The sequence below is a fragment of the Lepisosteus oculatus genome, chromosome 3 (genome assembly GCF_040954835.1).
Source record: "Lepisosteus oculatus isolate fLepOcu1 chromosome 3, fLepOcu1.hap2, whole genome shotgun sequence".
Taxonomy (NCBI): Eukaryota; Metazoa; Chordata; class Actinopteri; order Semionotiformes; family Lepisosteidae; genus Lepisosteus; species Lepisosteus oculatus.
In genome coordinates this window covers 23,771,189-23,886,423 of record NC_090698.1, presented here as the reverse complement: position 1 = coordinate 23,886,423, position 115,235 = coordinate 23,771,189, and the positions used below count along the sequence as shown (strand labels likewise).

The following is a 115,235-nucleotide window of genomic DNA, read 5'->3' as shown; positions in this document are numbered from 1 at the left end:
TATAAGCATATCGCTTAAAATGTAAGTTTAGGGCTTATTACTTTCATACTTATTCATACATTATTATGACTAATTCTGTCATTATTTGGATAAATAAAAAAAAACTTTATTTTTTCCAAACCAAAATCATAACAAAATGATATGTCTCCACTCCGGATACCTGTTTATGTGATACTATGCACATGTTTAAATAAAAAATAAAAAAAATAAAAAAAGGATTTCATATGAAGATACACAGGGTGTATTTGTAAGAATTCACATTTGTGTTCTCAGTGAATCTGTTATTCATGTCTCAAAATGGGACCTTTGAGGGTTATACTGGAGATGTTGTCTTCTTACATAAAAGAGCAACACCTCTATATCTCTGCAGGGCTGTGCTATGCTTCTCTTTGTGCTGAACCTCAGTGACTCATTTGGCAAAGAGGTTTGCTACAAGCTTGTATTCAATCTAGTCCTACTGACTTTGTGCATTAAAACACAAGCCATGTACAAAAGCAGTGCCAGTGACAGTAAATACACATTGGAGCAAAGCGGCAGCCATGACATGGATTGTGACCTTTGCTGCTTCAGTGAAATGGCTTAAAGTTTTCTGAGACTGATAGTTTGTAAGAATTTCCGACTGTTAGATGCCAAGTTCTGAATTGTCTGCAGTACAATTATGTTCAAAGGGCGTGTATTTTGAGTTACTGTTTTAAACAACTTATACAGGTATGTGCATTGTTTTTGCAGGTTAACTAACTGGGCTAAGGGGACCTGTTTGGGGGAAGGGAAAGGAAAATGAAAGGGTCCACAAAAATATTGCATGCAAATGAGAAGACTTTGCTGCAGCTTTAAAAGCTGAAATAATGAGCAAATTATAGAGGTACTGTATGTGAGGATTGTTGGTTTATTTCTGAATAAAAGTCTTTTTTGTAAATCAACCTTGTCTAATCAACTCACAGTACAATATTATGGTATTAAGGAGCAGTCTATTTAAAAATACACTCATATACAGTATACTGTATATATATTACTCTATAATCTTTCTCTTACTTTTCTAGGCAGCCATGCATATTTCAACAATTTTATTATTAAGTTGGCTGATGTTTAATTGTGTATTTAAAGAAATATGTATACAATGTGAGAAAGCACTTTATTAGGAAGCAATTTATTCTGTATTGGTATTGGGCCACACAGTTGTCATTGCACTCAGGGGTGATACTTCACAGGTCCATGGCCCTTGGTTCAATTCTGACAACGGGAAACTGTCTGTGTGGAGCTGGTGTATTCTCCAGGTGTCCCAGGTTCAGTCCACCTCCCACACACAAGCTGGCTAAGATCGATTGGCCACGCTTAACTGTTCCTGAGTTAGGGTCCTGTGACTAGGGTCCCATGTGCATTTAATTCTGCCTTGGACCCCGCATCAACCCTGCATCTGGCATGCTGCAACCCTCACCAGGAAAGTGTCTTACCAACAATGATGGATGGATGATTGGACATGGTGCTTAATAAGCAGTTCTAGAGAAGATACAATAAACTTGACAGTGCCCTAGTTAAGCTAAAACTGGGGCATTACATTACATATTCTGTGCTCCATGCCTCAGAAAGCATTTCCTTGTTGATGCCTCATAAAAGGTCTCCAGAAGGGCAACTGGTGCTAAAGGGCTTGTAGGACAAAAAACAGAATTAACTAGATCTGTACAGACACTAGCAACAGGACCTGAGGGAAGACGTGGCTGACATTGACCTCCAGCTATTATGTGTTGAACAATGGTCAGTGCTGGAAATATGGATTAATTAATTTTATATCTGACACAAAGTTTATTTCTTACAAAGAAACAAAGTACATACGCTCTAGGATTTGTGTAGCTTGACTGGTCTTTAAAATGGATTTGAAAGAATGTGTTCCACCATATGTTGTGCTTCAAAGGTTATTCAGGTCAGTAGTCTCCAACCCTGTTGTTGGGGAGCTCCAGTCTTTTGGGACGGTGATTAGTAGTTCATGATTATCTTAACTAATTAAACAATGGTCAATAAGGTCTGGTGGCTGTGAAGCCAATTGCAATGAAAATCAGAAAATTCAGTCCAGGATCAGCACTGAAAACCCTGTGTTTATGATAACAGTTAACATTATTTTATATTACACTTTATATATATAATTATTATTATTATTATTATTATTATTATTATTATTATTATATAAACCAGTTTGTGTCCTTTGCACAAAACCTAAGTTCTCATGTTAATATTTTCTTGGGAGAAGTTAGGATTGATTTTTGTTCATAAAGTGCTTTCAAACTTTTCTTGAGTGTGTTCATCAAAGTAACTTTTCAAAATACCCTATGAAATCTGTAGTAAGGTAATCTTGAATAATGTGATTTAGCGGATATTTATGTTGGTGTATGTACAAAAGAGAAGGTTCTGGCCTAGAAATTGTCTTAGAGGGAATTGTAGCCGGCTATCTTTTAGCAATGGACACTGCCATCTGGAGGAACTTTACTGTATATTAATTTCACTTGCATATAGAACAGTTACAAATGAGAGGAGACCATTTGACCCATCTAGTCCTTTTAGATGTTAAAATCCAGCACTTCCTTGAAAGAAACTAGGGCATCAGCTAGGTAACTTGTTCCATACTCCCACAAACTTAAGGGTGAAGAAGTACCTCCTGTTTTCAGTTGTAAAAGCACTTCCACTTTTCTTTCCACTTGTGAACTTTCTTCTTTTTCATGTTTCGTTGGTCATGCAGAAGAAGTCTGCTGGGACTTGTCTTCAGTCGTGTCTTGGTTTGGCACTGCTATGTTATGTCTTTGAGGATTTTGATTCCTTGTATTAGGTCCCCTTGTAGTTTTCTCTGTTCAAGATTAAACAAGATCATGTCCTTCATCAAGTCAATTTAGCACATTAATTTCCTCAATCTGTTTTCTCTATTGTGGTCAACAAAATTGTACACAGTTTACTAAGTGAGGCCTTACTAATGTACTACACAATTTTATAGCATCTTTTAAAATAAATGTTATACTTTAAAATACATCTCCTAACATTTTATTTGACTTTTTTGTTCTTTCAAATTGCTAAGAAGATGGAACAATATAAATGTTCCTTTCTGTTTCTCTCTTAACATTTCTAATATGTCCTTTTTATCAGTGCTTGCAATTCATAGTACTTCTTTTAAATATATTTGCTGTTTCCTTATCATTTTATAAAGTGCTTTATTTTATTAAGTGAACTATGGAACCTGTTGGGATACCATTTTTATCTTGATTTACTTTTTTTGGATAAGTTTGTTCAGTACTTCAAATCCCATTAAACTATTCACATCCATTCTATACAGAATCAATATTCATTATATCTAATTTTACTTCGTTTCATTTCTTCGAAGTCTGCTTTCATGGAACTGTGAACTTTGGAGCCAAGCGCAAGATAAGTATGCTTTCCGCATTGGCAAGACGTTTGGGCTGTATTTCTGCTCATAAAGCCTGACCTGCTTTTAAATTCTTAATGTTGGTATAGTTTTGGTCATATGTCTATTAAAAATAGACTTTAAAGTGTAATTAATATAGATCAAAAGTACGTTATGCAACGTTTTAAACAAACGCTTTTCTTACAAATATCTAACATTAATAGCACTGAATAGTAAATAACAGACTTGAAAAAGTTGGTTCCGAGTTTCCACCGGAAGAAAACGGAATTGATTTAGTGGAACACCAGACTCTTTTCCGGTCTCTATCGTGTCAGCCTCTGGAGGAAGATGGTGAGTGTTTCACGGCTGCCTTATAAAGGATCTTATAACATCGAAAATTTGGGTTGTTGTTTGTCTCTGAAATTGTAACAATGTGCTAGTGTAAGACGTATATATGCATTTTTAAGTAATATTTCGTAGGATGATGTCGAATTTACGTTTTTAAGCCTTTCTTCTTGAACATGTTTTTTATAGTGTTTTCACTGGCTTTCAAGAAAACGAACAAAATTGCAACCATTTAGAATGTATTTTAATTACATTGCCAAAGCGCTCAATTTATATCTATTATATAATACACATACAAATTAAGCGAAAACGTGAAGTGGTAGCGTTATATAAAAAGTTCCAACGGGGTTGGCTCCGTAGGCCTTGATGCATGTCTTAATTATTAAAAATCTTAATCATAAACTTAATACGTTGTGGAATGTAAACGTTATTACACTGTGGTGGCACTTAATAGTAGTATTACGAAAATGTAATGCCAGTGGCTAATATTTCATTGTGAGCTGCATTATTGTGCTTTGGAAATGTTTCGGAAAAGTGTGCAGATGATCAATATACGAAACAGTCGCGATGTGTAATAACACTTCTGTACATTTTCTTCGGGGAACGTTTTCTGACAAAAAGAACTTGATTGAAGCGCGAAGTGTCTTGTCAGTGATGTTTTTTAAAAAAATGTCTGAACTTATGAAAATACACTGATTCCACGTCTTAACTGAGACGAGACCTTCACTTTTCAGGAGGTGGTTTTTGATGCTACAGTCCCAAGTGGAACTGACTTTTTTTTTGTATTTGGCTTTTTGCTTTGTAGACGAAGGGAACATCGTCATTCGGGAAGCGTCGCAACAAGACGCACACACTGTGTCGCCGGTGTGGCTCCAAGGCCTATCATCTCCAGAAGTCCACTTGCGGAAAATGTGGATACCCAGCCAAGCGCAAGAGAAAGTGTAAGTGTGCTTGCCCCCATTGGCAAGAAGCAAGGGCGGTATTTCTGTCCGGAAAGCTTGTATTGCAAGAACATGGCTGGAAGTGCATGTTTCCAACCCATTCCTGTTAATCAGTTTTATGGTGTTATAATATACGTCTTTCACTCGAGAGCATGCTCAAGGCAGTGATGTACAAAAATGTCAAATGTGAAATTAAAAGAAACCTGATCGAAATTGATGACCGTTAAGAACGGGTAAGTTCTGAGACGAGGTTTAAAGACATCAGCAGAGGATGTGTTTTAAACATGAAGTGTAAAGCACTTGTAATACAGCTACTACTGAAAAGGCTCAGCCCCCCCCAGCATGCTTGAGTGTGTAGTCTTGGGAACGTTCAGGAGCCTGGAGCCAGCAGAATAGAGTGTGGGAGCTGTGGAGATAGTAACTTTTCAAGGTGCACAGGAGACAGATTCGTGTAGTGCCTGGTAGGTCAACAAGAGAATTGTAAAGTCAATCCCGTAAAGAGGCTGGTAACCACTGCAGGTTTTTCAGCACCGAAGGAATATGTTTGTCTTTTCTAGGCTTGGTCAGCACTGATGCAGCACAGTTCTGGACATATAGTTCCTCAAATAAGTTTTTAGGTGATCCAGCTAGCAAAGCTTTGCAGTAGTCTAGTCTTGATGAAAGCATTAACTCTTTGGGTTGGAAGTGCTTTTTTTTACCCTATTCCTCCTAAACAATGCTCACACTGCAGGTGGTTGAGCATCTATACCTGGTGAAGTCTACTTGGGAAGTCTAGTCCAGATTCCCTTCTAAGATGTTGGAAATCTGCAGGGCTGATTCTTTTTTAATAGATAGATAGATACTTTATTGATCCCGTGAGGGAAATTGCAGTGCAACAGCAGCTTAACACACACAACACAGCCACAGTGTAACGAATTATATAATAGTACAATACATGCAATACAAGAGTTACTCGCAGTCTGGACACACAAGTGCAAACTAGAACAGAACAGTACACAGAAAATCGTATCACACGTATGAATATAAATAAAGATGTAACCATAGATATAAATATCAATGTATTGCACAGGTCCCTGGCATATATTGCACAAAAGTGGTTGTAAACGGGAAAAAGAAAGAGAACAGGTGTAGCAGTAGATGTGTATATGCGTTTAGTCCAGAAACAGGTCACTGTCGATGTTGCCCCTGCCAAGACGCAAAGTGGATGCGTTGTACAGTCTTATGGCAGACGGCAAGAATGACCTCCTGTAGCGCTCCCTGTCGCACCGTGGATGAATCAGTCTATTGCTGAACGTGCTCTTCATTCCTGCAAGCCTGTCATAGAGGGGATGGGAGAAGTTGTCCATGATGGCCTCTAGTTATATGTACATTAACAATTTGACATAAATCAGCTGTAATCTTTCACGTATCACCCTGTTTGAGTCTAGCGAGAGAACCAGTTATCCAGCCTCTGTAAAACCATTCTGGATTCTCTTTGTCCCTTTTGCACAACTGCCATTTGACAGGATAGTTCGTCAATTGCTGGTGATGGGAACGCCACCTTAATCAAAGCTGGCTGTACAGCTCATTTGAAGAGACGGACGCTGGAAAGGAGTACATTGTCTTCACATTGTCCTACGTTGTATCTTGAAAAAATTGTTTCATGGGGTTAAGAGTAGATATTAAGACCTTTGGAAAATTTCCTCTTATCTTGCAGACAACTGGAGTGCCAAGGCCAAGAGGCGCAATACCACTGGAACAGGACGCATGAGGCATCTGAAGGTTGTGTACCGCAGGTTCAGGTGAGGATTGTTTGCTTTTAAAATGAGAACAAGGGTGACATCAAGCACAGAGTGGTTCCGAAGAAGCATGTTCTGCTAAATTTTTAAGTGGGTCATGTTAATTGTTCAGTAGCTATCAGGAATTTTAACACGAAAATTTAACATGGTAGTTAAATTGTAAATGTAATTCCGTTTGAAGTAGCCTTATAATCTGCACTTTGCTAGATGGTTTAAAACGACAATCATCTGCTGGAGCTGATATTTTAAATACTAAATCTAGCTTTTAAGTCCAGTTTAAAAGAAATACTTCTCACAACCAGTAGTGTTTTCATATTGCTAGCTATGGATAAACTGGAAAAATAGCAGACAGTTACTGTTAATCGAGGCATCTAGGGCTTTGTTGATGGTAAGGCATCTAATTTGCTTATCACTAAATTTCTTAAGTATGAGTTGCAAACTAAACATTTAAGAAGACCTGTGGAGTTGCATAGGTTTCATTTTGTGAGAAATTAATTTGTTTATCTTGCATAACAAGTGATTGTGCTGTAGATAGAAAGTAAGAGCTTGCTGTAGGTTTGTGACATCTGAGAGGTCAAGCTTCTGCTGTCAAGAAAAGAGCAGGATAAGAATGAAACAAATGTAAGTCAGTATACAGAATTGCAGAGCAGCCATTCATTTCCATCACTGATGATTGTTGATCACTGGCCATATTTTAATGCATAGATTTTACTTTTTGGTGGCATCATGTTTTATGCCTTAGTCAATTTAATGTAGGAAATGTAACAATTAGAAGTTGCAAGATTTTATGCATTCACTTAGACTTAAGGGTCAGTTTTAAAGCATGATGGATATGTATGTAGAATCTTGACCCTTTTCCTGTTCTTTTGCCAATCAGATGCAAACTTTTTATGACATGTAGCTAAAAAGCTATAAGTGGTTGAGTAACATTTTACCATTTTTATCGCACTAAACATAGTACTAAACATACTAGTACTCTTTTACGAACATGTTACTGATGACATTTCATGTGCGTATCTGTCCCGTGACTTTTTGTTGCAAAAAAATAACTTAAGACCGCTGCAGTTCTAAACAGCTTATCAATGATGTCCAAAAATAAATGTCTGAACAAATGACTTTACTGTGATTTCAGATTTTTACTGAGGTAAGCTGTAATAGTCTGCATGTGTAATCACATTGGCTTGTTGAGACTTGGCCACAGCTCTTGTCTTTAAGAGAGGTAGGCTACTGGGTTTAAGGCCGGGGACATGCACATTGCTCCGCCTGGTGTCACTTTGTAATGTGACGCGGTTATCTGAGACACTGGAGCAGCATCTTGCTTTACATCTAAGTGGCACTTATGATTTCTTGCAAAGAAATATCTCAAGCACTGCTGGATAATTATCTAAGCTTATAACCCTATATATACATTAAGCCATTATTTCACATCTAGTAATACTTAATTCCCTGTTGTAACTGTTGAAGTTAATACTTAAAAAAAATATACTTTCATGTTAATTCAGCTCTTCCATTATGTTTTGATATTTGCTTCATGATAGTAAAACATCTTCTGTTGGTTAGTTTCTGATTCAGTGTATAGTCATGTTTCTCTTCTAGGAGAATACGTACAGTTGAAGGTTGAAAAAGTAGGTTTTCCTCTAGAAAGGAACTTGATATCTGGATTTTGGTTAAAGTGTTGCTGTACATCTCAAGGAGCAGAGTGCAGCAATACCCTTAGAAGTTACAAAATATGAGGAATAAAGTAAATTAGGTTTTCATCATAAGAGAAAGTCATAGAACACTAAAGGTCTTGAGGATTTTTGCAGTGATGCTAATGTGTGCCAACTTTGTAGTAACATTATGCTGTGCTGTTTTCTTTCAGAAACGGATTCCGCGAGGGAACAACCCCAAAACCTAAAAGAGCTGCAGTAGCAGCTTCCAGCTCCAGTTAGACAGACTGTTTAAAATAAATATGCTGTTTCAAAGTGATTGTGTTGTTTTTTTCTTCTCTGGTTACAAAGAGGAAACTCAATGGGGATTCATGATTATCAGTAAATATTATGAGTAAATTGGGCTATAGATCTTGAAAATCTTGAATTTGTAAATAGCCCTCTTTATGAATATGTCCTTAAGGAGTAGGCAACAATGAATGATTCTCTGATAACGGTTACTATATTGTGCCATGGTGTAGGCAAAAATGACATTGAGATGAGTGTCCAGAAACAAGCTTTACAAGTGTGAGGAATTATTACGACATACAAAGGCATCGATTCGACAATAATTCAGCTTCCCAATCAACAAATTTCAAGTCTATTACTTCTGATTGGATTGATAAAAATGTGCTTTTCTATTAGATGCATTGAAGATTCCTTAAGGAAATAGAGCAGCAGACAAAAATGCAAGAACCCAAGTGCATTTTGTGACGCATTTGGTTTTGGGCCAGATTGAGCCTGTAACTGAGGGAGTATTCAAACTGTTAAGGCAATTGGCTTTTGCAAGATCATCAGTGAAGCATATCCTGGACCACAAAATGAAACGCATCCAAGGTTCAGGCTAGGAGGTACATCATAATTGGTTGTTAAGACTTAATATGAGCTGTTTGGCTGTGATGGTGAATCTGATGACAACATTCTTAAAACTAGGAGTTTCTGGGAACTACTAGCAGTTAAAGCTGGAGGAGGGAAATGTCTTCATGTTTTGTGTAGTTTCTGTTCTTAAAGGAACAAAGACATTTCCTGGACTGGTAATGAGGGTTTTAAAATTTTATTTTAAAGGTCTGACCTCACTAATACTTATAAAATAGTTTCCATCTTTAACCCATTTTTTCTTATGAAAAGCAAAGAAAAATGGGTGAAGGGGAGACAAAAATTTGCTTTCATAGCTTCTGCATGAGCAAAGAATGATCTACCCATACATAAAACACATTTCTGTAAATAATAAATAAGTGTGATTTAATGCTGTATCAGTCTTCACCTACCTGACTATTTTGGCTGCAGGTAGACCTATGAATGTCACACTAGAAGATTGCTAGGGGTTTGGAAATTTTCATTAAGAAGGGGCAGTCCTGAACAGCTCTGCACCAGTTGTTTCTGAAAGTACAAAAAACCCACGGTCATGGAAATCCTGGATACGTTATGGAAAATGACATTTTATTTTCCACGCCTGGAAAGATTTTGAAAAATGATAAGTTTTGGAAAAGTCAAGGATTTTTTTTTAATTGACCCAATATGATCATGGCTGTATCATATAATTTTGTTCACAAGTTATGGAAAAATGACATTTTATTTTCCACGCCTGGAAAGATTTTGAAAAATGATAAGTTTTGGAAAAGTCAAGGATTTATTTTTAATTGACCCAATATGATCATGGCTGTATCATATAATTTTGTTCACAAGTTAGCACACTTTTAAAAAGAGGATGTGGCGTTGCTGTTGCTAACATTATGCATTATAGTGTTGCATCAGACCCTCTCGCAGGATTTTTATAGTTAAAAGTTAAACAATTAAAACCGAAAATATAAAGCCATCTTATTTACAGAAATCGTATATACAGAAATGTTTTTCCACACGGTGGAAATTTTGTCTTTCACTGGAAGAAAGGTGAATTTCAATATTACCTAACTGATCCAAATACAAATATGAGAAAATGTGTTTTCAGTGATCTCTGGTTAGCAGATGAAAAATACAAGCTCCACAAAGATGAAGACCCAGGACGTGCGAGATGTAAATTATGCAGAAAAAAAGTCAATGAAAAGTTTTGGAACTTTGTTGGTAAAAATGAGTGGGAACCCTGATAAAACCACTGTCACACTCTTATAAGGTAGGAGATGCACCCTTAAAGGTGACATCACAGAAAATGCAGAGGGTGGGTTAGCATCAGATCCTGCATGGAGTGCAGCTCGTTGTCATCCGTCACAAAGGCTTAAAGTCTGTAGCTATCACGCCTTGTTAACAGGCCGGGACATATTTCTGAGTTGCCTTTTATTCAAAAACTTGAACACTGTGGCAGTTCAGATACAACATCACCTTTCTCTCTGTACCTTTTCAGTCAGCTCACATGTAGATTTGGTGATTCTGGCCTTCTCTCTCAGGAGATCAGGCTCTTTACAGTACTTACAGTATACCATATACTGTGGTATACAACATACAGTGGTCCAGCGCCATGTCTGTGGAGCTCATTAATTAAACCATCAGACTGCGACAGTCAGCGTTTTCAAATTTCTATTAAAGCTAATTTTTTCACAAAAGCTTCTGATGTGTAATTCAGTCTTATTCTTCCTTTCACTAAATTAATTTGCTGTGCTTTTTCTTTTTCACTTTCTTCTTCTGTTCTAGTTTGTTGTACAGCGCTTTCAGTCCTAATAAGCAGTCAAAATACTGAATTAAAAAATAAGTGTATATATATGTCCCACCTCAATTAAGAAAACGCGCAAAAGATTAAAGATTCACTTCTCATTTATATAAATTCGTACAATTATACTTATATATAAGAAAACAAATATTGTATATATTTGAGTATTGTAATATGAAATGTCTGCTCTGTTCTCAGTGCAGGTGCTCTCAAAACTGTTAAACACCAACGCAAAAGTGTTGCCCAACTTCAAGCCGCTTGAAATTCGAGGGCTATGTAAAAAAATAACACCATTGCCTCTCTTCTTACGTCACTTCCGACGTCGTGCACTTCCGTTTTCCTGTTTATGCAGCGTCATGTCCGTCTGCCTGCAGCAGCGCAGGTAGGGCTTCTGCGGGAAGATGGCGACGGATAAACAGAAGCATGAAGGGAGAGTGAAGATTGGACACTACATTCTTGGGGATACGCTTGGTGTAGGAACCTTTGGAAAAGTTAAAAGTAAGTGTGATGATGTGATGGTCAGGATATCTGGATGGGAAAGGCGGTTAAAACAGGAAGGCAGTAGTCAGCTGTCCTATGTGCACTGAGAAGAGTTGCTGAACAACATTGCATGTTGCAATTTGCAGTATCTGTTGCTGTGCATGTTCACTTCAAACTCCCAGAAGAAAATAGCACCGTTTTCATGTGCATGTTGGCGGAGTTGTGTGTTGATTGATTACTGCTCTTTTTGCCTGTCCTCTAATGAAATGTTAGCTTGCTAAGTGGCTGATGTCTCAGCCTTGTGAAGTCAGTAATGGCTAATTTATGTCATTTTTAGTCGAACGTTCCCAATCGTTAAAACAGTGTCAGTGACAAAACTAAGCTGTGATTTGTAAGCCACGCCACTCCTCAAGTTAAAATTGTTTTTAGTTTTGGCTAGATGCGTAACTTAAATTTAATAAACTTTTGAACCCTTTTAATTTCTGTAGGTGTTTTAGAGGTTGTTAATTTCATGTTATCTTAAAAATAATCAAAATGTGGTGTGAGCAGTTGCGGTAGCATCTTTGTGTCACTCTGTAACGGAAAATATTGATTTCTAATGGAAAATACAGGTGCAGAAGCCGAAGAAGAAGTTTGACATCTAACGCGGTTTTTAATGATTTTTTTTTACAGACGGTGTAGACTGTTATAACCTCTTTAATTTTTGCAGTCGAAATCAAAGTTAAGTATGATTAAACTAGCACTGCATAGGGTATTCACATTAGACTTGATTATAATTCGTGGTTATTTGCAAGTTGATGAAAATTTCAAAGAATACCGTTATAAAGTCTACTTTGGATTCCAGCATTCACTTTTGATGTTAAGTTTTATGCCAAATAATAAGGAGTTGGAATATTGATGGTTCTTGAAATGTTTAAGCGACACGACCATCTCTGGTTCACTAGGTTATTAAAAGTTTAATTGAAAAATATATTAAAGATAATCTTTACTTTTATTAATATAGACAAACTATTAAAGGATAACATTACAGGAGCGTCTAGTTGATATTTACAATCTTGAATTTCCATGAAAGCTTTCAAAAACTACATGAGAGGTCTAAATGAATAAATGTTCTTTGAATGAAGATTTCATATATGACAATGCTAAGGCTAATGAAATAAAAATCAGTCTGGAACTTTCAGTCTTATGCAATGTAAGTTTTCTCAGTTCATTTACTATTAAAACTTAATATAAATAGAATATGAATCACTCTCTTCTGAAAGGTTTATAACCAAGTCTTTGCTTTCTGCAATGGTGGAGAAGTTGCATTTTCTGTTGTTTGTAAACCTCATTTGTGCCAACATTGCATTCTATAAAACCAACTCTCAATTTACATATAACAACTTTTTGAATATTTCAAATGAATATTGTCTGGACTACCAAAAGCGTTTCTAGGTTATGCTGTTACAGTTGGGGTCTATAGACCTGGTTTTTATTTAATGTAAATCTTGATTATGAATTGAGCTGGACATGGGTACATTATTGAGCAAAAAGTCAGTTTTTATGTTCAGTTATTAAATTCTCTATACATGTCCTTGACAGCAAAAGGTTTCTATTTTCAAGTAACTGAGATGGCAAAATGTACTCAGCACTTAAAATTCTTATCTTAGTGAAGGCCTGTGTGTAATGTATGCAGCAAGCATTGAATTGCTCTGCAGTGCTTTGACTTACTACCTGTCCAGTGTAGTTGTCCAGTGAACTGGAACGCTTTGTTGATTCTCTCTTATTTATGTATGACTTTGGGGGCTATATCTAATGTTTCCAAGGCAACCCTGAGCCATTGGCAGTTCCATGGCTACCCTGAGACATTGTTAATCACAACTTTATCTGTTAGTTTCAGTGTTGTGTCTCACGGCTCGTAAAAGGTATATTTTCTTCTAGTTTATGTGTTGAAAACTGTAGTTGCATGTGGAGTTGTTCAAATTGTAGAAACCGAGTCTTTGTCCTGTATTTGTTTCAGTGAAGTCTATTTTTATTTTACCCCAGAGCACAACCCTGCAGAATATTACTTACTTTCAAAATTAGGCTTAAATGTGTGACAGTTAATTTTCAGTGTTTTTTTTACAAATTATTATGACTTAATCATTAAAACTGGTAGATTTGAAAGAATGAAATGAGGCTAGGCTAATGGGTTGTTTTCAGGAAAGATGGCCTTCGGTTTTTCTGCTTGTGTTCTACTGGCAGTTTTTGCATCCTTATGTCATATAGTTTTAGATATTTAAGACCAAGTCTTACTTATATTTATGTTTTTCCTGTACGCTGTTTTGAAGAGGCAACATTACTGTGCGATGTTAGCAGTTATTCTAACAGCAGAAATGGAAGGCCACCCAACATAATCAACAGAGAAGCATTAACTTGTGCTGCTGCTGATGATTTGTGAAAACTGAGGTGCTCTTTAATCCCAAGTAGCCTACTGGCTTTGGTTTAAAAGCAATCGGCCTGAATACTAGAACATTCTCATTACGTAAAACTTTCTCAAGCACTTATATTAAACACGTTAATTAGCATATAACAAGCAACTTAATTATAATTTAGGGTGGGAAACCTAAGTAGAGCTTAGTCATAATGAATATGCACTGTTTCAAAATGTTTTATACTGTATATAGCCTATGTTTTTGGAGAATTACATATTGCATTCCCCTACTCTGCTCACACTATCACTTGAATCCTTATGAATTGTGCGCATTAACCTAAATGATTAATCCAAGGAAGATTTATCATGGTCTTGGGGATTGCATCATCACCTAGTCATTATTAAAAAGTAATCACAATAGGGTTTTTGTATTCCTTTAAAGAATATCTGTTTTGCTTACCAAGGACAGCTGAAAGACTGAAGATAATGCTTCTGACTGTTTTTTATGCTGTAAGTTGTGGTGTACAATGTACTACTACAGTTAGCTTGTGCTACAGCATTAAGATTTACAAAGGGACTTTTAACAAAAGTTTTTGGACAGGATAATTGGTTTCTGGGAAAATTGATATGAGTGTGTGCATCTGTGTCTGGTCTGCGATGGACTGGTGTCCCGTCCAGGGTGGATTTAGGCTCCTTCCTGTTGATTGTGGATGGATCAAAGTGTTAGGCAGTTTAGTGGGGCATTATCCAACAACATGAAAGAGTCCAACACCTTTTTTACCTTTACCTTTTTGAATAGTAATGATCAACCTGACTGCTTTGTAACCTGTACTCAAAGGTTACAGTAGACGTTTTTGTGTTTTGCAATCTCCATGGCTCCATGACAAACCTCTGGACATCTTTGGGTATTGGCCTGTGTATAGTAGGTTGTGTATTAGTTTACTTCCTCATTAGGGTGAAAAACGTGTTTGTTTTTACTTTTTGTCCAGACAGGAAATCTGCTTTGCAGGCAGATAACAGACAATACAAAACACACAATAGATTTAACACAACATTAACCAATTTACTAATAAGAATTGTACATGTATGATGATAAAGGAAAAAGAAATATAAATATACAATCAATTGTCCAAATTAAGTAGGTTAATGGCTGTGGGAATAAAGGATAACTGTTGCACTACTTTTAATCTAAATGGACACCCAGATGAAAGGAGCTCAGATGCATTGTTGTAAGGGGTGGTCATGACGATGATTATATTGGCCTTCTGCACTGTTTGTTTGACGTAGATGTCTGACAGCTCTAGCTGTTGTGCACCAGTGATTTTGCCGGCTCCTTTCACAATCCTGCTCAGTCTGTTTTTATTGTGTGCATTAAGGTTACCAAAGCAGGGTTCCGCAGTGAATGTTAGAACAACATGCATTAAGCAACACCTTAGTATTACTGAGACCTTCACATTATATAAGGTGCTATGTTTTAACAATGAACTAGATTAACAGTGGACCAAATTAACTGCTGCTGTAGTCAGTGTAAAACTCTTTAAAGTGACAGTATTTAAGATATGACATCCACCTCCTTCCTAAGTAGACTGCATAGGCTTGTGGTAACCATCAAATCAACCAAGTAACTAGCACTGTCTTTGTTAATACATTTTTTACATGTAAAAATTTATTTCTGCAGAAGAGTATTGGTAATTGGCTTAGTTTACTTGTGGAGGTGTTGTCTACAAGAAGACAGTTGTTTTCTGATTATATTTCTCATTTAATATTTTGTGTTGCACCCTTAATGGCCTGACATCGGTATGCACTTTACAGTAGAGATTACAAATCAGCAGAAGCATTGGTAGACGGAACATGTTGAGGCACAGAAAGTAAAAAGTGGTTGTATAGGAAGCACTAGCTTGAAATGTTTCAAAATTGTTTTGAAGACCTTGAATGGAGAGAGATTATCAGTTAGGCTGTTGCACAGTTTTGGTGTGTTTGTGTTGAAAAGTCCTATAGCCCAGTGTGGTGGCTTGTCATGGGGACATTCAGCGAGCAGAGCTCTTGAGAGTGTAGATCAGGAAATCTTTAAGGTAGAAAGAAGTGATTGTTTTAATACTTTTTGTTGATTAGGAGCCAAAGCAGAAAGGCGAGAGCAGGAGTGATATTCATGTGAAACCTATCTGGCTAAGATTCTAGAGGCTGGGTTTTGAACATAATGAAGTCTAATAGTGCCCTTGGAAGCACTAGCAGGATGTGCATTGCAGTAGGTCTGATAACCCACTTTGCTTGCTGTTTAAGCATTTAAAGCTCAGCATACACAAGAAGATGTGTTTTCAGTTTTATGCTGAATTGTTCCCCTGTATGCCTGCTGTTTTTGTGGTTTAACGTCTTCTGCTTTGACAGATGTTTTGCTTTTGGCCGATCAGGAGAGACTGAGTGCGAGTTCATCAGTCACGTGACAAGATGGTGATTTCTTCATAAGATGTCATGATTTGGAATCCGGTTCCATTTTGTGTTTTTAGTTCAAATGGTATTGAACAAAATACAGCGCATAGTACAGTTTACCGCAGTAAGGATTTCATCTGCTCTGAAGGATGCTGCAGGAATGTTAATATCGGTTGAAATTTCTCAGTGACATTTTCTGCAATTTTGTTTTTTGACAAGACGGGTTTCCAGAGTTGTGTTGTGTCATGTATATGCTAGGTTTACAAATGAACTTTATGCTCATTAAAATGCTCATTTCACTCTGTTGTGGAGCAAAGTGAAATGAGTGTCGTCGATCAATCTCTGTTGGTTTCATGTATTGCAGTATTCACACCTATCCAGCGGCAGTTGTGGAAAAAAGTTCAAAAGGCTGCAATGCTGAGTCATAGATGTTCTGGACTGATTTGGTTTTTTTTTTGTTATTTTATAGGAGCCACTAAAACCTAAACTACAGTGCATTTTTTTTTTACACTTGCAGCAGCACCAGTTGTGTGGCACAAAAACAAATGAGGGCAGGGATGTGAATACACAGTACATTTTAAAGAATTTATTGGCTAATTGAAAGCACTTATGTTTTTTGACTAGGCTTTACCTCAGCATTCTTTCACTCTTTATGGAGTTTCTCTTTAGAACCATTAAGCATACAAAGACAATATAAACAGTTTCAAGCTTTCTCTAAACTATTTTCCTAAAGTTCTTTTTTTTACATGATCTAATAAGGAGATATAAAATGTAATTACTGAATAGAACAGTAAAACATAGGTATTTAAATTTTCATTTGAGACTTTCCTCTCAAGTTAAGAATGCAAGAATGTCAGAGTTGGATTTATCCAGCTCCTTTGGTTTTTAAATATCTTTGAATCTCATCCAGCCCTTTCTTGAGATCAACCAAGATATCGGCTTCAACAGTATGGCCCGGCAGCCTGTTCCATACTTCCAGAATGATGTGTAAGAGAGCTTAGTGTTTTCTGTAATTCAAGAAAAGCAAGCAGTCTGATATTTCTAGGAGACTGACTTTTTGTTCTAAAATGAACATTCTAAAGTACTTTTATTCAATCAAAAGTACTTCAATAATTAACTATTTTTTGAGGTGAAGAAAATGTACTTTTAATACTTCATTTAATTTTGGTTATTTGAGAAACCTGTAAATACTTATTAAATAACTTATTTAAAAGTGAATTAATTGATCTATAATCAAGATTGTTAATGGTTTAATTTTTTAATTTATGCACAGAGTGAGTTTGGTCTTCAGGTAAAGATTATGCTTTAAAAGCTCGTTTTAAAAATGGGAAATTATGAATTATATGCTTTCTGCTACCTTAAGCAGATTCTGGTTATATGCTGCTTGGCAGCACACTGCTGTGTTGGTAGAATTCTGCTTGTGTTGAACCGCTTGAATCATTAGAGCCTGTTGAGTGCCATATGCTTTGTCTTAGACAATGTAGGACTGGAAAATTGTAAACAAAGCCTCTTCAATTGCATGCTTAAATGAGCACAGATTGGAATACAGATTTAGCCAACATGTTTTCCTGTTACTTGATTTGTTGTATTCTTTTTGGATTATTGTGTTAAGTGCAAGCATTCTGTTTAAAATTTTAGTTTGTTTCTCGTGTGGCTGTTTTTTGGGGTCTCTGAAGTATGTTAGATTGCCAATCTTGAAGAGCACATGAATCGGCAATGATGCACTTTTTTGGTTAACAGGTGAATTTCCATGGCTGTTTGACAAATGTCCATTGTACACTAGTTTTCAAGTGTGGAGCCGCATCAGTGTGTGCTGGCTATAATAGGATACAGCTGAAGAAGACTCCACAACCGAAACATTGTTCCTTCTTTCTTAATGGAATTAACCCTTACTTGTTTCTGTGGTGTACTAATGCCAGAATACTGTATCGATTATATTTTACTGCAACTGCTGTCCATGATTTGGACCTTAAAGAAAAGAACACTGTGTTGCCAGAGGAGGTTAACTTTGTAAGTAATTAAAATACCCTAGAACTAGAAACTTTTCTTTCTGCGCTAGTTTTTAATTTTGAAATCTGATCCAAGTTTCTGGTTGCATAGATTGTCAAAGAAGGGTTATTTTATTTGAATTGTTCAGTTACAGTGATTTACATGATTAAAACTGGTGATACTTGTTTTACAGTACTTGTCTCTGGTGTGGCACCTGTCACTTTGCTCTGTTATCAGTAAATTCTGTATCTGATCTTCCCCAATGCTAGGATAGGGGTCACAGTGGTGAGTCGGGTATTGTGATTGGCCCTTCCATGTTTTTAGTGAAGGAGGAATAACTGCAAATTCTGTTGACCAAAAACATTTTTCTTGTTCATCTCGGAAGCAAATATTAACTTTTGTTTTCAATTTGGTTATGTAATCCGAGTCCTCACCTGAGGTGAGTGAACCATAATAAATGCCGCTTTCTGAATGTTTGCAGAATTTTAGTGCCAGTTAATGTATATTTGAATACTGCTGATGAGGGCACATATTATGAATTTGGAATCCCCCTTGTTTGGACTTGAAGTTGGCGTGAGGTTGTTTCCTTGTTTAGCCTATAAGCAAAGTTCTAGGCAAGTCCTGCTAGATTCAGCATCTCAGTCAGAAGATGTCACCTTTTGTGGAAATGCCTGGACTGCTTCCTTCCACAGAGCTAAGATCCATTTATCCATTTTCTTACCACTTCTTCCAATACACATTCGTGGTGAAGCTGTAGCCTATCCTAGCAAGCAATGGCTGCAAGGTGGCATGCACCCTGGATGGAACACCAGTCCATTGCAAGGCAGACAGACAGACATTTACACCTGGGGCCAGTTTTCGCAGAAACCAATTAACTTATCAGTGTGTTTTTGTAATGTGGGGTTGCCAAACCCCACACTCGGGGTCCCAGAACTGCAAGGCAGCACTGCTAACCACTGCACCACTGTGTGGCCGCTGAGCTTAGACTTATTTTTTCTTTTTCTTCTCTTTTTTTCTGATCACAGAGATGTTTTTTTTTACCAAAACACTTAGTGTTGTACTCAAAAACATGAAACAAAAACAGATTTTGTATAAATACATGTATAGTTAGAGGTTTATGTTTGATCACCCAGTGATCCTTTTTCCCTCCCTCTCAGTTGGACAGCATGAACTGACAAAGCACCAAGTGGCTGTAAAGATTCTCAACCGGCAGAAAATCCGTAGCCTGGATGTCGTGGGAAAGATTCGAAGGGAAATCCAGAATCTCAAGCTATTCAGACATCCGCATATAATTAAACTGTAAGTCCTGCATTGTATTACCTAATCATTAGCTAAAACAATGTTTAACATCGTGAGAGTGGTTTTTCAGTTTCCACTTAAAATAGTTCGCTTGTGAGATCTTTTTTTATTGAGTTACAGTTAATGTAAACCAAAATGAGTTTAGTTAAACTAGCTTTTCCCTGGTTATTCCTTCTCAGGTGACTAGATTCCAAAGTTGTTTTTAACAGAGAAAACAGAAATTCTCCCAAATTAAAAGCGGTTTATGATAAAACAAGTAACTGAATTACTTGTAAGACACTCTTACAGCTACCCAAACAAACTCTGCTTCTTTTTCCATTCTGTCTTAAATTATGTTTAAATTGGTTTGTACCATATTTTTTCATTTGGTTTATACCTCACCTGATGAAAATTAACTTCACTTTCAATGTTAATGAATTAATTCTGTAGGGTTTAGTGTAATAAACGTTCTTTTGGTGTATTCATAACTGTATACTATAGTTTTAACACTTAACCAAATGTTTTTAGGCAAATGTTTTGCTTTTTCAAATACTTCCTATATACTGTAGTATACTATAAAGTTTTAAAATTGTGAATATTATATGTGAAGTCAGTGTAAAAAGTAGAAAACCTTTAATGTTACAGGTATCAAGTAATTAGCACACCAACAGATATTTTCATGGTGATGGAATATGTTTCTGGTGGAGAGCTGTTTGACTACATCTGTAAAAATGGGAAGGTAAGAGAAATCACACCACATATCATTTTCTGTATGATATATTGCCATGAAATACTCTTTGTGAGGCCTTTATTATGTGACTTTTTAAACTTTTAACATAGACATTTGTATATATATATATTTGCTGCATGGCTTGTGGTATAAGTTCTAGAATGTACTATACCATCAGGTACTAATGTTGATGTAATAAATTTTATGTTAAGATTTGCAGTTACAATGACTTTATTTCATTATAAGCTATTTGGAGTCCTGTATTTTACAATCTGAACTAAACTTTAAAGCAAAAGAAAAATCACACCTTTCATTTACATTTTGGCATCATTGCATCCCTAATAGTGTTTCTTACCCTTTTCCCAATCTCAGTACACTTGCTTTAATACGTTGTAATGTATTCCACTCCCCACATCTATTATCATTTAAATAAAATATAGATGTGCATGTATTTCTTTAGAAATCCCTTCACATATAATGCTTTCCAGTTCACAAGGCCTTAAAAACAGCATTGCCAACTTATCAAGCACACTAAGAAAAGAAAATAAGGAACTACATGTAGTCTTTAAGTTTAAATCTTTGATGATGCTAAGGATGTTGCTGATTATATTAAGTGACAATTTCAATTTTGTGTTCACAAAAGAAGGAATAGACAACATGTTGGCTAAGAAAAGACACTTCCATGTTAATTAATTTTAGCATAAAGACAGAAGTGTCACAGGTACTGGAAGCATTTAAGATGAATATATTTCCAGGGCTTGATGGCATTCTGTTAATTGCACTTGAAAAAACAAGGTGTTATTTATAGGTCTTTAAAAAAAGGTCTTCGACCAGTGTCTCAAAGTGGTTAATACCTACTGATTTGAACATTGCTAATGAAGTATTCATCAATAAAAAGGGTGACAAGACTGAACCAAATAATCATATCATTGACATTTTAAGTTGAAGCACAGAATAAATTTATCCAAAAAGAGTAATATTGATTCTACTATTCTATTCTCTGGCATATTTGAGAAAAGAATATGCGATTAAAAATTGTGGTATAGAATTAAAGTAAAAATCACATTTTAACACAATTGGTCAAGTACTTTAGACATGTTTGCAGTGAAGTGTTTTTTTCTACTTGTCCAGTGTAACACCTGCTGCACTAATTCAGAATACTAAAACAGTCTTGGATTTTTTCTCTACAGGTGAAAAAGTGACCATTTTGTTAGTCTTTATCAGCACAAGTATATTTAGATATTTTTGTATGGTTTTCAATCTAATTGGGAGACGGTATAATTTGTGGTTCCCAATCTTGTTACTTGTGATCGTAGCTTGATGAGAAGGAGAGCAGACGGCTCTTTCAGCAGATCATCTCTGCAGTGGATTACTGCCATAGACACATGGTGGTGCACAGAGACCTCAAACCAGAGAATGTGTTGCTGGACGCACAAATGAATGCAAAAATCGCAGATTTTGGTAAGCAGCCAGAACCTTTGCTGAGAATCCGAGAAAGCACTATTTCCTGTAATGTTAACGCTGTCCTTTACAAGAAGACATTTTTTTTACCCCTGTTGTCTGTTATTTGTAATATTTCTTAGATTTTTCTAAGATTTCTACGATACGCCTGTTGATCTACGTAAACTAGTTCAAAAGTATGTAGAAGCAATGCTTTTCAAAAGTATTGTCCAAGCAAACTGTTGATAGGACTTCTATGTACTGAATTGTATCAAAGCAAATAATTTAATTCCTCTAGATTTTCAACATTTAAACTCAGAAAAGCAGACCTAAATGCTCTGTTTTCAAGCATGTTTAAAATTAAACTTTGCAATGAGGTCAAGTGAGGTAGCCCACTTTAATGTATTAATCTGTGTAACCCAATGGGAAGCTGGAATATCTGAGAACAGATCAATATGTCACTTAGTACAGTATTTGACAGTACTTAACAATGCTCTGTGTTCTGTTATATTACAAATTAGTGCTCTATGAACACTTTTTAGGTTCATCTAGCAAATACTTTATCATCTATGGAGTTTACTTATTTCACTGAGGACTTTGGCTGTACCTGAACAATATTCATATGCCATTAAGTGTGCAGCAGACAGAGCATACAGATGGGAAAATAAACCAAAATAGAGGACGAGATACAGGGACACAACCCCTTGCGTAAGCAGCTGGTTTAGTCGGTTTCCATGGCTTCTACATTTGAAACTGCATGTACTAAAATCTTTTGTGCACAGTTGCCAAATCTGGTTGCACAATGAAAACCAAGTATGCTCAAATTCTGTGGTTGCCAAATTAGTGGTTACTGTACAACATACAGCTATTTTAGAATCCAGTTTTCTTCCCTACATATTTTATATTTTGTTAATGGTTTTGACATGTTATATTCTAATTATTTGTCACTCATTCAAGGCAACCTTTTAACTTATTTTTATTATCTTTTATTAAATACAGGTCATTTCCTTGTAGAAAATGTAGTGTAAAAAGAGAAATGTCAGTGGAGAATTGACACTTCTGGGGAATGATTTTATTTAAATTGCACAATTTAAGTGTTAAGAACAAAGTTACATACGTTTGAAGATTTTATTTTGTTGTTGCAAGGCTCTTCATATAATGTAGATTTGTCACCTCTTTTTTCATTGGTTTAAAATGTTATACAGTTTATAGAATGCTTTATACAATTAAATTAGGGTGTTTGTATGTGAATTGTCGTAGTTTATTATTTTCTTCTTCCTGGTGTTTGCGCTTGCAGGTCTGTCAAACATGATGTCTGATGGTGAATTTTTGAGAACTAGCTGTGGTTCTCCTAACTATGCTGCTCCAGAAGTCATTTCAGGAAGGTATTGCTCAAGTTTCTTTGTTATTTCTGTGGTGTAAATAGATTTTGGCAGCAGAACGTGATCCCTACATGGAAAGAACACAAATATAAAATTAACTTAAGGATGAAACAAGGAGGAAAGTGTCTGTGAATTTCCATTTCATCATTTATGGCTTGTGGTCTTTGTTTTTGTGTGCATCTTAAATTGTTTCAGCTGGTTCCACTTTTTTGATTAGTGGCAAATTGCTGGAATAAAAACGGGTCTACATAGTACAAAAGCATTACTTTGAGTGAATTGGGACAGGGCTCTTTGGTTTCATTCAGTGTGATTAATAAAGCTTAAGTAATGGAAGGTAATGTGTGCTATAACCATGTTGCATTTCAAACTCAAACTGTTATGCATTTGTACTGCAGATTGATTAGATTGAATTATTTGAAGTCTGTTTTTTGTACATAACTGTTTTTGATATATCCTATCAGAGGAATACATATGGAAGCAACATATAGCAATAATCATCCTCTTTCAGGTTGTATGCTGGTCCAGAGGTAGATATCTGGAGCAGTGGTGTAATTCTTTACGCCCTGCTCTGTGGGACACTCCCATTTGATGATGATCACGTGCCAACGTTGTTCAAGAAGATCTGCGATGGCATCTTCTACACGCCACAGTACTTGAACCCCTCTGTAATCAGCCTTCTGAAGCACATGTTGCAAGTGGATCCTATGAAAAGGGCAACCATTAAGGACATTCGGTAAGTACATTATGAATGCTGGAGTGTCACTGTGCAACAGTTGTCCATTGAGATGCGGGGTTATTCATTGAGAAGAACCTTAATGTCATGCTAAGTAGGGATTTTTTTTTAGTTTAATCAAATGTGTTACGAGTTTTTTTTAATTAGTTGTCATCATATATAAAAGCCAAGGTTCACATTACCACTAAAAATATTTTAAAAAACTTTTCTATCTCCTGTCTTGCAGCGAAGATGAATGGTTCAAACAGGACCTCCCTAAATACTTGTTTCCTGAAGACCCGGCCTATAGCAACACCATGATTGATGATGAGGCTCTGAAGGAGGTCTGTGAGAAATTTGAATGTGCTGAAGAGGAGGTTCTGAGCTGCTTGTACAGTCGGAATCACCAGGACCCTCTGGCTGTGGCCTATCACCTCATTATAGACAATCGCAGGATCATGGATGAGGCCAAGGACTTCTACTTGGCCAGTAGTCCTCCTGACTCATTCCTGGATGAGCACCACTTAGCAGCAGCGAAGCCTCACCCAGAACGAGTACCTTTCTTGGTTGCAGAAGTGCCACCGAGGTCACGCCACACACTGGATGAGCTAAACCCACAGAAGTCAAAGCACCAGGGTGTGCGCAGAGCTAAATGGCATCTGGGTATCAGAAGTCAGAGTCGGCCCACTGACATCATGGCAGAAGTTTGCAGAGCAATGAAGCAACTAGACTACGAGTGGAAGGTATATGATAGAAATGCAGCTCTACACACTTTCTAGTCCTTTGGTGTTTTATTTGCCAATCCAGCTGTACATCCTTTCTAAAACATTAACAAGATTTCTTCAGTATTTAATTTGATAAAAATGATGGTATTTGTTTTAAATGAGTTTGCATTTTTCATTGCAGAATTTAATGTTTTTTTTTATCTAGACCATAATGAAAATGAAATAGTATTCATGAAGAAAATATTGTTGAAAACACTGAACAGTGATGTTTTACTATTCTTTAAAATTTAGAAATTAACACAATGGCAACAAAGTGTTTGTGTGTATGTCGGATTTTGATGCATTTAAAATGTCACTAATATAGACTTCATAAAATCAGTTGAACTGGAACATATTTAAAAGGAATACTTTTAATCGAAACACTCGAAATGACAACTTCTATAGATGAAAGAACACAAATCTTAATCAGAAGCGGTTAAGAAAAATCTAAAACTAAAATGTTGATTGCTCATCCCCTTTACTGTGGCATTCAACTGAATGTCGTTCAGTCAGAAAGTGAATTTCAAACAAAGATTCAACCACAAACAACAGGAGCATTTAAAAATATGCGAGACATAAAACTGTAGAAAAGCGCAGATCAGGAGAAGGGGCATTAAAAAAAAAAGACACTGGATATCTCTGAGCATGGTGAAGTTGATCATGTAATGGAAGGAGTATAGATAGCCTAGATAAGGATATCCCTCCAGATGTTCAGCCAGGTGGAGAGGAAACTGGAGGAATCTCGCCAATAAGGTCAATAGTGATTGTGAAAGAGGTGAGAGAAAACATCCATGAGTCAGCAATTTCTCAGTCACTCTGCAAAGCTGCCTGTATGGCAGACTGGAATCTCAAATCCCACATGGAGTTTGAATTTTTCAACAAAACATATAAGTGATACAAATATGTGGCAAAGGTTTTTGTAGTCAGAGGAAACAAAATTAGGACTTTTTGGCTTAAATTCAAAACGTACATTTAAATATACAATTTAAAATGGTTTTATATCATTTGAAATGCAACAAAATGGGAGATCATGAAGAGGGAGTGAATACTTTTGCAAGGCATTGAGAGGCATTAATACAATAAGCATTAAAGCCATTCAAACAGGTTTTTATCATACTCTTTGCTTAATGAGCACATTACAATTGTTCACTCTTTTGTAATAGCCAGTAGCCATATCACCCTGCAACTCACAACTGGCAACACACTGAAGCTCAGCAGGTGTGAGCTTGGTCAGTAACTGGATGCGAGACCTCCTGGGAAAAACTAAGGTTGCAGCTGGAAGAGGTGTTAGTGGGGGCAGCAGGGGGTGTTCACCCTGCAGTCTATGTGGGTCCTAATGCTCCAATATAGTGACCGTCCTTCGGATGAGACATAAAACCGAGTTCCTGACTCTTTGTGGTCATTAGAAATCCCAGGGTGTTTTTCTTTAAGAGTAGGAGTGTAAGCCCGGTGTCCTGGCCAAATTCCCCATTGGCCTTTACCAATCATGGCCTCCTGATAACCCCCATATATGAATTGGCTTTATTACTCTGCTCTCCTCCCCATTGATAGCTGATGTGTGGTGAGCGTTCTGGCGCACTATGGCTGCCGTTGCATCATCCAGGTGGATGCTGCATATTGGTGGTGGTGGAGGGGAGTTCCCATTACCTGTAAAGTGCTTTGAGTGGTGTGTCCAGAAAAGCACCATATAAGTGTCAGCAATTCATTAATTAATTAATAACAAATGAAAGTCCAGTGTAATTGTTGCGTTTTGCAGTGTGGAGCCAAGATGTGGGTCAGTTAACTGTGATCTATATTGGGATTTGTTGCAATTGAACAGTTTAAATATTTGGAGATTGAATGAGACCAGCTGTGATTCTTCTGGGTCTTTATCATAGTGAATGACAGTGGCTGTAACACAAGAACCAGTGTGATCTCTGTCTCTTTGTAGTCAGAGAACTGAGGCTAAATTTCACTCGCAGGGTGCTCCTCCATTTGTTGTACTTGTCAGCCTCCTTTTCCACTACCTCCAAGTATCTGTGCATAGGGATATGATCAAACACTTTGCTCCTCTTTTGATCTGGACACAGACTTTGAAAGTTTTGACATTCCATAATAGTTTTGTACCAGCATGTTTAAGTTTCGGGAAATAATTTCGGGACATAATTCCCTGTCCCCTGCATTTCCAGAAAAATGCTGACTTACCTGCCACACTGGCTGCAACACCGCACCAAAGGACATTTGCCAAGTATACCCTGGTGCTTGGTGCTTCCTACCGATATCTCATGCACTCTTTTCCTTATTACTCCCTAGGTTGTGAACCCATATTATCTTCGTGTGCGAAGAAAGAACCCAGTGACGGGAATGTATACCAAGATGAGTCTTCAGCTCTACCAGGTTGATAGCAGGACCTACCTCCTAGACTTCCGTAGCATCGATGGTATGTGAATAACAGCAGGGAGGTTTTTTATTACAATTATCTGCAGTGTTTAATATACATTTTTAGATGCGTCTGAAGACTCTCTTTTGTTTTCAGCATGACTCAGGCAAACGCTTCTAGCTAGTACGTTTTCAGTTTAACGCTACATAACATGAGAAGATGTTGACCTTGTGTAGACAGATTTAAAAAATATTGCCAAATGAAGAAAACATTAAAAAGTAGTTATTGTTCATCAACATTAAGATTTTCTCTGAAAAGGTTCAGGAAGAAGAAAGTTTCAAAGGTAGTTGAAGGTCTTGGTGGAAGTGACCTGGACAGATTCCGTAGCTAGGGTGAGGATATTAATGTTGGCACAGTTATTAACTGTTCACATTCTTAGTCATTAAAGAGTCAATACTTTTATTAATTGGACTTGTTGCTTTATATATATTTATGACATTTTTTCTAAAAGAACTGTGAACATGCAATAGGCAATGGAGTTCTCAATTTTCTCCTGAGGTTTAGTAGTCTTCACTTGCCAACTTGTCTGTGGACGGTTGTCGGCACTTCACCATGACCGAGTACATGCAAGAAAACCTATGTCAAGTGTGTGAGCAACAGTTGCTTTTTTAGTAATCTAAATGTGCCAATCTCCTTAACAAATGCATGAGTGGAAAAATATATATTTCTTGTTCCACAACATCCTTTATCATAATGTGGACGTGGGAGGCATCACCTGGAATAAGGCTCACTTTCTACATAGATCTCTTCCTGTTGCTACTTGGAATAAAAATATTTGTCCTCGAAAACCGGGTTAATAAGCAATTCTAAACTCTCCTGTCATCCTTCCCGTGTTAGATGAAGTGACAGAGGTGAAATCTGGGACAGCTACCCCTCACCGCTCAGGCTCTGTCGGGAACTACCGGACGTCTCTGAAGAATGAGGTGGAGGGGGACTCTCTCTCTAAGGGGGACCCACCTGCCCGAGGCTCGGATGGCTCTCTGACATCATCGCTGACATCATCAGCGGACTCCACAAGTGGGGACACTGTTCCAAGACCAGGGAGCCATACTATAGAGTTTTTTGAGATGTGTGCTAATCTCATAAAAATACTTGCACGATAATTTTTGGCATTAGCCTTTGAGTGTCTTTATAGCAATAAGCATGCAACGATTCATGGCTTAATGCTTCCCACATGGATGGAGACCTTTAATGGAACTTAATGAAGTTAGCTCCTGTGAAAGGGCTTGCTTGGGGAGGGAACATTAACAGTGATTGCTAAGCCACTTTATAGTAAATTAGGAGTTTTTAAAATTAATTTTCATTCTTGTTGTTCATTTAGTTGAATTGTGTAACCCCCAAATTCATTTGACTTTTTCCACCCTTGCATTGGCACAATGAGGAGCATAATCTAACTGTACTGTGTTCAGTGATGTTAAATCCCTGTTTATTTTATAAAATAATTTGCCTGCAGGAGCTCTAGAATTAAATGCAGGAAGCAAATTTGCACACGTTCCTACCTGCTGCTCTAGTATCTCGATTGGAAGACTAGAATACCAGTGCCCAACTTGCACAATGTGCTGTATGCATTTTGCAGAAGAATGCATAAAATAGAATTTCACTGGGGAAGAACACAATTGTGCAATTCTCCACAAAACATTTCTTTTGCTCTGGTATAACTTAAGGACTGATTTTTAAAAATTCAACTTAATTCATTCGTTTGCCATTTTGTAATAGATGTTTCTTAATTTGCATATGTATGTCCCCAAATTTTTTATATATGATGAATGCAAATTTGAATCTGGATATATTTATCACTGCTTTATGTGGGGATCCTAGATACTGTTGAAATTATGGATTATAGTGTATATGGACTTTGGAATTGTGATTTTTTTTTTAAATTTAGCATATTTTTAATTATATAACTGGATTTCCCATTTTAATCCATTTACTTTTTTGTTTGAAAGTCTTCACTTTTTATTTCAGTCTTATAAAAATTTTTGGTCAGCTTTTTTTCATTAGGGTAAAATCAAAGGATATACCAATGTGAGCATTAAAATAGGTTGATTATTTTACCCAATATTCCATGTTTCATAATATTGTTAAAATTTCAGTCTGTACAGTGGAGTTTGACAGGTATTTGCTAAATTCAGGCATGGCTAAATCATTTTCATAGACTGCTTCCAAGAAGTTAACTTTGAAAAAGATCAATTAAGCCATTTTTGCTTGAATTGTAAAATTTGTCACTATCAGGTTTAAATATTGATGCCCATTTATCTAGTTTATTTTACCTTAGGTTTAATCATTAAAGATTTGGTTTGATATGAGCATTTGAACTATATTACTTATTGGTATTTACAACATTTTCAGGCAAACTGTGATATATAACTTCAGAATTCTGTAGGTTTTCTTACCTTGGGTAGCCCAGACTTCACTTTTGGGAAATTCAGAGTTTCGTTTTACTTTCTTTCACTTTTTTAGTTTAAATTCTGGAAGAAAAGACATTGAAAGATGCTGTGGTTCAGACTGCCTGTGCTTCCAGTGTGCCAATCTTCTAGCATTGAACTGAACTACCATTATTCGTCATAGAAAGGCTATAGATGGTAGCTTCACAGAAGAACATTTCTGAAAAGAAAATGCACTGAATACAGGCTTAACAGTTTTGTTAATAGAACAGTTTTAAAACAAGCGATACTGATATTTTCTCAGAGTGTTCCTACCTAAAGATAGATTTTATGATGGCAGGAGAAGGAACCAATGATGTAACATGCCCACTCTTAAGCTTAGTAGCACTTGATTTAGAGTTCAGTAACAACTGTGCACGCATTGTCTTCTTATTAAACTGATGCCAAAAACACGTTTTTAGAAATTGATCATTCAGATTTGTGTTTTTTAAACATTTTGTTTTAATATCCACTAAATTCATTAGGTGTCTAAGGTGCATATAAAGTGAAAGTGTTTTATTGGCTCTCCTGCAGTGGTGAGAAAGCAGCAGCTACTTAGGACAGCCATTTAATAATTACAGGTCTGCATAGCAGCTGCCTTATTGTTAATACAAACTGTTGATCAGATATGTATCAGTGGAAGGGGAAGTAAAGTGTTCATTCCCAGAATTCAATGGGGCTGAAAGTGATCTATATTAATTCTTACATCCAGAAATGGCCACAGGTACTCAATTGGTATAATTTTTCTTGCTTGAAGTTTTTGTTATATATCCACCGTAATTTAAATATTTGAGAGATTTTTTTAAACATTTGGTTACTTCAAAATACAAAGCATTGATAATTCTCCCCGACTTTACATTTTTTAATTTAAAAGGATTTTGTTTTTTTAAAGGTATAACTTGCCCTCTTAAGAGAACTACTTGATTTGAATTGAATTTCTTTACAGCATGGTATTTTCCCTTTTTACCTTTGTACGATGGCAGTGTTTTAAATGGATTAATTCAGAAAGGGGACCAGTTACATAAGCATTATCTGGACTCTGTATGTGTCTTAATTGCTTTCATGAATTTTAATGTAAAGGGACCCTACATGTTTGCCCAATGTAAGTTTTACTTTACAGTGTTTAAAATCATATGTACAAGAACTGCCTAATAAACATAAATTGCACAAACCTTCCACAGTTGGTTTTCTTGTTTTCTTCATTCAAATAATTTAAATATGTAGCTTCAGTTAATGTAGGTACCCAAACTCCGTTCGGAAGAGGTTTTTAGTGTCCAAAAAGAATACATTGAAAACAAAGCACTACTAGATTTTTCTTTAAAATGATGTCATAAATCCTGAGTGACTATTAGTAATTTTATGTTTTAACTTTGGTTTTTAATCAGTGTCCCTGTCTTATAATGAGGTTGCCATTATTTGCAATTCTATTATTGTGTTATTGTGTTAAGTATTTTAAGCATAAAAATATTTAAATATCCAGAAATGTAACACCCACCATATCAGTTCACATAGTTTCAGTTGTTTTCTGGACCTGGATCGCTATTCACATTACAGTTGCAGTCCGAAATTTGAAGAGAAAAAATAACACGTTCTAAATACTAACCTCTTACATTTTGTTTCTAAAAGAAACCGATAATAAGTGAATCCAAAGGGTAGTGCTTATTTTAATCCTAACCCTAAAAAGCACACTTTTTCCAAACAGAACGTTTTAAATGAAAATTGTCAAACAAATTGTAAGAGCGGATACATTTGCAGTACTTTAAACTTCAACTTTATTGGATTACAGCCTTTTTTTGATTCACTTAAGCAATTTTCTATTCGTTTACTGGGAGGTTTTGAGATGACGATCCTGAAAAGCCAAATTTTTACACGAGGCTGACGTTGTTTTATTCGCCAGTTTCTTATTCGCTTTTTTCGTTCCACCTTAAATGCTGATGCAGTGATGTTATGTCGTCTTTTGCCTGTGGGTGGCTCTCTTCGGTTAGTACTAATCTCGATGGAATACTGTAGACATCCTCAGTGAAAGGGAATATCCAAATAAGTAGTGACTGTCCAGATTGTATTTTTGTATGGAATATGTTTCAGAAAATCGCAAACCAATTTTAAAAACTCACAATTACACGAACTTACACTGAGAAAAGGTGATTGCACTTTCTGCTTATTGTATTACTATGGCCCTCCCCCCGGTTATAAAAATCTCACAATTCTGACACCGAGGTGAGAGCGGAAATGTACAGCACTGTCAAAATCCTGAAGTACAAGAAAATTTACTGTACCATTTTTAAATATGACCCTCTGAACATGGCATGTGAGGATTTATAGTCAAAAAAATAACGCACTTTCTGCTTATTTGCTTTGTCCCTCCTTCCTCATTCCCAAAACATCTTAATATTCTCTCACTAAGGTAAGAGAGACAAAGGCACTCATCATGTACATTTGTAATTACAACACTGTTGTGACATTCTGAACATGGCATGTTCAAGTACATAGAAAATCGAGATCAGGACAAGCTAATTGCAGTTCATAGTGATTTGTCATTGTCTTTCTGAATGGAAAAAAAAATATTTTTTTAGTGATTACGACACTTCAATGTGACATAAAATATGCTTCAATGCCAGAATAAACAATCATAGAAAATATGCCCACAGTGGACATTCATAATTGTGATTATAGGAATGTTATAGATCAGCTATAGGCGAAAGGCGACATAACATCACACCTGAAGAAGGCTCCACGGCCGAAACGTTGTGTTCTCTTACTTCTTTTATTTCAGCATGGAATAAACCTATTACTTGTTCCTTTGCAGCCTACGCATGCTGACGCAGCTACCCACCTGAACTATAACATCACAACAGCAGCATTTAAGGTGGAACGAAATACGCGAATAAGCCAACTTCAGCCTCGTACATTTTACCTGCGTTTGAGTGAGGGTTAGTTTTCCTGCAAAACACAGATATTGAATGATCACGAGAAAATATTTTAGTTTGAATTTGAAATGTATGAAAAGTGATGTTTTGCTGTTACTTTAAATTTTATTTCGGACCTAAATTGCTATTTACACTGCATTTTTAACGGTAGCTGCACTGTAGTAGATTTAGCGCTGTGCACGTAGCTGTGGTATAAACTCGGTCTGTGGCTCGCAGCCAGAAGGGGGCAGAGTGGAACTTCCAGTTCCATGACGGACGTTATCTTGGGCCTGAAACCTGGACTAGAGAGCATTTTGCCGAGAGGCGTTTTCTGCAGTAATAACATTAACCATCAGGCTGAGGATGTTTTATTGTACGCACACAAAATTACTGTTAAACATCCCATTTATTCGCACCCTTTGCCTTCTTATGTATTCTAAGACCTAAAAAGAAATTGTCACTTTAAGAAGGTTTCACACTAGGTAGTACTGCCGGGGTAAGAGGGAAAAGTTCAGAGTTCAGGAAACAAAACATCCCTATAATTGTTGTGAGTATTTTTGTGTAATTACGTTCATTTGAATGCAGGTTTTATTTGCAGTTAAAACGGTGTCACGGTTTCTGCTTTTTTTAATAGATTAACAACCATTTGACTCGTAAAATACTTTAGATACGTAATGAGTTTTCCATTCCTTTTGTTCTAACAATATCACATTTGTGACTGAGATCATACGGTGTTTTTGTTGTTACAGTTTAAGCCCAATATGTTTTGTTTAGAACTTTATTACTTAATTGCAGCGCTGTGGGGAATTATATGTGGTTTTAACAGAATAAAACGCGATCTAATGTTTTTCGATCTTATTAGCACACTATCATTTTATCAATTAAATGTGAATTCACCAGATATTAGTTTTTAAAAATACCGTATTTAAGGAAGATCACATGGCGAATATATCTCAAGCAATAGGAAGCTTTCACAAGCTGGCGTCTCTAAATTTCCTACTTGTCTCAAATGGTTAAGCAGTTTCTGACTTCTCCTGGCGCAGAATGGCTGTCATGTCGCCTTGGTGTAGATAAAGTGGGCTACACACATTATGTAGAGAGTTCAGGGATTTTCAAATGCAAGGAGTATAAATAATGACTAGAGCAATCCGACTATGTTGGAATTATCCACCTTCATGTCTGAGTGTATTTTCCGTCGGACACTAGTTAACACTGTCACTGTCCAGCTATGTTATTTTCATTTTATATAGTGTTCGTATTGTTTGTCTTCTTACAGCCTTGATGTAAGGATATTGGCAGGGTTCATCACATTAAATATTCTTTAAATGCCAAATTGTAAATGTTCACTTGATGTTCTCAAGTGACTTCTGATTTAAAAAAGATTGTTAGTAGCTCCTAATGTGTTAGCTGACAAAAGTATCACTATGCTTTTAACCTAAACCTAATGCCATGTTTTTCACTCTAAAAATCACAGAGGGTCTGATTTCCACTTCTTTTCTTATTACACTTCATAAATTAATTAACACTGTTTACATTTGCAGGATGGAATGATGCATGTAGCCCTATTTCCACAGTGAAGAGAGAAAACAAGTTAACTGTAAAATGCCCCTGGTTTTGACTTTTGCAGCAATAGCATGTTCTTTCGGTATGTCCATTAGGGCTCACAAGCGGTAGTTTGTGTCAAAGTTGTGGAATCTTGCACACAGAGGCTGCAATAAAAGTATCGGTTTAACTGACATCGTGTGTTGAATGAGTGAAGTCTACTAAATGACACCCCTAAACCCTGCAATGCACTAGTCCAGTCCTTAAAACCTGCTTAATACCTCCTTGACTTTTGCCTACCCATAATCCCTTGGACATCATAATTCCATGAGCTCTCTTCACCACTATTTGACGTGTACTGGAGTGTGCTCCGCACCAAGCTGTTGAGCTGGTGGTTGTGTCATGAGACTTAGAAAACTCTACAATAATTCAACAACACAGCAATAATGCCACAATAATTCTGTCTATTGCCTCTTCATTTTAAAATCTGTGTTTTTAATTGAAAATATAAGACTGTTAAGGAATTGAAGCAACATAAGGATGAGAGCCTGCAATTTACCGTCCTTTGGAAACGGTCGAGATCCGCTTTGAGTTTGAATTCAAGTTGTTGAGGGAATGCTGAGCTACCTGTTGTCCTGACAGAATGGCTTCTTTTGGCTGGAAGAGGAAAGCTGGCGAGAAGGTGTCCAAGGCGGCGGTCCAGCTCTTCGAAGCTGAGGCCCCCGAAGAGGTGAGCGTTGATACCGGGGTGGACTGGCTCCATGCCATCAAACGACGTCGCGAAGTCCTGCTGGAGGACTGTGCCGCCAAGAGCAAGAGGCTGAAGGACGAAGGAGCCCTCTTGGCTGAGCAAGGCAGGTTAGTCTCCATCAAGGATTGTAAGTGCAGCCTTAGTGAGTGCGTTTACTGTTTGAAAACGTCCAACATTACATCATCTTACTCTTTTAAAAAGTAAAAATGCTCTGGTGACCCCTGAAACATCAACCAAAACCATTACAAATAAGGGTTAAAAGATTGATTCCATTGCTCATTGCTACACAAAACTCTGATATTAAGTTGGTTAACAGAAGACTAATATCCACTTGTAATTAAGCTGATATTAATCTGCTGATACGTGATGATCCAGCAAAGGTATGTATACAATGTGGTTTTTAATCATGATTTGCAAAAATACAGATTTTTTGCTTTTTGTCATAGTTTTTTAAATTCGGGCCAAGGTTACAGATTATGGAGCTAGAATGAAAAAATATAATAGCCTTTTAATTTTCAAGTGTCTTATGATGTAGTTTTGTGGACTGTTTTATTAAGAATGGGATTTTAATTTAAAATTTCACAATCGTGTACTGCATTACTTCCGTATTTGAAGGTTGTGGAGCAGTTGTTTCTTTTACCAGTGACAAACCCCAGTGTGTCTCCCAGTATCTTCAGGATCCAACAAATGATCCACTCAAAACATATCCAATGTAATTTGTCAAGTTCGGTGGTTTATACCACTTTGTTTTGTGAACAAGTGGTTCATGAAGGTTTTGAAAAACTTAAATGATGTCTTTTTTGGCGAGAAAGGAGACTTGGAAGAATCTCAAGGCTTAATTAGCAGGATGACCGTAAGTGATTTAGGATCTCATGAATGCAGTAACTGAAGCTTGTAAAACCTTTTACAAGATATGTTTACTGTAAGTCTGTGGTGGAGATTAAGTGGTTGCTTCATCACATTAATAACCCGAGTTTGACTTGGTCAGGACCACAGAATAAAGCAATACAATTTTGGAAGGCTTTTGATCTGATTTCATTGTTTGTCTGGAACAGTAATAACATATAAGACTGTTAAATGATTCCTCCCTTGGAGCTGAGAAATGATCACATGAATGGCCATCAGAGGTCAAGAGTACTCATGGTTTTTGGAAACATTGCAACCAGCTGGTAGGTTCTAAAGATGTACAGAGCCATGCAAACGTATTCACCACTTTGTAGTGATTTTCCATTTTGTTGAATTACAAACAATGTATACATATTGTTAAAGTGAATATTTAAATCCAAAATAGACTCTTCAAACTGCACACTTTTATAGGTGAAAACATTATAAGGAATAAAGGATATAAGGAAAACCGTGAAGAAAATTGCATGACATGATTTTAGAATTAATTTGCAGTCTTAATGAAAATACAGTACTTTGAAAGATTTGTGTACATCATAGTTTTCTGATACCCTTCTGATACATCATAGATTCTGAGACCCTTGATTCTACTCTAAATGTCTGATCCTCAGTGTTCTTTTATTACGCATAGAGTAGTGCTCCTCTTCTCTGTCTTTCCTATCTCTGAGAAACAGTATATATCCAGGCTGCAGTCATCTCCAATTTCATTACCTCCTGAAGTAGAAGCTTCTATCTCACATTTTGTTTCTAGATCTCCTGGCATTATATTTATAATATATACAGTTAATTTCCTGGTTCTTTGCTTTTCCCTTGGCTTCTCTTCTTGAAATATTTTAGCATTTTTTGTCGTGTGGATGGTCAAGGAAAACAACATAGAAGTATAACTAGCTGCAAGTATAACACCTCACATGAACGCTATTGATTTAATTACCTGCAGTGGCCAAAAAGTGTCAGTGCAGATTGAGTTTAACAAGCAGTTTATCAGGTAAATAATCAAGACAGTTTAAGAGATTTTTAATTAATAATAATAATTGCTTACACTTATATAGCGCTTTTCTGGACGCTCCACTCAAAGCGCTTTACAGGTAATGGGGACTCCCCTCCACCACCACCAATGTGCAGCATCCACCGGGTGATGTCCGATGTTTGATGATGCCTAGATTGTTATTCCTGTCTACCTTCTTGCCATGAATGTTCACAGACCTTTGAATATGTCTTACTAATGAGCAGTTAATTAAACTGCAAAAGTGGTGTGTTGACATCTTGTAATTTAGTTTCAAAATACAACATCGTAAATCATTGTAAAATTGAGATTTCATGCCTTTCGAGCTTTTTATAATATGTCTTAATCATAACTGTAGCCTTTTTATTAGACCTCAGTTTAGAGGAATTGGAAAACTGTGATTCATGTACTTTAAAGTGTTTATTTCAAGCCTTTTCAAGCTATTAAAATAGTTTACTCTACACCAAGTAAGATGATTGCTTAATGAACTGTATTCACATGGTCTGCACATTTATAGTTGCTGGAATGCAGTAGTCATTTTTATTTATATTATCGCAAAACTCTTGCCTGTAAATGTTTGAGAAACTGCACTGTACTAATGTGTATTATGTTTGATTATAAAACCAGTGTTTTTCATTCATGTGCCAGCTCTGTAGTGTTACACTTACCTTAATATTCCTCAGATGCATGTTTGGTTAGGATTTACTATAGTTTGTTTTGTAAATAAAAATTTGTATTTAAATTTGTAGTTACAGCCTGCAAAGTTATTGGCGCAATGTATCATACTTCCAACAGAGGGAGACATTGTTCAGCCTAATACACACCTAATATAAATTGGTCAAAAATATGCCATCTTGAAAAATCAAAAGGTATTGACAGGTGAGGGCAGATCTTTGCATTACTTTTCAAAAATGATTTTATATTATCAGTGCATATTTTTGTTTTTGCAATTATGATCAAATTATTTTTGGTTACTTTATTTAGTCATACATCATACTTAGAAGCCTGAAGTTATTATCCCTAAGGCTAAAGGGGATGAGCACTATGTTAGTGTAAACAGTTTTTAATGAAGAAAGAGACTTAATTAAAGGATAAAGGTAGCCAGAAAAGGATGTGAAGTGGGGAAGACATTTGAGTGAATACATAAGTGTGTGTCTGCAGATTGTGAAGTGAATGTTTTGAAACTGTACAGCTCTTGCACTAAAAGTTTGTATTATAAGTCTTGTTGTTGTGTGGGGCAGTTTGTAATTGTTGAATGCCAACATTTTGGGGTTGTGATTAATATCAAGCGTTTTTTATTCAAAAAAGAGAATTGTTGCTTTGATTGTAAGGTTTTGTCCATCTTTTAATATTTTTCATGGTGATTCACTGGAAAACAGGTTACAAGTGAAATGATCTAACTAAAAAATTCAAGCTGTGACTTAGAGATTGGAGTTGGGATCTGTGTAAGCATGTGAGCTGCAAAAGAACAATTTCAGGTTAATTCCACGCTGATAAGGTTAAAGAGGCAAGAAAGAATTTGTAAGGGTCTCCTTACCAACTCTCTTTGCTTCATACTCCTGTTCTCCCCTTTATATACCTTATACTTGAACAGGACTCCACAGATAAAAACATTTTCTTCTTATTTTTTCCCGTTTTCAGCATAAATTTAGCTATCACTACTTATCAAGGACTGAATATGGAGATATTCAAATATTGAAAATGAATGCTTTCTTGAATTGTTATTTTGTTTTCATATACACAGTTGGGTTTTGGCCTTTGCGAGAGTTCAGTGCAGAGAACTCTTACAAATAACCCAATTCACATAGAATCATGTGCACCATCATACCCTCACATTTGTTGGGGGGTAGGCTGTGTGACAGACTGGTATCCCATCCAGATGGGGGAGTCTTGTGCTCCCCCTTCACTTAACCCTGTTGAAACCTGCATAAGTTCTGGGTGATGGGCCATAGTGGCTGAGATATTGAACTATGTACAGTATCAGCAGTACAAAACAGTGTTATATGGATATTTCTTTTCACGTGTGAAACAGTAGATACGCTGAAGAGTATTACAGTATGTGCACACCAGGATTACTTGTTTAAGATTCTCCAAGTGATTGTTCATTTTCACACGTTTGTCAGAAGGGACATAGATAAAAGAAAGGCCTGACACTTGTGACATTGCAATACAGTGCATCATTAAATCTCTCACATGGTTAATATAATGGTTCCATTCAGAGTAACACTGTGACTACATCACCCCATAGGCAGATCAAATGGTGTGAGTACAGAAATTCACAACTACACAGTGGATAATAGTATCTTGTTTGATGTCTGTGTTTGATAAAAGTGAGTTGTCAATGACCTACATGCTCCACTGCTTGCCTCTGGGTGTGTAGACTGTGTGAATATATATTACAGCAAATATTGTAAGCTTTCAAAGTAAACTGCATGTTTATTTGTGTTAATCATATAAAATTTACTACTTTTCCTACTTTTGTATTACTCTCATTTGTAAACACCTCCGCATTGTCATCATAGAATTGTCAGATGTCTGTGTAAGATAGAATGAGCTTACTGTACACTGCTGGTTTATCTTAAAGGAACAGTCCTAAGCTGAATGTTTTCCTGTAGTCAATAGGTCATATTTTAACTCAAGTCCAATAATTCAAGCTTCTATAAGCTGATAAAGTCCTTATAGGTTGAAGCATGCAAATGGAATTATTCAAAACAGAATGGTGCTGCAACACAATACTGTAACTGCTTTAGTACTCATACTGCTGTAGCTCAGTGCTCACTTACATTCTCAGATAACAGTTGAATTTCACAGCATGTGGCCAGAAACTATCCATACTGGAAGTGTTTCATCACCAGCGTGGTTGTTTCCCGATGTAGTATCATAGTCAAATCTGGTGCCCAGTCTGTTTTGTGTAAAAATGTATATAATTGCTGCCTACTAGTTACCTACATCTGGAAAAAATCTGTGAATTTTCTTTAAAAAAAATATTGTAGTGAGATATTTAATTGGTGTAAACACTAAATTCATACCAATCATGTGTGTTTAAGAGTCTGAAAATTATAATAATAAACATTATTTTATATAGTGCCACAAGCAAAAGATCCTACAAGGATTGCCTGTCTTTCCTGTCTTTTACTTTAATGTTTCCGGAAGCTAAGATGCCAAGAACTAAGATCGGGTGTGTACTTTGCAGGGGCTGGCATAGTGAAATCAGATGATAAAAAAGATTGTTGCGTAAAACCTGACAAATGAATCACTTGTTTTTATCAGAGCACACAGGTGTGCTTTGTAGGAGTGGCTCTTATATACAGTTCTGCCTGTGAGAGAAACTTATCACTTAGAGATGCAATAAATTCAAGTTATTATCAGGAAAATTATGAGTGTTTTGTAGCAGGTGCACTGACTTTTTAATGCTGATTAACAGTGGGCTATCCTTGTAATGCCCAAAACCTTTTTGATTTCTAGATTCACACAATTTTTAATCTGAACTAGACCAGTTAGAAACTAAGATGATTTAGATCTCAAATTCTGTGTGTGCACGCATTGCTTAAAAAAGAGCAGCATATAACAATATGAAATATTAGTACTTCTTAGAATATAAAATATATATGATGGATAGTGTACAGTAGGTCTCTCTTCAGAATCTTTTAAATGAAAGCAGTTCCTTTGAACATTTTATGACCTTATAAAAAGCTTTCAGAAAACTTTATATATCATGTCATCTGTTTGTGTTATCAGGTATTCTTATTGCCTATTGAAAGAATTCTAGTAGCATAGTTAATCTTTAATTTCCTAATTTCAGTTTGTCCGTTTCTGAAAATGCTATAATTTTCGTATTATGTATTAGCCCAACCCTTTCCTTAATTTCACCGGTAACAAGCAAAAAGTATTGATTTACAGTTTCCTACAGTAGTTGTAGCAGCAATACTACGCCAATGCTTAGAATTCAGTGTTTGGAAAGATTATAATAATCTTTTTCCTGACGTGAATGGAAAATAAACCCAGGAATTGCTTAACTCCTTGGAATCATATTCATGGCCATACTGCTGAGATGAAGACTCTGACAGGATGTCCAACTTTTCAATGCCAAACCAGAACACTGTAAATTGGGCCCACCCTGACATGTCCAATCATGTAGTGCCTAAATTGACATCCGCCAGTCACACCCGCCCAAGAGGGAGACAAAAGCTGGGCTCAGACCCCTACCGGAGATCACCTGTTATAAATTCACTGACAGGCCCAGAGTGATCCTGCAGTCAGGAGCGTGCCATGTGGGGATGCCCACCATAAGTGATGGTGTCACGACCAATCACCACCTACTCATGGTGACCCAAGCCTTAAAGGTGCTGCACAAACGGTTGTGATGCTCTCCTAGATCCTGGCAGATTGACAACGAACTAATGACGTGACTGCGACCACCACAGTCGGAACCTCAACAGCAAGAAACAGAGCCAAAAGCAAAAGACTTCCATGGCAACAAGAGAAGTTTTGTGCTGCTATAATTTGTCCCTAAATAATATGGTTGGTCATTTGTCAACACCAATGAATAGCATCGAATATTCAGCATAGTAGCTATGAAATACAGGTGAATGGATTTTTCTAAAACTAGTAGAAATTTCCTAACACATTAGGGGCATCACTGATGTTTTCTGTTGTAAAAGTCTGCATGAAATATTCATTTACTTTAGGTACTATTTTCTTTTCTTCTTCTATTATTTATTCCATGTGCTGTTCACTTCTACTTCACACTTCGGCCTCTGTTTCATTCGTCTCTGCCTTATTTCTTCAGTTTCTTTTTCTAAAATTATAAACCCAAATTTTACATCGGATATTTAAACTGAACATCACATTACTGTAATTATATCCTGGTGATTCTATCTTAGCTTTTCCTCAAGCAGTGATTATTTGAAAAGAATGAAGAACATCCTCTCTAGTAGTTGCAAACTGGGTTAAGAAATTATAATAATTATTAACCATTTCAGCCTTATCAGTTTCAATGTCTGTGTTTTCCATCACACTGTCCAAATTTACAATTGGAAAGTTAAATTCCCAGTAATCTAAAGTTGCTTTTGCTGCCAATCATCCTGGTATCATCATACAGTTAAGTTACTTGTATCTATGTTTCCATTAAGCTGTCTATACCTTTAGTTAAGCCCTTAGAATTTTCATTTTAGAGTTTAATCCGTATAGATTCTGCTTATGCCATCTTATGTCTTGTCCTCTGGAATTTTTCCTTTTACTTTTAACAGTGAGGTAGGAATGGATGTTTTTGTTTTAAGTTTATTCTTTGAGTTATGCTGTGCTTTCCTGATTCTGTTAGAATTGGTGTGTTTTGAGCACTCTGCCTCCTCAGTTCCCTAATCTAAATACCCCTCATGTATGAGCTTTCTCAAAATGTACAGTAGGCTACCCTCCATTCCATTGTAACTCACAATGCTTAAAAATGGCAGTGTGTAGTGAATGCAGAAAGAAAACCTGTACTTAAAGTTAAGAATTAAATATGAGGTGGAAGTATTTTACCATACATAGGTGGTACATGTATACACTACTGCTTTTAGTATGGAGAATTCAGATGTGGTTTTGTCTTGTGCCACTGAGCTTCAAAAAGGTTACGAGAAAGTTCTTGTATCCAAAATCCAGTGTTGTTTTTAAAATATTTGTGAATGGAAAGTAGTTCCGAAGATATTCTTACCAATAAAAAGGTATGCTATTCCATATCAGGTAAAAGTAGGATTAATACAATATTGAATTTAAGATTGTAAACACTTTAGTTAAAAATAAGCACTTTCTGACTGTGTATTTTGATAGTTTTGTTCACCTCAAATCTTCTGAAATTATTTTAGTAACTTTTTAAACCTTTCCCTGTGTTTTGAGTTAATTGCTGTTTGTTTTTTTAACATTAATGACAGGGCTATTTAATGTTATACTCTTATAACAAATTTTAAAAAAGTACTATTAGGACTATTATAACTGAACATGAATTAACGGTCTAACTTACTGTATAATTAATTCAGCATTCATTTTTGTTGTTGCCTATAATATCTACAAATGTACTTACAGATAACATGCTACCCTTCTAACTTAGGTGCTAGTATTTTTTTACATTTTAACTTAGTGATTTAAGATTAGAGATAATTTTTCAAGTATTCTCAGAAACAAGAAATAGTTAAATAGTTTTCATAGTTAAAGGAAGCAAAACGCATGTCATTATATTTTTAAATGTGTATTAATTAGAGTCAGTATTGTTTAATTACATCTAAATTATACTGGCCACTGTTTCTAGCCCTTCTTCCACAACTAGTGGTGCTAAACCGGAATGAGATTTGTGGTACAGGCGCATTTACTGACAGAAATACACTGGATATCTGCCATAATTGATTGATTTAAGAAAAACAATGGGGTTAAAGCAAACGCAAGTGGTCTTTTTTTCATTTTGCTAAGACCAGGGAGATTTTACACATCATAATGCCGATGGCCATATTGCCTTGGAAATCTGGGGTGAGGGTCAGTGTTTTGGAATTCCATGGCAGTTAATGAGACAGTGTGAATAAATATCATTTCATAGTTTCCTCTCGTAATTATTTGCAAAAATTATTATTCTTGAATTTCTCTTCATGGGCCTAGAATGGATCAAACCTTCACACACCAGTTGGAAACAGCAGATGTGCCATTTAAATGCAGTTTCCTGTTGTGTGAGCTTTCTTTTTGTTTACCCGATCAATTATTGTCTACAATTCGCAATTGATCTTCAGTCAATGCTTTTATTTAACCAGGTCTGCCTTGTTTTTGCCGGGCTGGAATGTAGCATGTGGATTGTCCCCGACTTACATTTCAAAATGTTATTTTATTTTATTTTTTTATTTTTAGTTCAGCTTTTTAGTTTTAAATTGTACTGTTTTTTTAGGTCAGTGATTTGAAATGACAAAAGCTGACAACTGCGAAAAATGTCATTTTGTCATTTTAAACTGGTTCGATTTCTTATGCGCTTTCTTCTAATTTTTTTTAATAATTCAAGGAAAAGCAAAGCACACCGTGGTTAAAATATGATTCTGTTTGGAGTTTGGATGAAGAGTTGTAAATATTTTCAAGCTTTTCAGTTTATTTCTATACTTTGCTATTAGTTTGATAAGAATTAAGGGAAATCTTGAATTACAGTCGCTGCACTACTTAAGATCAAATACCATTACATGGCTTTATCAATAATTTCCTTTACTTCCCACTTTGCCTAAATATCAACTCTTGTTTAGATGTAGCAAGTGAATGTAGTGGAAGATTTATTTTATAAATATTATTCTAGACTTTCTGTAACTTTATGTATATACTTTAATGCTTAAATGAGTAACTGACACTTTATAGTATTGCCATAAAGTCAGAGATCGTCAGTAGTTTTACTCAACAATGTAAAGTCCAGTGAGCAAGTTTTTGGGATCTGGCTCTGGACTGAGTACATACAGTACTGTTTTTAAACATAATGAGTGAGCTCTTTCTAGTAAAAGTAAAGTGCAGATAGTTAATTCTTCCATGTTCATAAAATCACACTGACCTTCAGAGTATAGACCATAAATCTATCAGGAATTGCCTAAAACAAATTGCCTTCCTTCATCTGCAGGAAATTCACGAAGAACTAATTTGACTTTTACCCTGACACTGTTAATATTTAATTGATCAATAAATATTGCTAATACACATTTTTGTTATTTATCTAGATTATAAATGAATGTTGCACACCACATCTATAAAATGTTTTTTAACATCTGAAGACATCCTACAGTAATGGTATATACTTACTGATTTGCTAGTACCCACAAATATGATAAAAACCAGCCACTCTCTTAATAGTGTAATATTGACATAATGCTATTAATGACATTCTTCCTTCCCATAACAAAATTAAATTACTGAGCCATTGGAGTGCTTATTGTGACCATATGATCCACATTCATGCATAATAAAAATGATTGTCAACATTGACACATCTAAAACAAAATATAATCTTAGTGGTTCACGACCGTGGCCTAGGGGAACAAGTGCGTCTTCTGTTTTCTTTTCTCCACCTGAGTTGTCAATCGCAAGCTTTTGATTTTTTATTCAGAATGCATTTTAAACGTGCTTTAAGCTCTTTAGAGATCAGATAATTTATATGAACCTTTTACCACTTTTTGAGTTTCATTCAGGTGTGACAGCTAAAATGTGATGAACTTAACCTGTACAGATGGCAAGAAAAAGCTCATTGTGGGACCCTCTTGTGTTGTGTTGCAATATAGCCTTCTTGTGTTAGATACATTGCCATTCCTACCTATGGAAATTAATCAGTTGGCACCAGAGATTAAGAGTCAGCAGAAATCAGGTTGATTGAGATCCATTTTCTTAAAAGTATATGCATAAGAAACCTATGTGCAAAAAAATTATTGGAAAGGAAATAGAACCAGACAAATAAAAGTGAATTGTTATTATGCGTTTAAACCACAAAACAATTATGTATGTCTAGAGGATTAAATAGAGTGAATTGTTAAAAAGTGATGTCTTAAATTAAGTATTTTGGCAAGAGGAGGTTGGTAACAGAGATCCAGCATGTGAGAGAAACTTTTACAGCTGCAGTACATACAGTATCTAATTTGACTTCATAGTCATAATTTTGTGACTGATTCGTAATGTCAGAAACACTAATATTTCTTGGTGCAGTTCTGTGTAAGGACATTCATTTTTTTAATGTTTGTTTTTCCAATATAACTTGGAAGACAGAAGAGTGAGTTGTCCCCCTCCCATTTCGGTCTTTCCACATATAAGTAATTTGTTCTGCTTGCTTTAATTTTTTTGACATAAGGCACAGGGACAGTTGGCACCACTTTGCTGAAGGAAGTCATTAATAGATCATTGGCTTAATCTGTTAATGTCCAGTTACTGGTATATGCATTTATATCATCAGTGCTTCCAGCTGGTGAACTTTCAACTTGTCTCAGCCCACTCATTACCCATGGACAGGAGTGCCAGTGCCTGATGAATGAGAGATTTAAAGGAGTTTAAACTGTCATGTTTAAAATAGCTTGTCAATTTCATGATCATATTCTTGCAATTAAAGTGAAATTGTGAAGTGATTGTCTTGCTATTTAAAGTCATGACAAAGAGCAAAAGCAACATTGTCAACAAAACCACGTTGAATGGAAAATGTGATGATGTTTTTGTATTTTATTAACAATTTACTATTTCAATTATTATCTTTAGAGGAAAGCCATATGATAGACATACCATGTTATAATAAACACAGACCTAAAATGGCACTATACAATGAATAGCTCTACCATGTAAAAGGATAGTTTGGGTATTTTAATTTACTTTTGGAGGAACTTTGTAATTGTGAGGAAAACTGAAAAAGAGTACTGTGGAGAATTCGCCCCCCATTTTTGTTCCTGAAAATGTATTAAGTTCAAGTTTAAAAATCTTTTTAAGACTAAACTAAACCAAAAGTTGCAAGTGACAGAAGCTCCTTTAGGGTGACAGTTTTGGAAATATAGTAGTAATTATTTGCTTACAGATTCTAAATACATTTTGTTTACTTGTTTACTTATCCTGTTAAGCTTACTGTTTTATACCAAATGGTTGTTTTTTATATACAGCATAAAGTGTTTTAGGGAAGGCTTCTGAAGATTCTTTGCAAAAATGAGTACAATTTTGGTTGCCAAGTTACAAAGGAAGAGCTGCATCTGCACAACCTCATAGCAAATATAATTTTAGACAGCCATATCACCCTGCAGCTCAACTGGCAACCCATTGAAGCTAAGCAGGTGTAAGCCTGATGGGGACACTATACTGTAAACAGGTGCCGTCCTTCGGATGAGACGTAAAACCGAGGTCCTGACTCTCTCTGGTCATTAAAAATCCCAGGGCGCTTCTCGAAAGGAGTAGGGGTATAACCCTGGTGTCCTGGCCAAATTTCCCATTGGCCCTTACCAATCATGGCCTCCTAATAATCCCCATCTATGAATTTGCTTCATTACTCTCTGCTCTCCTCCCCACTAATAGCTGATGTGTGGTGAGTGTTCTGGTGCACTATGACTGCCGTTGCATCATCCAGGTGGATGCTGCACATTGGTGGTGGTGGAGGGGAGTCCCCATTACCTGTAAAGCGCTTTGAGTGGAGTGTCCAGAAAAGCGCTATATAAGTGCAAGCAATTATTATTATTATTATTATTATTATTATTATTATTATTATTTATTTTTAACATAAACGGTATCCATCTTCACTTCCCACTTTGTGTGAATTATGGTCTAGATTTAGTAGTGTCACTCTCAGCAAGTGTTGCTATCAGAATTAGAAAGGAAACTGACAATATTTTCATACATTTTGATTTGAAGGACATATTCCCTTGAATTTTTGTAGTTTTCTTTTTTTAGATACACTTCCTATCATTTGCATTTATAGCAACTGCGCTGTTTCCAGTTACCAATTCATATTTTTGCCATGAAAAATAACTGTCTTCACTTTCAGTTTTGACTAAATGCTCTGTCTTGGTTTAGATTTAGCAGTAAGCATCCATCCATTTTCTAACCACTTCTTCTAATTCAGGGTTGTGGGGGAGCCAGAGCCTATCCCGGCGAGCAGCGGGCACAACGCAGGGTACACCCTGGATGGGACGCAAATCTGTCGCAGGACACACACAGACACAGACATGCACAGACTCACACCAAGGCCAGTTTTTCCAGAAGCCAGTTATGCTAACAGTATGTCTATGGACTGTGGGAGGAAACCAGAACCCAGAGGAAACCCAGTACACAGAAAGAACACACACAAACCCCAGAACGGAACCCAGGTTCCCAGCACCCAGGTTCCCAGCATTGCTAACCACTTCCACCTATTTACAGTGGTCCTAGAAAGAATTTTCTTAATTTCTGCATAAATTTGACCTAAAATATTAATAATGCTCCTGGGGAGAGTAACAATGATGTTCAATTTTCTCCATTTGTACCCTATCTGCCTTACAGTGGATTGGTGAAGCCCAAAGTCTTTAGAAATCATTTTGTAACCTTTTCCAGCCTCACCAACTCTTTTTCTGAGGTCCTCAGAAGTGTCTTTTGAACAAGGCATGGCATGCGTTCACAAACCTATGTGGTAACGACCAGACTTTGGTAGTGAAGACTCAGGTTATATTTTTTAAATAGGGCAGGGCCACCGAAACTCACACCTCATTGTCATCCCATTGATTGACACTCCTGACTCTAATTATCCCCTTAACTGAACTGATAATCCTAGAGGTTCACATGCTTTTTCCTTAAAGACATTTAAGGTTGGATCATTTTGATCAATAAATGAATGAAAAAAAGTATATCCCTTTGTGTGTTATTTGTTTAATTGGGTTCTTCTTATCTATTTTTATGACTTAGATGAAGATCTGATCACATTTTAGGTCAAAGTTATGCAGAAATTCAGACAGTTCTAAAGGGTTCACAAACTTTCTAGCACTTTCTATTGTAAGCAATATCTTTCTAAACAGCTAAAATTGAATAAATGCTGTAAAAACAGCTTGTCTCAGAGAGTTGTAAAGATGTGTAGACATAAAAGCCTGCGGTACTTCCTTAACTCTCCTTACAGCGTGGGATTTGGGAGAATATTGACCACTATCAAATGGGCTAAGTGGGCCAAATGGCCTTTCGTTTATATCCTAATGCCCTTATGTTCTTTCTAACAGATGGGCTATGTAACTGGGAATCCTGACAAAACTCCTACTCCAGCAACCAACTCACTCTTACTCTTTATTTATAGACCATCCTGGGAGTGTTGTAAAAGATGAGGTTAGAGGCATTTTTTTTGTTGGTGGGAGCCAGTGCCAAATATCTGCCAACAGAGTCTTTATTTCTTCAAAGAAGCATCCCTTTTGTTACCCCCCACGCACAAAAAAAATACCCAGTCCCAAAATCTCAGTGGCAGAAATATTTTCAGTTTCATTTACATAAATTCCTAGAAACAGAAACTCATCACTGACTTGGGATTCTAAGTAGTGGTGGATGTTACAAAAATATATTGCTGCTCTCAAATCATTTTAAAGGAAATTAATTAGATTAGGGGTTGTTGGTTTTTAGAGTGAGCTACCGTTATGGATTGAAGTAGTCTGTGATCTGTATCATTTTATTGCAGTTTTATGTTTTTTTCCTCAGCCGCTGATAAAGCATTGGCAGATCAGGTTGTTGGAAGTTAAGTGTTTCCGCAGGGATTGTATAGTATGTACATGCCCAGCGCCTGATTGGGCAAGAGTCAGTCCACATTTCTTTTGCATAAGTAAAATTTGTACAAGAAGCAGGAGTCTGTTTTGATGATATTTATATGGAAAGTTGGCAGTGTTGGTTTGCACAGGAGGTTTGAAACAATTTTACAACTTGAAAAAAATGAACGATATACAATATGTATAATCTCTGTGTAAAACTATTCGGGCAGTTTAAGAAAAAAACTGCGCAAACTGAAATGAAACAAAATGTTCCTGTAAAGGCAAAAATAAAAGCAGATGATTTTGATGCAATCATTGCTCCTTCTATAATTGATATAGGGTCACCGCCTTCAAGAGAAAAAAAAACAAGCTTAAACCATGACATAACCTTTAACATATTAACACAAATGGATTTTTGATTTTTGAAATATGAAATGAGCTAACTACTCATTATCTAGCAATTATTGTAAAGCACTGATGTAGGTCAGTTTGCTTTATTGTACTAGAGATTAGATAAACAATATGAAAAAATAATGTAGAAAAATATTTCTACATATTAATAGAGTATAATCTGTATAAAGATCTGTATAAACCTATGCACATTTTGCACATATTCTATTGTTTTTTACAGTGACTATGATCATCATATTTTGCACAACCCTATGTATTAATTTTTTTTATTTATTTTATATTTATTTTGTATAATTTTTCAGCAATTCTGATTTCTGTTTTTGCTTGTCTTCGGCTGGGCTGCTATAACACATCAGTTTCCCTTGGGATCAATAAAGTCTTATCTATCTAAATCTTTTACATTGCCATTATACATGTTCGGCCAGTCAAAACTTAGATATTTGTGCACTGTCTGCACATACAAAGGTCATTATTTGCCTTAGTCAAACGAACAATAAAGTGACACACCAACAGTTTAAACAAACTGTTGTGGAAGATTAGAGCAGCCTTAGTTCTGTGCTCATGAGCTTTCCTTTTTTGTACAGCAGATTGTCTTTCTGTTTAACTGCTTTACAAGAGTAATGCATTTTCTTATTTACTTGACGTGAGTTTAGTTAAAGCCTCCATGTGTCTGCCTGTTCTTCAGCCTTGAAAATAAATTTATGAACACCACTGTAACCGTTTGTTGAATTATATTTCTGTTTTTGATACAGATAGGAATTTCCTTATGGTAACTCTTCAGATTTACAGCACCCAAAACACTGTGATGTAATTCCTCATTCAACTTAGCAATTAAATTCAGTACATAATAGTTTATCTTGTCTCAAGGCTGTGATTTATGAATACTCTCTTCTGTGTGTAAGCTAGCTCCAGTACTAAAAACATATTCATCATTGAAACAAAATGCAAGAAAACATAAAAAGCCACAAAATAAAGAGATACCAATTCATTGGTTTCAAGTACTTCCTTGATTTAAGGAGAAAAATTGCAAAACAAATGTCAGTAAAGGTATGAATCATATAGCAAGAACATCAAGGTTTAAATTTGGAAATGACTTCAATCTGGTATAATCAGCACGTTTGTATAGCAATATTCACACATCTACTGAAGCAAGAACACTGTGTCTGAAATGGCATTTCCGGTCCTTGTTTTGACGAGACAGTACAAATTAATGGTGAGTTCACTGCGTTCACTTTGAATCTTTACAGGAAAGACTCGCAAGGGTTTGTACTAGAACAGTTAATATCACTTTATTAGGAGCTGATTATAATCTCATGGCCTGTGATATGTTAGACAAATGTTGACAGAGGAAGAGGGTGGAGAGAGTTATTGTGCCATAAAAACTAATTAGAATGGCCTTTTCGTTTTATTAATCTATTGTTCTTTATGTAGGTGTGGGAATTGATTAGCCATTAACGTGGGTTAGTGTGTTTTCAAATGTGTGTTTAAACTTTTTATCTAATTTGAATTGTTTGCTTTTTTTACGTTGATTTCAGAACATTTTATTTTTCAAAGAGAACAAAATACAGAAGTCAAGAAAACCATGGCTAATACACTGTATGTTTGTATGCAGTAATTATCTCTATATTAAACTAAGTATAAGTAAATACACAACCACAATCTTTACAAAGAACATTTTGGATATATCTAGAAAACATAATTCGTATCTAAATATTTAACTAATTTAAAAACAAGTTGGGGTTCCACCTTAATCAATATCAATGTAAATACGTTAATCAAAGAAACAGCCAATGGACCTGCAGCTCATTCTAGGCAAAACCATGATATGGGGGAAAAGGGTTTTGGTTGGAAACTTTCATAGAGAATTGGTTGATGAAGTATATCTTCATATTTTTAACATTCAATTGGGCTCATGTCAGGAAATTGGCTTTGCTTCCTTTTTGTTTATGTGTTATTTGTACTAAGATGGCACTCCTTGAATGGATGTGTAGTTCCTCTGTAGGTTTCTGATGAGCAAAGGACACCATAACCATATAATGGCCCAAAACTTGCTCCATGACAAAGAGAGTCAGAGCATCAGAACTCTCCTAGGACTAGGCTGTGCAATTAAAATGAAGCCATTTCAGCACACACAGGCTTGACTATTCTTTGTGAAAGCATTCCAATGAAACCTGTTCTTGGAACATATTTGTTCTGCACTGGAAATGGGTTGCAATCCTGAAGACCAGCAATATCCAGACAATACGTAAGCATGGTTTTCTTCGTAATGCAATAATTTAACCCTTTCTTTGTCCTACTAGAAATATCTGTGCCAGCCATTCATGGTTTTTACTATAATGCTGTTATTCCAATTATTAATATATACATACTGATCACAAACTAAAACAGCTTATTTTAAACATTACCATTAAGGACACGTTAATTCATTGGATTTTATAGTAGAATTTATATTTAGATTTTCTTCTTATCAGCCTAGATAATGCAAATAAACCAGCATATCACATCAAAAATGTAGAAGTAAGATTAGATAAGGGCCTCATTGTTTCAGATGGGTTTGGTTGTTGAAGTGACTTTGTTCAGCCTCTGGATATTTGTTTTCCATGAGATTATTTAATAATGAATCAAAGCTGAGTAAGACCAGCTGTGAGGATTCAGTGGAACAGTTTTGAAGCTAATTTCATACTTGGCATATTCCATTCTGGGAAGAGTGATAGCTGAAAACAAGAACTGTGTTACTCTAGATTAAAAACAGGTATCGCTTAGTAAGAAGGGTTAATCGCACGGTCATTGTCTTTGCATTTGGAGTCCAAGTAATGATCATGTTGAATATGTTTCTCTCTCACTAGAGCTGACTAACAGACTTCAAGGAAAAGCAATTGGGTAATAATTATCCTCAAAGTATAAAAACATGTGCCTTAAACTGCATTATGCAGTGTTTATTATAGTGCTAGTTGATGATCTAAATCGAAATATTTCTGATACCCCTGTATTTTAAGAGGTACAACACAACAAAAAAACACATTTCAGTGCTTTCTAACCAAATCTATGTTGATGTTCTTTTATTTTATACTTTTAAATCAGTTTTAGTGAAATGTGTAAAATATGCGCTAAAGGACACAGTTTTGGAATGTGTTGCAGATCAGAAGATCAAACATTTGTAAAAAAACATTCTGAAAGGCATTAAGCATAGTACATATGAGGTTATACAAGAAACTAACCAAGCTTTAGCATGTTTTACAGCTGTTGACTGTGACTTCACAACAGTACTTTAAGAATCATTGCTGTTCCCCATTGACCTTGGTTTATTACATATTTAAAGTAGTATACTTTTTTTTATGAATATATTTTGCAATATAACACATTTTTCTAAGATAAAGGATTTTTCCTTTTTTAAACCTATGTTTTCATCCCTGTGACAACTGTTTCAATACAAATGAAAACCAGTGTCTTCAGGGCAGTAACACACAATCTTTCAAAGGTTGGTTTTCCTGTTCATTCATTTATTTTTATCATTTTGTGCAGCACCTAAAAGTGCAATTGTAATATTCATTTGGGGATCTTTACGCTATTACGCTATCCTCATAACACTAAGAATTTGGTATTAGAATTGTTGCAAAATAAAAATTCTAAGGCATGCAAAATATTCCTAACAGCAAATGATTTCCATGTTAGGATTTTTTATTAAACAATTAGGAAATGATGTAATTATCTAGAGAGATTTGAAACAATATATTGTGCAGGCTCCATCAAAAAGCTAGGCAATTCAACCCTACACCCCTTCAACATAATTTATTTTCCATCTTTTTTGGCAAAAGGAAAATACATCAACATGTTTCTGCAATCAAACCTTCATCAGTACAACTAGTTATAATAAGAAAAAAAAGTCCCAGTCCTGGTCTTGAAGCACCACACATACCTGCTTGTTTTCCAGCCAAGCTTAATTACCTAACGTCTTAATTGACCTAACAAGTTGCTTGGTTGCAATGCTTGCAAATTTATTTTTAACTCATATATTTGGAATTTTATTTTACATATGAAATACAGTAGTTAAAAGGAAATCTGAAACATATTATAGAGCTGAAAACACTCAAACAGTTCAAATTAATCCTATTATTATGATGGGTTCAATTGTGTAGCTGAGAGTTGACTGGAAGAAAAAACTGCAGGTGTGTAGTTTGGATGTGATTGAGAACTCCTGGCTTGGACTGCACAGAAAGTGTGACCCTTTCTGCTTACTCAAGGTTGAAAAGACCTTTTCAGTGTAACACTGCAACAGACTGCAACAGACTGCAACAGACTGCAACAAACTGCAACAAACTGCTTTATCAGAATGATCTTTGAAAAAGCCTCTGTGGAGTTTCTCTGCAAAGTTGTGGAAACCACAGCAGAATGCATGAATCATAAAGTTAATAAATTACTTTTAATTGTTATTTTAGTGCATCGAAAACTAACATTTTTGCTCTCCAAATTCATTCCATGGGAATGTTACTGCAGTAAATAGTATATATATATATTTCTGAATAAGGCTCCACAGCCGAAGGTTGTGTTTTCTTTGTTCTTTTTTCAGCTTGGAATAAACCTATTACTTGTTCCTATATATATTTCTGAAATATACTATGGCAAACCTGTCCAGTTTACACTATAGCCAAGAAAATTTTATTTCCCTTTGGTATAGATATGTAATTAATCAATGGCAATACCGTATATATACTGTATATATATATACCGTATTGCAATGTATATATACAAGAATCATGTATGAGCTCCTTTTTTTAAAGAGAAATATAATTTGTATTCATTTTTTATTTTAAATCTGGGGGACTATCCATCTCAAAACCCTCTACACTGCACAAGAACCCCCTCAGGACCCTCAGAAATGCGAATTCATCTCATTTGTGGATCGCTGGCCTTCCACTTCTACTCCAGAAAAAACTCCTGTAAAAGAAAACTGCATTGCTGTTACGGGTTATGCTTTTTTTCTCCTGGTACTGTTTGAATCATCTGGAGCCTTTGATTTTCAGAACATTGATTCCAGTTGGCTTCAGATTAGGAATGTTGGTTTGGAAAACTGCATTGTGTTGGTTCAACACATTTTTTATTGTATTGATCATATTGAGCGTTTCTCTTTCATCTGGGACAGAGTTCCTGGTCTTCATTACGAAATTAGTTTTACGGTAAATTATAGGAGTGTTGGAACTGAATATCAAATGGAGTGGACAGATCTGCCACTAGAAGGGAGTGGGATGACAAGCTGTCTTGCTAGTAAAAATGATTATGCATTTTATTTTTGTTTATTAATGGTGGTTGCTTGTCAACATGAGTTGCAGAACATCGGGTTTTGTATTTCCTGCTGCACTGGGTAGCACTTGAAAGCCAATTGGGATTACAACATAATTGGAAACTTTCCTACCTTCTGTAAAAAACAAACACTTGTTTTTATGCGTCATAATAAAACTAAAAGCCACACAGACATGAGTCAGGGCAGCGTACTTGTTGAAGGATATGATCATTATTACATCCCTGATCAGATGTGTAGGAGTCAAAATGGTGCCACCGAGTAGTCCTGAGAAGCTCACCTGAAAACATTGCCAATTAGTTTATGAAACAGTCTGATGCTGATTAAACAAATCCCTAATTTTAAACTCGGATTGCTCAACTTGTGTAACTCTTATTTGTGCGTCGCATGTAGAAATTAAAAGATTTTGGGGATCAGTCTTGCCTTTGCAGTTGATTAAACTGAAAATTCTAGTGACATAAGATAAGAAACACAGGATACGCTTTTTATCAAGTCTGTACTAAACATAGACAGTGTTAATCCTTCTAAAGCTCTGCAGTGGTTATGTGAATATTATAAACACATAAAACATTATATATCCAGAACTGTTAGAGTAATTTGTGTCATTTTGTATTTTATAACAAGAATGACAGTCATATATAAATTTACCTGAAATAATTAAAAATGTTATTGTTTGCCAAATTCTGGAGAACCTGATATAAACAAGCAACCTACTGTTGGAGTAGTCCCTAGTCTTTAAAAGCATGTGTAACATTCTTGAAACATTAATGTTCCAGGGATTGTTAATTTTATAAAATATACCAGCAGATTTTGCACTGACCATGATTATTTGAAAGGTAAATTCAGAATATAAGTGCCATTTATTGTATGTTATATGACAACAAGATTACAGGGTCATTCCATATGAAATCTATAAATATGTCTGTTTTTGACATCTCCCCCTTTGCTTTTATAAAAAAAATCCATAAATATTTGCCTAAGGGAGAATAATTGGACTATTATTTCTGGATCCAAATGATTAACCATTCAGAAAACAGAGGTGTTCAAAGGTGACCCATTTTGGACTCACACCTTACTATCAGACATCCTTATCCTCATCACTGGTAAACATAGACAGCTGATTTTGGTATTGTTTTAAAGCTTATGAACAGAGTTGTCAAACCCATGTGTAATTCATGTTTAAATATAGTCACGAAAATATTGCCCTAAATGACTTGTTCACGTCTGCAATCGTATGAATTTGCAGAGGTTATTATAATAGTTGTTTATGTAGATTTATATTAGATTTGTAAAAACAGATGTAGGATTCATTATTCAAATTTCCTTTTAAGCTCTTCATTTTCATGTTTACAAACAAGGTAAATTCAGAAAATTTATGTTAACTATTCTAGTGAATCCAACATCAGATTTTCTGAAGATGTAATTTTCCTTGTGATTTTTGGTAATATTCAGTAATTGTATAGTACATAATTATAAGGGTAAGGAATTACTTAGTGCATGTACATTCTGTTGTGGTTTTACAAACATCTACAAATCACAGGTGATGCTCACCAGAACAGTGTGTTTTGTGAAAAGGAACTTCACTTGGAGTTGATAGTTTGAAGTCATTCTACAGATCTGTGGTTTGATTTCATTTGTAGCACACACAAAATGTTGATTTAAGGTCTCATTGCTTTCACTCTAGCTGATAATAACTGATTTTTATTGACAGGAAGTTATGTTCGGTGATAAGAACCAGAATAAAGAGTGTTGTGCGTCAGATGCATCTAATTTTCCAAGTCTGTGTTAAGCAAATTTAATAAATAGGCCATGATGGGGGAAAAACAATGTTCAAAATATTTGTGTACATTCAAAACATCTGGTTTATTACAAAATGAGTCACCCTCTGATAGCTGCCGGATAGCAAAAACGTGACAGTTTTACTTATTTAGTATGTTAAACCTTTAATTTCACAGGTGGTTTTAAATTTTTGTTGCATCTTGTTGGTTTCAAACTTAGTTCCTTTTCTAAGTTTGTCCATTTCTGTTTTTGTTTTTGTATGTTTTTACTAAAATATTATCGCTGTCTGTGAAACCAGCTCATAATGCTGTAATTTAGTTTAATCTAAAAATCTGTAAAAATAAAAAAATAATGGAAAACCTTTTTTAGCATTGGGTGTTTTCTGGCATTGCAAAAAAAACATTTTTGTGTTTTTTTTTAATTATTTGTCTCCTCTTGAAATAAGGGGATAAATAAATAATTTTCCAAAGTGCTTGCAATAATACAACATTTGCTTTCACATACCATCAGACTGGTTGTGTATTGGAAACTTAAAAAAAACAGTGGCAGCAAAGGATTTTTATTGTGAATTGGCCAGATCCTTTCAGTCAAACTTGCAGCTTGTATGTTGGCTGTCTACACCAGGAGATTTCCTGGAAAATATTTTTTTCATGGTGAATCTTGTGAAGCACTTTGCTATCACGATGTACAGTAGCTCTCCATATTCAATACCTTATAAGTATCCTTCTATGATAAGTGCTTGTTTATGATTTTGTCAAGAACTTTCTTTAAGATCACTGTAAAATAAAACCCATTTCAAAACTCACAATGGCCATTTTTTCTTTCTATAAAGGCAAATGAGTTGTGTGTAAATCAAACATTGTTTAAATCCATGCTGAAAGTGGGTGGCTTAGCAAACTTCATAATTCAAGGGGCGATGGTGAGATTTTCTTTTGTTTTCCACAGAACTGTGAAACAAAATTAGCTCATGAGTACAAATTTAGACACACATGAAGACGGTGGTGGCTGATTGTTTCTTAAGGATTCAATCAGATTTGTGTGTGTAATACAACTAAACAAGTACAATAAATACCATCAGTACCTTCAAATTGAAAGTTTGTCAGAACAATTTTTAGAAAATTATCAAAATTCCCTATACCTTGGAGCATACATTGACAAGCACACATTAATAACAAAATACTTAAGAGTATTGTTTGAAATAATGTAGAGGTACTGTATGTAGGGTTTTTCTACATTAACACCTACTTATTTAGGATTTAAGAATGTAATTGAAAACACACATTTTTTATTGGGTGAATTCCATTACAACAATGCCACTTACATCCATGAATACAGGGAAGAGGCTGGAATGCAGGTAGCTGTTCCCTCATAATCAGTATATTAGTTTACATTGGCATGTGTGATTAAAATTGGAAGTTGAAAGTTTATCTTCCTCTTTTAAAAGAATAATGCCCTTTTTTATGAGCTTCCCCTCTATTTGCAGCTGTTTCCCATCATTCTTCATTTTTTACACTACTACCATGTCTAGGTGATTAATGTGTTAATTGATTAAAAACAATTCAATTTTCTCTTAGTGTTTCATTGCATGTACTGCATCTTATACTAAATATCAAGTTTCCTTAAGTTCCTAAGGTACTTTCTGATGACATGTGTCTATGTGTTGTAAAATTCATCACTATAGTAAAAGCTTCAAATCATTTCAAATAAGGGTCACTTTTCAATGTTCTGGAGGGAAAGTGGCCTGTGTACTGTATTGTGAATATCTTTTTTTTATCCCAATGCAGGCACTGGGAAGCAATCAGAAGGTGGGAGGAAGCAATCCAGTTAACTCCAGAAGATGCTTGTCTTTATGAGATGAAATCACAGGTATATTTTTTAACAAGTAGACCAAGACTTACAGTCATACATCTCTAAAACTGATTGGCTCACTTCTTTTAGATGCTTCTCCAGAGCTCCTATCTTACTGTCTTGCTGACAGTCGTCTTTGTTTCCAGTCTTATTTTCTTTTGTTCACCCTACTCCTTCAGCATGTAAGTCCATTTGGTGCACTATTGAAACAATCTGTCCTTCTCAGCTTTGGGTGGTAGTCCAACCGTTGTCCTGGGACATAATAATAATAATAATAATAATAATAATAATAATCGCTTACACTTATATAGCCCTTTTCTGGACACTCCACTCAAAGCGCTTAACAGGTAATGGGGACTCCCCTCCACCACCACCAATGTGCAGCATATGCCCATCATACTCCTTCTAGCAGTACAGTTTTGGACCACAGGAGCTTATTCCTGTTTTTGCATGGCTGAGGTTTGCAAAACCACCTGAATAAACCAGAGGATTTCTGGAATAATGTCCACTGAACAAATGAGACCAAAGTGGAGTTGTTTGGCCATAATGCAAAATGACATGTTTGGCAAAACCAAACACTGCATATCACCACATAAGAACCGTCAAGCATGGTGGTGGAGGGGTGATGATTTGGGCCTACCCTGTAGCCACAGGACCTGGACACTTTACAATCATTGCGCCTACTGTGAATTCTTCTCTATACCAGGGCATTCTAGAGGAAAATGTGAGACTATCTGTCTAACAGCTAAAGCTTACCTTCGAAAGTGGATCATGCTACAGGACAATAGTCCAAAACACACCAGTAAATTTATAACTGAATGGCTGAAAAAGAAAAGGATCAGGATTTTGGAATGGCCAAATCAAAGTCCAGACCTTAACCCCATTGAGATGCTGTGTGGGGACCTAAAGAGAACTGTGCATAAACAAATGTCCTTAAACATCACCAATCTGAAGCAGTTTTGTAAGGACAAGTGGGCCTGAATTCCTCCTAGGCAATGTGAGAGACAGATAAACTATTACAGGAAATGTTTACTTCAAGGTATTGCTGCTAAACGGAGTTCCACATGTTACTGAATCATGGGGTGGACCTACTTTTTCACACAAGACTACTGAATGTTAGTTTTTCTTTGTTTAATAAATAATGACAAAGTAAAATTGATTAGATGTATCTACTGTTCATGCTTCTTCAGGTGTGAAGAAGTCTCCACAGCCGAAACGTTGTGTTTCCTTTCTTCTCTTTTCAGCATGGAATAAACCTTTACTTTTCCTTTGCAGACTGCGTGTGCTGACGCAGCTACCAATTGAACTGCTATATATATGTAGGTCAGTTTAATTAAATAAAGGTTTAGAGTAGGACTGTCTGGTTTCCTGTTCCTTATTGCCTTTATTGTAAATCAAAACTCTTTCATAGTGATGCTTGCTTCAATTTATTTTTAGAATACATTAAAATGTTCTTCTGCGTAACTTTAAATACTGTACATATTGTAAATTTCACAATAAGTGTTTAGCTTGCAGTCCAAAACCATAGTCTCATGCCGAGTTCTTCATTTCATTCCTGAGGACATAACAAAACTTGAGGAGTGTGCTGTTTTATTTTAAACAAACATGCTTAGAACAACATTGTTATGACGTGTTCAGACAAGTGAAGTTAAGAGCATGTGCATCATTTTGAAAAATACCAACAAGCATACAACCCAGCTGAAGTAAAATAGTGCATTCATAATCACACTAAGATTTGCCACAATTTGAAGTATCTTGTAACAATTATAATACTACAAACAAATTTTGTGCTCAGCCATTTATCTGACAGATTCAAACAAATAAGTGAGTTTCAGAATGAGAATTGTTTTACCTCTTCCTTTAGAGATACAGTAAGTCAGTTATACATTTCTTATATCCTAACAACAGGAAATGCAGACCCTAAGCTCAGTGTTCAGCACTGATGCTACTTAAGCAGTCTGACTGCAACAGCAGTCTAGTTTAGTAATTTCTCTGTTATTTGCTGTCTAGAGTGAAACCAGATAGAGATTTGAGCATTTGATTTAGAGAGTTATTGGTATGTCGCTTTGAGAAAATAAAAATACCAGACTTTAGCATTAATCATAATATAAGTGTTATTTATATAGCAATAAATTGATCTTGTATACTAGTAGCAGTGTAATAAAAGTTGTTTACTTATTGCAGTTATTTAATCTGTAGTATAAAATTAATTATATTGTTTTTTAATGGCACCAGTTGGTGTCAGATCTGTAGAATTTGAGAACAGTATGTAGTTGTCATAGTCCTTCTTTTACCACACACGTTTACTAAAAGAACACTTTATCACTATGGACAAGAGAACATTAGTGAGGTAAAACCCTGTCTGGAATGGTGTATTGCAGGGCAGGATCACATTTTATGGAGAGTCAAGAATATGGACAAACCATATAAGGACAGGAAGAGGGTTATAGCCAAATACGCAGTCTATTAGCAGGAGGTATGCCAGACCTTGCTTTTGTTGAAATTAAACGAGACGGATGAATCAGTAACAGTTGTAAATGCCAGCTGAATTGATGGACTTTAGCATATGGCAGTTCTTGGTTGCATTCTGAAACTGTATCTTTCTAGTGCTGTTTCCCGTTCATTACCTACATTTTGGGAAATGTCAGAACAGACTGTACAGAACACTTTGGTCCGTTGTTTTAATTCTCTTCAGATTCCAAACAACAAAAGGAAGTTAAGATCTCTTTAAGTGACTGGATTTTAAAAGCAGTTGTGGCTAATTGTTAACATTGAAATGGCTGTCGGTATGAACTACTGTAAACATACATGCATTGTGCTCGGTGTTATGCAAGGTTTTAGTGCCCTTCTGCACAAAAGGTTGATATCAGAATTATTTACTTAGAATCCATGGTAAAAATGAACCACTAAACAGAGCTGTGAGAAAGTATTTTTCTGATTTTCTGCATTATTGCATATTTGTTACAGTGAATGTTATCAGATCTTCAACTTAAAACTATTAGACCCTAAGTGAACAAAAAACACAAAATTTTGATAGTTATTGGCTTTAATTATTAAAGGACGTTATGCAGCACCCAGTACTCTGTGTGAAAAAGTAATTACTGGACTCAGTAACTGGTTACGCCACCTTTAGCAGCAATAACTACAGTCAGACATTTCCTGTAGTTATAGATCAGTCTCTCACAGAGCTGTGGAGGATTTGTGGCCCACTCCTCCATGCAGAACTGCTTCAGCTCATGACATTTGTGGGTTGTGGAACATGAACTGCTCTTTTCATGTGCAGCCACAACATCTCAATAGGGTTTATGCCTGAACTTTGACTAGGCCATTCCAAAACTAAGTTTCCTGTTCTTCAACCATTCTGATGTAGAATTCTCTGATCCAGGGCAGAATTCATGGTTCCTTCAATGATGGCGAGTAGTAAGGATGCACCAAAGCATCCTTAAACCATGATGCTACCACCACCATGCTTGACTATTGGTATGAGGTTCTTGTTGTGGAATGCAGTGTTTGGCTTCTGCCAGTCATGAGAGGGCCCATGTCAGCCAAAACGTTTGACTCATTTGTACATGGAACATTGTTCCAGAACTCTCGAGGATCATTCAGATGCCTTTTGGCAAACCTGAGGTGAGCACTTATGATCTTTGGATGGGATGCTGTAAGGTTCTTTTTGACTTCCTGGACAATTGCTTTTGGAGAGAATTGGGCAGGATGGACACTCCGGGGAAGATTCACTACTGTCCCAAACTTTCTACATTTGAACCATTTGGCTCTGGCTGTGCCTTAGAAGTGGATCTGTAACCCTTTCTAGACTGGTAGACATTAACAGCTTTTTTTCTGGAGGCTTTCGGGCATTTCATTTGATCGTGGCATGATGTGCGCTTAGAACCTGTGTGCTGACCTTCATTCTGATGCTAAGGGTCAAAGTTAATCAGATTTATAGTGGGCGGGGCTGGCATAAAACAGGCCTGATTGTTAACCAAAGTATTCAAACAGCTGACCCTAACTATTTCTTTAATTGGGTGGAGTTCACTTGGGGGCAGTAACGTTTTCACTATTGAAGATTGCATGTTTGATTACCTTGCACACCAAACAGATGAAAGAAGCGTGAAACTGTGGTGTCATTTTCTCCTGGACTGTTTTTTATTTCACTATAACCCACAAAAACATATGACTACATTCACCAGGAAAAATGTGCAAATACGCAGAAAATCAGACAGTGGGCAAATACCTTTTCACTGTATTGTATAAATCAGGATTTCATTTGAGAAACTTTTTAAAATTTTCATTATATTTGATCATTCTTTTTAATAGGGTATACAATAACTGCACAGTATTTTGATTTCAGGTATTGCTTTCATGTCTTCATTGAAAATACAATATTTAGGATTGTATTTCATGGCCACGATTCCATGTTTACACTACAATATAAAGAATACGTTAAACCACTGCTTGTGAAAAAAGAATAAAATGTAGGGCGGTATATAGACTAGCAATGATAATTATTTTTTAACTTTATTTTTCCTCCTTAACACTGATAATGTGATGCCTGCAGGTGTCATTACTGAGGAAAAAAAAACATGTGTTAATTGCTTTTTTTTCCCTCATACTTCATGTGGAAGAGTTTACATTCCTCTAAATTCACAATGTTTTGCTTGAGAAACTAAAAAACAAAAACAATTAAACTTATATTACACAACAGCCAGCCTAGAAATATCTGGAAAAAGCAATAAATCTGTACCTATATCTGATTTCAAAGATTTTTACATATAAATCATATAAATGAATACATATTCATTTTCCCTGATTGAGACTGTACCCAACCTCAATTTACCGTTAATGGTTATGATTTTGAAAATAAGCTCAGTTGTCAATCTGCAGATAGTGGAGACCAAAGCAGTACTGCCAGACTAATGTTTCTGTTTTAAAGCCTCTTTCCTCATAGTGGGAAGTGTGTGCTGTGGTTCAGATCTTCTTTTGTGCACACTCTCTCCTCCAGGTGCTGACCTTCTTAAAGGAAGTATTCCCTGCGGTACAGGCAGCAGAGATGGCCGTACGCCTCAGCCCCCGCTGGTGGGAGTCCTGGCAGACTCTGGGACGGGCACAGCTCAGTCTGGGAGAAGTGGATCTGGTGAGCTCATGTTGGAATCTTAAAGCTACACGATCAGATTAGCATTGATTAACATTGAACATATCAAAAAGTAGGTATTTGCGAGGCGAATTTCTGAGTGCATGCCCAGATTTATTTCAGCAGTGAAGTCCCGATTTCTCAGACTCACAGTGTCAGATTTTTAATAATAATAATAATAATAATAATAATAATAATTATTATTATTATTATTGCTTACACTTATATAAAGCTTTTCTGAACACTCCACTCAAAGCACTTTACAGGTAATGGGGACTCCCCTCCACCAATGTGCAGCATCCACCTGGATGATGCGACGGCAGCCATAGTGCACCAGAACGCTTACCACACATCAGCTATCAGTGGGGAGGAGAGAAGAGTAATGAAGCAAATTCATAGATGGGGATTATTAGGAGGCCATGATTGGTAAGGGCCAATGGAAAATTTGCCGGGGTTACACCCCTACTCTTCGAGAAACGCCCTGGGATTTTTAATGACCACAGAGATTCAGGACCTCGGTTTTACGTCTCATCCGAAGGACGGCGACTGTATACAGTACAGTGTCCCCGTCACTTTACTGGGGCATTAGGACCCACCTGGACTGCAGGGTGAGCGACCCCTGCTGGCCCCACTGAACCATGTCTTTGAGTTATGTGGTATTAGTATAACAAGCTCAGCAGAGAGGTGATGGGTTAAAAAGCGAGACAAGAACACATCGATTAAAAAAAAACTGTCAGGAGTCTGTGACACTGGGAAATATCAGTTCCCAAACCACCTAGAATTATACCAGAAATAATTTGTCTTATTTGAGCTGTCTGTTTCATTAGAAGCACAGTTAAAAAACAGCAGAATGCCTAGTAATTCAAATTCACATCTAAGTTTTTGTTATCTATGAAATATGGCAGGTTTGAAAAAATGTACAAGCACATACTGTATACATACAAGACTAATGAGGCACTGGAAGCCAGGAGATGTGTGATTAATTATAGCCTGGTCACTGAAATACATAATATCTTTGCATAGTTTTCTCCATATAATTACCATATGTTTTTAGCTTTGTTCCAAACTTCGCATTACAGTGAATATCTCCCTCACAAACCAGTGCTTTAAAGTCTCCGACCCTTAAATAATAATTTAAAAAGAGTTTAAAAAGTTAGCTAACATCTCGAAATGAACTAGCCAAGGAGACTAGAAAGTGAATAAATCCAAAGATGATGACAAAAATTAACACAGTTTAAGCTGTTTTCTCCATATATAGGGACCACGAGCTAAAAACTGTGCTGAATGCAACAAACTCCATTACCAATATGAGATAACAAAATTAGGAGATCCCTGAAATAACACATTATGGGGAAAAAAACTGCCAATTAATTTATATTAGAATACTGTAAGGTTTTCCAAATTGACCCATTTCAAATAGCATTGAAATCCCAGCTGCCTTGGACTGCACATCTAAGACACATGGATTTATTTGACTTTCAAAAAAAACCTCAGAGAAAATTAGGGCAATAGACATTTCACAGTTCTAAATCTGCTGCACTCTGAAAAAAGTCAAAGGTACATCTAGCACTACAGTACATCTGCACCTGAAGTTCATTTGCTATAAACCATTCATATATCTAATGGAGATTGTTACAAAATCAGAATGAATAAAATAAATGATTAGTCCAGATAAGCAGGTATTATAGAGAGCTTAACTAAGAGTATGTTCTACATTCTAGAGTGGCAGCATTGTTTTGCTGACTTTTTGAGAGATACTTTGTAATATTTTATCATAATCAAGTACTGACAATCGTGCATTTTGTTATGCAGGACCTTTTTTCTTTGTTTTCAGTATTGTCTTCCTTGGAAGTTGCAGTTCATTGAAACGCACAGCTTGAAAACAAGATCAAGAGATAACTTAAAGCACGTTGCTTATCTTTTAGTCTTTTAGAGTGCAGTCATGTAATTCAGTGCATTAAGCAATTCTTCGAATATTCACCAAAATAACCCATGTGCGGTAGTGTTCTGAATCACGGCTTTTACACTGATACTTCTACTCTTCTTTTAGAGCCAACAGTCTTCAGTTCCTGTTAAGCACATTGAGATAAGCAAAATGAAAAAGAGTTTTAAAAATATGTATTAGTCAAACACTTTTGTAACCTTAGATTTTAATAACAGAGCTTCAGTCCACATCTGTAATAAAGTCGAGAGATTTTTGTAAAATTGTGTTTTGCCAGCATATTATATAATGTGATATCTGACCTAGTTAACTGATACCTAACTACTTACTGAAAATTCCTGGAATCTTGTTCTAAAAGTAATTAGTAGCATTGTCTTCTGTGGAAATGAGTACATGTGAACCATGGAAATGGATATGTATTTCAACAGTGGTAACAGGTTGGCCTTTTCCAGCACAGAAGCTCACACTGGCTTGTAAAATAAGCACACAGGTCAGATCTCAGTCAGCACTTGCTTCTCTTGAGATTGCCTGAGAACTTCACAGTCCACAGCTGAAGGTTCCCATTGCAACTCTAGTTAAAATATTCCATGAGCCACCATTAAAAAAAGAATACCTAGATTCTCCATGGGGTTGTGTAATTAAATGTAAGTGTAAGTAAATGGCTGACTCTTACCTTAATGCTTTTTCCTTTTCTCAGTAACAACTCTTGAATCATCTTCTAATGAATTCCAACTGATGTACTTTCTTAATCTGATTGAATGCATCTCCTTAATGACATTCAACTTGACATGCTTTTACTTCTTATCATCTTCTTCATGCCATATTTGTTTTTTTATTATGCATGTATTTTCAGTAACAGTGTTATACTTATAGAATCCAGTGAGCCAGATTAACCTCATTGGCACAAGGCAGAACTACTCCCTGCAAGGGATGCCAGACCATGTCAGGACAGTGTTTGGTTATTTATTTGTACAAGAAAAAAATTGCAAGCAATGGAAAATATGGTTAACGTATATTTTCTGGAACTGTGTTTTGACCATAATTATTAAAAAAGGCCAAATTTGTGCCCATTAATGAGAAGACACTCAATTCAAGGTTTTATGCTTTATGATGAGTAATGCATCATAAAAATATTAAAATATGACATGTGTATCATATTATTTGCATAAATCTCGATGTGTCAAAACAGACCTACTGTCAAGAGAAATATTGTTGTGAGTAATTGGACCTGTAGGTTATTGCACAGTTTATTCCTGATAATTCAGTATTTTGTTGTGCAGGAGTTTTCAAATAGTTTTGAGTGTCATTTTAAATAAACCATTTTGCAGTGGCTGAGTGTCATCCTCAGTACAGTTGCCTACATTTACCCTTATGTCTTTTTGAAACACATATTTCTTCCTGCATGAGCTACAGTATACATCTCTTTTTAAGAGCACAACTGCTCCTAGCTTTTTTTTTTTGGAGTCATAATTATATTACATGGTTATTTCATCATAGCCATACGCCATTCTTCAAAATTGTAATTTTCAGTAATAAAGTATGCAGCAGTGCATATTGACGTAACTGTCTTGGCATGACTCTAGATTTTCTGATTTTTATTAGACTAAAGTATTTGCCCAAACGGTTTAGTGTTTTGAAAGAGATATTGCTTGTATAAATGTTTATTGCCATAACTGTCAGTGAGTTTTACCAATCTGTGAATTACTTAGAATTTACTCTCGCCAAATGAGAAAAAGTAATTTGGCCCGTCTGGTTAATTGATCTGAGGATCTCAACCAGCTGCTTCTTGAATGAAGCCAGGCTGTCAGATTAGACGATATTCTGTTGATTCCCCACACTGTCTAGAAAATCTACATAAACAACTAAGTCTTTTTCAAAGATAGCTTATGGAAGCAAAATGTTTCCATTAAATGCCGTCTGTCATGTGTTTGCCCAGTTGTGAATCCTGTCAAAATATATTTTTCCGTTTCCATTACAGTGTTTACTAATCCTCCTATTTTGGCATCATCTGCAAATTTGACTAGTTTACTAGCCATCACAAACTTGGGATCATTCCTTTGAATAAGAAAGAGCAGTGTTCCTAATACAGATCCCCGTGGTCCTCCAGTAACGTTGATACATAATGGCTTCATAATCCGTTCATAACTGCTACACAAATGCTATAAATGATGCTAAAGAAAATGTCATGACCTCTTATGCACGTTGTGTCATTTGCACATGTCCTTATAAGCAATATGCATGTGATTATAACGTCTTGTGTAGCAGTTCCGAAGGGATTATGCTGCAGCATTCAACGGAAGCATTTGCTCTGCTGAGCTTCCAGATTTTTTGCATGGAAGTAACTGCTTTGGCGATGTGATGTTAGGTGGTGCTGTAAAAACACTCTGTCTCTGTTGACAGCCTGAGACAAGCTCCTTTCTCTCTCAATGTTCCCTATGTTAGAACATTGGTGATTACCGGTGTGAACCTCTATTAATGTGAGATTAGCTAGTTCCTTCAACTCATCTGTGATGGAGTGCTCTGTTTGTTCCTGCTGCTCCTTCAGTAGTGATTGTATTTTTCAAGGAGGATTTAGATTTCATAGCAGGTTTTACAAATACAGTCAAGAACTATATGTTCATATCCAGTCTGGCTCTCCACCTGTTATTCATATATAATCTTTTCTCACCTTTAGCACACAATGGCTTCCACTGGGTCTCCAGTACTGAAATAAAAATGTACATGAAAGTGATTCTGACTCTTTGGACCTTTACTTCAGTTCTGCTTCCTGCTAAAATGCTGATTTTTTATTTTCCTATTTTGTTTTGTAAAACAACATGTCCTTTGAAGAGTCTGTGTAACACTAATCCAAGTTTTAAAAGTGCCACAAATAAATATATAAAAATAAATATTCCTCTTCCCTAATGATAGGGATGCTTTAATTGTTTCTGTGTAACTACTCAAAGACGTTCTGAGAACTTTATACAAAGATCTGTCATATTTAGGTTCACCAGTGTAGTGTAGACCCAGTCTGGGTGAAACTGGTACAATTTGATTTCAAGGTGTGTCAGCAGTTTATGCCATCATTTTATAAAGTTTTATGAATTTTATAAATTCATTTTCACGATTTAGCACAACCTTTACATACATTTTTATCATTTTTATTTGATGCATAATGAAAATCATTTTGTAGTCTTCTTCTTTGGCAACTGCTGTTAGCTGAAATGAAAGGTAATATGAGCCCATTCAGGACCAAACCTTTTCTGCACAGCTGTTAATATTTTCATTTTTTGTAGGTTTTTATTACAGCTTGTGCTGTTAAAATCCAAGGTGAAAACGGGTGTGTGTATTTAACTCCTTGCCTTTCCTGGTTGACAATTTCTGTTGCGAACAAGGTGTTAGAAAATGTAACCAAAACAACTGTCTGCAATAAATGAAGACCAGGTCTAGTCACATTTTGGCCTATGAGGCTGTTGTGGCAAAACTGCTTCTGAGATTTATAAGAAACACCATAGCTTTGATAGGAAATAACAAGCAGGCATACGCTGCAGTCCTCGAGATCTGAGTCTGTCTACAATTGCTGTGACATTTTTTTTTTAGTTTGCGGACAGGCAAAACCGAAAAAAGCTTTTGAGCTTTTTGTAGTGTATGATTAATTTCTGAATGATTTCAGTCTATTGCTGAACACTGTGATAATGACAATTGCAGTGTGATGCTGCTTCAGCAAAAGATAATGTTCTGTGTTGTTTTTTTAAGTAAAATAACTGCAGTGTAACCGGGTTGTTTCACTTCTAAAATTCTGAACAAACCACTCTCGCACTAAAATGCACATATAGTGTGTCACATAAGTCTTACATTTCTACACAGCTTAGACATCACTTTCTGTTTAAACATTAATTTGTTTTTCCTTTTAAAAAAAAAGTCTTGAAATTTACCTTACAATACTGGAAGATGATTAATAAATAATGCCTTAAGCAATTTGCAAAGGAATTTTATTTGGTTCTTTGTTCATCTTTGGTTGCTAATATCAGGATCTGCCTTGAATATGATTTAAAAATGTTATTTGTGCTTATTCAGCTTTTGGCTGACACTTATGGCTGGGGGCAGTTTGTATAAAGTCTGCTCCTGTTGCATCTTGTTCATATCTAACACATCTCGATGTGGTTTAAAAGTATTTTCCCAGTAACTTTTTGGCAATCATTGCGTGCTGTTTTCCATAGACATAATGAACATACATTTCAAAATCTAAAAGGTGTAAAATCACTCAAGTTTTAAAAATGTAAATTTTTTATTGAAAATGGGTAGTGCCCATTTGTTTTTCAGACATATATATATATATTACACAATTATCCTCACTTAAATTGAACAGTGTGTGATAATCCTTGATGGAGCTTTAGTTATTCTCTATGGAAAGGTAAGTTAGACATGGCTGAACTTATTTCTGAAAAGTATTTATCTGCTCTGTGAATTACAGGTTTAAAATGCCATTTTACCCTACTTAAAACTTTATAAAAGAAGACAGCCTGTTTCGTTAAGTGTACACCACAAATATGTACTGAATTTTAATTTTATACTCCTCTCCAGTTACCACAAATGTTCATCCAATAGCCATGCGGGTATCTTGGAAGCCAGATAAGATCTTGCAGTTGTTTTTCAGTACTGTTTTTCTTTTTTTGGTTTTATGCTTCCTAGATCAGCAAAGCTGTAACTTGGACACTTTACAGTTTTAAATATTTTTCTTTACACAAAGCCATTTTGCTCTGCCGTTTAAAAAAAAAAGACAGACTTACATTTTAAGTATCTCTTGCTACCCAAACCTTTATGCCTCCCAAACAATACATTTCATTAAGATAAATTTTTTTCTGTAAAACATCTGAATTTCTGTCGAGAAACAGAACATATAAGGAACTAAACCATGCTAGAAAATCAATTTTTATCTTTCAGGGAATGCTTCAAAAAGTGCAGAAGCTCACTTCAGGAAGACCTTTAGGCACCACTTAAGTTCTTCTAATACTATTATGTTTGTCCTGTACTTGTACTGTGATATTAAAAATGCTGTCATCCAAACACGTAACTGGGCCGTCATATGCATATGACTTTGTGATACTTTCATCTGCCTTTGAGACAATGAGTTTTAGCCATGGTTGTAGATGCATAGATGCACAAACACACATGTACACTGTGTTTGGGTTATTTTACTTCAGCATTTTTCCAACCGTTTATTTGATAACGTGCCCTCATTGACTGTACAGCAATGGATTAAAAAATAACTTTAATATTTTGTTTGAAATACTAAAAAACTGAATGTTTTTCTCACAGAACCATGAATTTGCTGTCTTAAATGTACTACTGTACTGTATGTGCTCATCCAAATCTGATTGAGCGATCAGTTCTGTTGATATATTGGAAATTGGCCTTGGAAACAATGCATGCATGCAGTCTTTCTCATAGATGTTATCAAAAGTGATCTTTTTGTGTTTTTTCCTTTAACATAAGTGTTTTTTGTTATTAGAAAACCACCCTGCATACCTATTTCCAGTCTGTCATGACTGCTTTCAACTTCCATACTGAGCTCTCTTTTAGTACTGGATGTATAAATTGATCCTTTTCTGCAGGTAATTAGTTTAGACGCCACTGTAATAGTAACTCAAATGCTCTCAAATGCTATGCTTGGAAAAGCAGTGAACCTATTATTAAAAGCAATTCATTATTTAACTCCAGAAATATTTGGTATGGGATTTCCTAAGAATGAGATCATTTTAGCTCTCATGACTCAGGTACATAAAGATTTGATAGCTTTTTAATATTGAGCGACAAGTTAAGAATGCACAAATCCCGACGTTTGCTGCATTAACTTTTAATTACACTGTAATGTGTAGGTTTAAGTATGTTGTTCTTACTGATTTTGAGAAGAACTTAACAACTGAAATGACAGGTGAGGGGTGTCTCCCACCTCACAGGCAGTGAAGAGCTTCCAGATCGCGATTCACCTCTTTCCTACGGACCGCTCCCTCTGGGAAGAGGACCTGTCCTGGGCCATGAAGCTCCAGAAGCAGCGCAGAGCCATCGAGGAGCAGGCCAGGCTGGAAGAGGAGACTGCCAAGCAGTTGCTTGCTGCTCCAGAACTGATCCCAGACTACGATTTTGAGAGCGATGAGGTGGTGGCTGCCTGTGCTGCCGTAGCTGAGAGGCAAAAGGAGTATGAGAAACTCAAGAACAAAACTGTCTTTGTTTCCGAGTCTGGCACTGTTGAAACTGTCTGTGAGAGTAAGGACAGTAGTACAGTGCCTTCTCATCAGCTGTTTGTCAAAGCACGTTGACTGTGACCTCTTTTATCCAGGTCAAAAGGATTAACTGTATTGATTGTACTGATTTACTTTTTTCTTAATATTAAGTTTTATTAAATTGTTGCAAATTAATGTTGTAATTTATGCATACTTCTCGTGATTTTGAACTGCTGACAGGAATAGTCCAGTTATATTTGAGGTGTTTTTAAAGAAGGTTTTCACATATATGTACTTATTTCCCTGGGATTGAAAGAAGTATAGAAGAGCTGGCTAAAGCAGGCGAAGGTAGCCACATTATGGGACTGAAAAGGGAAAGTTTTGTGTTGTCCGTTGATTCAACTTTCTTTTTAGTTGCTTCTTAATCTATGCCCCAAATTTGGTGTCCCCAGTTGCTGTTCAGCTTGACTCATCAAATTCATTTTTGTTCATACAGGAGGAATCCAAACTATCACATACTCGCTCTGAGAACCATTGTTAAGAAAGTCCCTTTTTTTTTGCTGTCTGGTCCCAGGGTGAGTAAAGCAGACATTTTGTACCAGCTAGAGGTCAAACACAGTTGCAACAGACAGCTCTGAATCTAAGAGATATCAAGCTGGAAAAGGAATTAATATTTCACAGCAAAGTGAAGATTCTCCTGATGACCTTACTCCAGCAGCCATGACAACACTCAGTGACACACTGTTTTGCATCATCACTAAGGCGTGATGCTACTCAGGTAGTTCCAAAGTTTAGGACTCATCTTGTTCTCCAACAAGGCCACTTACTTGCCACTCAGAAGCTAACTACTAATTTTGATTTCCAAAATTTGAATTGTACTATGATTTTTATTTTTCAAAAACTCAAAAAAGCCTACATGTGTATTATGCTTAGCTGACTATATCACATATCTTTTGTATCGGTCTGTTTCATAATAATTCACTGTGCTTATATCATGAAAATCAGGTATCATGGTGCTGCTACAATGGTTTCTCTAACCAGGACTGTTCATCATATTGTATTTTGTTTTAACAATGCACTTTGTAGATAATTTGCTTTTACTTGTTCCTAAAGAGAAATGTCTCAGTAGCTGAAAAGTCAGCAAACTTTGATGATCACACTGTTTTTAACTAGACAGAAACTTGTAATGCAAAAAACACATATAGGATTTAAAACGGATTGTTGATTATTCTATATGAAAACAAGTAAATTTCAATAAATATGAAAATTTTTTATTTTGATTGTTTCACAGACTTGTGTTCATAAGCTAGACATTTTGAATACCCTTCACAGAAGAATACCTTCTTCAGATGCTAATCTGTATGATTTTTTTTACTCATTTGAAATACAATCAGTCAGTTTTCAGTTTCATCAATGTGAGCAAGAAATTTCAGGTCCCTGGCACATCTGCTTAGTGTATCAGTTGCAGATGGAAACATCTGATTTATATCAGTGCAGAAAAACATTTATTTTTTCTATTTCTGTATTTAAGACCATCTGATAATGTTTCTTTATTAGCCCTATACAATTTCTTGCATTAGGAATTCATCTTTTCACATAACCCAGCTTTTCACCATTGAGACACAGACAGGGAAAGAAGCTTGGGGTCAGTGCGCAGGGTCTGCCATCGTACGGCACCCCTGGAGCAGTTAGGGTTAAGGGCCTTGCTCAGGGGCCCAATGGAGTAGGATTCCGCTGCCGGCTGTGGGATTTGAACCAGCAACCTTCCAGTCACAGGCGCAGATCCTTAGCCACAGAGCCACTGCTCTGCCCATATCTGTATTTATGAGGTGGGTAGCTGCGTCAGCATGCGTAGGCTGCAAAGGAACAAGTAATAGTGTCACCTGAAGAAGGCTCCACGGCCGAAACATTGTGTTCTCTTTCTTCTTTTTTTCAGCATGGAATAAACCTATTACTTGTTCCTCTGTATATATGAGTTAATATTTCAAGACTTTGACATAAGATAAGATCACTTTATTAACCATACACAATTTCTTGCATTAAGAATTTGTCTTTTCACATATCCCAGCTTGCTCTCTGTGAGACACACAGACAGGGACAGAGAATCTTGGGATCAGTGCACAGCCATTTATATGGCGCCCCTGCAGCAGTTGGGGTTAATGGCCTTGCTCAGGTGCCCAACGGCTTAGGATTCCTTTGCCATGGAATTTGAACTGGCAACCTTCTAGCCACAGGCGCAGATCCTTAGCCACAGTGCCTCCACTCTGCCCCTCATGGGCTTGATTTCAGCAAAAAACTACATTAGGGCTGAGATCATCATCACCGGTTTGACAGTTTTGAAAAGAGTTGGAGCTTTAACTCTGTTGTCTTGACTAAGTTCCAGTCTTGTACAATCTGTCCTCCCTAAGAAGTTCTTCCTTAATTCAATAGTTAAAACAGTTTCTCACTTCTCTACCAGATCTGGTATGTAGTGGGGCTGTTGGTGATCATATGTAATATGGTTGCTGCACATCACATAGGTGGCTGCTACATGTCAGAGGTTATTACATACAGTATAGCGTTACATACATTATAGGGTTCATTGCCTACATGTAAAGTACTATGATATTTGACAATATTACCTAATAACAGTAGTAACTCTGCTTTAATGCTCTTTTAGAAATCAGATTCTGAACTTCTTAGAAACGTTTGTTTTCGGAATAGGTTGGCTGTGAACTAGATGTCTCTAATAACATGTTTGAATTGTGGGTTTTAATACTCTCCAAAAATCACTTTTGATGTAATTACCCTCCGAACAATTTGGTCTGCATACTTTAAGGGTTGGAACAGTTTGGCTCAGGCTACATCAGTGAACTGTTAACCCCATATACGCCTACACATTGTGCTCTTTGGACTCCTGACTCCAGGTTCTGAGAACTGGGGATCCAGGAGTTTTGCTCTGATATGTTCCTCATCATATACTTATAAAGCACCATGGAAGGTGCTCTATAAATAAAGATTATTATTAGTTTATCATTTTTAGAAGGTTAGGTTTTGTGGTTTGCAAATAACTTGGAGAAAATAAGGAAGATTTATGTTGTACAAAATCTAAAACAATGTTATGTATATATGGTTAAACCCACAGAAGACATCCATCAAAAAAGCTAAATGCTGAATGCTTGGGAAGAATACAGTATACACAGTAATAAAATGCAGTATTGCGGCACACAAGATATGAGGATTGAACAGTGTGCCAGCAGTATGCAGTAGCAGTCAGAATGTTAACTGAAGACAAGTTTTGTTTTTCTTCATTGAAATATGACATTTAACATCCAGATAACATCCAGTACTGAGACAGGAACAAGTCTTTAAGATGTACTTTTAAAAAAAATATTTATGTCACATTGACCCTCACAATTTAGGTCTAGTTAAAACCGTCAGACATTTTATTTGGCCATTCACAAAAATAATACTAACATTTTTATTTGAAACACTATATCTAAGAGATGTTATACATGGAAGGACCGAGAGGAATGAATCAGCTAATCCATTTTCTTCAAAGTCATGTTATTCGCTTTCAGATTATGGATGATAACCCTGCTGTGGGGACTGCTGGTGCATAATGGCTGCTGTGCTGTAACAAAGGTCAGTGTTTCCTGTGGATTCTGCTGGATGAGAAGCACTTTACAAATGTAATGAATTTATTATTATTTCTTGTGAAGCCACTCAGAAGTCCAGTCATTGAGTTCCATTGGCCATTATGAAGCCAGTCATCTAGAAATGTGTGGACTTTCCAGAGGGCAGTGTGTCTTTTCCATGTTCTGCTAATGTCCTCCACCTTCTTACCTCTTAAATACAGCAAGATACTGTACATCTGTAGTTGTACCATCTGTACCACGCTGAAAAGAGAAGAGAGTAAACACAATGTTGTGGCTGTGAAGCCTTCTTCAGGTGTGAGAAAGACAAGGCAGACAGCAAAGATTAAATAGCACAGAAGAACAAAAGTTGGGAGAGGGGAGGAGGCAGGGAGGCCACTCAAGAAGTGCAAAGTGGAGAGGGTTGAAGAAAGGTGTGAAGTCAAAACCTGCATGAGAATAGAGAAGATTACACGAAAATAAGTTGGTCACTGAGAGAAGGGGGATGGTGTGAATGAGTTTCGTTTCTGTTGTTCTTCTGCTATGGGAGTTGAGAAACCCTTCTTTGAGAACAGAGACAGAGAGATCAGTGTGATCATGGTCATCTGAGGTGAAATGAGAAACTATGGGCTTGGAGAAATCTTAAATCTTATATAAAAATAATATATATAAAAATAAAGTATATAAAAGTATATAAAAATAAACCTTATATATTTAAATATATTTATCGTTTGGTCAATTGTACTAGCTGATGAAGGTTTCTGTAAGAAATGTAGTGTTGGATGTAGTGCTTTACATTTGTAAAGTGCTTCTCATCCAGCACTACATTAGTGCATGTGTGTCATGCCCAGGCTGTTTATTTAGAAATGTGGTGAAAGTGCTCTTGCACTTGAAAAATTCCATCATATTGATCACAGTGAAGTTGTCTTGATTTTCATTATAATCATTGGTAAAGCTTTGGAATAGGAGAACTCAGGAAGGCATGTATTACTATTTTACTATTGAAACACAGCTAGCTGAGTTCTTATTAATATGTAAAACTCACCTTGTTAGAGATACATAAATGAAGAGTTGGTTATATACTGTGGGTGAAAGGTCCAAAGTACCTAACCAGCCTTTAGTCTCTCCATCATGTGTTAAATGCTAGTATATTCAGGGATGACTAACACATCACTTTTATGGTACTCCTATGTTAATATACAGTTGTCAGACCTTGATGGATGCTAATCATTCGGTTGGAAACAATGAGGCTTGTGCACATTTTCCTCCAAATATTGCTATTTTGCTTCATATTCATGCTCCAAAACCAAACTACAGCTCATCATGTGCAGTGACGTTGCCATTTGGAAAGAATGATGTGGCTTTCTCTGACTGTCCTTCCAGGTAGCTCACCACAGCAGCCTTTTTGCAGCAAGATGGGGCTGCACTGACTCAGTCAGGTCCAGCAAACCTCAGCGATGCTTAAAATTTCTGCTCTCAACTAATGACTTGAACTAGTTTCAACTCTGTCACCACACTTTGAGTGACAGAGTGTGACCCATCTTGCTGGGTGTCCCTTCCAACTAGTGATGTGAAGTTGGCGTCTTACAGTTACAGGGTGGACAATAATCATTCTTCAGACAGTGGGAACAGTCCTGATTGTTTTTTTGTTCTTTTTCTAGTTTTCTACAATGTAGAATTTGACATTCTAGGCTGCTTTGCAGGTTCAAATATAATGTGACAGCTGAGTGTGTTTCTACACATGTTGTATATCTGCAATGTCCCAGTGATGACTAGAGCATGGCTTGGAGTGCCAAGCTGGAATGCACATTTATAAATACTCACATGTACCTATTTTAATCAAATGTATCAACTAATTGTTGAGAGCAGCACGGTGCTGCAGTGATTAGCATTGCTGCCTTGCAATCCTGGGGCCCTGGGTTCAAATCATGGGGTGCTATCTGTGTGGAGTTGTTATGTTCTCCCCACGTTTGTGTGGATTTCTTCTGGGTGTTATAATTTCCTCCCACAGTCCAAAGACATGCTGGTAGGTTAACTGGCTTCTGGGAAAATTGGCCCTGGAGTGTTTATGTCTGTGTCTGTGTCTGCCTTGCGATGGATTGGTGTCATCTCCAGAGTGTTTCCTGCCTTATATCCAGGGCCAGATTTTGGTGTTCGTAGGATGTGATTGATGGAGCGAGTCGACTGACCATAACTTCGATACTTCTAGTTTCTAGAACAGCCGCTAGATAGCGTATGATTATTGATTTGGAGCACCTAGAGTCGATTGCAAACATGTTGTTTCAGCTTGTTTTTTGTTTGTCATTAGTGTTTTCCTCCTTTCGTAGGCCCTAGGCACTATGTCTACAGTGTCTAATGGGAAATCTGGCACTGCTTACATCCGTTGCTTTCCAGGATAAGTTATAGCTCCCCCACTACCCAGAATTCTACGAAGTAGGTAGAAAATTGGTGGATAGAATTGATTGTTAATTAAAATGCTGAACAAACCAGTGGGTATCATTAAAGTTATTAATGAGTACAAAGAATTTTTAGACATCTAGACATTCAGTGACTGTATAAATCTAAACATTTTCATGGAATGCTCTTGTACTGTACAATATACAGTATTATATTATAATCGAAAAATCAAATCTTTTGCTATCAACCAATCTGAACATGGGATATTTTCAATCTTTAATTTCTGTTCCTGGAGCTCCTGAAAGAGGATTTATTGACCCTAACACTGTACAGTACATGAACGAAGAAGATGTTGCTGCATTTGTATTCAAGAAGCAAGTAGAACGGTTAATAAAAAAGTACAAACTGTTCAGTCCTGCATTATTAAGTATAATTCCAAGGACCATTAACTTGACATCTGATGCTGCAAAACGTTTTTTCAGAGCTCTTCCTAATTTAGCAATATATTGTAAAAGTAAAAAGCAAAAAAGTAAATATGTACACTCTATTACAATAAATTGTTGCATCTCTGAGTTGTGGGCCATTTAAAAAATAACTCAAACCTACTTTTTGCCTCAGAACTCCTTCCTATTATATAAGAAATATGCCCATATACAGTATATTAATTTTGTTTTTATATTGAAAACGTTTTTTTTTTATTTTAAAACCTTTCAAACAACATTTGTAATTATAAGAAACTGATACATATTGCTTTTTAGTCAACACATTTTTATTATCTTTATGTATATTTGCTTGGGTTTTAAACATTTGGTTATCCCATCATGGACTAGCTGTCTGTACATGTCTCAGTTCATTAAACAAATGTCCAACACTCAGAATTAATTGCCAGTTTGAAATGGAATGCATTACCTCCCATTAACAGAATATTTCCTGGCATTGTGACTTCCTTTGCTACCATCCATGCAGATATTAATCAACAGACTCGCATCTTATTTCCTGTACAAATAGCTAATTGTACACATGGACCTTTTGCTTTGCTTAGGCAATCTGTATGTTCTTTTTATGAAGCATGAACATCACTGTTTGTAGGTGTCACATTCAATCTCCTATACACTTCAAAACTACAGAAATGTGTAAATTCTACAGCTGGTGAATTCGTTGGTGTGTATCATTCTGTGGCTTTGCTGTTGCCATCATCTGCGTAACCATTCAGTTTCATTACTGTTAGTTTTGGGGCAAAACTACTGCTCTAGCAATTATTGAATACAGCTGCACCTAATTGTTAACTACAGTTTATTGTTGACTACAGTATATTTACATGTTACTCACAAGTCATGAAACTGTAATATCCATGTCGTTTTTTCTCACAATCTTCTGTTGATCTACCACTTATCATTTTAAAATAGTCTGTTTAAGGTTAAAAAAAAATTAAAGGGCTTTCATTTTATGTGAATAACACAGAGCCTGGACATAAACCCAGTGAAACATAGTTGTGGACCTGTGTTGATTAAATTGTAATTGTTCCACTGATATGACCACCCTGAAGGAAGAACCTACAGTGTTAGGTTTTTCCTACTATAATGTGTAAACCACAAGTATGTGTGATTTGGAATGTTTTGTTCTATCTGCCAACTACTGTATATACAGTACCTAAAATACATAAAATGTGATGTATGGATCATTCAATCCAGTACAAAAGGAGGCCGCCAAAGTGCAGATAACCACATTTAAGCTTGAAAAAGCAAAACTATATTCATTGTAATCAAGAGCAAAGTGTTACAACAGCAGTTATATTTCTCTTTGTACAGTGTTGGAAATAATTAACAATGGGATTGCACAATAAAATGGTGAGTGATACTTGCAAACCACATGAGTAGTGGCTTAGTTTCAAGTTCTGATCCACTGTGCTTTCCATAAAAAATCCCCCTGGGGCAGCTTGGCTGGGATGTCACGTGGGAATGAGATTTTTCTCACAACATATCTTGATAAAGTTACACTGCAATACACTGAACATGAAAATATGTCTTAGCTTTGTGGATTGCGGGCACTGAATCTTTGTTCTGGTATGTCTCTCTGGCAATAATCATATTACCAAATACAACAGCTGGTAACCTACAATACACCTTCGTTGAGCAATACAAAGCACAAAATGTGTCTCTAAAATCCAAACTAAGATCGACTAGAATATTCATAAGAGTATATTCTAGACATTTTTTGTCACCACATTGCTTGAAATATTTCCATCGTTTTTTTAGTATTTAATAAGTTGGTCATTAACATCTGTTCTAATGTCTTACTCATCCATCTACAGAGTATCATTGTAGTTTTTTTTTTGTGGCTTAGGAACTACGTGATTATTATGTGACTGGAATTGTCCCTTTTGGTCTCAAGAAATTGAATATCAGTATTAAAACACCAGAAAAGTCCCAATCAAGACAAGGGTATTCCTCTTATCTGGCTTGTTTTATTGTTGGTAGCTCATCGATCAGAGGATTACATTCGTCAGCTTCTTGAAAGAAGCCAGAGTGTTGTCTTCAACAACATGACTGGATAGCTTTTGCCATACACCCACAACCCTTTGTTGTACAAAAGTGACTCCTGTTCTCAATTCTAAATGCCTTTCTGCATAATTTCCACTATTTCCTGTGGTTTGTGAGGTAAACATTCTAGAGATGTCACTAGTACACACCAATAGCTTCTACCCACAAGCAGTGCGATTGTCGAACACATTTGGCCATGCCCCTCAGACCACACCTACACCATCTAACTCATTATGATTTCTTATTTATTGCAGTCCCTGTTAAGATCTGCATTGTTTACATTCAAACTGTTTACTTTTTTACTTGTACATTGTCTACTGTTTGTCTGTATATTGTCTTGATGCACTGTCTGCACTTTGTGTTTTTACACTTTTTTAACAATCGATAGACTTTCTGTAATTAAGAATTCCATTGTACCAATACATGTACCATTACATATGGCAATAAAGTTCAGGTTCAAGTTCGTTTTGTTCTGTCACTAGGTGATTGTGACCAAGATTCCCCAAACAGCAGTACACACCTGACTAAGAGTTGGTACGAGTCACCAGGGTCATCTTTACTTTCTGGCGAATTAACAGCTCCCATTATTTGCTAGGCACCTGTGATGACATCAGCACCATTGTTCCAATCACTACAAACTCTCATGTTGGGCACTATGGAGCTTGTAGCATGCCAAATGACAAAATGGATCTGCAGGTAGGCATGTCTGAGGAACATATCTATGTGTCCTAAACTGCATGATTATGGAAGTCACTGTCACTGTGCCAATCCAAACTGGGTGGATATATAATAAAATGATTTTTGTCAATTTGTTTTTAACAAAAAGAAAAACAATTTTTCTGGACATCAAATAGCAATTTTATTTCCCAGTTTTTAAATTTATTTAAAATATCCCAGCTATTTTGCTCATGTTACCAAAACAACCAGGTTGCGGTGTCAACCACCTCTTTTGTATGGGCGACAGGGCCTTCTCCTGCTATGCCCCCAAGCTCTGGAACTCTTTGCCCAAGGATATAAGAGAGTCACTTTCTCTAAACTCCTTCAAATCCAGACTCAAAACGTTCTTCTTCAGAAAAGCCTTTACTTAACTGGTTCCATTCTTCACCCCTCTGCTCTTCTTAATACCACCTTCCACAGTCTCCTCTATTGTTATTGTTGTATTGTTGTAATTATAATTGTGTCCTGTCTTGTGAAATCTTCTTATTTATTGTTGTAGTCTTCTTATTTATTGTTATTGTCATCCTGTAAAGCGCTATGAGAAGCCACCTTTAAAGGCGCTATATAAAATAAAGTTTATTATTATTATTATTATTATTATTATTATTATTATTATTATTATTTTCACACTGCAATGGGAAAGAGTGGTATGCCCAAAGATGCTAACGAGGCTGCAACTTTTGAATGCATTATTTCTCAACTGCCACTGTAATTACGTACCTTAGTTTTCAAATTATGGTGAAGCAGTGATGTTCATCAGAAAAAACAAAAAGGAGAATGGGCATGATCACAGCTAGTCCTGCGCACTTTCACCGCTGTTCTAGACAGCACAGGCTTTACACTACAGCCAGCAGCCAAGAGAAGGATTACCCAGAGGAATTATTCGATTTTGATACCTAACACCGCTAGTGCTGACACAGCCCTTGGCTAAATAACCTTATCAGTGTATTTTGTGCATTTCAGTCCATCTATTTTCTAACAGTTTTATCCAATAAAGGGGCACCTGGAATCAGGAACCTTTCTCTCTCTGCAAGCAGCAAGCACAAGGCAGAAGATACCCTAGTCATTCACAGGACACGCATAGACACAAACATGCACACACCCACACTAGGGCCCACTTTCCCAGAAGCCAATTGACCTACCAGTATGTCTTTGGAATGTGGGAGGAAACCGAAGTACCCAGAGGAAATCAACATGAACAACAAGAGAAACAAAAGAAAATACAAACATCACACGTACAGTATTGCACCCCAGAAACTGTACTTAGGGCCCTTGTGGGACGAGGCAGCGGCAGTAACCAATGTGCCAACTTGCCACCTATTTTTTGTTTTTATTTGCTGATCTTTCAAACTGAATTATGTTTATAGTAGCTACTCTAATGTATGCCCCATGGCATACATTTTCTAGGTTTCTACAAAGATTCTTATACGTAAATCAAAGATAGGAACTCTGTATTTTTCTACATTTGCTTAGACAATGCACAGTATACCAACATGCAATGCAAAGTGACAATATTCTCTTGAAGGCAATCATGTAATAAGTACTTATGTCATTTTAGTCACCAATCTGAATTAATAAACACTCAAACAAGAATATCCTGATGTAAGAAAAAATGTTATGTTACTATTGTTTCTGAATTTGTGACACTAGCATAGTTAGCACAACTGTATGGATTTCATGGAATGACATATTATGGTGCAAGAGCTTTGTGCACGTCCCAGCCCTATAAAAACTGCACTTTAATGAGTTGTATGTGCAAGTTCATCTTGTACAAATTAAAGTTGAGCTTTAATGAGTTGTACATGCAAGATGCCACTACTGACCGTGGAAAAGAAACCACGCACTTGGGATGGGGAATACTGGAATGTCAAACTCTACTCCCACAAATACAGAGAGAACAACAGTCATTTTTTTTTTTACAGAAACACTTTATCTTCTATACACATTTATTATTCTGATATGCTCTAATGCTAATGCTAATTGTTTTCATCCTCATGGTTCTCTAACGCTGTACCTTTATTGTATCATTATCACTCATAATTGTTCCCAGGAACCACAAAATTCAAGCCATGGATTTAATTTTGGTTTTTGTAATGTCTGCAAAATCCCAAGAAAGCTCAAGTGCTTTCTTGTAAGATTGTCTCCCCAACAAAGCTCAGGTGTAACAAGAGGTAAAACATTAACAATTGCTATTACTTCGTGCTGTACACAGTACTGTTTATGTAACTTGCTGTGGTTGAAATAAAGTGTGATTAAAACCCTGAAATTGCTACAGGTTGCTAGAAGGTAGAGCAGGCCCGATTCTGATGGGTTGATCTATTTACATTTATGGGAGTTGGGTCATTTTGTTTGACAGCATCATCCTCAAACATAGAGATGTTTCAGGTCTTGTAGCATCATGGGGCAGCTCCCGAGTATTTGTGAGACATCTGTTTCATAGACTTCCATCATCTACCACTGTGCAAGGTGATGGTCATTCCTGTCACTGGATGGCAGTAACCCCCTCATGACTTCATGGCTTCAGTTAGGCCACAGCCAATTCATACCAGTGTGGACTAGTTTAGTTTAGTGTACCAGCTAATTTTTGCTGATTGAATTCATGAACTGAGTAAATCATTTGCCTAAAGAACCTTCATGCACTATTTAAATGTTTCACCAACAGAACTGTGCATCTTTCACAAATAAAAACTAACAGAGCTTCTCACACACCCAACGTTTGGGAAGCTAAATTAAAATTGTAAACAGGTACTGTAGCAGACAGAGTCTCTGCTTATCTCCTGCTAAATCTTAAAATCACTGTTTCAAGGAAATGCTAAAAATCACTAGTGAGAAATGAAAAGCATGTTTATGACACATTTTTGTTTCTTTCACGTATTTTTATTAATTTCAAAAATATGTTATAGTTAACTGTACATCAATAAATTTTATGACTTAATATAAGCAAGGCAGCAATGACTTTAATAAAAATACAGAAATACTTGAAAAAATATGTACAAAACTCAAAATAGCTTCAAACACTCTAAATAGTTAAATGGCCACCCCTTTCTGGTTTGAATGAAATCATGCACCAGGATTGCAGTATTGATAAAAAACAACTTCTGCTCAGCCTTGAAGACTTTCACAAGACATGATACCATACAGTAAGTCACATTGAAATAGCAGACTGCTAAATCTTTTCAGATGATTAGTTCATTTAGTTAGAGAAGATATTCTTAGGATGCCTTTTTTATATGTGTTGTCCACCAATTTGAATACTGTTTTGTTTGGCTTTTTGTCTTACTATTTGGTTTCCAATAATTTAGTACTAAAATCACAATTAAATATTGCAATTTTCCTGTCTGATTTTAGATATCGTTACATGAAGTATTTGATTGGCAATGGAAAATGAAATAATGAACTGTGATTACTTCATATTTGAAAGCATTGCACTTTTATTAAAAGCCTTACTTAAACCTTCTCACAGAGAAGAGATTTTCTTGCACCTTGACTAAAATAAATTAACAAAAAAATGAAAAAAATCACATTTTTGTTTCCAATACGACACACATTTCTTTACATCAAATGGCATGCGGTGGAAGCCAGAGGTGAACAGTTTAAGTGGAATTTAAAAAACATGTGCTGAACATTGTTAAAAAAATACATTCCTATCTCAGGTACACATGCTTAAAGTGAGGGTGTGATAAAGTTTTTTTTCCACAAATGACATTTTCTAAGTGCTGTTTTTACTGCGTTAACTAGTATGTTTGCAGTTTTTTTGCATTCAACATCAACACTAACCCAAAAAAACTTCTGTATTACACAAGGAACTCTGAATATGTTGAATCTTAAACATACCAGACAAGATTTAGAGTGAATAATTCTGTGCTCTTCATCACTCAGGCTCAATCTCGTACACAAACTTTCATTTGCACTGAATCTCAGTTCGAGCTGTGTTTTTGTATTCATAACAAATTCAGTTATGTATAACTTGAAATTATATTCACATTTTAGTCTTAACAGCCACAGAGAAATGGGATTCCTTTACAGCTCTTCATAAAGGCCATTTTGTGACAGTTATGTGCAGGAGAGGGCCATAATCACATCTTCATCAAAAGCTGCCTAAAAGTCATCTTAGGATGGAATATGAAATTCATGGAGCTATATACATTTTTCCTGCAAATTTAATGTTTCAGCTGTAAAAGTCACATGCAGAGCCTGGTCCTTTTGATACGTAGGTGACCGGTTCATATTCGAAGGGCTCAAGCAGCCAGATTGCTTTACTAAATTGCTGCATTCTAAATCCTGCTCATGTGAAGAATCGGAGCTCCGCAAGTTTCTAAAAGAAGACCGGTCAACAGAGTTGCCTGAGTCCAACCTTCCTTGTCCTGTCCTAAAACTCCCAATGAAGTTCTCTCCATTTTCTGGGAGGTACAATAAAGTTTGGGAAGTACTGCTGACTTCCCTTAGCTCCCGAGACACAAGGGATGGTGAATCACGGGAGAGCACTGATGACCTCTGTCCATCTATGCAGTGGAAGTTGCCTCCTGTCCGCCTTCTTCGCCCACCAATCCTACAGAACAGGCACTTGATCTTCTCAATGAGCTTCAGGACAACAGCTTTGCGCAACAGAATGTAGATCCAGGGATCCAAGATGGGATTCACCGATGCAATGCGAATTGCTTGGAGATCGAGATTGTTTTCAATCTTCGTTTCCACTTGAGGCTGGTACAGCTGGTTAATAAACACTTGCACCTGCAACACACAAATGAATAATTCTGATTTAGTCCATGTCAGCACAGGTTACAGAGAGTCACTAATTACCAAAACTAAAATAATCCATCATTCCATTTTGAAACTGCCTCTTCCAATTCAGAGACTCTCCAAGCAAGAAACAGGCACAAGCCTGCATACAACCTAGGACAGGAAGCCAGTCCATCGTAGGACACACACAGACAAAGACATGAGCGCACTCACACCTAGGGCCAATTTCCCCAGAAGCTAATTAACCTGCTAGTATGTTTATGGACTATGGGAGGAAACCTACGTAAACAGAAGGAAAACGTATAAACTCCGTGCAGAAATCAACCCGGGCCCCAGTGCTGTGAGGCAGCAATGCAAACCACTAGTGTGACCGTCGCGGTTCCGCACGGTCTCGTGCCCTCCGCAGCTCCACCCCTCCGATTCGTCCGACAACACCTAGGCCACAAACCCGGGTCTCCGGCCTAACGCAACAGGGAGCCAGCCGCATGAGCTAAAGGAGACCTCAATCAGCCTAGGCAGCTGAGGTCCCTGCTACGCGCAGGGAGGACAGTGACGTCACCCGCCCAACCTAGCTCCGCTACACTGTGCCACCCAGCTAAAACAATGCATTTTAATTCCCTGCAACTTAATTGTTATAATTTCAAGAGAGGATACAACTGGAACTTTAAGGACAGGAATGGAAGCTACACGGAAGTGTATTTAATCCTGAGAACAGATGGCACGTCATTTACACAATGCGGAAGACTGTGGAAGTCTGGATCAAGCTGCCTAGTCATGTTGTTGAAGCTGATACCCTCGCTTGACCCTGAAACAACTGGAAGAGATTTTTGGATCTTGAAAACAAACAAGTTAGATGGGCCAAATGGCCTCCTCTCATAACTGTTTGTTATTTAATTATTTTTCATTTATTGTGTAAGTTTATGTTACAAAACTACAATCACTACAATATACATACATATCCTCCATTCTGATATCATGCAGATATTAACGGTGTGAATAAATAATTTTACATTGCAAAAGAATCTGCAAAATAATATTTTTGAATGCTGTTAATAATGTCATTTTCAACAACAGAATTTGTTATTTGCCTTGTATCTTTGATCAACAAAAATATGTAATTCACAAAGGCGGGTAAAGAGACACTATAAAGAGAACATGCCCTTTATTGCTGTCTGCATTTACATATACTGTAGGAACAATTAATGACACCCCAAGAAGCTGGGTAGCACACAGGAAACCCTTTCTGTCCATCCATCCATCCATTTTTTAATTGCTTCTTCCAACTGGGTCACGGGGGAGGCAGAGTCTATCCTAGCAAGCAATGGGCACAAGACAGGTTACACCCTGGATGGGATGCCCTTCCTTCGAATACAAGTAAAACCTTTAGATGTACTTCTGTCAATGATTTAAATGTGACTCACATGCTCACTAGAAAAAAAAAGATTTCCAACCGTATTATCTTCACCTAAGAATCAAATACAGAGGCAGGAGTACCAAATGCTAATGACAAGGGAGAGCAGTTTGTTACTCTCTGTGATGTCTTTACCCTTTTCAGGGGACAGGCATTGAAAGCACGAGAAGATTAGTCACGACCACAATTAGTTCGGTTTCTATGACGCATTTCTGTAGGCATTTTACGTATTAAGAGTTTCCAAGTTTGAAACTAGCGAAGACCTCATTAGATTGTCCTGTAGGTGGCAGACCTAATCAGTCCTTCAAAGATAGCTATGCTGCATACTTCAACCTTGATCTACGTGATTTTAAAATAGTGTACAGTACGTACGGTATATAGGTTCCGCAAATAAACTGTAAATGCAATGACACGATTGAATTGTTTACAATTACGCAAGACAGCGCTATCGACAAGGGGTTCATTAGGTTACCGTCTTTACCAATCGAACATCGTTTTATGGAAAACATCTAATTCTGTATTATTATATAAAATGTACACCAGTATATAATTTATGTTACTGAGGTGCATCTATTAATAAACTACATAACTTACACCCTTGCACATACTGTACTTTGTGCACGTTTGTCCATCAAATGCTGGCATTGCAGTCCGAATGTGGACTTGTTCAGTTATTTCAATTCCAAGCTTCTAGACTTTGTTACAACGCACCAAACGACATGGCGCTTGAAATCAAGTTTATGACAAATGAATACATATGAACAGTGATTATTGATTATCACTCTAATCGGTTATTTCTAAATAATTGAAATATTTCCAAAAACAATAAGACGATTTTTTTTAGACTTACTGAGTCACTAAATCAATAGATCCGTACAATACCTTTTGCCCTTAAAGGAATTGTGCTCCATGAAAGAATAGAGCGAATAGTAATGGATGTTTAGGAATTATTGCACTATAATCATTGTACAACTACAGCTTTTTTTGTTTAACGATTCAGCTGTTGCTGCACAATGTTATCTCGCAAACTCATGAGTGATTACGATAGAATTTACAGGTAGGTATCCGGATGCGGCACTTGTATTACACACAAAAACCTATAACCCAGGTTACAGGTTAAAGAACGGACGTTTTAAAAGACACATAGTCTCCCACCACTACAGATAAAAAAGTATCAGCTTTATATCGTTCTTTGTGTAGGTTAAATAGATGGTTATGACTAAAACAGAAGAAGGTGAAGACTACAAAAAATCTATACCTAAACAAAGTTTCGGATGTCTCGGTCATAATAATTGAGAAATCGTTTATCTCTTGCATGCTAAACAGTTAAATAGAAAACTACCATGGGAACTTACAACCAGCGGTATCGAACAGATGAGGATTACCACAGATGTGGCTATAAGCAAGATGACCATTTGGATTTCTGCTCCAGCCAGACGCCCAAAACTCCTTCTCCTCCGAAGGTCTGCAATCCTGCCTTGATCCGTGCCAAGCGATGTCCTCCTAACAAACTTTCTGTGCATCCTGATAAGGGCTCCGCACACCAGGATATTACAGACCACCGTGGCCAAGATGAGAAAAGAACTGTATCCCGCGTACATGTAGGAGAACGCTGCGTGTATGCTCTTATTACTTCTCCAGTCAATGAAGCACCAGGTGCAGGGGTACTGCATCTTTACGTGTCCCAAGCCCATGCTGGGCAAGGCGCAAAACAGGATGTTCGAAAAATAAATGGCAAAGAGAGTTAAGCCTGCGAGTTTTTTGTCCACATAATGGTTATAGAAGTACGCATGGTTGATAGCCATGTACCTTTCAATCGACATGGCACAGATTATGCTGAGACCTGACAGCGAAAAGAAGAGCAGAATGAACCCGGAGTACTGGCACAGAGGGTCACCACCCGGCCAGGATCCTTTCACGTATGTGGCAATGGTGACAGGGCTAACGAGCATTGTCCCCAGGAGGTCAGTCACAGCCAGACCACAGACTAGCGTGTAGAAAGTTGTCTCTTTCTGCTCCTTGCGGGATTTGCAAAGCACGACGATTGCGATCACATTCCCAACGACCCCAAAAATAAACATTATAGCAGGAATTGTTGGGTCCTTGGGGAAAGTTTTCGGACATTCGCTGCTGCCATTCATCCTTTCTTTTTTTGCGGAAACAATGTTTAATAATTAAAAAGAAAAATCCCGGAATTTCCAATTCAAGCTAAAGGGAAAGTGTTATTTTGTAAAAATCCTCCGTTTTAATTCACATGCGTTATCTTCCAACATCTCCCTCGGATGAAGACACAATGAAAGAAGTTTCCTTTTTAATTTAATTAAAGCGTTATTTTCACCAGATTTCACCTTTCGTCGTTAAACGTCATTTGTCTTTGGAGTCGAAGTTCTGCACAATTGAGCCCCGCAGCACTCTGTATCTCAGGATCACTTGATTTCAGTGCGATGACTCATTCCCCCCACTGTTTATGTCAAAGTGGGTTTTATTAATTTTATAAAAAATATATATTTATTTACCCTCCGGTGTATCCGCGTCTTCCAAACATGTGGCTCACTGATATACAATAAAAAATTGAGCTCTTCAAAGTTCCCCTTTGGAGCTCGAGTTGTGTGTGACTCCGCCTTTTTGTACTTTTGTGAACCAGTAATATTTCCGCACTTTTCACTCACTGTACAATCCCTCGAGATAAGCGTTTACAAGTCATAAATTACAGTAATGATAAAGTCTATCTGCTAGGTGAGCTGAGACATACGGGCTCAAAGTTTGAAGGAAAAACATGGTTAGAGTAGCGCTATGTGTCAGAACGCAGGCTGTCAAGAAAGAAATAGAGTTAGTTGAAAAGTAGGAAGAGTACAAAGTTATCGTCTCTCAATATGTCACACTTGAAGATGTCACCGCAGTAAAACATTGTGTTCTTTCTACTTTTCGGCGTGGACCAGATCCTCTGCTTGTCCAGATTGTAAAAAGACAGTTTTTACCATCTGCGCTAAGCGTACGAATTCGTGCTAACGAATGGTACAGTATTACATAGGACTATATAAATGAGAGAGATTAATCGTTTGAATAGCGCAGAAAATCCTTAACACCAGAAAGTTCTGCTTGCATAAAACACCGCCTTTAGATACTTTGAGTTGAGTTAAATGTGATCTATGAAAAAGTGTCTAGAATTACAGATAATCTCAGAGCCTGGTATGAAACATGATGTGTAAACAGAGAAATAGACTATGCAGATTCTTTAAAAAGAGTAATAACAAATTATATTTATTTCTGGTATTTTTGGAAGCAACGTGGTCTTTTTCCAAAAATATAAAGCTTTCTTTGTTAAAAAATACTCATAACACCCTCTTCAGGTTTCAAAATGAGATACTGTACATGTGCATCATCGGTGAGTGACAGAAGTGACAGTTTGACATGGGGAATAAAATGAGTACAATATAATTATTCATAAACTATAATGAAATCTCCTTTCGTTGATGGCATACATCTTTTAAAAATATTTATGTTGTTTAATTTTTTTTAGAGGGAATATGGTGCATGTTTATTATTTAAAAAGAGTGGCATTGGCAGTCATATAAAAATTTGTAGATTCAGAGAGAAAAAATGATATACTGGTAGGAATCCCTAATTCTGTTAATGGCTCATTGACGCAGTCAAATACATAACAGCTGTCATCTACTTATATATCCCAGGTTTATTCAGATGAACACACAAACAGTTTAGCCTAGACCTAGACAATGATACTCCAGCATCATTTCAGAATACAGAAAACAAAATCTGCAACACTGAAGTATCTGATTGTAAATGGCGTTGCAAAATAATGTTTTAAATGGTTTCTTCACCATACAACTATGTAATCACAGTCTATGAAAACCTCTCAGAATTACTTGCATGTGTGTCTCCAGTTAAGTCTGACTATAGTCATCCAGGTGGATGCTGCACACTGGTGGTGCTGGAGGGGAGTCCCCATTACCTGTAAAGCACTTTGAGTGGAGTGTCCAGAAAAGCGCTATATAAGTGTAAGCAATTATTATTATTATTATTATTATTATTATTATTATTATTATTATTATTATTATTATTATTATTATAATGTGCTAAAAAAGTCTCAGGCTAAATCTATTGTCCGTATACTTTCTTTAAATTTTGGATGAACTATCAACTTTTACACCTGTCGCTGTTTTACAACATTTTCACTTTGTGTGTAGGCCTAAAACGTTCAGAGAAAAAACAATCTCTTTCTATTGTTGTAGCCTAAGGAGGTATTAAAAATAATAATTATAAAGTAGTGCATTTAGCCGGGAAAAGTCTTTTTGTTGGATTAATTAAAGGTTTCCTACATTCACATGGTATCACAAAGTAAAGTTACTATGAGGAACATATTAAAAATTACAACAACCACTCACGTTCAAAGCAGTGAAGCATGCAAAGAAAATATTTTGAAGTTAGGGTTGACCACTACTTTTACAATGCTTTTGAGTATTATTCCTGGTTACTTTAGGATGTGTGCTGTTCCAGCATAAATAACACTGTACACAAACAAACAACATAACTGAAGATGTTTCCACTTTAGTGGAAAAAAACAGACCAAGAACGCTTACATTTTTTCCCACATAGAATTAAACCACAGCCTGAGCTTGATTTGTACTGCTGTATAACAGAAAATAATACACAAACAATAAGTTTAAACCTTAACCTATAGATAACTGATCAATTTTATAGACCTGAACTGAATTCACATAGAAATACAGGTTTCAACAGACTATAGAGAATTGAGATATTTCTACGGAAATCTTTGTATTTCCAAATAAGACGTCTTGAAAAGCCTTATATAGTAAGAAAGGTCTTAAGGGCATCTCAGCTTCTTTTCATGTTCTGAGGTTGAGTTGATTACATAGGATTCAGCTATCACTACATTTACATAAGGAAATAAAGATCATTTCTGTTCATTATGCCAGTTTGGCTTGGCAAGTTTAAAAACAATCACCCTGAGACAGATGCATTTTTATGTTTATAACCCATTTAAACATAGCTTCAGAATTTGAAAAGTCTGTACAGAAATAGAATATGGAAACAAGCAAAGACGCCAAATACCAAAGTAATGTTATGTCTCACGTTCTCTGAAAATCATGCCCAATATTTTTATTTGTGCAAAAACAGATTTGCTGGAATTCAATACACGATTTTGAAAATTAATCTGAAACAGCCTGGTCTGGGGTAAGCAGAGCAGGTATTTTAAAATTTCTAATGTATAAAATGAAAAAATGTACAATATTAAATAAATGAAAAAGGACATTTTGTGTTTGCATGCGACAAAATAAAATGCTAGAGAGAGAAGTGGTCATATGCTTGTGCCTGAGTCATTATGACAACTTAAATAAGGCCCCAGAGAGTTGCTGAGCAGTGTCATTCAACTTAACAGTTCCTAAAATCATTTATGACCGGGTTACATTGAGGATTATATCACATGAAAGGTAACCTTTAAAGTTAGTAGTGAGGGTCATATCTCATGAGAGAAAACCTTTAAAGGGCTACAACAGGAAATAAATCATTGATCTACTGTACATCACATTGTTAGTAATTCTGACACATAGAGACATCAGCTCAAGGCTTGGTTCACCTTTATCATATCCATCTAATTCACAGTATATATTAGAGTCATATCATGCAGTTTAAACAAAAAGGTTTGAATACCTTTTTTAATTGGCAGTGATATAGTGATTACTTTTCTAATGCAATTGTAAAATATAATAATAATAATTAATAATTGCTTACACTTATATAACACTTTTCTGGACACTCCACTCAAAGCGCTTTACAGGTAATGGGGACTCCCCTCCACCACTAGCAATGTGCAGCATCCACCTGGACGGCAGCCATAGTGTACCAGAACGCTCACCACACATCAGCTATCAGTGGGGAGGAGAGTAGAGTTATGTATCCAATTCATAGAGGGGGATTATTAGGAGGCTATGATTGGTAAGGGCCAATGGGAAATTTGGCCAGGACACCGGGGGTTACACCCTTACTCTTTTCGAGAAGCACCCTGGGATTTTTAATGACCACAGAGAGTCAGGACCTCGGTGTTACATCTCATCCGAAGGACAACACCTGTTTACAGTACAGTGTCCCCATCACTATACTGGGGCATTAGGACCCACATGGACTGTAGGGTGAGTTGGGACTGTACACCTCTTCCAGCAGCAACCTTAGTTTTTCCCAGGAGGTCTCCCATCCAGGTACTGAGCAGGCTCACACCTGCTTAGCTTCAGAGGGTTGCCAGGAGTGAGTCGCAGGGTGATATGGCTGCTGGCTTAATATGGTAAAGATGCATACAGAGAAGGGCATGTTCGGACCTCTTTCTTCCTTTTATGATTTTTTATGAGTGACTGCACGTTAAGAAACTAGTTTATTGAAACTTTTAGTATTAGATCTTGGACACCTTGGATAGCTTCTGCCTTGCAGCTGTTGGGTATTGGGTTCAATTCAGGACTAGGTTGTTACTGTGTAGAGCTTGCATGTTCTTTCGCTATTTGTGTGGGGTTTTCCTTCCTCTGGTTTCCTCCTACAGTACTTTATATAGTGCTTAAGTTTATTGGTGTGTCTAAATTATTCTTTTGTGTATGAGTTTGTAATGGACTGGTGTCCCATCTAAGGAGCACACTTGAAACCTGTGCGTTGTATAAGCTCTGAGATGCTTACCAGGAAAAAGCATCTTTTTAGTAATGGAATATTGGCTCAAAATTAAACAAACTCATACAGAAATGTATGCACAGTTACTGCAAAAGAAATCAAAGTATTTTTTTGTGTAAGCTTTCAATAATAAAGAAAATAATTATTTTTTAATTATTATTTGTACACAGCAGTTAAACATATTCTAGAATTATATGTTCCAGTCCTTCTACATAAACACTTCCAGCATCTATTCACAGCTTTGGGTTGCTTAACATTCCTGCACTTTAAAAATGGCAATACTTAAATGCATTTTTCCCGGTAATCAAATGCTAAATTCCTGATAGAATCCTTTTTGACCCACGGCATGTTTTTACCAACAATTAAGCAGGGAACATGTTGCTACCTATCAACGCTGTTGTATACAGGTAATATTGAATTGGTATGTGACTATTTCACCATTTGTTCCATTTTTTCTTAGTAAATTGAACTGTGTGACTGAAGTTGCTCTCTGACAAAAGTGAAGCAAATGTAGACATTGAAATAACAATAATAAGCTAAGCATTGTAAAGATATTAATAAAGGCAGCAATACTGTTGTAGAATGCACTTTTAGCTGCTTTGTGGTTGTGATTTATTTTTGTTCAATGTTTGCTTTTTACATAAGCTTAAAGCACCAATGCTTTCATTCCAAATTAGCTATATTAGCGTACTTTAGACTGAACTGTCTATACTTTTCAGGCTTAATTTTTGTATTGCAAATTTAAAGGTTCTGTCAATAGGATTCTCTCTGTCAACCATCCAAAAAAATACTGCCTTTTCCAAGTTAAAATTTTCACAGCATATAAAAACATGTAATGTACATTAGGATCTCTTGCCCAATCCTGTTTAAAACTTTTCTTCATTTTTGAAATATGAGCATTGTCTGTTTTGTTGAAGTTTTTGAAGAATTACGTTTAAATTGTTTTTACATGTTAGAAATTTGTCAGTTATTGGTGATCTATTGAACCTGGTGGATTTGGCCTCTCCAGATGTAGGCTTGGTGAGCTGGCTACAGTTATACAGTATACCCTTTGTTAAATAAATAACACTATATGAAACATGGAGACACCGCATTTCTAAAAATACACCGCATTTCTTTTCTACATATAAGCTTCATAGCTCTGGGGCCCTGGGTTCAATTCTGGACCTGGTTTGCTATCTAGCTTGTATGTTCTCCCCTTGTTTGTGTAGGTTTGATCCAGGTATGCAGGTTTCCTCCCACATTCCAAAAACATACTGGTACTATAGTTTGATTGGCTTCTGGGAAAATTAGTGGGAGTGTAGGTGTAATTCTGTGTTTATGTTTTCCCTGCGATGGACTGGTGTCCTATCCAGGGAGTAGCCTGCCTTGTACCAGGTGCTTGCTGGGATAGGCTTCAGCTCCCCTGTGACCCTGCAACCCTGAATTGCAAGACGCTGTAAGATAATGGTAACTATGCTAAATATGCAGAGGATATTATTAGCTGGGTCAACAGAAGCAAAAAAGAAGTCTTATGGAGCCTGGTAAAGACTGGCCTACCCCTAGTCTACATCTACAGTAGATACTATTTTTTGGATGTTGTACTTATAATGAAGAGTAAGTTGAGTTTGGGTAGTCCTAATCTCAGTAGCATAAGTGCCTGGATTTTTGCAGCCTCTGCAGTACTTATCATTCTGTGATCAGTTATTAATTTTATATTTTGTCTCAATCATGAGCCTCCACATCTTTTGTACTTTTCCAAATTGCAATGAAAATTGTTTAAAATAGCAGACAAGTTAGGTGAATTAATTTCGAGGAGGAAAAGCAGCCATATCACCCTGCAACTCACAACTAGCAACCCACTGAAGCTAAGCAGGTGTGAGCCTGGTCAGTACCTGGATGGCAGACCTCCTGGGAAAAACTAAGGTTGCTGCTGGAAGAGGTGTTAGTGAGGCCCGCAGGTTTTGCTTTCAGGTCTGCAATACCATAAACAACCACATCTCCCAAGTTACTTATGAAACTGGCTGGACTGAGAGCATATCTTGCAAAGCCTATTAAGTGTACTGTATGTAGTCCAAAACTATCCAGAGTTGCAATATGATAAAATGAAACTATCACTTCTGTTTTTCAAGTGCTGAAAGTATGAATCTGAAAGCTTTAACTTCTAGCCTATTTTTGTGTTATTTTTAAGATACATAACTCTTAACTGTGTTTCCTGACACCACACAATATATTACAATAAATTTGTTGTGTAACAGAAAACAAAAAGTAAGATTTCAACAACCATGGAAATAATATATTTCATTTTATTTTATTGGGCTAGAAATCTGAAATGTTAAATATGAGCTCTGAAAATGGTATTTGTTATAACAGTTTATGCCACATTAGTAATATTTTTACTACTTTATAACAAGTGAAATATTTGGTCTTTATTGTTCTGTAAAAGCCAGCTACAAAAGAAGCTCTTTTTCTAATGCACAGCAAATTGCAATCTTTTTTATTCTTTTCAGAACTGATTGCATACATTTGTATATTGAATTTTGTATCGAACCTTCATCATACAGACCACGTAAATTAAACTGATGTTTGTGTTTCTGATTAATGGTTGAAGTGTGCAAAAGAGGAAAATATGACTGTGGCCTGTCGAGTACATTTTTTGTTCTTGCTCAGAAACCTTTGAACATTCTGATGCAGTTGTGGTTTTCTTACCAAAACACACTGTATGCTGCTTCTGCAGGCTCAATTCTATAAAAGCTCAAGACACTAGTAAAGATTATCTGATAGCAGTCCACTAGTCTAAGTAAGCAAAAGTAACGAAAAAAGAAATAAAAAATGCAAAATTATGTGTTCTGCCAAACCAGAAGTCACATTGGTCACAAGTATTTCAAGATGCCTGTATTTCTTCCTTGTATTTCTTTTCTTTCTCTAAATCAATCCTTACTTCATGCATGTTGAGCTTCACCACAGGGTAAGAAACTGCGATCTGCATGAAAGAAGATATACTGTAGTGCTTTAACACCTTTGCACTGAAACCAACATGCACTTTTTGCATAAACCAAAATGTTTCAGAAACCACACCTGTGCAAGCCAAGAAGCATCAAACAAGACAAGCAGAATTTTTGTTTTTGTGTGCAGGTGATTACATCAGTATTGTTTCATGCTTTTTAAAGGCTAGCAGGCACTTGAAAATAATTTATAAATATCATGACCACTGAGCTGGTACTGGTAGCAAGTTACGCTAATTTGTTTTTTAAAGAAAATGTCTGTGGTTTTTCCTGGATTTCCTGGTTCTCCTTATTTCTTTACTCTCATGGTGCTCTGTATGTGCTGGAATCTTCTTCTGTAGATCACTGTTCCCAATCCTGGTCCTGGTGACCCATACACCTACTCATTTTCATTCCATCTCAGCTTCATTAAATAATTGAAGCCTTCCCAAATCTGAGTGGTTGCTTCACTTGATTATTTGCATTTTGTTTCTAGTTACAAGTTTATTTCAAATTAATAACAAATCAAATTAATCTTATTATTTAGTCAATGGTTTCATTGGTTAACTGAGGGCTTGGTTGAACCAGAAACTCAGCAGGTGTGTGGCTCACCAGGACCAGGATTGGCAACCACTGTCCTAGACCTTCTCCAAAAGTTAAGTTGAACCTTTGTCTGGGATTCTGCTGACTGAATTCCAATAATTCCTTGTATTTTGCTTGGTTGCAGTTTATCCACCAGATATGTTTCACAGATGGGGAAGGTCATTATAGTTTACATCATAGTCCCCTGATCAATTAACACACTTCTGCCACTATTTCACAAGGTTATGCATGCTCTCATAACAAATTATGTTGGTTGGGAGCTATTCTTGCAGACTTCGTTCTCTCACTCAGGTTCCGACCACAGAGAGATCCCCTTCATTGAGCAAAACAATAGGAAGTCTGACTGTGTAAGACATGAACTAATAGATGGGTGGAACAGTTCAAAACCGACCTCCTGCACACCGTGTATTAAAGCCTCAACCATACATGGGTGAGTGAAGTCATTTTGCTATGCAACAAAAAAACATTGACTTTTGCTTCATAGCTTCATAGCACTGGGGAAGTCATTGTTACAGATGTGTTTGTGTTGCTCAGTGAGACTTTTTTGGCACCCATCTAGTATAAGCCTTAGAGAGATTCATACTCAAACTCAAACTTTTGTGCATTATGGTACGTCATTACCATAAAACCTGCAGTAATGTTGGCAGGCATCGAGCGCAGCCTATTGGCAGAAGTCTGTGCTTTCTGTTTTGGTGTTTGTAGATTATAGAATGATCTCAGATACTGTACCTGTAATCAGATCTTGCAGATCTTTCAGCACATCTTAAACCTAATTTTTATACTCTAGCTAGGAATTACAGTATGTTTACATACCTTTCTTTGTGTTTGATTTTTTTTATTGTACATCCTATTAAGATGATTTACCAGGAATGGGACTATATCAAATAAAGGTTACATTGTTGTTCCTACTGTTGGCTTAGCAGCTATAGCTTACTTCTAATGCAAGAGAACAATGCAACCTGCCTGTCCTGGACATGTGATTTGGCATTTCTGCAATAATATCACATGAGTGCATCACAGACAATGGTGACTGATAAATTTATCAGAATTGATAAAAGACATTTCAATACCATATCTGTATACTATATATTAAAACATACAACATAAATATGTATTTCTTGTGGTCATTTTTATTAAATTGTCAGTAAAGTTCTTGACTTCAGATTTATCTGAATAATATGTTGCTTTTTGATGTAAATTGTCACAAAATCTGGGATCTACCCCTATTAAAATATAATCTACCCATAATATTTTTAAGCGCTCAGTCCTGTAACAGAAAAACAAGACAAAAAAATATTTACATCCCATTACTGACTAGAAGATAAATTACTAAAATATTTTCTTTCATAAACAAGGTTTCCTTTCTTTTCACGTCTTTTCCTCCTTGACATGTTAATACACTGCAATACGTGTAATGTAGTACTTCCACCATCTTGGCTCAAAACCCTGGTCTTATGGTGTGGCCTTGAGCCAAGATGACCACAAGCTAATTGAAACTTGCTGCCGAATGAGACACAGCTGGGCTGATTGAGTCTAGAGCGCTCAGAGGGAATGGAATGCCATGGGAGGGTAAAAATCAGCCAGGATAGGTCCTCTGAGAGTTACCCACAGTACTGAGTGATTAGGAGGCTTATACGTCCAGCTGGGAAGGAGCAAGATTGTAGGCCCAGCAAGTTTTGGTTAGAAGTAGATTTGACTGAGTGAGCCATAGGGAAGTTTGAGGATGTTGCTGTGTATGGAATGTTTTTCTGTGTGTAGCCTGTTTGTCAATGGACTGATGGTAAGGAACTGCACTGCTGGAGTATGGGAATAGTTTAAATGGGAATGACCAGAGTTGATTGGAGGAGTTGGCATGTAGGATGTGTGAGGCCTGGCAAAGAAGCATTGTATTTTCTCACAAGACAAGGTGGAGCAAGAGTCTAGATTGTACAGGTTGAATCATTAATGCCTGGTGTTGTCTGAGCTGAAGCTGAATAGGGACAAACTGACTGTATCAGGGATGCTGTGGTTTGGTATGGAGAACTTCACAATGACTGAACAAGATCAGCTGGGAGAAGAACAGTGATATGGGGGATTTAGGTAGAGTAGCAGAAAAGAGACTGTAAACTGCATGCCACAGAGCAAGACTGAAAAATCTACAACTATGGATGTAAGTTAGGAGAGAGTACTGAGTACCAAGGGGTCAGAATGTCTTCTGTACTGCTTAGTACAAAAGACCAAGAGGCTCCACTAAGTGTGATGAATTGAGTGGTATATGTGAAATGGAGCAGAACAGGTCATGATAGTGGTGATTAAGGTCTAGTAACAAAGTAAGAGTTGGCACTGTTGCAATATTGGTTACAGGGGAGCTGGAACTTTTAAACTGAAGCAGTGTTGAGTAAAGAACACTGAGGTTGTGGTTAAAATCAGGTTAAAATGTGATGCTTACAAAAAGTCAAGTAAAATCAATGAGTGCCAAAAAGCATCCAATCCATGCTCGTTTACATTGTAAAGGCTTACCACATGAAATAACCATTTCTAAGAAGAAAGACAATGAGTCCATGAGAGAAGACTAGGTATAGCTGGAAGAATATACTGTATTCCAAAGGGGGTTCTATGGTATTTAATATGGGAGCTAAAGGTATTGCAGAACCCAAAACAGAGGGGAGAGAACTACAGAACAGTAGGATGGCTCAGGCATTGAAATTGCTTTCACACCTGTTAACTTGGCTAAAGGCATCATGTCTGTCCTAACAGTCATGCAGAAAATTAATTGTTACATGGTCTTCCATGTGATGAAGATAAAACAGACAGTTCCAGCCTTGTACATTATGTCCTGAGCATAGAAATGTTTTTTTCTGTTCGTTCCATGATGGTACAAACACAAAAACAAATCACAGCATGAAAGTGTTTGTGGTCTAGAAAATCTGTATTGACCTCAGAGTCCTGCACATTTTGTTTCTGTATTTCAGCTGAACACACACTGTTTTTTTTTTTAAATCTTTCAGATGTGGCATAATGGGGCAGTGGGTGGTATTGCTGCCTTGCAGCACTGGGGCTCTTGGTTCAATTCCTGGGGTGTTATCTGTGTGGAGTTTGTATGCTCTCCCTGTGTTTGTGTGGGTTTCTTCCATATGCTCTGAGTTCTTCCCACAGTCAAAAGACATTCTGGAAAGATTTGAACCTAGGACCCCAGCACATTGGGAGAGCAATGTCAATTACTGTTCTACCCTGCTGCCCAAAACTGTATGTTAATGTTACAATAACTAATTGTAGCACCCACCTAAGTGCAACGTGGCAACCATTTTGTTCCAACAGCCACAGTACACAGAGGTTAAGGTAGACAATTCAGAAATTGATTCACCAATTGAATGTTTGGGGGAACTTTAGAAAGGTCAGATTGTATAAGGCTAGAGTACAATGCTGCCTGGATGTTGGGGTTAACACAATTGCTCTTTCAAAAAGTGCTTTATGATGTATGAATGGCACATATAGAGCAATAAAAGATGATTAGAAAGTCTGGTCTTGGAGCACATTGATGAAGAAGCACAGTGTGTGTTTTAATTGTGTGTGTGGAATTGGTATTAATGCAGCATAAGCTAATAATGAGAAGAAAAGCTGAAATGCTTTCTGGTGTGAGGTAGTGAGAGATGAGATTGTCCTGCAATATACATTTCAGCCATATAACAAGCTGCTGCATTCATTATTTTACAACTGACATGAAGTAAAAAGTAGTGCTTCATATCATGTGCAGATGTAAAAAATATGCAAATGTGTATATATGGTATATGCACAAAAAAGCATGCTTTATCTCTCTATCCTAAACTTAGCACTTGCTAAAATCCTATGGCTATGGTATTTTTAATCAAAAAGTAAGAAGCAGCAGGAACTGATATAAATATCAGATACAGTAAGAGACTACATTGACAGAAGGTAAAATACTTATTAAAAGGCATTCCATTGTGTGCAGGATTAAGACTCTGTCTGGGATTCTAATATTTTTTCGTGATGAATTGTGAATTGTGATGGCCTTGTATTCTTTGTGTAGTCTATAAGTGCCTGTTTCTGTTCACTTTCCCTTATCTCCTTTACAGCTCAAATTGAGTATTTTAAGTGTCCTCTTTATGCCTAAAATGGCACTTGTACCTTTTCCATTTTTTTTCCTGCAGTTGACTCTTGCTTAGTTTTTATTCCTGTGGAATGTTTTTTTTTTTGACAGGTCTATGATTAAAAAAACGTGGAGTTGAACACCAAATTTCATGCCAAGACTCGGGTTCTGGCAAAATCAATTAGATCAGACATGTGGAATTTTGTTTATAGTGCGATATAACCTCTGCAATCTTAGAGTAGCCATTTCTGTGCAGAAAGAAGTGTTCCAATGCATTTTCACAGGAACTCCGTGTACAATTCTGTAAGAATGGTCACAGATTGTTCTCTAAGATGGTCCCAGCATCACATAGTACATTAAAGGAGACATCATTTCAGTGTAACCCCTGCCAGAGGAGGGTTTATAAAACACTGACTATAGGTGTGTGAATAAATAACTTTTGTGTTCTCTGGACTTGAATTATTTATTATTACTTTGCTGTGTGTGCACGGACATTATAATATAACATCTTTAAAACTTTTTTTAGCATAACATTTTCTGTCCTTATTGCTTAAAGACATGATCATTTAAGACATGCTATATCTTTCACAATGTGTATGGTTACTTGCTTTAAGTGCCTTGGGGCAACCTTGTTGCGAAAGGTGCTATATAAAAATTAATTGAATATTGGACATAACTGCTTGACATAAACATTTTTAATAGCTTTATAGAAATCTGTGAAAGTGGTTGTAATCGTGCTACTGTTTATTTTAACGTGTGAATTGTATGCTGTGGAAAAAATAGGACTTCATCACAAATCATTATACCTCAAAACATTAAAATCTAATATTAGTAATAATAGTGGCAATAGTTAGAAATATTTTATTTCTAAAAGGTTTATTGTAAATGTTTCTTGTTTTGTTATTCTGTAGCTTATGTTTCATAAAAAGAAAGGAAGCTAGTTTTACATGTACAACTTATTTGACTCAGACTGTGGAGACTATTATAGTATTATAGCATAAATGTTCCCGTAAAGAGCAGATGTAGGACAGAGCAGGAAGCTTTAGTTATACTTTAAAACATTTTTTTTTTTCAAATTGCAAACATCAGAGGAACCTCTGATGGTATGATGGTAAACTAGTATTAAAAAATATCAAACTGATCTAGTCTCTTTGTAAAAGCCTTTCATTCCACAAAGTCTTCATTAGGAAAATAGCATTACAGCTATATGTTCCTCTCTACTTCACTTCGTAAAATTGCTTATGAGTCATGGATTAACCTGTTTGCAGATGCAGAAAGAAAATGCAGATGTGGTAGAACACCAAACATATTCCTCTCAAACTGATCCTTGCCACATAGAACAATATATTGTAGCTTTTCTCCCTTTAACCCTTAAACAAACAAGGCCAGTTTATATTGCATAGCTAAAACGTAAGATTTTTTGCATCGTATGACATGGTACTAGCATTAAATCTTTATTTTGAGTTCTTAAAGTCAAAATACATTATTTTTAAAAGGTGGCATGGTGACACAGTGCTGGGGCCTGGGTTCAGTTTTGCATCTGGTGTGCTATCTGAGTGGAGTTTGTAATGTATGTTCTCACTGTGTTCATGAGGTGCTCTGGTTTCCTCCCACAGTCCAAAGACATGCCGGTAGGTTAATTGACTTCTGGGAAATGGTGTGAATGTGTCTGTGTGTGTTCTGTGATGGACTGATGTCTGTCTGTTACTTATTGGGAGAGGTTCTGGCGCTCAAATAAAGGGGTTAGAAAATGGAGGGATAAATAGACGTTTTGAAAATTTTTTTTGGCTTTGATGTTTAAAAACTAAGGTATTGTTTTCTTTGGCCACAAAACTCAAAAGCCCGTCCTACAGTCCAAGGCATAAGTTGGCACATTTTGCAAATAGTGAGGAAACTGAATAGCTATAGAAAAATAATGATTGTAAGTTATCAATGAATACAACTCAAACATGTCTTTAAAAAGGACATGCATAAGGTAAGCTACAAGATGTATTTTTTGAAGTATTGAATACTGTAGCTGTAACTTTTGTCCTTAACCACTGAATTAGCTGTCATGAAACTAATAAAATGTGTGAAAACTGCAAGGCAGTTTTGATACCAAGGCTTTTCTGCTGAAAAGTTTTTTCCATTGAAAAGTATTTGATAATTTTTTATCATTATTTATACATTATTTTATAATGTTTTGCAATAGCTGGATATATTGTCCGCTATATTCTGTTGTATTCTTTGAACTGGAATATTCAGTCTGGTACAAAAAAAATTAACAGACACATTTTAACTGGGATAACGGTTGTCCTGCAGCTTTCTATGTAAAGTGAAGCTGTCTAGAAACAAACAGGATACCTCTTATTAGTGCTTTTATACTCAGAAGCTCACACTAACATTTATTTAAAAGAAAAACAAAATCTATGTAAAGGGATAAGCTTAACTCAGGGAAAATATCCACCAAAGTTACTTGAGCAGAACAAAAAGATCAGACTGTTGTAGTACTGTATTTTGAGTGTATTTTGTTTTCCTTATGGTATTTAAAAATCGGGTTTAACCATACCCTCATCACTCCTAAGAGTTTGGTTGGAGTCTGAGCTTAAAATATCCTCTTAGTTTTTAATTAATTTGCAGAAAGTGTTCTTATGAATGATGTATTTACTAGATTATGATTTGCTAGTGCAACAGTGTATGCTTTTTCTCATCTCCAGAATTAAACTGCTATATTAAAGCATATTTAACCCTTGTGTTAACCAAGGGAAAAGTAGACAACATGCCTCAGGCTGAGGAAAGACTGTTTTCATTATTAATATCTGTATAGGAGCGGTGTAGGAGATTACAGGTTCAAAAGTGAGTCAGATTAAGCAATTTGCAAGTTTGAATATTAATAGGCCTTCAATGAAACATGGCCTGCAGTGGTAATGCAAATTGCTAATATGGCACTCCTCAATACAAAGTCAGTCATCATAGATTTAGAATAGGTAATATTCTAAATCTAATATTCTTAAATAACCATCTTACTGTATGTGGTAAATCTGTCTGTCCTTAGAAATTGGTGAAATAACGGTCACCTGTGTTATTTTTTTGGACTGTTTTTAAAGTTGGTACAGGAACATACCACCACCTTTGATATGTAGCGAAGAGGATATGATTTGTAAATGTCTAAAAGCTCAGTGAGAACATGCTGGTTTTTTTCCATGACTGAGAATCATTTAACAGATGCTTTTAAAACAGATGTTAATAGGAAAAAATTATCCTTTAAAATGTATATTTACTTTCTCTTTTGTTATTTTTATTTTAATAAAATTAAGATAATGAAAAAATACTGCACTGGGTGTAGGTGAAAACCAATGATTGTGTATTTAAGTAGGTGTGGCAGAAGTTGCAATGGGATATTGCAACACAGTGGCATGAGTCTTCCCTGCAGAAATGCACACAGACTTTGCAAATAAGCACTTATAATACAAAGGCTTAATATGTTGCTGTGGTTTCTCTGCATTGTTTCAAGTTTTAACAAGCAGAACAGCATATTTAGTATTTTTCATATTCCTTTCCTTACTAAGATTCCAATTTAGTGAAGAATTGTTAATGCATAAATATGAGTATTAAATTGGTGAAGCATTAACTCCTCTAATGTGAAGAATTCATTTCTCAGTATGATTTTAAATCATACTTACAGTACAGGCAATAGATACTGTATTTGGCAAAATGCATGTGTTTGGACTAGGAATTGGTTAATAGAAAACTAAATCTATACAGATAAGGGAAGATCCCTCAGATTGGGGTGATATAGTCAGTGGAGTACCACAGGGGTCTGTACTAGGACCGCTGCTGATCCTTTTTCTATCAGTAATCTAGATTTTAGTAAAGTCAGTAAACTACATTTGCAGATGATACCAAAATATAGTATAAGCAAATACTATAGAAGCAGCAAATTAAATTAAAAAAATGTACTGCAGATAAAATTCAAGACTGAGTAAACAATCTTATACTGTTAACGTAGACAGGACATGAAAGTAGTAAACATTTAATCTAAAAATGCAAAATGGCAAGTACTGAACTTGAAAAGGCTACTAAGGAAACATACTGAAATTGTATTTACGTGGTAGCCACCGCATTAGAAAGTTCCAAATATCATAATATTGCTGCTTTGGAATCCAAGAAAGAACAGCCAGAATCATTCTGGGGCTTAAGACACTGAAAGGTTGAAGGAATATAACTTTTACTCTTGACAAATAAGGGGATGGGAGCTTATCCAAATATTCAGAAAGGAAATGGTTAAGTTGAGAAGTCAAGTCTGAGTTGACTTCCTAAGAATGAGCAGTAAAATAGAAATGAGAGGACTGAAGCAAACAGCAACCAGAGATATTTCTTTATGCAAAGTATTATGGGAGTCTATACAAGTAATATCTCACTACAAGTCTCTGAGATTTCATCATTAGGTGCTATAATCATAAAAACCAGACATAAAAAAATAAATGCTAAAGGTTAAAACAAACTTAAAAAAGCGTCTGGATTCCTGTGTTTTGGAAGGTTTTAAATCAAGTAATGAGACTTTTTGATGTTCAATATATCAGCTGTTTAAAACAGATGACGAGTCCCAAGATGACAGTGTGGCGACACAAAAGATCTGGAATGAGTCTTTTGTCTCCCAGTAAAATTCCTCACATTTTGAAATGATAAAGCCTTGAAAGCAACAAATGGGAAATAATGTAGAACATACAAAAGAGAGAAAGAAAGCGTGTAGTTACCCAGCCTCTTTTCATGAGCTTTTACAAAGCTGCCAAGTTAAGATTACTTGTTAATGCAAATTCATGGTGACTTTAGTTTTATGGATTCTTAGCTTTCTAAGAAACTGTTAGGACACTGTTATGTGTGTGTGCCACTGGGTTTCTTTTGTGATAATACCTGCAATACTAAAGCCCATGTAGAAGTATGGGAGATGGTACTAACTGCTCATACATACCTGTAGTAATTTTAATGATATTATAAGGCAGGTCATAGTACCAGCTATCTTTAGAAGCAATCATACAGCCTTGTGAATTCCTGTAGTTTTTTTCTATGCTGACATTCTGGGCATTTTGTGACTCTTGCATTTTGATCATATGGGAACAAGGTCTTCTTTCTCATGTAATAGTCTGCCCTACAGTGTTTTCCGAAATATCCCTGCATACATACAACTGACAGAACATGTTCCCCTTGCAGATCGAGACAACCTTGTCTTACATACCATGACTAAGTTCACTTTCATTACAAAACCTCATTTACTGGGCATGCAAAAATTACATTTTAAAAACACAGAAATAAACATTTACTGTACGTGTAATTGTAAATGAGTTGCCATTTATACTGTACAACGTGTTTATTATGAAGTTGGAACTCACTGCACAGCTCTTACTTGCTATGAACACATTTATCCAACAATCTTTTTCAATATTTGTTTAATCCAATACAGAGTTGCAGTTTATTCTTCTTTGTGGTAGTAGTATGAGCACCAGCGGTTTTGTTGTTAATGCCCTTTCCTAATTTTAAAGGCTATATTGTTTTCATATAGAAAGATTTCACTCAAATTGGTCAATACTTTTCACTGTAATTTATTATGTGAATTGCATCTCTTTGTGTATGTCTGACCAACTCCAGATGCTAAACAAACAGATCTGGGTTCTTTTGTGTGGTGGTTTTAAACGACCGATCCGATCCAATCCAATCAAAGAAGCAGGAAATTGTCACACACCACTGCCAAATGAAACATTGTTTCCAAACATTTCACAATGCAGGAAAGTCAATTGGGAATAAAGAAGTAAAGATTAAGTTGGGAACATTTCACGCTCACACAGAAAATTGCAAGTTTTGATCTAATCATCACAGACCGATGCAAGATATCCTAAAACGCACCTTAAATCGGATAGGTGTTCCTTTCAAGACAGGCTGATAGCTTTTTATTTTAAGTTTTTTTATATTAAAGCAGGGAGTATTCAAATTAATAAAATAATTCCTTTCTTTTCTATAATGGCTTTCATCCCAGAGAATCCCAAAGTGTGTGACATCGGAGGACTCCCACTTCATGCACCACTGAAGTACAGTACCCACCTGGGTGAGTCATAGCAAATACTACTGTCTGTGTCAACAGCCCCACTACATGGCAAATTAGGTGGCGAAGCGAGATTAGTGAAACAATAGCCATGTTAGCAATGCAAGTCATTGTGAAATGTGATGGTTATCCTGTATGCACAAATCAAAAACTCTTTCCCAATTTGTCTACAAAAGCCACTGTATCATATTCAATCTAGACAGAAACGCAAAGCTTGTAGCCTTGTGCAACAGCATACCTTTTCTGTCTGTCCTAATCTTTATAAGTTTGCATTTGTCTTCTGATCTTAGGACATTTACTCATGTAGAACTAGGTAACTGTAAACAAGTTCTGACTCCTAAATGGTTCTGAATTTGAAGTTAATATAATCTGAAGTAACTGCCAATCTTGATGATTATGGTATGGTGTATTTTGCCTTTTGGAAGAGAGATGTGCTGGATTGTTCGGATGAGATTTAAATTCTTCTTTTATTTTTGAATAATAAATGAAAAAGTTGTAAACAAAGTTAGTTGTTTATAATTAAATACTAAATTCTAAACAACTATAAAATCAGAAGCAGGTTTACAGCCCATGGTCAAAAAGATAACTTGCTTGTTGCGAAACATGGGCTGATTAGAGAGAGACAATTATAATTTAGCCCGGTATCCTGGCCAAATTTCCCTCTGACTTTTACCAGTCATGGCCTCCTAATTATCCCCATCTCTGAACTGGCTTCATCACTCTGTTCTCCTCCCCATTGATGGGCTGATGTGTGGGGAGCGTACAGGTGCACCATCACCCTGGTGGATGCTACACATTGGTGGAGGGGAGTCCCCATTATCTGTAAAACATTTTGTGTGGAGTGTCCAGAGTGTAAGGAATTATTAATTATCATAATAGATACAAGAAATGTAGCCGATCTTGGGGAAACAGAACTGGAACTGAAGGTTTCATGAGGGTAGCATAACAAAAACCATTATTCATACAGCAGAGGAATTTAATAACAGCAAGGTTCCCCAAGCTGAGCCTCATAGTTAGCTGAGCACAGAGGGGGGTCAATCAGCCAGGGCTGTCCTGACTCTTAGCAAAACTGCAGGCCCTGTTACAGTGGCTTTGGTGCTATTGGCTTTTGCACTAAACATCCAGTCCATAATGCTGACTTTGAGAAGTAAAAAAGGCAAATGGATTCAAGGTGAGTGGGTCGGAAGACACTGTCCACACTTCATAGTCATGTGACTATATGTCTACAAAGATCATAGTTTTCATGTCTTAGATCATAGTTCTAAGACATGAAAAACACATAATTGGCAATTCCAGACATAAAGTAGTTTCTAGGAGGTGCATTTAGGATGTATTATGTGAATGTATGACATGTTTTTGAACAAATTACACACTAAATCCAGATAAATATTTAGTTACTGACCCTTATTAAATGTGGATGTTTTTTTTAGTGACCTGCTCTTTTCTACTTTAACCGGAGTCTTCACTGTTAACACAATTTCAACCATATTCTGTTCTCATCTATTTCCCAAGTGAATTAAAAACTTGGCTAAGAGAACACTCAGGAAGAGATTCCTTTCAAAACATGAAGATTTCAAAACTTAATTTGACTATTTTTATTGCCTTCACCTAATTACATTTTTAACTGCATTAATTCAATTGTTTAAAATGTATGAAGAAATTTTAATTTATGCACAATCCATATATCCATTGTGTTGTAGGGTGGCAATACATTAGAAATTAGTTTAGAAATTACAGTAAATTAAGAGTAAATGCAAGAGGTCAAATAACATTGCATATTATCATGATGGTGGTCACTTATTTCACAATGAATACAGCTTTTTTTGGCCTAAATATTATGATTTTTTAAAATGTAGAAACATCAAATGGAACACTTTTTTTGTGGAATACATATTTGTAATTTTGACAAGGAGGTACACAAGTATCTAAACGATATTTTCTAAGACGCTTGCGCTCCAATACACACCATATTTGTATATGGATGGTGTAATCCTGGACATACTCATGTTAAGGAGCGTGTCTTTAACCCAGACATCGAACTGGTAGCCATAGGACTGTGTCCATACTATCTGCCGCGGGAGTTTACATGCGCCATCTTTGTTGTTGTTCACATTCCACCTACAGCAAACGCAGAGGTAGCGTGTGACGTCATAAACACAGTCACAGCCAGGCTACAAACAAAGCACCCTTGCGCTTTTATAGCTATTTCAAGGGACTTTAACCACTTATCCATTTCCACCACTTTGCCTACTTTCCACCAGTTTAAGTGCCCGACCAGAGAAAACAAAACACTGGACTTATTATATGTCAATGTTAAGGATGCATATAGTTCCACAGCCCTTCCTCACCTTGGCAGATCAGATCACAAGCTTGTCTTGCTTACACCACTATACACGCCTATTGTCCAGCGCCAACCTGCGACCATGAGGACTGTGAGGAGATGATCTCAGGACGCTATGGAGGATCTACGTAGTGCTTTGGAGGCCACCGACTGGGATGTGCTGTGCGAACCACATGGGGACGACATAGACAGCATGGTGGACTGTGTCACTGACTACATTAACTTCTGCATAGACAACACCATCCCCATCCAACACCAAAGACGTACACTGCTTTTCCAATAATAAACCCTGGATCACCAGCGACCTGAAGGTTCTGCTGAATGACAAGAAGAGAGCCTTTAGGATGGGGGATAAGGAAGAGGTCAAGCGTGTACAGAGGGAGCTAAAAAAGAAGTTAAGAGAGAGCAAGGACGCCTACAGGAGGAAGGTAGAGGACAAGCTGCAAAGGAATAGGGTGAGGGATGTATGGAGCAGCATGAGAGAGATCACTGGCTTCAAATGGGCTGGTGGTGCAACGGAGGGGAACCTGGAGATGGCCAACGAGTTGAACCAGTTTTTTAACAGGTTTGATTCAGGGCCCTCTGTGGCTCAACACCCATCCCCCCACAGCCACGCTCCCTAACCCTTCACAGCTGCAACTGCCAAACACCTCCTCCATCCCCCCACAATCATGGCTGCCTACAGCTACAACCTCCGACAGCTACTAACCCCCCCATCCCCCACAGCTGCCACTCTCCAACACCTCCGCCATTAACACCTGCAGCACTGAAAGCGCTATGAGCACCACCCCCCAGGCCAGGCTGACCATCACGGCTGACCAGGTGAAGAAGGAGCTGAAGAGGCTGCACCAGGGTTAGGCCACAGGACCAGATAACATCTGTCCCAGAGTTCTGAGGGCCTGTGCTGATCAGCTGAGCGGAGTGCTTCAGCGACTGTTCAACCTCAGCCTGCGCTTGGAGAGAGTCCCTGTGCTCTGGAAGACATCATGCCTGGTCCCGGTACCAAAGAAAAGGCGCCCCTCTGTCCTCAACGACTATAGACCAGTTGCACTGACTTCTCAAGTCATGAAGACACTGGAGAGGCCAGTCTTATCCCACCTGAGACCCCTGGTCAGCTCATCACTAGACACCCTACAGTTCATCTACCAGTCCAGTATTGGTGTGGAGGATGCAATCATCTACATGCTGCAAAGGGCCTACTCACACCTGGACAGGGCTGGCAACACTGTAAGGGTCATGTTTTTCGACTTCTCCAGTGCCTTCAATACCATACAGTCCTTACTTCTAAGGAGGAAGCTGGAGGAGATGCAAGTCGATGCCTCCATGACCTCGTGGATCACTGACTACCTGACGGGCAGACCACAGTCTGTGAGACTTCAGAACTGTGTCTCTGAACATGTAGTGAGTAACACAGGGGCTCCTCAGGGGACAGTTCTTTCTCCATTCCTCTTCACCCTCTATACTTCGGACTTTAAGTACAACTCAAAGTCATGCCACCTGCAGAAGTTCTCAGATGACTCTGCAATTGTGGGATGTATCAAGGGTGGGCAGGAGGAGGAGTACAGAGGACTGGTCAGTAGCTTTGTGGAGTGGTGTGAGGAGAGCCACTTGGAACTGAATGTAACAAAAACAAAGGAACTGGTGGTAGATTTCAGGAGGAAAAAGGTCAAGCCTACTCCTGTCTACATCCATGGGAGTGGCGTGGAGATGGTGGACTCGTACAAGTACCTGGGAGTCCACATCAACGATAGACTGGAATGGTCTAAGAACATCAAGGCCATCTATAAGAAGGGACAGAGCTGACTTTACTTCTCGAGGAGGCTCAGGTCCTTCAATGTATGTAGTAAGATACTTCATATGTTCTATCAGTCGGTGGTTGCCAGCACCATTTTCTACGCAGTGGTACAGTATGCTGGGGTCCTGGGATTAGAGCAGTGGATTCTAAAAGGCTGAACAAGCTCATCAGGAGAGCAAGCTCTGTCATTGGGTCTGACCTGGACCCCTTGGAGGTAGTGGCTGAGAGGAGAATGGTGTCCAAACTAGAGGCCATCATGGACAACATCTCCCATCCCCTCTATGACAGGCTTGCAGAAATGAAGAGCACGTTCAGCAATAGACTGATTCATCCACGGTGCGACAGGAAGTGCTACAGGAGGTCATTCTTGCCTTCTACCATAAGACTGTACAACGCATCCACCTTGCGTCTGGGCAGAGACAACATTGACAGTGACCTGTTTCTGGACTGAACACATCTACACATCTACTGCTATATCTGTTCTCTTTCTTTTCCTGTTTACAACCGTTTTTGTGCAATATATGCCAGGGACCCGTGCAATACATTTATGTATAAGCAATACATTTATTTATATCTATATTTATATTCATATGTGTGATACAATTTTTCTGCGTTCTGTTCTACTTTGTTCTTTGTGTGTCCGGACTGTGAGTAACTCCTTTAGTGAACCCCTCACTGTACTGATTGTATTGTATGTAATGTACTATTATTATTATTCTTATTGAATCATTCGTTACACTGTGGCTGTATTGTCTGTGTAAAGCTACTGTTGCACTGCAATTTCCCTCGCGGGATCAATAAAGTATCTATCTATCTTTATTTAATTTTCATAATCCTTAAACCTCCATCAAAATGTTCTCAAATTTTCTTGTCTCTGGAGGAACATTCTCCTTTAACTCCCCCAGCATATAAAGGACATTCCTCAAGAAAATTCAGTTAATTATATACTACAGTAGATATTAAAATCTGTTTCTCAAAAGGGATGTAGAATGAGCCACCGAGATCCATCAGAGGAATAAATCTGTGAGCATGAACTGTAGATTTTTTAATCTCCCTTGACATTACTCTGATTGAAATCTAAAATGCACCCTGCATACTGTTAAGCTAGTTTGAAAGTGGGGAAAAATACATGTTTTAGTAATGAGTTAACACCACGTTGCTTTGAGCCCCAAACTATATTGCAAAATCTAATGGATTTTGTTGGAGAAGAGCCCAGAGCCCCTTGTTCGTTATTGTAAGGGTTTGTTCTTTGACTGGGTACATTTGACTTTCTGCTGTACAGGAAGTAGAGGATTGACTTGGCTGGTACAATCCTACAGTATGTCTCTACATCTTCAGCTTCAACTTTCACATCTCATGCTCATTTCTAAGTTATTTCATGGCTTGGAACCTCCGTAATCAAATCAAGGTTTATTTATCAAATGCACAACAATACAGCATCCAGCAGAAGTTGCTGGAAATTAAATGTATTTTCTAAAAGCTCACTGGGGGGTGTAAAAGTCACAAAATTAAGGTTACAAAAATTAAGGTTACAAAAAATAAGGTTACATAATGGATAATGTAATAGAAATTGAATAAAATAAACAGACAAAACTCCATATAAATAGAGCTGCTATGTGTCCATGGTGTATGCAATATATTATGTCCAGGTAGTGCAGTATGTACAGTACAGTGAAAACTGTGTGCTATTCAGCCATTACTGGTGATTTGTTAAAGGAGCTGCAGGTTGGCTATTTAGCAGTCTTATTGCCTGGAGGTAGAAGCTGTTCCGTAATCTGTTGGATTTTGACCGAATGCTTCGGTACTGTTTACCGGATGTTGGAGAGAAAACAGTTTGTGACTGGGATGACTGAGGTCCTTGAGAATGGACCTGGACTTCTTAAGACATCTAGCTGAGTAGATGTCTTGGATGTTTGGTAGCTCACAGCCGCAGTATCAATCTGACTTAGACAATCTGAAAAGACTCTTGTCTTCTAGATGTCCCACAAACTCAATTACATTCGATGAGTGACAGGGCTTTTTCTTGCTTCACTCCAAAACTATGATTTACAGAAAGTTTTATATCCCCAAGGATATCAGATGGTCTTCTATCACGGGTGCATTTAAATCTAGACTCAAAACCTTTCTTTTCGGAAAATGTTTTTTACTTAGTTTGTCTGCAACCTCTGTTGCGCTTTGTACTATTTACTTTGTAATCTGTTATCTGCTATTACTGTTTTTGTACACCTAGTTTAAAGTGTGCTGAGATGATACTATTCAAAATATAGTTTATTAGTGTAACCTTGTATAATTGAGAGACTAAGCCAGTGTAAAACTGCAAAAATCTAAGGCTGAACTACATGTATTCTGATTAAAAGTGTATATTAAAATCTGTTTTTTGCAAATTCATTGCACAACAGTTGAATTTAAAGTTTACCAAACCATTTTGTTTCAGTCCTAAAAAACTGTTTACTCTGTTAGCATCATACATAGTAATTTTACTGAGAATACTTATCTTAAATTACCTTCACACTGTGGAAGTTTATTGTTCATTTTTTGTTTGCCATTTAATGTGATATCAAAGATTTTAGTCATTTAATGTGAAATGTACTGTGACTGTGGTGTTTATATATTCTAAACTTACATGTTGTCTTAAAAAAGTAGTTTGTTCTCAAGCCTTGGGATATAGGGTGTGTTCAGGCAAGCCTAGATTTGTTCAGTTTCAGTTATTTTAGGTCTCAGTGTTCCTTATATTACTGAAAGACATGTATTAAACAGTTTCTGAGGTTCATTATTTTGTCCTATCCAAACAGAGGTTTGGAACTCTTGTCTTACTCTCAACACCTGCCTGAGACAAAAAAGGTATAAATGTTTGGATAACAGCTGCACATCATCTGGAAACCAACATGCCTCCCCAGACAAGAAACCTCCCTTTTTCTAGTCTGATTGCCCAACATAATGGGCAGGGTTTTTGTTTATGAGGTATTTAAAAACTCTCTAACGAGATAATCTAACATTGCTCCTTTAATTAGCCGCTGCTATAAAACAAACATGTTTCTGAAGGGCGGGGAATAGTATTCCATAAAGTTAACTATATGACACAGCACCACAAAAGACCTTTTGTTTTCAATCTCTTTTGGTCATTTAGATGATGACACTATTAATTTTAAGTTTGAATAACTGTTTTTTTGTTTAAAAGTATGGAACAGTTGAATACAGATGAAAACCCCTGATTCACTAAGAAAAAATGTTGCTGCTTGAGTATGATTCTATAAGAGAGACTGATGTGAAACAGTTTGCAAGGCGAAAGAAACTACATGGAAACAAAACTTGAAATTAATCAGAAAAAAATGTGAATTAAGGCAATTGTCAAGAGATTAACAGATTTATTATTGAGACCATTTAAAAAAATGGTGTTAACCCCCAAGTATAACTGGCCAATAAGAGGACACAGTGGTCAATGTAAGGAAATGACAGGGGTCCATGGTATCTATATATCCTTTTGGGAAGTTTGCAGATGGGTTTAATGTATAGTTTCAAGGTTTAGAAAAGAACACCAAAGAAGTGTGGCTTCAGTAAAATCAGAAAGTACAAAAGAAAAAAAACATGCTAAATGGCCTATGGCACCCATCATACATTAGAGCAATGGTGGAAAATATATATTTAATTGCATGTGTTCCAGTGGCTTTTATTATTTTTGTCAAAAAAACATTATACAGTAGATTATCATTCTATTTTTAATTTGATGACGCCGCAACTTGGGCCTCTGCTTCTGACTGTAAGGTCCTTAACGCAGTTATTGAGGAGAATGAGGAAGTGACTTAATAAACACTAAGAGTGTTATCATGACTGGCAGTATCAATTCTTGATTCTGCCCACTCTCAAATGTTTGACTTAATCCTCCAGGTGAAACAATCCACAACTGGGAATGACATCATGTCCCAGATGAACTTTCCTTTGGAAAGAAGCCTGATACAGGAACACTTTGTGGAGCCCAGGCTTCACAGCCTGGCTGGGAGGAATGGTCTCAAATCCAAATGTCAAAAGTACAAAATGTTTGCAATGAACCAGTGAGCTCTTCAAGAAAGTCACTCTTCTCAATGATAAACTCATTGAGGCTCTCCTCATGAAGGGAACCCTGGTGAACTCTACAGAGTTCAGC

The 115,235-nt window shown here is 36.6% G+C and overlaps 4 protein-coding genes and 2 non-coding genes across 6 annotated transcripts; 5 read left to right on the top strand and 1 right to left on the bottom strand.

Moving 5' to 3' along the window:
• Positions 1–3,628: 3,628 nt before the first annotated feature.
• On the top strand, positions 3,629–8,414 carry rpl37 (ribosomal protein L37). The gene is made up of 4 exons (XM_015338877.1): positions 3,629–3,733; positions 4,533–4,668; positions 6,365–6,449; positions 8,308–8,414. Exons 1-4 carry the CDS (start codon positions 3,731–3,733, stop codon positions 8,375–8,377), a joined length of 294 nt encoding a protein of 97 aa, XP_015194363.1. The 5' UTR covers positions 3,629–3,730; the 3' UTR covers positions 8,378–8,414.
• Positions 4,370–4,448, top strand: LOC138237914 (small nucleolar RNA SNORD72). Its single transcript, XR_011189234.1, has one exon. It is a non-coding gene; the product is annotated as a small nucleolar RNA SNORD72 (small nucleolar RNA).
• LOC138237913 (small nucleolar RNA SNORD72) lies at positions 7,520–7,597 on the top strand. Its single transcript, XR_011189233.1, has one exon. It is a non-coding gene; the product is annotated as a small nucleolar RNA SNORD72 (small nucleolar RNA).
• A 2,709-nt stretch (positions 8,415–11,123) lies between the features above and the next one.
• Positions 11,124–30,387, top strand: prkaa1 (protein kinase, AMP-activated, alpha 1 catalytic subunit). The gene is made up of 9 exons (XM_006627112.3): positions 11,124–11,273; positions 19,221–19,362; positions 19,987–20,080; positions 21,388–21,532; positions 22,809–22,896; positions 23,402–23,626; positions 23,853–24,348; positions 26,662–26,788; positions 27,626–30,387. Exons 1-9 carry the CDS (start codon positions 11,177–11,179, stop codon positions 27,889–27,891), a joined length of 1,680 nt encoding a protein of 559 aa, XP_006627175.1. The 5' UTR covers positions 11,124–11,176; the 3' UTR covers positions 27,892–30,387.
• A 1,877-nt stretch (positions 30,388–32,264) lies between these two features.
• Positions 32,265–71,323, top strand: ttc33 (tetratricopeptide repeat domain 33). Its single transcript, XM_006627113.3, has 5 exons — positions 32,265–32,664; positions 34,302–34,517; positions 57,784–57,865; positions 62,847–62,978; positions 70,857–71,323. Exons 2-5 carry the CDS (start codon positions 34,303–34,305, stop codon positions 71,214–71,216), a joined length of 789 nt encoding a protein of 262 aa, XP_006627176.2. The 5' UTR covers positions 32,265–32,664; position 34,302; the 3' UTR covers positions 71,217–71,323.
• An 11,920-nt stretch (positions 71,324–83,243) lies between these two features.
• Positions 83,244–89,137, bottom strand: LOC102698934 (prostaglandin E2 receptor EP4 subtype). The gene is made up of 2 exons (XM_006627114.3): positions 87,895–89,137; positions 83,244–85,119 (listed from the first exon to the last, which is right to left on the bottom strand). The coding sequence occupies exons 1-2, from the start codon at positions 88,678–88,680 to the stop codon at positions 84,526–84,528; spliced, it is 1,380 nt and encodes a 459-aa protein (XP_006627177.2). The 5' UTR covers positions 88,681–89,137; the 3' UTR covers positions 83,244–84,525.
• Between the last annotated feature and the right edge of the window lie 26,098 nt (positions 89,138–115,235).

Coding starts and splice junctions, on each gene's coding strand:
- rpl37 (XM_015338877.1), top strand. Junction 4,669..6,364: donor AGCCAAGCGCAAGAGAAAGT/GTAAGTGTGCTT, acceptor CTTATCTTGCAG/ACAACTGGAGTGCCAAGGCC. Junction 6,450..8,307: donor GTTGTGTACCGCAGGTTCAG/GTGAGGATTGTT, acceptor GTTTTCTTTCAG/AAACGGATTCCGCGAGGGAA.
- prkaa1 (XM_006627112.3), top strand. CDS start 11,177: ATGGCGACGGATAAACAGAAGCATGAAGGGAGAGTGAAGATTGGACAC. Junction 11,274..19,220: donor AACCTTTGGAAAAGTTAAAA/GTAAGTGTGATG, acceptor CCTCCCTCTCAG/TTGGACAGCATGAACTGACA. Junction 26,789..27,625: donor AGACTTCCGTAGCATCGATG/GTATGTGAATAA, acceptor TTCCCGTGTTAG/ATGAAGTGACAGAGGTGAAA.
- ttc33 (XM_006627113.3), top strand. CDS start 34,303: ATGGCTTCTTTTGGCTGGAAGAGGAAAGCTGGCGAGAAGGTGTCCAAG. Junction 34,518..57,783: donor CTCTTGGCTGAGCAAGGCAG/GTTAGTCTCCAT, acceptor ATCCCAATGCAG/GCACTGGGAAGCAATCAGAA. Junction 57,866..62,846: donor TTTATGAGATGAAATCACAG/GTATATTTTTTA, acceptor TCTCTCCTCCAG/GTGCTGACCTTCTTAAAGGA.
- LOC102698934 (XM_006627114.3), bottom strand. CDS start 88,680: ATGAATGGCAGCAGCGAATGTCCGAAAACTTTCCCCAAGGACCCAACA. Junction 85,120..87,894: donor TCTGTTCGATACCGCTGGTT/GTAAGTTCCCAT, acceptor TGTGTGTTGCAG/GTGCAAGTGTTTATTAACCA.